The sequence below is a fragment of the Kogia breviceps genome, chromosome 7, assembly GCF_026419965.1.
Source record: "Kogia breviceps isolate mKogBre1 chromosome 7, mKogBre1 haplotype 1, whole genome shotgun sequence".
Lineage (NCBI taxonomy): Eukaryota > Metazoa > Chordata > Mammalia > Artiodactyla > Physeteridae > Kogia > Kogia breviceps.
In genome coordinates, this window is record NC_081316.1 from 65,013,619 (window position 1) to 65,154,854 (window position 141,236).

Below are 141,236 nucleotides of genomic sequence, written 5' to 3' on the forward strand. Positions count from 1 at the left end.
GGACAGACATTTCACTAGGGGTTTCCTCCGTATTTTTAAATTGAATCCCCCCCACCCTTCCCACATATTTGACCCTATTTCACAGAAGAGGAGCCTGAGGCTCCCTCCCAGTGTAAGAACAGCAAGTCATAAGGAGCCTGGTACTTGAACCTACCTAGGCCCCAGATTCTGTTGTTGCCTAGAAACTGAAGAGGGAGGAGCTGCCAGATCAGAGGGAGGAGGGAAAAGAGAGAGGGCGAGTCCCAGCAGCGCGCGCTGACGACAGCAGGTGATTTTTTTTCTGCATCGCGCTTTCTCTCAGCATCTTTCCTGGATTCCCCCCACCCCACCCCACCCTCTGCTGACCGGCAGAAAAGGGTGGGGCCGCTTCCCAGCAGCAGAGACAGCAGCGGCGGCGGCGGCTGCAGCATCATTGGGAGCAGCGGTGGCGTCAACAATGCTCGGTCTCCTCGAGAGGTGATCTCCTCTGAGCCCTGCTAGGTGGCCGGCTGCGACCGGACGCCGGCGGGAAGGAGAAGATAGAGCTTTGTCCGCGGCCCCTGCGGCCACACTGCCCGGCCCTTCCTCTGCGCCATGGCTTAAGCCTGCAGCCACCTCGCCTCGCGTTGCCTTGCTTGGCAGGGGTCTGAGCGCCGCAGCAGCCGCAGGGAGGGGCGCGTCCCAGACGCCCTCGCCCGGGGACTCGGGACGCGGTGTCTCACGCTGCGGTGCCCACAGCAGACCGCGCTCCCGAGACCTGTGCGGCGGCTCCCGGAGGCGTTTACAGCCGGGCATCGAGGGACTTTACGGACTTTCTCAGTGATAGCTCTGCCCACCCAACCTTCCCGGGTGCTCTCTGACGTGGGAGGGCGCGGTAGCTCAGGCCACCAAGGAAAACACGGTGAGAACCAGATTGGCCGGACGAGGGCCAGGGGACTGAGGAAGATTAGGGACTTGCTTTAGAATCGAGCAAGAAGAGGGAGGACTAGCTGTGAGGCGAGCACCATGGCGTGGCCGTGCATCACGCGCGCCTGCTGCATCGCCCGCTTCTGGAACCAGCTGGACAAGGCAGACATCGCCGTGCCGCTGGTTTTCACCAAGTACTCGGAGGCCACCGAGCAGCCGGGGGCCCAGCCGGCGCAGCCTGCACAGCAGGCGCCTGCGCCCCCCTCGGCGCGCGCGGTCGCCATAGAAACGCAGCCGGCCCAAGGCGAAGGAGATGCGGTTGCCCGGGCAACAGGGCCGGCGCCGGGGCCTAGCGGCGAACGCGAGGTTGGGGCCACTTCTGGCCGGAGCGGCCCGGGCCCGGGCTCTGGCTCCGGCTCCACCTCCAGCGCGGGCCCCGCGGACTCGGTGATGCGGCAGGACTACCGCGCCTGGAAGGTGCAGCGGCCGGAGCCGAGCTGCCGGCCGCGCAGCGAGTACCAGCCTTCGGACGCGCCCTTTGAGCGCGAGACCCAGTACCAGAAGGACTTCCGCGCCTGGCCGCTGCCGCGACGCGGCGACCACCCGTGGATTCCCAAGCCAGTGCATATCCCCACGTCCTCCCAGGCGGCGGCGCCTGTGCTCGGGGCGCCTCAGCGCCGGCCGCAGAGCCAGGAGCGCTGGCCGGTGCAGGCCGCCGCCGAGGCCCAGGAGCAGGAAGCGGCCTCTGGAGGAGCAGGTGGCCTTGCGGCTGGAAGGGCGACCAGTGCGGAAGAGCGCGACACACGCAAGAAGCCTGGGCCCGCCTGGATGGTGCGTCGCGCCGAGGGTGGGCTGGGGCCCGAGCAGACGCTGTTGCCCGCGGCCCAGGCCCAGGTCCAGGCCACGGGCCCCGAAGGGGGCAAGGGGCGTGCGGCGGCCGACGCCCTCAACAGACAAATCCGCGAGGAGGTGGCGAGTGTGGTGAGCAGCTCTTACAGGTGAGATGCGGCCCGCAGCTCAGGCCACGGGGCTGGTCATCCTTACCCTCTCCCACAGATTCTCTGCATCGCAGCCCTCCCTGTCAGCCTCCCCCTCCAGCCCAGAACACACCCCCTCCCCCTCCCCAGCCCTGGCCGACTGCTATTTGGCTCTTTCTTTTGTGAGAGCTGTTAGTATTATCCATCCCATCTTGCCAAAGTCTTTCACTTAAGCACTTCAGCCATCTTTTCCCCATCTCTGCCCCATCCCGAGTCCCTGCCTGCCCCAAAGAGACCTTTGCAGTTTCTTCACTGGCTGTGCTTCCATTCTGCCCCACCCAACTCACCGGCTGCATTAGCCTGGGTGCTGCCCCTTGCTGGCTCAGCTGCCGCCCAAGGGCCTCCGTGCCTTCCTGCAGGGCCAATCCTCCCCAAAGAAGAGTGATCTCTCCCCCTTCCCCTCCTCCCTAGCCCGGTTCACTTGGCCCTTCATTCTTACTCCCTCTATCTCAATCCCTGGGAGACGACCAAGCACCACACCCTTTTCTACATTCCCTGCCGGTCCCTTATAGAGCACCCTCCTCTTTCAGCCACTTACGCTGAAGGCAGATTCCTTACACCTCTAGCTGTGACTCACTGGGCAAGTTTCTTAACATTTCTTGGCCTAGGGTTCTTATCTGTAAGACATGATGGATAATAGATTCTTCTCTTAGATTTTTTGTTTATGTATTGATTTAATATTAAATACTCAACATATTTTTGAGCACCTACTATATGCTAAGCACTGTGCTAGACATTTTGACGATTAAATGAAATGATTCAGGAGGAGAATTATGCCTGGCACATGGTAGGTAATTAGTACATCTTGGTTCCATTCCAGCCTTCTACATTATGCCTCATTATTTTGAGTTCCACTTCCCAGGCACTTCCAGCCTTCTCCCCTATTGATGCATCTCCTTTCCTTTCATGTTTGCCAAATGTGGTTCTCATTCTGTTACCACCAAGAACCCCCTCTTCAGTACATTTAAATTCCCTTTAAATGAATGCCTTCAACAAGAGCATATTTATTCATTCTTTCTCTCTCTTTCTCTCTCTCTCTTTTTTCTAGAATTCTCCCTCTGCTGCAGCCTCAGTCCTTCCAGTCTGCTTTCTCACCCTTCATTCATTTAATATGTATTTCTGAATGCTTAGCTTTCAGTCCTGCCCTTATGTTTCAGATGGAAACAATTAGCTAACAGATCACTGTTGACTCTGAATATGTGACATTGGGTTTGGGGTCTCTGCAGAAGCAGAGGTACATGATGAGTAATTGAGCTAGAGGTGTTCAAAATGTGGCTTATGGGGTCCTTCATCAATGCCACAGCCAGTTGCCTCCTTCCTGCAGGAGGGTGTGGACAGGAGGACTGCAAAGTTACTGTCTTTTGCCAGGACCTTATATATAGCCTCATCAGACTGATGTCCTTCTCTATTAAATATGACAAACACTCCCTCTTATGCTTAGAAAGAATAGCATTGATAGACATCCTCTCTTGTTAAGACAAAATCTGCCCCCCACTCAGGTATTACCTCTGGAAAGCATTTCCCAATGAAAAGGGGCAGTTAATCAATTGGCCCCTATTCCTTCTTCCTGAATTCCACCTCCCACCTGGCATTTGTCTCTTGGTGTCTTGTTATCATGACCACACTGGTTCCCCAGGAATACACCACTTCCTTTTAAAGCTCTGGGTCAGGCAAGGACATGGATCCTTTTCCTTGGTTCTAGCTATGAGAAGGTGGAATTTTCACAAAATCTTTATGCTGTTACCAAGGAGAATGAAAAAGAAAAGAAAGGGGCTTCCCTGGTGGCGCAGTGGTTGAGAGTCCGCCTGCCAATGCAGGGGACATGGGTTTGTGCCCCGGTCCGGGAAGATCCCATATGCCGCGGAGCGGCTGGGCCCGTGAGCCATGGCTGCTGAGCCTGCGCGTCTGGAGCCTGTGCTCCGCAGCGGGGGAGGCCGCAGCAGTGAGAGGCCCACGTACCGCAAAAAAGAAAGGAGACAAATAAGAAAGGGGAATTTTTTAAAAAGCCAAGATACAATTTTATGACTCTGTCATGGCTTTGTTGTTTACAAGGCCCTACCTTTGTTCCCTAAGAACCCTAAGTTTGGCCTAACATCACAGATTTCTGGACTAGGCTCTTCATCATCCTACTCCCAGTCTACCACCCTGCGGCAGGTGGAACCTTACCACCTACCAGATAGAATCTACCTCTCCTCACCTCAGTACAGTCAATGCCAATCAGGAGAGATCCAGATTCTCAAATCTCATTTGATGATCCTACTTAGTTTATGTTTCCAGGCTGGTAGGACTTGCTTTGTTCATAAATGATGGTTCAGACAGTCAGGGCATAAACCACCCTTCAGACACAACTCACTCCAAATATTTTGGGTTGTACCTTTGTTCTGTGTAGCCTATTTCCTCCCAAACAACACCTTAACTGTGCAGTAAGCATGTCATGCTTTACAGTTAGAATTACACACATCCCGCAAGTGAGTTGATTGAATAGGGGCAGGCTATGCTCTTGTAGCTGGTAAGAATGATTATTTTTCATAGCTATCAGAATTTCATCAACCTATCAAGGAAAATCTCTGTGTACCTCAAAAAACATTTTTTTCTAATTTGAGTATTCTGTAAAATTTAATTATGCATATGACTTTGGGATCAGCAGTCCCATTTTGCTGTATCATCAGAAGGGTTTTGAAGCATTAGGAGAATAAGTATTGCTAAGAAACATCAATTTCTTTAATGGACAATTTAAGTACTTGACAAATTTGATGTGAAATTTAACATTATTTTTTGTTCCAGAAGAAAAATTAACTAATAATAGGGAAATGCACTTTGGGTGAAAGTAGATATGAAGAAATAAGATAATCAATTAATTAAGTATACTATAAAGAAAAAAATGCCTGGAAAGTATAGGCTTATCTGGAACATTGATTTTTTTCCCCGCTATTCTCTCACATCCTTTTCCTTGCTAGGATTCTAAATATCTCCTGAATTTAAGTATGTTCCATGTCTTCTGTAGATGAGCCTTACATCACCTTAGAAGCCAAGCTGGGCTACATTTCACTGATAATTTGATTGACAAATCCTTTTCTTCTGCCACTCTACATAAATCATGGTGGTTTACACCATGGTGACTGGTTCATCTCATGGGCTTTACAAATGACATCTGTCACGTAACATCAGTGTGAGCAGTTTGCTTAAATAGAGAAAGGATATACAATCCATCAGCTTGATATATTGGTACATAATTTAAAATATATATTCAGCATCCAGAGTCATATACAGGCTATTTGGTTTTCTCCTGCAATGTACAATCAGTAGATAACAGCAAATGTCCTTTGACACTATGGTTTTTGAGAAACCTTCCCTGTTCAACAGTTCATTTAATTCATAACCTGTCCACACTAGCCTGAGACTTTTTGCATTCAAGTGGCATCTGAGGTATCTTTAGAATTATTCTCAATCATGAAGTTGATTTTCAATACATTCATATTACATAAATGATATTATAAAATTGAGAAACATGTCTTCGTTATTTTTAATGTTAAGGATGGATTTTACTGCACAGCTATTTGTGACTTTAGACCTAGCATTCTCAGTTAGGAAATAGATGAGTCATAGGAGGGGATTAAAATTCCTCTCTCAGCCAACCCCGTTGCCCCAGCCATCAGTTAAGAGTGATAGATGGGGTAGCAGGTGCTCTCCATAGAAATGCTAATGAGCAACTTTTCCTGGAAGAAATCAGCTGGGGCACCAGGAGGTAGAATTAATAAACCAGAGGCAAAATAGTACTTGAAAAATGAGAGCAGTAACAAGGAAATCAGAAAGAAAAAGAACCTTTCCTATCTGCCCTGTAGTCTTCCATAAAGGTTAGAGAAAGGCCCATCTGACTTGGCTTATGCTATACAGAACTGCCTTGTGCCTACAGGGCAACTGCCCGTTTCCCTAGGATCTTCCTGACTAAATCCCAGCAATACTTCAAGGCCAATCTTAGATACTAGCCTTCAATAACGCCTTCCAGGTCCTGCCAGGCAGGACTAATTTTTCTCTTATTCCCTTTTCGTATTCTGTACACTTCTCATTGTCTGCTTGATTGTAAGATTCTTTTTTTTTTTTTTTTTTTGCGGTACGCGGGCTTCTCACTGCTGTGGCCTCTCCCGTTGCGGAGCACAGGCTCCGGACGTGCAGGCTCAGCGGCCATGGCTCAGGGGCCCAGCCGCTCCGCAGCATGTGGGATCTTCCCGGACCGGGGCATGAACCCGCGTCCCCTGAATCGGCAGGCGGACTCTCAACCACTGCGCCACCAGGGAAGCCCTGTAAGATACTTTTATCTCTATCTGCCTCCCTACCAGATAGGAACACTTGAAGGGAAGGGCTGTATTTTGTTCATCTCTGTATCTCTCACAGCATAACATTGTGCCTAACTATCATATAGGTTTGTTGAATCCAGTGAAATTTTTAAAGTTAGATGAAAAATTTATTCACCTACATATTGATTCATTTCATTCAGTTTCATTTAGCTGAATTAATTTTGGAAAATGACCACCAAGCCCCTGCAATGTATCAGACAGGATACTGGAGATACCAAAAAGTGATAACCCTATGTAAAGAAATTGTGTTTTCTTTAATCAAAATAAAGGGGGAGTCCTACTCGGTTAGCACTAGAAGTAAATGTTCAAATGGGGAAGGGCAGCAAACCTTACAGACCTGACTCTAGGTGCACCTTCACCCAGGGCAGTGGTCCCCAACCTTGGCTGTACAATGGAATCACTGAGAACTTTAAGAATGCTGTTACATAGCTGCCTTGCCCAGAGATTCTGATTTAATTGGTCTGGGGTATAGCCTGCGCATGTGAATCTTTTCAAACTGCGCAAGATAATTCTCGTGCAATTCAGGTTATGACCTCTTCCCTTAAGACAGAGGTTCTCAAAATTTAGTACACAAAAAAATCATCTGGAGAGCTTTCTAAAATGCAGATTCCAGGGCCTCAGACATGCTGATTCAGTACTTTTAAAATAGAGCCTAAGAATCTATATTTTAAGAAGCACTCTAGGTAATTTTTAATGCAGGTGAACTTCAGTCTTACTTGCGAAAACACGGCTTGGGAAAATTTGCTATCTTTAAGGTATTGAGTTTTCCCACATACAAATGTGGTATTGCTTGCCATTTATTTGTCTTTTTGTCCTTCACTTACATTTTGTAATTTTCTCCACAAAAGTCACATACACGTGTGCGCGCGCGCGCACACACACACACACACACACACACACACAAAATAGTTTTTAAGTTTTATTTTTCTATATTTAAGCCTCTAATAATATAATTGGATTTAACTTTATGTATGGAATGAGGCAGGGAACTGATTTTCTTTTTTCCCATATGGAAAGTCATTTATCCCAATACCATTTTTAACAGTTCAACTTTTCCCCATTAATATCCCCACTGAAATCTCTTCTATCACATAAGGGTCGCGTATGCTTGAATATATTTCTGAGATCTCTGTTCTATTCCATTAATCTGAGTTAATGCCATACTATCATCTTTTTTTCTGAGCTATTTAAAATTAGTTTTCCTATTTTCAAGCATATATCTTATTACAATTTCTAATTTGTTATTGCTCATATGTATTAATTTTTATATGTTTTTATTGTATTCAACTTTACCACACTCTAATTTTGTTTGTAGATTCTCTTGGACTGTCTGTGGAGATAATGTATACTTTTAGCAAATACCAGTTTATTGTCTTCATTCTGATATTCATATATTTTTGTGTGTATGTATATTGCTACACTGGTGAGGATATGCATATAGTTTTTTTTTTTAATGCTTTTTCTTTCTTTCTTTCTTTCTTTTTGGCTGCGTTGGGTCTTCGTTGCTGCACGGGCTTTCTCTAGTTGCTGAGAGCGGGGGCTACTCTTCATTGTGGTGCGTGGGCTTCTCATTGTGGTGGCTTCTCTTGTTACAGAGCACGGGCTCTAGTTCAGTAGTTGTGGCACACAGGCTCAGCAGTTGTGGCTTGCAGGCTCTAGAGCACAGGCTCACTACCTCTTTGTAGTGTTGATTTGCATTTTCTGCACGGCCTTTGTTGCTCCACGGCATGTGGGATCTTCCTGGACTAGGGCTCAAACCCGTGTCTCCAGCATTGGCAGGCAGATTCTTAACCACTGCACCACCAGGGAAGTCCCTCCATATAGTTTTGATAATAGGCTTCTTTGTCTTGAGACATGGGAATGCTTCTTAAGTTTCATCATTAAGTATGAGGATTGCTCTGTGTCATTATAATATAGCATCATATCAGGTTAAGAAACTTGTCTTTATGCTAGTTTACTAGGGGTTTCTAAAAATGTGGATTGGTATTGAATTTTTTTTTGAATTTTTGAATTCCATTTAATTTATTTTTATATACAGCAGGTTCTTATTAGTTGGTATTGAATTTTATTAAATGATTTTTTTGGCATCAACTGAGAAAGTCTTATGGTTTTTATTTTTAATCTGCTAATAGATTTTTCTGATACTGAACCATCTTTCCATTCCTAGGATAAATCTTACTTAAATAAAACTATAGTTTATGATGCTGAATTCTTTTGCTACTTTTTATTTGAAATGTTTGCATATATATTCATAAGTGAAATTAGTCTAAAATTTTTTCCTTTTTTATATCAGTCTGGTACAGTATTGGAATCATGGTTATGTCTATAAAGTTCGATAGTTAGATTTTTCTCTTTTTCAGTTATTTGGAACAATTCTTATAACAAGTACTCCTCCTCAAATATCTGGTAAGAGTCTCCTATAAAGCTCTCTGTACCTGGTGTCTTTTTCATGAATAGACTATTTTTTACTACCAGTTTGATGTCTTTAATAGTTATTCATTTATTCAGCTTTTGTATTTCTTCTTGAGCCAATTTTAGTAATTTATATTTCTCTAGGAAATGTTATAATTTTTAAAAATTTTTTAATTTTTTGACATAAGTGTCACCATAGCACTATCTTGTAGATTTTAAAATCATCTCTACTTATCTGCAGTTACATCCCCTTTCATACTTAATATTAATTGGTGCCTTCTCTCTTTTTTTCATAATTGTCTTATTGAGGTTTGCTTAGTCTTTTCAAAGAATCAAATTTTGGTTTTGTTGATCATCTCCCTTTTCAGTAAGTTTTGCTCTTATTTTTACTATTCCTTTACCTTTTATGCTCTGAGAGGTAGGCATAGGTCATGTTAGGAACAGTTTTATATCCCTGGATGAGAAGTTTGGATTTTTTTTTTTTTAAAGAAATGAGTCACTGAAGGAATCTAGGTAGAGGAACTACATGATAGTTTAATATGATTTGAATTTTATTAATGTCCCACTGACCGGTGACCAGGGGAGTTTAGAGGAAGGGTGGCTTTTCAATAACGAGCCTATTGGAATAATCCAGGGACAATGATAAAGCCTGAACTGTGGGACTGGAGATTTATAACATAGTACATACAGTTACTGAAAAACAGATGTTAATGACCAATTGAGATGCAAGGAAGAGGGTAAATCCAGGATAACTTTTTTCTGGTTTGGGTAACTGGTAGTGGTCCTAGTCATTGGAACAGAGATAGGGAGGGTGGGAGGGAGGTTCAAGAGGGAGTTTCTGTACAGCAGAAACTAACACAACATTGTAAAGCAATTATACTCCAATCAAGATTTTTTTTTAAAAAAAGGAACAGACTTTTATTTAGAATTCTATGATGAATGTAGAGGAGAAAAAAGTCAGGAGTGGAAGTTGAGCTTATTTTTAATATCTAGAATTTGAGTTGTCTATGAGATATCTGACAAGAAATTTCAAGGGGCAGCTGAATAAATGGATCTGAAGTGTAGAGAGAGATCCGGGCTGTGATTTGAAACATCCTGTGGATATTATTAAAGCCGTGGGACGAGGTGAAATCATCACTAGAGAGGAAGCAGAGAAAATTAGCCATCAGAGAATGGAGCCCTGAGGGATACATGTATTTGGGCTACTGACAGCAGAAGGGATAACAATGAAAAAGACAAAAGAGTGATCAGAAGGGAGGGAAGAAAAGCAGGAGAGAGACTAATCATGGAGACCACATTGGGCACCTAACTCAGCAAAGCCTTATACTGCCCTGGAAATTTTTACTGAGGAATTACTGTGTGCCAAGCATTTTTCTAGATCATTGGTTGACCTTGCGCAGTTAGATATAATGTTACTGAAACTAACCCACAAAGAGGAGAGGAGATAAGATACGCACAATTAATCCTTGGTTGCTGTCCTAGAAAAAAAAAATGGCATCTAAGGCATCTATGAACTTTCAAGAAAAGTTAAGCCAGTGATAGTTCTAAATCTATAATCACAAAGAATCACTGTGTCCAGGATATAAAACTAAAATAATCCAACAATGTCCACTAGGATTAAAGAGCCATCTCTGTAATCAATGCGGCTTTGGCTTTTCAAATTAGGTCAGTTGTAGACATCTAGACAGGTGAGCTTCTAATTCTCTGCCAAATGAAGAAAACTGCAAATGGACCGTGACCAGCAAACTAAAAATTCTCTCGATGTTCACTAAAGATGCTAGTTTTCACCATTAGAAACAATAGTAGTAGTTAATCAAATGCCTCCTATGTGCCTGGCAGGCTGCTAGAAACTTTAGATGCATTTTCACCTGTAATCTTTATAGTAGCTCTGCAGAAGTGGTACTGTTACTTCCCTGTTAGAGCTGAGGACCCACAAGGCCTCTTGTCTGTCTTTAGGTTTTAAAACTGTTGAAGGCACAGACTTTGTCTAACACTAGTCTTTCTCTACACAGGGCACTTCCTCCACGTCATATTAACATGTATTGTCTCAAACCATTTTCAATCCACTGAATATTGATTAGTGTCTGCTCTATATCTGGCTAATTCCTAGGAAGACAAAGTAGTCCCTGCTCTTGGAAGACTTATGTTTATTAGGCAGAGACAGGTGAGCTGAAAAGTTATAGGTGCCCTAACAAAAAGTCTATGCAGGGTTTGGTGGGGCACAGAGGAGAGAGAGGTTAAGTCTACTTGATTTGAGGGTTATTAGGGAAAGGGTTCGGTAGAGAAGGGACTGGTAGGCTGAATCTTCAAAGAAGAATGGGCATTAAATGGGGAAGGGATCAGTCTGAGTAAAAGTACAGAAGAGAAATTGTCATCAGTTCTGAGGAGGTAGAACTTAGAGGTCTGATTGGATGAGGATAGAATGGCGAGAGGTGGACCAGGTAGGTAGGCTGGGCCATCTCGTTTATCCTGTGAGCCAATGAAGAAGGAGGATTAGGTTTTGGATTTTAGCGAAGGTGACTTTGGCAGCAGTGGGAAGGATGGATTGGAGGGGATTAGACCAGGAGCATGGAATCCAGAAAGGAAGTTGTGGTCTAGGTGAGAGATGATGAAGACCTCCAGCCAGGAAAGGATGTAAACAAGCACTGATGGTACACAATAACATAAGACTACTTGAAAGTCGGCAGAAAGGGAGAGGGAAGACTCTAGGATGTTCCCTTTGGATGCTTTGGATGTCTGGGGAAACAATCATTCACTGAGCTAGATAGCATAGTTTTGGATAAGTTGAATTTGAGGTGTCTTTAGAAAGACTACATGGAGGTGTTCAATAGAAAATGAAAACAGAAACCCACACTGCTGGTAAAGTGTGTATATTGCTACAGTCACCTTATAAAACTCTTCAGCATTATCTATTCAAGTTAAACATATGTTTACTCTATGACCCAGCAATTGCACTCTTGAGTATATACCTAGCAAAAATGAGTGCAGAAGCCTTGTACAAGAATGTGTAGCAGCTTTATTAATAATAGCTAAAAAGTAAAATCAACCCAAATGTCCATCCACAAAAGGAAAAATACACTGTGGTATATTCATACAGTGGACTATCACCTGGTAGGGTATGGTAGACAGAATCATGGTCCCCTTCCCCCACCCCAGAATGTCCAAATCCTAATTCCTGGAACCTGTGAATATGTTATGTTACAAAGCAAAAGGGACTTTGCAGATGTCATTAAGTTAAGGCTCTTGAGGTGGGATGAGTATCCTGGATTATGCAGATGGGCCCATTGTAATCACAGGGACCCTTATAAGTGAAAGAGGCAGCGGTCACAGTGATGCAGTGTGATAAAGACTTGGCCAACCATTGTTGGCTTTGAAGACGGAAGTGGGACATGCACCAAGGAATGCACCAGCTTCTCAGAAGCTGGAAAAGACAAGGAAATGGATTCTTCCTGGAGCCTTCAGAAGGAACACTTTCCTTCTGCTGACACCATGATTCTAGCCAGTGAGACCCATTTCTGACTGTTAACTACAGAACTATAAGGGAATATACATTCATGTGGTCTTAAGCCATTCAGTTTGTGGTAATTTGTTAGAGCAGCTACAGCAAACGAATACACAGGGTTTCTCAATCTCGGCACTACTGACATTTTGGACCAGGTAATTCTTTGTTGTGAGGAGCTGTCTTGTGCATTGCAGGATGTTTGGCATCATCCCTGGCCTCTTTCCAAGCCTGGCCAGTAGCGTTCCCCACATTATCCCCCTCCAAGTTGTGGCAATCAAAAATCTTTCCAGACATTGCCAAAAGCCCTCTGGGTGTGCCAGAATTGCCACTGGTTGAGATCCACTGTTACATAGCAGAAAAAGAAAGTTACTGAAATACTCACTAATATGGATAGATCTTACAGACATAATGATGAGTGAATGAAACCAGATATAAGTGTACTTACTGAATGATTCCATTTATATGAAATTTCAAAAACAGGCAAAGGTAAAGTGATGGTGATGGGTGTCAGAATAGTGATAATCTCTGGGGGTGGGGTGGGTAATTGACCAAGATGTTGGAAATGTTCCATATCTTGATCTGGATGGTGGTCATGTGGGTCTATACATACGAACAACTAAGATTTATGGGCTTTATTCTGTTTGTTATAACTCAACAACAAAAAAGAAACAAATTGCAAACTAAGTAAACGGAGATATAAGTTTGATGCTCAGGAGAAAAGGCAGGACAGAAAAGAAATATCTGGTTATCGATCTGTCAGTGAGGATCAAACCCGCAGGGGTCAGGGAGGGTGGGAAGAAAGAGAGTGAGAAGAAGAACATGCTGAGGCCAGAGCCCAGCCTCCCCGACATATCAGGCACGAGCAGAAGAGTCAGGCAAGGAAGGAGCATGTGTGTCTGTGCTGTTCCCATCCGAGAGCGAGAGCATAGGCCCACTATAGTTCCACAAAAGCTACCCACACATGTATAACATAATAGTAGTCTTCTCCAGCTTCCCTGGTAGCGCAGTGGTTGAGAATCTGCCTGCTAAGGCAGGGGACAGATTCGAGCCCTGGTCTGGGAGGATCCCACATGCCATGGAGCAACTAAGCCCATGAGGCACAACTACTGAGCCTGTGCATCTGGAGCCTGTGCTCTGCCACAAGAGAGGCCGCGATAGTGAGAGGCCCACGCACCGCGATGAAGAGTGGCCCCCGCTCGCCACAACTAGAGAGAGCCCTCACACAGAAACGAAGACTCAACACAACCCAAAATAAATAAATTAATTAACAAATTCCTACCCCCAACATCTAAGAAAAAAAATAGTAGTCTTCTCCATCCTCCCTATCCCGGCATAGTCCATTGTCAGTGTGTGTTTCTTTTCAAATTGAATGAAGAGGCTTTGCAGGAACAAGCCTGATGGAACCTCTTTTGGTAGGAAAATAGGACCCAAGCCCCAAACCACAAAAGCCACCATAAGTGCCTCCACTGTGCTGTTGCTTGTGGTCACTGTCTACTTTGTGCAGTGACTTCAAAAAGCTGGCCAATGTTGTGGCACATCCTAGAGTGCCTTTTTGCAATCTTCTTGGCCCCTAAGAATCGTTCTCTATTAAACTGTAATAATGGGCGAAAGATAGGTGATGGCAGAAAGCAAAAGAGCAGAATGTTAGAACAGAGACATAATTGAGTTTCAACCTCATTTGCTGAGTGCACAATTCCAATTGCTTTAACATATTTTTTTATTTAGACTTTATCCTGACCTTTTAACGTAAACATCTCTCTCTTTAAAGTTGAAGAATAGAGTCAGGGAGGTCTGAGGACTGAGGTCACACAACCAGTCAGCGACTGGGCTGGCTCAGGAGCCTGGTTCTCCTCATTCTGGCCCCCAGCTGTGTCTCACTCGTGGGCTCAAGCAGACCAACATGCCATTCCTGGGAGGGCAGCTACCTGCCCCCCAACTCCCACTCTCCTAAGCCCACACCATCCTCCTTCACCACCTGGTTCTACAGGGGGAGAGGGATGGATGGTTTCACTATTCCTTGTCCTGAACTCTCCATGGATCCCCTTCCCTTCCAGGGCAAGGCCTTGGCAGCTCAGCATGCAGTCAAGGCTTTCCAGGATCTGACCTATCTGGTGCCTCCAGCATTTTTGCCCACTGCTCCCTTCACAACACCTGATGCTTTTTCCTGCAGATTCTCAGTTCTGGTTGTACCTTAAAATCTCAGGGTCCTCAGCGGGTGATCTAGCCAAATCACAGGCTGAGCTGAGCCTTGACAAGCTCCACACGTAACCATTGCTGGATTTTGCTCACAATTTTCCCTCCTGCCTGCCTTCCATCTTCCTTCTAAATCCTTCCTATCCTTTGGGGCTTTTAGTCCATTGTGAAAGAGGCTTATACTATAAAAGCAGGGAATTAGGTTGGATTTATTTGATCATAATATCATAATAATAATGTAGTGGGCTTAGTATCTTTTTTTTTTTTTTTTTTTTTTTTTGTGGTACGCGGGCCTCTCACTGTTGTGGCCTCTCCCATTGTGGAGCGCAGGCTCCGGACGCACAGGCTCAGCGGCCATGGCTCACGGGCCCAGCCGCTCTGCAGCATGTGGGATCTTCCCGGACCGGGGCACGAACCCGTGTCCCCTGCATCGGCAGGTGGATTCTCAACCACTGCGCCACCAGGGAAGCCCTAGTATCATTTTTATTTCAAGTTCAATGCATCATCTTAAGAGCATGCAACGGCTGGGGCTATGGGCTATGAGGATTCAAGGTGCAGAGAACACGGTCCCCCATACAGGAGCTTGCCGTCTTGTGGGGGAGGTAACATGGATGCAAGTATCATAAGTACCAGGCAGGGCCTTTGAGGTTTAATCAGGGCCAGAGTTCTCAAGGGCCACAAGGGCTGGTTAATTCTGTTGGAAGATTCATGGAAGAGATGGTTGTATGAGTCCTGGGCGGTGTCCTGGTGTCCAGTAAAGGATTTGGTAACCACTAAAACTGGGTTTGAATCATCTCTCTCTAATTAAAAATCTGTGTGACCTTGAGAAAGCCTTCATATTTCTCATCAATAAAAGGAGATAATTACAGTGGTGAATTCAGAGTCATGATGAAGGTGCAGGGAGATAATGCTTTTATGAGTGCATGTCCATCAGTAAGTGCTGCCTACTTTTGTTATCACTGAGAGAACAGAACAGAGTGGGTTACCAATAAAAGTCTTTCATTGATTCATTCATTTAACATCTGCCACATCTTGTATCAGGCACTATGCTAGAACCTGGGGATTTAGAAATGAATTACATAGTACCTGTCCTAAAAGAGTTCCTGGTCTAGTAGAGAAACATATTAAGAAAATTATAGTAATGGTAGCAAGTACAATAATAGAAATATGCACAAGGTATTGAGGGGATATAGAGGAAAGGGGGGTCTGATTCATTCTGAATCAGGGGCCACTTCCTGAGGAGGTGTTGACCTGTGCAGTGTGTCAAAAGCATGGAGTTAGTTCCACTGGGAAGGCAAAGATTAGGAACTATATATTCCTTCCTAGAGGTCTTTACCAATGAGATAAGAATGAAGAAGGCCTTTTAAGAATACAATACTTAATAGTAATTCCAGCCCCTCCTAGATATCTAGCTTTATTTGGAGCTTTGCGTTCAAATCCTGCTTACCATTTATTAACTGTATGTCTTTGGTCAAGTTGCTTAACCTCTCTTCTCTGATTTTGTTTCCTGGTTGACAATGACACCTACGTTGCAAGGTTGTTGAAAGACTTAACATTTCATTAAGTCTGTGACTCTCTTACCTGTCATATTTACCACTGCACCCTGAGCACCAAGCTTAGTGCATGGTCTTTAGGAGATGCCTAATAGATTTTAATTGAACAAATGAATGAATGATGTATGTGCAGTACTTAGCATAATGCTTAGCCCATAGTGAGTGCTCAGTAAACAACAACTATCCTCATCATCCATCTCCCCAGTGGGTTTGAGTACCACTTGGCTAATATAAAGAGGTAATTTTGCCCTTCTGTGTGCACACATTCTGTATTTCTGGGAACAGAACCCTGAACTGCTCAGGTAAAAGATTTTCTGTGAGTGTTTTTAGTCTGACTTAAAGGATCAGGGAAGATCTCAGAGAGGAGGGTATCATCTGAGCTGAACTTTGAAGGATCAGCCGATTTCAGTAGACAAAATGATCAGTGGCAGGGAGGTGACACACTGCAGGCAGAAGGGATAGCTGGAGTATGTGGAGCTAGATGTGCATTTGGGGACCACAGCTATTCAGATATGGCAAATGTTCCCAGTGTGAGGAATGATACGGCAGGAGGCAAGTCTGAAAAGGTCTAGACCAGTGATCGGAAATTTTCTGCAAAGGGATAGATAGTAAATATCTTAGGCTTTACTGGCCCTTATGTAACCAGAAAGAACAAATTTCCAAAAACTTTTTATCGATGAAATTAAAAATATAATAATAAAAATAGAATATAACCTTTCGCAATATGGGTCTACTAATGAGAAGAATGGATTTTTTAGGGGAATAACATTTGCTGAAATCGGGTTCAAAATTAGTGATCTTTTTCATCATATTGATTGAAACATTTATCTACAAAAACCATTCTTAGCTCCTGGCTGAACAAAAGCAGGTTGAGGGACAAATTTGGTCCGGACCATAGTTTGTCAATCTCTGATCTATATCACTGAGGACGGAATATTGTGCTACCAAGGTTCAGACTCTGTATTTAAGTAGCAAATCACCTCCTGAACAGAGTACCTGAGAATACTTGGTTTGATCCTGCCTTATTAAGCACATCATTTATTCTTCCCAAGTGACATAGTCACTCTCTTGTTTCCTTACGACTGAAAAGCAACAGGGCACTGATGTACATGTGAGAGTCTCTTTGTCTTTATATATAATGGGTAACCAACCCATCTCTCATAGCAACCAAGGATACAAGGTACAGGAGTCTCCATTGTGAAATATTATTAGTCTCTAGCTGCTGTGACCATCCATTTGGGGTTTCCCCAGGTGCTGGAACAGGCTTTAAAAGAAATAGACAAGGAAATAGTGGTATTAAAAGTTGTAGAGGGACATAATCCACTTGCCTACGACTCAGCATCCAAGAAAAGTTTGGAAGAGAGCTCGACCATGAGAGTTTTGTTCTGACTCCTCAAAGAAGCCCCTGATCCACCATGCCTCCAGAGTCAGCCAAAGGCTGGCTATGAATTGGAGAGACGTTTGGTGATTCTAGCTGCTAAGAATCTAATCTAACACCATTCTCTGGGGAGCCTTTTTAGCACATCCTGATAGTCCTAATTCAAACAACATTTGTGAGAAGGTGATACTTTATAAGTGCTACCTTAATCTCTACCTAAACGGAGGAATTTTGGTAAAGAGTATTACTTTGTGAATGAATGGATTCAATTCAATTCAATTCATATTCAATTCATTCATTCAGTTTAATTCAATTCCTATTTGTTGAGTACTTCCTCTGTATAAGACACTGAGCTCAGGTCTGGGGATATGACTGTGAGGTCCACAGTTGAGACATCCTGATTTACTCTGTGTCTGTTCCTACTTCAATAGCAGGGAGATACATGAGGAGGAGGAAGATGGTGATGATGATGATGGAAAAGGAGGAAAAGGCAAAAGATCTTGCACTGACAGAAGCATGAGTGCTTTTAACCAGAAGGGTGTTTAGGGCTGGGGGCAATAGAAGGGGGAAGAGTTCTGAAGAAATTGTGAGGAATGTAAGGGAAATTAATAATCACTGATAGATGAATGGATAAAGAAGATGTGGCACAAATATACAATGGAATTGTATATTACTCAGCCATAAAAAGAAATGAAATTTCTTTTCACTCTTTCTTTCACTCTATCATACAGAGTGAAGTAAGTCAGAAAGAGAAAAACAAATACCGTATGCTAACACATATATATGGAATATAAGAAAAAAATAGTTCTGAAGAACCTAGGGGCAGGACAGGAATAAAGACACAGACGTAGAGAATGGACTTGAGGACACAAGGAGGGGGGTGGGGTAAGCTGGGCAAAGTGAGAGAGTGGCATGGACATGTATACACTACCAAATGTAAAATAGATAGCTAGTGGGAAGCAGCCTCGTAGCACAGGGAGATCAGCTTGGTGCCTTGTGACCACCTAGAGGCATGGGATAAGGAGGGAGGAGGGAGACACAAGAGGGAGGGGATATATGTATAGGTATAGCTGATTCACTTTGTTATACAGCAGAAACTAACACAACATTGTAAAGCAATTATACTCCAATAAAGATGTTAAAAAAATAATAATAATCACTGATACTGATCTGGTAGCCATGGTGCAGTGGATCAACCAAATGTCTTGGCATCAGATAAAGCTCAGTTCAAATCCCAGCCTTTCCATTTACTATTTATGTAAACTTGGTGAAGTTATTTCAAGTCTCTGAGCTTCAATTTCCTCCTCCAGAAAATGGGCAGTATTATATGTCACAGGTTGTGTGGATGTGAACATGTTTTGTAAACCATTAAGTCCTGCAGTTTTAAATATTTATACTCAGAAATGAGCATGGAACCTAAATGCACAGCACTTTAGAGGCCAGGAGAGCAGTCACTTCAGGGATCAGGCTCTGCCCTTAAGTTCCTGGATTACCGCTATGAGCAAGACAGATGCGGTTCATCATGGGTGAGCAGTACAATAGATATGGTGTTAAGCATGCATTCTGATAAATAATGTTAAACACAGCTGTGAGGAATTTTAGGCAAGGAAAGCACAAGGTGCTAATGGAGCACTTAATGAGAGCTGACAGGCCTAACTAGACCAGGAGTTGGAGCTGTCATCTGAGGAAGTAGCATTTGAGCCGAGCCCTGAAGGATGAAGATGAGCCTTGACGTCTGCCTTCCCGTGTGACCCTGAACAAGCCTCTCCTCTGGCTTCATTTTCCTCACCTGTCACTAGAAGGCTGGTCCAGTCCCCTCTCAAGTCCTTCCCAGTGCTAAAGGACCAGACTCAAAGACCCCAATGCATGGTACCAGAGAGCCCTTGTCATTGGCTTGCAGTAGACAACACAGGGTAGAGGAGGGAGCACGACTGTGACTGGAAAATCCAATGACATTGAAGAGGGAGCTCGTGGCTAAGGATCTGGTTTCATCCATTTGATACTGCTCTTATTCCCTGCTAAATAGCTGATGCTGTCTTGTCTGAGAAATCGTCAAAGCACTTTCTCTTTTCTTTCTTTTTTAGAACTTTAAAAAATACTCTACAAAGAATAGTATAACACCCATATTGCTACTACCCAGAATTTTTAAAATTATTATATTTACTTCCAGTCTTTTTTGTGTTAAAACATTTTTTCTTTCATAGTAAAGGTCTTTTTGCCCACCTGGCCAAAAGACCCCTTCTGTTCCTCCCTCTACTCCCCAGGAGGTCACCACTTTGGGTGTACATACCTCTTTATCCATAAACTATGTAAGGCATTGCTGTGTGTGTGTGTGTGTGTGTGTGTGTGTTTACTTAAATGACCTCCAATGCTATGTATCATTCTGTGACTTTGTTTTTTTCACTCAACACTATATATCTTGAAAAGATACAAACATGCATATGTAAACATCCACTCACATAGTTCCTCCTTTTTAATGGCTGTATAATCTACCAGCATATGAATATATTACATATTTACATATTATTACTTATCTTTATTTATATTTAGGTTTTCCTAATTTTTAACTATCACAAATAATATTGCAATGAATTTTCTTATGTCTCTCTGTGAATATATTTATGAGTTAAACATGAAACTGTTGGATCTTGGGTTGTACACATTTTACTAGATATTGGAAAATTACTGGGTTCATTTATACTTCAATGAATAATGTATAAAAATACCCCTTTTGGGCTTCCCCAGTGGTGCAGTGGTTGAGAGTCCGCCTCCCCATGCAGGGGACACGGGTTCGTGCCCCGGTCCGGGAAGATCCCACATGCCGCGGAGCGGCTGGGCCCGTGAGCCATGGCCGCTGAGCCTGCACGTCTGGAGCCTGTGCTCCGCAATGGGAGAGGCCACAGCGGTGAGAGGCCCGCGTACCACAAAAAAAAAAAAAAAAAAATACCCCTTTTTCTTCTAATGTCAGAATTTAAAATTTTTGCCAATTTCATAGTGTGGAAATGGAACATTGTTTATTTAATATTTCCCTAATTTTCAGTGAAATTAAGAAGCTTTTCATGTGTTTATTGGCCATGTGCATTCCTCTTCTGTGGACTGAATATTCATACCCTATGGCTGTTGTCCTATTAAGAGGTTATCTTTTTTTAAAATTGATCTACATTGATTCTGATTATTAATCCTTTTTCCTGTGTCTTGTCTTTTACCTTTATTTACAGAGTCTCTTGTCACACAGAAATTTTTCATTTTAATGTATTCAGTGTATTTAGTCCTTGCCTTTATGGTTTATGTTTTTATTCCTAATTGAAGAAATACTTCACTATCCCAAAGGGAGAGACTCATTCTTTTATATTTTCTCCTGATAACTTCAAAGTTTATTTTCATACATTGAGGGTTGTAATACATCTGGAATTAGTTTTTCTGTATAGTGTGAGATAGGGATATGTTTCACATTCTTCTGTATAGAAGGCCAGTGATCCAAATCCACTTGTTTGAAGGGTCATTTTCCTCCCGATTTAAAAAGTTCCCTCTGTCTCATAGCAAGTTCCCTCATTGGTGTGGATCTGCTATGGGCTCTTTATTTTGTTCAATGACCTAATTATCTGTTCCTCACAAACACCACACTTATTATTATAGCCTTGCAATGTGTTTTGATTTTTAACAGGGAAGTCTCCCTCTGGTTGTTTTTTGTTTTTTTCAGAATTGTCTTCATCTTTCTTAGGCATTTACCCTTTCATAATTATTTTGGACTCAGTTTTCAGCCACCACAAACATTACTGTTGAGATTTTGATTGGACTTGGGGTAAAGTTATAGATTAATCTGAAAATTGATCTTGAATAATACTGAGTACTTCTGTGTGTAAACAAGATTCTGCAGATGCAGAACCTAGGCATACGGAGGGCAGACTGGACTGCACCATTTTATCTAAAGGACTTGAGCGTCCTCAGATTTTGGTATTCGTGGAGGTCCTGAAACCAACCTCTGTGGATACCGAGGGATGACTATATGTCATTACATTTACACAGGTTTTCTTTTATATACTTCAAAAAGGTCCTTTTCTCTTTGTTTTTCCTAGATGTTTTCTAGATTTTGTTGCTGTAGTGAATGAGATTTTTTTTTCCCATTGTCTTTTTTTTTTAACATCTTTATTGGAGTATAACTGTTTTACAATAGTGTGTTAGTTTTTCTTTTACAACAAAGTGAATCAGTTATACATATACATATGTTCCCATATCTCTTCCCTCTTGCATCACCCTCTCTCCCACCCTCTAGGTGGTCACAAAGCACAGAGGTGATCTCCCTGTGCTATGTGGCAGCTTCCCACTAGCTATCTAATTTACATTTGGTAGTGTGTATATGTCTCTGCCACTCTCTCACTTTGTCACAGCTTACCCTTCCCCATTGTCTTTTCTAATTGGTTGTTGGTGATGCATAGGAACAATTTGATTGCTGTATACTTACCTTGTGCCTATAAACTTGCTGTATTCTCCCATTAATTCTAATATTTTCTCTTCTGATTGTCTTAGATTTTCTATTTGCCATGATTTCCTTTGCTCCTGCTTTGATCTATTCCTGCCTTTTATTGAATTGATTAAAATTTTCTGTATTTCCTTCTGTGTAGAAGTTATACATTCTATTTCTGTTTTTTATTGTTGTTGGGTCGTTTTCTGGTGGCTATCCTTATTTTGTCAATCTGTATATCTCAGTTTCCAGTTAGTCAAACTTTACCTCTGATCACCCCTCCCAACCTGCATGTTCTTGTTGTCTTATATTTTAGCTCATCTTTGCTTTATAAGACATTTCATATAGAAATAATCAATAATACATTTTTAAACATTTATTTATTTATTTTTGGCTGCATTGGGTCTGTTGCTACACACGGGCTTTCTCTAGTTGCAGCGAGTGGATACTACTCTTCGTTGTGGTGCACGGGCTTCTCATTGCAGTAGCTTCTCTTGTTGCGGAGCACAGGCTCTAAGTGCATGGGCTTCAGTAGTTGTGGCTTGCGGGCTCTAGAGCGCATGTTCGGTAGTTGTGGTGCACGGGCTTAATTGCTTCACGGCATGTGGGATCTTCCCGGACCAGGGCTCGAACCCATATCCCCAGCATTGGCAGGCAGATTCTAACTACTGTGTCACCAGGGAAGCCCTAATCATAAATTTTTATATTCAGTTCTTATTTAGACTTGCCTTAATATTCAGCAATATTTTGCTCACCATTGTTTTTTGACTATCACTCTTGCCTTCTGGAGTATGTCCTTTGTCTGAAATATCTTTATCTCACTTCATGCTTTAGTGATAGTTAGCTGAGTGAAGAATCTAGGTAGACAAGAGTTTTCTCTCTCTCTTTGAAAACTTCATTCCACTGTCTGCTGGGCTCTGTCATTACCTGTGAGGAGTCTGCCATAACTCTAACAGTCATTCGTTTCCGTGTGATCTTTCTTCCTTGTTTTTATTTAAATGTTATTCTCTTTGTCTTTGCTGTTCTACCCTTTACTATAATGCATCTAGGCCTGGATTTATTTTTATGCTTGAGACTCACTGTTTTCCTGAGTTTGAAGATGCATTACTTCTTCAGTTCCATGAATTTTTCAGGCTGTATCTCTGAATAATGCCTCTCTCCTTTTTCTCTGTTCTCTCACCTAGAACTTACATATACTGTTTCTTCTCATATATCCTCCTTGTCTTTGAAAGTCCTTCTTACTTTCATATGTCTTATCTCTTTGTGCTTAATTCTGGATAATTTTCTCAATTTGTCACTAATTTTCACATATATGATTTTACCTCATCCACTGAGTTTTTCATTTCTATGGTATTTCATTCTAGAAGTTCTATTTGATTTTTTCAAATATGCTATTCTTTTTTTCATAGTGCCCTATTATCTCATTATGATTTCTTTTTCTTTGTGTCTTTAAACATTTATTAAGTAGTCTCTTTCAGGTCATGATGTTATTTCAAGTTCTTAGGACACTAATCATCATGGCAAACCATTTCCTCATATGGTTTTAAAGTTTTTGTTGTGGGTTGTAAAAGTGGCCTCCTAGAGCAATTATGCATAATTAAGGACTCCTCACACCCATGCTGAGCAGATTGATTGGTTGTGACAGACTTCCCCACCCTTGCCATCATCCCCACCTAGACCTTTAGCAGAAAGGGGCTTCCTTGTTACTTCTCTAGGCCAGCAACTCCCTTACCCAGCAGGAGTGCCTCTGTGGCCCTGCTTCATGCTGGAGTTTCAGTTTCCACTCCCCAGACTCCAGAGGCCTGGTCTCCTCCCACTGCCTTACCATTAGAGCTGATACTGGGGTCCAAGGGTTCCCCTCGGCCATAGTGGTGTCACTTCTCAAGCTTACTGCTCTGATGTGGGGATGCCTTTGTTTTTGGCATCTGAGGTTTCCCATTTATTTCTTTTGAGCTCATCTCTGAAAGTAAAAAAGATTTTTATTATATTTTGTTATAATTTAGCCAGCATTTCTATGTGTTTTAAGGGGGGGGAGGAGAAGTTAGCTTACTCAACCAAATTTCCATTCTTGGATGATCATATTATCTGCGATTAATGACAGTATTTTCTCTGTCTTCACAATCTTTCTCCCTCTTATATATTCAGTTTTATCTTATATCATTGTCTAGGAACACCAGTACACCATCGCAAAGCTTCTCCATAGACTAGTATAGAGGCGGAGGAAGTATAATATAGTGGTTAATTTTGGTATCTAGCAAGTCTGGATTGAATTCAAGCTCTGTGACTTAATACCTCTGGTTTTTGTGCGGGTTGCTAACTTATTTAAACCTAGTTTTCTCATTTATAAAATGGGATAATAATGGTATTTACCTTGAAGAATTATTTTTAGAATTAAACTAGTTACTGTATGTAAACCACTTGGATTAGTACCTGACACATAATACAAGTATCATAAATATTAACTATCAGCAGTAGTAGTTGTAGAAATAATAGTAAAAGTTTAGTATACATTATAGCTAGTCTTCCCAAATCTGTTGTAGAGGTTTTTTATCTGAGACTCAGAGAGGTTGAATACCTTTCCCAGTGTCTCATAGCTAATAATGGGAAGCATAATTTACACCCCAGAACAGGCCTTCTGAAGCTGTATCTTCCCCTCCCTAGATTATCCTACCCCCATTGGAGTAGTGGTTTGTACAGTTGCAAAATCAGGCCCTGGGCCGAGTACTTGCCAGGCCATCTGTGGAAAACTGGCTGACAAGGGTCCTGGTACCTTGCTCAGCACTTCCAGAGCAAACGGAGAAAAGCTCAGGGCCAGGCAGGATTCTTGAGAGGAACCTCAAAGAAAGAAATAAGCTTATAGCCATGTGCCTCTAAGAATAAGAATTCCTGTTTTCCAGTGTGTTGAAAACGTAAACTATAATATATAGAATCAGAAGCTACTTAGGAGAGGAGCTGCTTTGCAAATCATCCGTCCGTCCATCCATCCACTCATTTCTGGATGCTTAAAGCCAGATGACCTGGGTTCTGATCCTGGCTCTGCTCCTTAACCTTGGACATGCTTTTTGACTTCACTAGACCTCACATTCTTCATCTATAAAATGAGAATAATCATAACAGCACCTACTTCATGGGGTGGGGATTAAATGAGTTAATGCATGTAAAGCACTTAGAGAAGCACCTGGCACATAACATATGCAGGAAATGTCAGGTTTTATTATTATTACTTGGTTCTGCATACAGTCAAAGGCCTACTCTGAGCTCCATCTCTAGGACCGCCAGGAGGGACATGTGAGACGTGTGGAAATTGCTGCAGGTGCACAGAATTGGCTGGTTCTATCAAGTGTGAGTTTCAAGAAAGATTTGATAGATGAAGTCAGATTTGCCTTCAGCACCTACCAGTGTCCTCCTTTGTGCCAAGAACCTTATTAATCAGTGGGTTTGTGAAGATAGAAAGTTCGAGGTCCCTGCTGTCAAGGAGTCTTCATTCTGGGTGAAGAAACAAATATGTAAATCAGGGATTTTATAGACCGTGCGCTCATAAGTATTTAAAAAAAGGCAAGATTGGGCTGCTGTAAGAAAACAGAGCAGGGGCATCTGCAGTGTTGTGTTGGAAAATGGTTAACAACCAGGTCCCCAAGGAAAAAAATACATTCTCTATTATTAACATAAAGGATGTGAACACACTTGACAAATAATAATAAAACACACACTATTTTTACTAAAAACTCCAAACACCTATAACTTCAGTATGATTTTATATTTCTTAGCAAAAATCCACCATCAGTTTTTACAATTCCACCACCAACCATTAGGTCACAGACCAGACTGACTATGTACTTCATCACTATCTGACTTTACAAAGAAGGCACTGATGTCACAGACACACGAGTGTAGGTCTGGCAAATGTTGTTTGCTACTCTTGTTTGTATTAAGGAGGAGGTGAAAGGGAAGCAATGAAGATGCAAAGACATGTCAGAACTTCACTCATTAGTCAGTGCTGTGAGCGTCTTTGCTCAGATAATAATTTTGGATACTGGAAAAATATTTCCTCAGTTTTTTGTGCTGTTCACAATGGAACAGCCACAGATATAGCACACTTTTAAGTTTAATCTGCTTTATTAACATTTACCCTATGACTTCCTTAAGTCTGGACAATTAACAAAACAAGAAAGCTAGTGCTGATTTGTAGCATTTGCTGATTTCCATGGTGTCAACATCCCACCACATCCCACCACGGCTAATTTCAGGCTGCCCACCTGACATCACCCACTACAGGGTGGGCAGGAGCACACCGGTATGTAGCCTTTCCATCCAATGCATACAGTAGATCTAAGTCATCCCCATAGCATAGATAACAGTAAAATCATTAGAAAGTTGTACGTTTTGAGCATTTGTTACCATTATTTTTAATATAATTTATTTAATCATATGTTTATATAATTACATTTCTATAATGGCTGTGCTTAACAACTAGCTCAGAAAATCTAGCAGTTGGCTCCCTCCAGATAGTGTGAGCTGGCTGGAGCACATCACTGACATCGGAAATAGATGTGGAAATCAGAGAAAGCTTCTGAAGGACTGATGTTTGAGCAGGGTTCTGAGGGTTGCATAGAAGTCTGCTGGGTAGAGGGAGGCATCTCAGGCAGAGGGAACAGAATGAGGGAAGCTCATTCCCAGGCTTCTGAGGAACAGGTTGGGAAGTAGGAGAAGACCAGAGAAGAAAAGCAGAGGTAATTCATGAAGGGTCTTGTGGACCCCTTATCCCCAGAATTCTAGGGAACCATTGAAGAATAGTAAACGAGAGAGTGAGTGACTGGATTTGCATTCTCAGGAGACCTGTCTGGGAGCTGTGTGGTGAGAGGTTTGGGAGAGGACCAAGGCTGGATGCAGGGTTTGCCATGATGCTGTGGTGCAGTCAGCAAGGTGCCAGGTAATGGAGGTCACGTAGTAAGGGAAGTGCACCCCAAACAGCATGTGCAAAGGCTTGAGGTGTGAGAAACCAAGCACAGGAAATGGGATAGTATGGGAGGCCTGGGCACAGACTTCCTGCTAGGGAATAGCAGGGATGTGACTGGAAACTTGGGCAGTGTTGGCACAGTGCCAAGGACTCTAGTGTCAGTGGATGTGTTGGATATAGTCCTGCTCTTGGTCTGCCCTGGCAGGAAGTGGGGTCAGTATTCTGCACTCTCTCTGAACCATGCTACTGAATAATTGCTAAGGCCAGTGGTTTACCTAATTGGGCTGTTGGCAGGTAAGTGCTGCATGCACCAGCTTCTGGAAGACTGACCGTTTAGTTTCTTGTTATTCAAAGTGTGTTCCAATGACTTGCAGCATCAGCCTCACCTGGAAGCTAATCAGAAATGCAGAAATTCAGGGACCACCTTGGACATCCTGAGTCAGACAGCATTTTAACAGACCCCATGGGTACTCTAAAGTCTGAGCATCCCTGAGCTAGGGCAGGCTTTCTCTCAAGTGGTACAGACCACCTGCATTGGAATCACTTGGGCCCCCTCCCAGACTCCTGGGTCCTACGCCTGACCTTCTGAATCTGAATTTCTAAGTTTGGGCCCAGGAACCTGAAATTTCAGTATGCTTCTGAGATTATTCTTAGGCATGTCAACAGTCACATTAATCCCCAAAAGACTTGGTCCAAACAGTCATGTTTGAATTGGGTCAGAAAACTGAACTGCTTAAATTGTTTTGGTAAATTATTTCTTTTGCTTCATATGCAAAGCACTTCACAGGTCAACGACTGGCAGATGGTTGGTGCTCAGTAAATGTTAGCATTGTTGTTGTAGTATTTGTGATACTTAAAACATCATGAGTTCCTTGTCAAGGCCAGAACCAAGCAGGATCTAGGGAAAGACGTGTGTGTGTGTGTGCGTGTGTGTGTGTGTGTGTGTGTCCGTGTGCAGTGCCTTGGGAGGGGGGGAACAGAAGGATGCAGGGTGCTGGATAACTCCCCTGTCCCCCAGTCTGTGCCCCACCCAGAGCCGGCGACCATCTGCTCTGAGCAGCCGCCTGTCTGGGAGTTGAGGGTATCCATGGGAACCAGTATGGAGGTTGCCAGGAGGGCTCCAGGGCTACCAGCCAGAGGGGAGAGTGGAAATCAAGTGGAACTGAAAGTGACAGACTCATGTGTGTTCAATGGAGTGGGAAGCCGTCAGCTGTGAGAGCAAGGGTGAGGCGTGAGCATAACCAGCCCAGCATCTGGCCCCGGAAGGAAACCTCCAGACAGTGCTGTGACTTGCACAGCTGCGCCAAGGAGGATCTCTTGAGGCAATTTGAATGTTAGCATTTCTCTCCCTCTCTCTTCCTCCCTCCCTCCTTCCTTCTTTCCCTCCCTCCTTTAATAGGAAATTTAGTTTTGTTTTTAAAAAAAGTACAACTTAGTAGAAAAGTAAAACATGAAATTTTTAATTGCCTCAAATCCCACCACTCATAATCGGGTGCTTTAATTTTGGTGTTAGTTTGCCTTTTTCTCTATGCATATTTTTGTAAGGTTGAAATCATGCATTTTCAGTTCTGTATTCTGCTTTCTTAAAGGTTCTTTTGAGTCAGGCATTAGCTTCAAGAAAACAAAACAAAACAAAACAAAACCTGGGATGTGTAGTAAAATGCCCCCCTGCATTCTCATTGCAGATCTGCCAGGTTGAAAATGAATGGCTGAGGCCAAAAGGACAAACTGATGCAAAATGGATATTCCTAAGTGATTTCTATTGTGCCATCTGAGCCAGTGGTGCCCATTTTAGTACTTTCACCAGTTTTTGAATTGGGCATTTCTTGTGTATTTAAGCAACTTTGATAAAGCTTGTGCATAAAGAAAAGCAACTTCCAAAGGGAGAAGAGAATGGAGATTGTTTTGCTGAGATATTTTTGAAAAGAGCATTGAGATTTAAATGCTGTATGGAACATAGAATGTGGCGTAGTGGGTAAGAATTGTTTATCTGGATCATTTCTCCTGAATTTCCTGATACAACCAAGCCCAATCATTCCTGTTACCCCAGGAGCACTTACACCACATGGCGGGTGCTGCGTCCTCAAGTGACCAGTCATATTTGAGGGAAAGTGGCATCACCAACTGAAATATGCAAACTGCTGGTGAGACCAAGATGCCATTTGAAACAGAGTGTTTCTCAGATTAATTCGTTGTTGACACCAGCTCTCTTCTCACGGGTTCACTCAGTTCTGTATGACCTTGAGCAAGACACTCTACAGGGGTGATAGAAGCCACCATGAGAGCTGTAATAAGGGCTATCGGTGATGAGTGAGGAGAGTGTGATCAAATAAGGGCTAATAAGGGCTACCTTAGTATCCTCAAATTTTCCTGAAGCATTAAACTCCTTATTTACATCATTTAAATGACTGCACACTATTCCATCACGTGGGCATCGTACCTTTTATTTAACCATTCTTCTATTACTGCACATTTCACCTGCTTTCACTTTTTTACCACTGTTAATTCAAAACATCATGATGGACGTCATTTTCCCTGCTGCACCTCTTCTATCCCTCCCTCCCTCCCTTCCTTCCTACTTTCCTTCCTTCCTTTCTTCTTTCTTTCAGAAGAACTACATTTCAAGGCCTTAATTTTTATCCACTGGCAGCTTGGTGACTGGAAGTAGTTTTAAAAGTAATTTGTTTGAACTCCCATTTTACACATGTGGCAGCTGAGGCTGACATCTGGGTTTGTGATTCGCCCAGTGACACACACACATGGGTTCAGAGTAGGGAATCAAATCTAAGTCTTTTTGGACTCCTGGTCCAGTGCTCTCTTTTCTCTCACCAAGCAACCTGCAGCTCCATCTTTTTATTTTGCTTGCTCACATATTTCTCATCCCATTGCACAGAAGTACTCCCAACTTAGCCCACTGGAGACTATAAAATAGCTGAGTTTATTTTATTGGATATGTTTCTGTCCTTTTAAATATTTCTGTCCTTTTATATGTTTATTAATGAATCAAAACTGTCTGTTTTCATGGCAAACTAGAAAGCAGGAAATGTGTCTTTTTCAACTCAGTGTCAGTAAATACTGTCCTTGCATGATAGAAGGGAGCCTGTGATAATGTTACCAAACTAGGTTTATTTTCCCCTATGCTCAGCAAGCCAAAACACTGAGACATCAAGGTTTGCTGCAAAGAGAGGGTTTATTCACAAGGCAGTGAAACGAAGAGACGGGAGAAAACTCTCAAATCTGACTCCCCAAAGGCAAGGGGCTCAGAGTATTTATGGGGTAAAGAATAATGAAGCAGGGCGGTCTGAGGCTTGGGGAGCAGGGGAAAGGTGATTGGGAAAAGGTGCGACAACTGTCTTCTGAGCTGGCGAAACTAAGCTTCAGCCCTGTGCACATTCAAAAGGTTACCGAGTGGAGAGTGGACATTCACACATGCTCAGTTGAATGGTCAGTGGTCCTATCCAGCCTTAATCAACTCAGCTCGAAAAAGACACAGGTGACTCCAAGTTCCTGGAAAACAACTCAGGCAAACATCTTATTGTTTAGGCTAAGTGCTGCTTGGAGGAATTCCCTGCTGGTGCAGTGGTTAAGAATCCACCTGCCAATGCAGGGGACGCGGGTTCGAGCCCTGGTCCGGGAAGATCCCACATGCTGCGGAGCAACTAAGCCCGTGCGCCACAACTACTGAGCCTGCACTCTAGAGCCCATGAGCCACAACGACTGAGCCCACGTGCCACAACTACGGAAGCCCGTGTGCCTGGAGCCTGTGCTCTGCAACAGAGAAGCCACCACGATGAGAAGCCCACGCACCACAACGAACCGTAGCCCCTGCTCGACACAACTAGAGAAAGCCCATGCGCAGCAACAAGACCTAATGCAGCCATAAATAAATAAAATGACCTTGATTAGTGAAGGCAGATGAAATGGATTTGACCCACAATTTCAATAACCCAACCATCATGTGACCATATGGTGTTCACTTGTACACTCCTGCTTGAGAGAAACAATGTAAGACTGGGAGTAGCTTCCAATTTTACTTAAAATTCTAACCCCCAAAATGAACAAAGTCACTGAAGCTTCATTTAAGCTTCTTGATTAAATTTTAGAATCAATTCAACAAATATATTTTGAACACCCATAGTGAACAAGACACTGAGTTAGTCTAATAGCTGTTCGGAGAGAGACAGAATTTGTCCTCAAGTTGCTTCTAGTTTACTATGGGGCACTGCTAGAAAATGTAGGCTTTATTGTTGTCCAGGTGTGATAAGCCAACACATCAGGAGAGGACTGCCATTGAAAAGACAGACAGCTCGTTCTCAGAGGAGGGGCAGACCACACATGCACTGCAGGGCCACGTGGGGAGGCACGGGGGTTGGTCAGGAGGCAGGAGTGAGGGAAAGCTTGGGCAGGAGGCTTTGTTGTGGGTTTCACAAGTAGAAATGGGTGAGGCAGAGTAAGCAGACTGAGCAGGGTCAGGATTGGATAGTTTCAGTAATTCCAGTGGCTCTGGGGCGTAGAGGTGGTCCATGGTTATCTGGTGCCTTGGCCCTGCGGTAGTTAGGGCAGGAGGGTAGTGGCCCAGTAATGAGAGCCCAGTAAAGGAGGTGGTAGGGGTGAGCACTGGATTTGGGGGGTTTGCATGTGAAAGGCCCGTCTGCTCTCTAGGAACAGACAGCCCTGGGGTGGAGGTGGGAACAGTCTCCCCAGGGTCAGCAAGTCCCCAGATACCAAAACACCAGAATAAAAAGACATGCTTAATGCAGAGACAGGGCAGGTGCCTATTCTAGCATTGTATCGTACAAGGAAGAAAGCCGGAAGCACACTTGGTGTGTTAAGAGGAAAAGATTATTTCAAGAATACCTGTTCTGACAAAGGCTAATGGAAGAAATGGCTCTTCAGCAGGGCAGGGTGAGGGGAGAGAATCCCAGCTCTGCATTCATTGGCCAGTTGCCCACCCTGGGCAAATCACTTAAACCCTCTGACCAAAGTTTATATCTTGTGTATATCTGTGTATATTCTGTTTATATCAAAGTTGTGCAGAACACGTGAATACCTCAGTTGTTTCTCTCCCTGTGACCTGCATCTGAGCTGCATGGTGGGCTTCCCTGGTGGCGCAGTGGTTAAGAATCCGCCTGCCAATGCAGGGGACACGGATTCGAGCCCTGGTCCAAGAAGATTCCACATGCCACAGAGCAACTAAGCCCATGTGCCACAACTACTGAGCCTGCGGTCTAGAGCCCTCGAGCCACAAGTACTGAAACCCGTGCGCCTAGAGCCTGTGCTCTGCAACCAGAGAAGCCACCGCAATGAGAAGCCCGCGCATGGCAATGAAGAGTAGCCCCCGCTCACAGCAACTAGAGAAAAAGCCTGCGCGCAGCAGTGAAGACCCAACACAGCCAAAAAAAAAAAAAAAAAAAAAATTAAAAAAAAGAAAGAACTGCATGGAGGATCTGTTTAAAATGCAGCTTCCTGGGACTCAGAATCAGACTATGAGGATGGGGCCCAGGAGTCTGCATGTTAAAAAGCCCCTCATTCCCACCCTAGCTGATCCTCAGGAACACTGAAGTTGGAGACCAGCCTAGGGAAAACAAGCTAGGTGCATTCTAGAATCTAAAGAGTAAAATACTATACATGTGTAAAGAAATCTTAGGTACTTATTCCAACCATTACCTTTGCTGTGCTGCAGTATCTTCTACATGTCAGCTCTTAAACAAGAATTATGTTTGGGTTGCCTGCCTCATGTAGCATCTGCTGAGCTAGGTGTTAAACACAGGACAACAGAGATACAGCCCCGGCCCTGCCTCCTCTGCCCTGGCTGTCTGAGGCTGGCTGCCGGGGAAGGCTGATGCTACAGATGCTCTGATGGCCTCAGGAGGGAACACAGCCAGGGAACCAAGTCCCCTCAGAAGGCCAGCAGGCTCCACGCCCAGCTTGGCCTCCAGTGCAGCCGTGTGATCTTTCGGATTCCATGTTTATCCCCGGTATTTCTATTTTTAGCTCAGATTTTTAAAAAAAATATGAATTGACAAACTAACTGAAAGTGATTGGGGCACTTTCAAGGGAAAATACGTGGGTAAGAATTATGAATAATGCTGAGTCCTCTGGCCTTGCCTAACTGGGGTCTCGGCAGATGGTGCTGTGGCAACCAGTGGTAACTGGGCAGGTTGAGAGGAAGGCTTAGTAAGCCGCGCTAGTTTGGCCTTGGGGTCACTGTGTTAATCCTCCCAGAAGACCTCCGAGGTGCATTTCCCCCTGTGTCTCTAGTACAGCGAGGCTCGGGCGGATTCAGGTGCTTGTGCAGGATTCATGGAAGGAAGGGGTGGAGAGGATTCCAGGCAGCTGTTTGATTACAGAGGCCCCTTGCTTTCCCAGCCAGGCTGCCTCACGAAGATACCGGAACCCCGGGGGCTGGGGTTAAAAGGCATGCTTCTAACTAATTACTTTACAAAACCCTGGTGATGTATCTCTCACTTTATGAACTGAAAAACTTTCAGTTACTGCCTTTCACAGAAACCATGCGTATCAGATCTCTGACAGAACAACCCAAACCCTGGCTGCTGCTTTTCTGCGTTTTCCTTCCACTCCCCTAGTAATCATGCAGTAATTATCATGTTGGTAATTACCTCATTAGTAATTTGGTGTGAGAAAGCTCTGGGAAAGAATAATAAAAGGGGTGTCTCTTTATAGCAAAAAGATTACAAATGACAATTGCAGTTTTCATAGCCCTTAAACCCTCACTAAAAGAAAAGGGAGAATTTTTCCTGCACAATGTTTTGAAAAGTGTCAGCATATCTTTTTTTTTTTTTAAACATCTTTATTTGAGTATAACTGTTTTACAATAGCGTGTTAGTTTCTCCTTTACAACAAAGTGAATCAGTTATACATATACATATGTTCCCATATCTCTTCCCTCTTGCATCACCCTCCCTCCCAACCTCCCTATCCCACCCCTCTAGGTGGTCACAAAGCACAGAGGTGAACTCCCTGTGCTATGCAGCAGCTTCCCACTAGCTATCTAATTTACATTTGGTAGTGCGTATATGTCCCTGCCACTCTCTCACATCGTCACAGCTTACCCTTCCCCCTCTGGATATGAGGAGCATATCTCTTAATCAATACATGTTTCTCTAAGTCATCCTTGTGCTCCGAAGAGCCCATTCCTAAGTGAGTGAAGGCCCTCTGAAAGTTCTAGAAAAGAAGAGCAGCAGCAACAATGATGAGCAGCCTCACATGCCCCACTGCCCCTCGTAAAACTGAGAAAGACACACCCGGCAAGAAAACTAGTATCCTGGTCATTGGTCTCCGGCGCCAGCCCCTCAAAGTCCATTCTGCTGAAACCAGGTCGGAAGCCCCTGGAGGCCAATCCTCTGTCCTGCCTGGACCTACCCGGCATGGCTTGTGGCCTGAGGAGTGGAGGAACGTGAGTGGGCTCTCAGCACAGCAGGGCTGGCTCCCCACCGTCTGGTCATTGACTGCCATGTGCCCCCGTGCTCTCTACCCTCAGGTCTCTGACCACAGGGGTCTTTGTGAATTTGCTTTCACCATTTTGACCTTGAAAAGCCCTATGTTCTGCATCTTTGGTGAATTCTTTTGTGTGTGAGTGTGTGTGTGTGTGTGTGTGTGTGTGTGTGTGTGTGTGTGTTATGCGGGCCTCTCACTGTTGTGGCCTCTCCCGTTGCGGAGCACAGGCTCTGGACGCGCAGGCTCAGCGGCCATAGCTCACGGGCCCAGCCGCTCCGCGGCATGTGGGATCTTCCCAGACCGGGGCACGAACCCGTGTCCCCTGCATCGGCAGGTGGACTCTCAACCACTGTGCCACCAGGGAAGCCCCCATATCTCTTGTAGCTTTTAATGACAACATATATTAGCAACTTTAAAATAATCAGTCTATTCTCGTGGGGGAAAAAAAAAAAAAACGGACTAGGACTTGAGAGACTTGAGTGCTGGTTCCCTCTCTGCCACTAGTTTTGTTTTTTGTTTTTTTTTTTTAAATTTATTTTATTTATTTATTTTTGGCTGCATTGGGTCTTCGTTGCTGTGTGTGGGTTTCTCTAGTTGTGACAAGCAGGGGCCGCTCTTAGTTGCGGTGCGCAGGCTTCCCATTACAGTGGCTTCTCCTGCTGTGCAGCACGGGCTCTAGGCACGCAGAGCTCAGTAGTTGTGGCTCGTGGGCTCCAGAGCGCAGGCTCAGTAGTTATGGCACACGGGCCTAGTTGCTACGCGGCATGTGGGATCTTCCCAGACCAGAGCTCAAACCCGTGTCCCCTGCATTGGCAGGCAGATTCTTAACCACTGCACCACCAGGGAAGCCCCTCTGCCACTAGTTTTTATGTGACTCCATGGAGTTACTTCCCCTCTCTCCACTTCATTTTCCCAATTTGTAAAATTAATATACTGAATTAAATCATCTCCAGAATCTACCAGCTCTAAAATTCCACCACATTTCCCCAGTCTTAACTCTCCTGATTGGTTCTAGTTTCTTCTTTCTACTCTTTCCTAGTCCAGAAGATCTCTATTCTTTATCTGAAAATTTGTTATGTATACCCCTGAGGTCCTTATGTCTTTTTTGAATAGTAGACAGTTAGAAAAGAGTAGAGTATAGAATAGTAAAAGGCAGAAATGATGGTAACTGAAGCATATTTATTCTGTGAGAAAGGAAGGAAGAAGAGAGATAAATATACTGACTTACTTCCAAGAATTGGGGGAGAAGATAAAGTTCATGGGGCCTGCTTTACTTGTTACTGTCTGTTTTTGAGAGTCATTCCTTTACACACTTTCGCACAACAATTACAGAGAATTACACATTGACTCTTCCCTCTGGCAAATTATAATCCCAGATAGCTGGATATGGAAAGACCAGAAGAATATGTGAAGGAGATCTTGCCCACCTAACTTGGTGTCCTTGGGCAAATGCCCAGAATTGGAGTGGATGAGAACACAGAGGAGCCTGCCCAGTTTCAGTCCACCACTCACTTTCTAGGTGACCTTGGGTAAGGCACCCCTTACACCTCATTTTCTTGGAAATAGAATAGAGTTAATAGGGTTGAAGTGAGAATTCAATAAAAAGGCTCAGTGAAGTAAAGTAACATGCCTCCAAGGTCACAGAACTAATCATTTGGACCCCAGAGCTCTCATAGGAAGTGGATGTAAAAGGAATCAAGAGACTCATAGTTTTAGACTATCTGTTGATTAACAGATTTAAAGTAAGAAATGTCTACATGGTGCCCGCAGACGTAATTTCACCATCGCTGGAGATTTACTCACTCACACACTTGGTGTCCATTGCCGCAAAATATGCCAGAAGTGCCTTGGCAGGTGGTATTTGCTGGATGGAATTGTATGATCCCATCTAAGTAACATAATTGGATACTCAGTGCCTATCTCCTGGGACAGCAGAAATGATCACTTTACATTGATATGCTTTTAGATCTGACCTTGGTATTCCTTCCTGTCTCCCCCTAAATATATCAAAGCACCAAGGATATAAGTGTTTTCTCCTTCAGTTGAGTTTCGCTGCTCTCATGCTGAGGTTTGTGTTCAGAAGCAAGTCTATGATCTTCTGGTCACCAGCCTTTGAGTCTGCCTCTTTTTCCCCCTTTTCATGTTTGAGTTTTGTTAGCTCAGAGAGCCACCTGACAGTCATCCATCGTCAGAGTGATGAAAGTGCACCTGTGCCGTGTCCTGCTGGCTCTGTGTTAAATGATCTCATCTGGAGGAGGGGCAGGGAAGGGGGTTAGCAAAGGGCGAAGGTCAGGTAAGAAAATACTTTTGCTGTATTTCATTAAATCATCACACTATCAGAGCAAGGTAGATGACATTACCACCGTTTTACAGATGAGGAAACTGAGGCTTAGAAAGGGCAGGTGACTTTCTTGGTTACACAGCTGGTCAATGGCATGTTTGGGATTCAAACCCAAGCTCTTTCTGATAGGCCAGGCTTTGTTGGAAGTGAAAGGAGATTGTGAAAGAGTGACCCCAAATACTTGGATATGGCCTACAAGCCTGCCAACAATTAACTTTTTACCCAGGTGCAACCCTCTTGGAGGTAATTCAGCTGGTACTTAAACTAGTCACACTGGCCCCTTAGCATGTGCCTTGAGCCTAGGGCTATGCCCGGCACTTTCCAGACATGGTTTCTTTATTCATCACCTTCCATCCAACGGTCATGGTAACTTTAAAGTGATGTTTCCTAAAATGAGTTCCTCTGACCAGCTGTATTAGAATCACCCAAGGAGCCTGTTAAAATACAGATTCCAAGACTTTATCCCAGGGGTGCGAACAGTGGAATTTTCACTATTAAATTCTCTTGTAATGTTTGCCACTCAAAGTTGGAGGACAGTTGTTTTTAAAAGGTAATAAATTCTTGAGTTTAATGCAACACTGAAAATCACTACTTTTTTTGAAGGCTTTCTGAGCTAAGCATTTTGTATTTGAAGTGCAGTTATAGGTTCTTCTAGTGAACAGTGAGTGAGTTTAGGAAAGAGAAAGGAGGAAGCTGAAACTCAGTACAGGCTGAGGCAAGTGAATATTTCTGGGCAGTCAGAGAAATTTGAGGGAGCTTATTTTTAGGACTGATTGTAGGTCACAACTATAAAATTCAAGTCGTGGTATAAATAGTTTGGAAAATGGCCTCCATTCTGCACTTGTGTAATATTCTATGATGTATCAAGTAGCCTCTTACATATTTAAGTAAAATACTTATAATAAATTTTATAAGATGCAAAATTATAGAAACAGATTCATTTCTTCAATATCCCTTTTTTTTAACTGAAGGACTTGGTTGTATGAGTGTTTTTGTTTGTTTGTTTTGTTTTTAAGGAGATGTTGGGGGTAGGAGTTTATTTATTTATTTTTGCGTGTTAGGTCTTCGTTTCTGTGTGAGGGCTTTCTCTAGTTGTGACAAGCAGGGGCCACTCTTCATCGCGGTGCACGGGCCTCTCACTATCGCGGCCTCTCTTGTTGCGGAGCACAGGCTCCAGACGCACAGGCTCAGTAGTTGTGGCTCACGGGCCTAGTTGCTCCACGGCATGTGGGATCCTCCCAGACCAGAGCTCGAACCCATGTCCCCTGCATTAGCAGGCGGACTCTCAACCACTGCGCCACCAGGGAAGCCCCAAATATCCCTTTTTTAAGTTAAAAAGTTTTTATAGAGGTATAGTTGATGTACAATATTATATGTTTCAGGTGTACAACATAGTGATTCTCAATTTTTAAAGACTGTACTGCATTCATAGTTATTATGAAATATTGGCTGTATTCCTTGTGCTGTACAATATACCCTTGTAGCTTGTTTTTTATTTATTTATTTATTTATTTATTTTGTGGTACGCAGGCCTCTCACTGTTGTGGCCTCTCCCGTTGCAGAGCGCAGGCTCCGGACACGGAGGCTCAGCAGCCATGGCTCACGGGCCCAGCCGCTCTGCGGCATGTGGGATCTTCCCGGACCGGGGCACGAACCCGTGTCCCCTGCATCGGCAGGCGGACACTCAACCACTGTGCCACCAGGGAAGCCGCTTGTTTATTTTATACATAGTAGCTTGTACCTCTTAATCCCCTGCCCCTCTTTTGCCCCTCCCTCTTCTGTCTCCCCACTAGTTTTTCCTGTTTTTCAATATCCTTTAATGAATATCAATTCTGTGCCAGGTGCAATGGGTTACCAAAAATAAATAAATAAATAAGCTGATGAATTCTACCAAATGTTCAAAAAGAATTAATACCAATCCTTCACAAACTCGTCCAAAAAATAGTAGAGGAAAGAGCGCTTCACAATTCATTCTATAAAGCCAGTGTTACCTGTTACCAAAACCAGACAAAGGCATGAGATTCACCTGCAAAGGTGGGAGGTGTGAGCCCGAGTCACCTGCTCGTTCTCTGACTCTGGCAGGCAGATTTCAGGGAGAAGGTGAGACAGAAAGATCAGCTGTGATGAAAACAATGACAAGACGGTGGTAGTGATTATAATTACAACAGGGCGGGCACACTCACACACACACACACAGACCGAAATTCAGCTATGTGTTTTTGTGAGACATCTTCTCTAAGGTAGATCCTGATCTTTGCCTTTCTCTAGATAGCTCCTTTCTGTGGATAATTTTAATGTATTAACAGAAGATATTAAAATTAAATATTTATCTTATGAGCAAGAATTGGGGGACTCTTGCTCCTGTGTCAGCGAGATTTACTCTCCCTGACTTCTCTTCTCCCCCCTCAGCCATCGTTCCCCTCCTATTCTCTCCTGTCCTATAATAAGAGCTCGCTCCATAGAACCCCAGCACACCCCTGTCAGTATAGCTCCAGCCTTGTTTCACAACTTGAATGCAGATCCAGATCCAAATCCAGCCTCTCTCATTGTTTTACTTGGTTATGACTCCTGCCATTTATGGTAATCCTTTGACAGCCAGTCAGATGATGGCGTCTTCAGAATAAACTGTTTCCTTTCCAATCCCTTTGGTCTCAAAATTTTAAAATACATTGGAGTCACTTAGTATTTAGACCAAAGCCTTTTATCCTTTGTAGTGAAGTCTTTATTGAGTGAGAGCAGAACTAATGCAGAATAAATGTTCTTGTGATTCAGAATGTCAAAGAAGCTCCCATCCCGACTTTCTTCGGCTCAGGTTGACCTGCCGGCGTCCAGAGCAAAGACATGGGAGAAAGATCCTGGGGTGGAGTCCCTGTGAATCTGGGCCCCAGCACTGCCACCTGCCAGCTCTGTGACTTTAGATGGGGCACTTTTCTTCTCTGAGCCTCCATGTTCTAAATAAAATAGGAATAGTGTTGTAATATATATATGTAAATATATGTAAAATATATGTAATATATGTAAAATAGGAATAGTAACTTCTATCTTGAAGGATTGGTTTGAGATTAAATTAGATCAAGGGTGTGAATCAACTTTGAAAGCTTCTGGCACACAGTAGGCTTTCACTAATTGTAACTCATAGGGTAGGACAGAATAGTAAGGCGACTTTATTTTTTAATTTTTTTTAATTTTTCTTTTTTTTTGCGGTACACGGGCCTCTCACTGTTGTGGCCTCTCCCGTTGCAGAGCACAGGCTCCGGACACGCAGGCTTAGCGGCCATGGCTCACGGGCCCAGCCGCTCCGAGGCATGTGGGATCTTCCCGGACCGGAGCACGAACCCGTGTCCCCTGCATCGGCAGGCGGACTCTCAACCGCTGCGCCACCAGGGAAGCCCAGGCGACTTTATTTTTGCCTCCACTATCCCTTCAAATTTATTCTGGGACAAGTTCTTCCCGTACCCTGGCATGAAATTTTGGGCAAGTCCCATCACTTGTACATCAGATTTCAGTGAATGAAAGACCTTCAGTCATTAAAAAGTCCAGTCCAGGGCTTCCTTGGTGGCGCAGTGGTTGAGAGTCCGCCTGCCGATGCAGGGGATGCTGGTTCGTGCCCCGGTCTGGGAAGATCCCACATGCCGCGGAGCGGCTGGGCCCATGAGCCATGGCCGCTGAGCCTGCACGTCCGGAGCCTGTGCCCCGCAACGGGAGAGGCCACAACAGTGAAAGGCCCGCGTACCACCAAAAAAAAAAAAAAAAAAAAAAAGTCCAGTCCCATGTTGTAGTAAAAGGGTCAGTCTAGTTCAAGTTAAGGCTTTTCCCCTCCTGTCTGTGGTGGGGCTTATGTCCCACCTGCCCTGCTCCCCTCCTCCAGCATTCCACCTGCCCAGGTTGGCGTTCAGGGGGCAAGAGCCCAGGGAGGGGAGCAGGAGGGTTCTAGCCTGGACTGGCGCAGTCATGGTGGCCGGTGCTGTCTGGACCAGCACGTGTGTGGGGTGCACTATCTTGTGGGCGCCGTGCGGGGTTCTCTGGAGGCCCCCACTCATCACGCGGATCTCAGCCTGCAGGTCCCTTGATAAAGGACCTCCAGGAACTCCACTTATTGCTAGCCAAGGTCGTGACACTTAACACCCTCAGCTCCTGTTCCCTCATCTGTGAAACGAGAATGATAACAAGAGCACTAGCCTCATAGGTCCTCTGTGACTTATGAGAGAACGCACAAAATGAACTTCCTACAGTCCCTGGCACTGAGAAGAAGGTTCTCTGTGATGTGAGCTGCCTGCACTGCCATCACCATTATCATGATCAATCTCAAAGCAAATCAATCTCTAAGTGGGAAAATTCCTCATTTTCATGTCCTTTTGTTGCCAGCCTCCTCTTACTGTTCCGCCAGTGTACACACACACACACACACACACACACACACACAGAGGAACACACAAATGGGACATACAGGCACAGCCACGTGTGCAGAGTAGTGGCTGTTTGGGGGTGTCTCAGTTCCTGACCCCCTTTGATGCTGACTCTCCTGCAGAAGCACCCTAGGTGCCCTGTCCCCCACCACCCCTGACCTGTGTCTCTCTTACACTGTCCCTCACTAATTAAGTGGTGGACCTGTGTGAGGCCATCCGCTGCTGGATTGTCAGCCATCTCTCTCCCATGATCCCTGGGACTCCCCTAATGGCCCCGGAGTTTCCTGCAGCAGAAAGACAGGGCTCATCCCATTGCTGGGAAATCACACGCAGGAGCCTCTGTGTTAAATGATTATAAGCATGAAGATGATTTTTGAATCTCATGCAGTGATGCTCTGCATACTTTTCCTTCTGCTTTTAGTTGTTTCTTTTTAGGTTTTGCATAGCCTGGTTTTGCTCCAAAAAAAAGAAAAGTACTAATAGGGTGATGGCCTGTTTCCGACTTGTGATGCATTTCTCCTGTCACCTGTCACAATAAGACTTCATCCGGCACCCCCTAAGAGTGATTAGAGCCCTGCTCTGGCCTCCCAGCCCCTGCGTTTCTTGGTTACAGCACCTCTCATACCACAGGTCTCAAGGCTGCTTATCTCCCTCCTCTGCCCTCACTTGACAGGGAGCGCCTTATTCTCTCTACCCAGGGGCTGACACGGTGCCTGGCCCCCAGGCTCTCTGAGGCCTTAGACACTCACTTCACCTCTCTGAGCGTCCTGTCCTCACCCTTAAAATGGAAGGTAATCACGTCCATCTGAAAAGGAGTTCTGAGGATTAAATGAGTGCAAAGCATCTGGCACACCGCAGGCCCTCAGCAGAGGAAAACCATCTTATAACTGCTGTAGGCACTAAGTGGGGAATTCAATAATTTGTTAGCAGAGTTGACACTAAGTTTGTAATGCTGTCATCATGAACTAAAACGTACCTGAATCTGCAGCTTCAGTCCCTCCATATCCGCAACCCCTCATTGTCCCCAGGTGGCCTGAGTCACCCCACCAAAGTACCTGCCAGGCCACATCATCACATCACTCCCCCGCTCCCAAGTCTCTAGTGACTCCTACTGCCTCCAGAGTCAAGTCCAAGTCCAGTATGCGTTCCCACCTCACCTCTCCACCTTCTTTGCCTCCACTGCCCCTCATGTAATCCTCTGCTATAAAATAAGGTGAGCGTCTCCAGGTGCCTGTCTGGCTCTGCTGCTCTGCGATTCTCATGCAGTTGTGTTCACCCAACAAGCCTTTTCTGAGTATCTGCTCTGTGCCTGGCCCTGGGCTTAGCTCTGGGGACACAGCTCCTTCCCTCAAGAACCTCCAGTTAGAGGAGGAGGCAGGCTCGTTGAGAGACAAAGGCAGCAGAGAGGATGTGCTGTGGGGCTGGGGTGGGAATCCTCTGCCTGCCTGGGGATTTAGGTGAGAGCGTGTTTTTGTGAAGCACGTGGCTCACTGTAGGCCCAACACATCCCTTCTCTTCTCTCCCCCTCAGTCGCCAGGCTGATGACCTGCTCAGTGTGTCAGATAGAGAAGGCAGGGCACTGATCTGAAGGAGGCTGCCTATGAAATATTAATTGCTTCCCCCAAAGACTAGGTGTTCTGAAGGGCTTTGCTTGCCCAGCTGAAAGCTCGTGACCTTACCAGCTAGAACCTACCATTCCAGGCTGCTGGGGGAGGATGCTGCTAAGACAGCTCTGTGCATAGACAATGTTCATGAGTTTATGGATGGGATCTCCTTCCTATCAAAGAGCCCTGGAAAGCTCAGAGGGGGAAAGGATTGCAGGAATTTCAATGCTTCTTCCAGAAATGTCAGTGCCTCCCCTTCTCTGAAAACCCCTACTCCCCTTCTGAACCCCCTCAGATTCCTCTGTGGGACCTTCAGCTCCAGAGCATTTGCCCTCCTCAGGCCCTGCCATTCACCTTTGCTTTCTTGTGTTGGTGGGGCTTCTGCCCCATGGGGCAGAAAGTTCCTGAAATACAAGTTCATACTTCACCTTACTCAGGGTTGCTTCACGCGTGCCTATTGAACAGAGAGCTAGCAGAGGCTCTTAGAGGCATGAAACGGGACTTGAAATATTGTTTGGGTGCCTGCTGTGTGCGAGGTGCTGGGTTCAACCATGTTTGCTGACCGGGATGTGGCCAGGGGTCAGGCAGGATCTAGTCCCAGCCGAACACGTGCCCGTCTCAGGAATGCAGACCTTTTCCTGACCTCTTTTGGGGCCTGTGTTTGAGTTGCATCTTGACACAGCGGTTTCCCCAGTCAAAAGGGGGAAGAAAAAAATTCCAGGTAAGGACAGGCCTGCGCAACACACAGAGTAATGGGAGTGTTTCGGGTTTCACGGGGCAGCTTATGGAGTTGAAATGTGGAGTTGAACAGACCTGAGCTCAAATCTGGCCCTGACTGACAGACACACCCCAAGTAAATTGTTGCCCCAATCTGAGACTCAGGGAACCTCCAGCCTTAAGGGCTGCACTGATGATTGAAGAGCGAACGTGTAAATTCCTCCTGCTCCTGGAACAGAGAGGAAGAAGCATGTAATGCAGCCCTAGCCCTTCTCTGGCCCCTTAGCAACCAGCCTCTGAAGGCGCCTGCCGCACCAAGTCACTGTCACGCTGGTCCCTGACCCAGGCAAGCGACAAACAAGACTTGAGTTCTACGCTGCAGCTTCATGAAGCAATTCTCGAACCCAGTTTTGAGGAAGCCCCTCCAGATTGTGTGGCCTGAAAACAGGCTCACGTTTTCTCAGACTCATGCCTCTGAGGATGTCTCTTGCTTCCTCAGACCTAGCAGGTTGCTGAAAGACCTCCTGCAAGTAAATTTACCGTGTAAAAATAAAGAATGATATTGAAGCCATAAAGTTTAGTCTCCCTGGGTAAATGAAGTCCTTAATTCACTCACCCAACTGCCCACCCCTTTCCTGCCAGGCAGCTCTTTCCCTGCTGGATCCCAGAGTTCCCCTGACCTCAGACAAGATGGAGCGTAGGCAGTCAAAGGCAGAATTTAAGGGGTACCGCTTCCAATGAATCATTAGCAACAAGAAACACACTGACATCAAATGCACGAAAAATGGCATCATGGAGATCACTTACGTAATATTGTTAGGCTAAATATTATTTAATAATTTCTGAGATTTAGCTGTGCTCCAGCACTGTCAGACTTGGAATGCATTCGTACTTCCAAACAGAGGAGTGATTTGCAGCCTTCACACATGATGATAATGCAGAGTTTGTGATACTTGAAAAAAATACTTTCTTATCCAGTTGTTTCTTTATGGCAAGTTCCTAGAAATGGAATTGCTAGATCAAAGGATAGCAATTTTAAAGGCCTCATTCACTAATTCACAAATTCAACAAATACTTATGATGTTCCAGACCCTCTGCTGGGCCCTGCAGTTACTGTAGTGTCCTGCTGCACTGGGCCAGGCTACACTTTCCCCACATCCTTGACAATAGAGGGTACTGTGATTCTTTCTCTGTTTTGGCAGTCTACATGAAAATAGTAATATATTCCCAATGACTTAAGATTTAAAGGTAAAAAATAAATACAGAAAGAAGAAACTATAGGTAAATATGATTATGGCATAGAGAAGGGTTTTTAAAGGTTTTTAACCTCAAGAGTAAAAGGATAAAGGAAAAGATTGATAAAATAGGCCATGTGCAAATTTAAAGCTTATATATGGATGTAGCCACAAGTGAGGAAGTCATGCTGACTCTTATCCCTCCTCAGGCCTTATGTACACAGCTTTCCAGTGATGCTCAGGAGACTGCTGTGGAACACTGGGGTTTCTCATCATGGACTTGTCTAAACACACTGAGGCCCCAAGCAGCAAGGCTCTAGTCCAAACAGGGGGCCATGGTAGGTCACTGTTATGTAACCTGGGATTTGCATAGACATAGATAGAGCCATAGAGAGGTAGGCAAAAGACAAGCTGGGAAACACAGTGGCAAAGAAATATTATGTCTTATTTTTATCTCTAATACTTATAGAGATTCATACCAATTAATAGGAAGAAGAATAGTAGACAACTAATTGTAACTGCTACGTGTTGCTTTTACAATTAAAAAAGTAAAGACGAGGGTGTTTATTTACGTGTTCAGCAACACTGACTGGGAAAATGATCAAACATTCCAGCCTCCAAACGAGGCACCTGGGACACAGAGAGGGCTTGGAAGCCCTGGCTGTCCTCCCAGGTCTCCCAGATGGGCTTGGAAACAACCAGGAATGCAGTGTGAGCAACCAGACAAAGAAGCTGGTACAGGGAAGTCCCAGGGCACTAAAGGAGGCAGGGATCAGCTCCCTGCAAGGGGAGGGATGTCAGGAAAGAGGACAAGACAGCTGGATGTTTTAACAGCTTTACTGAGGTATAGTTTACATAACATAAAATTAACCCCTTTGGGGGGCTTCCCTGGTGGTGCAGTGGTTGAGAGTCCACCTGCCGATGCAGGGGACGCGGGTTTGTGCCTGGGTCTGGGAGGATCCCACATGCCGCGGAGCGGCTGGGCCCGTGAGCCATGGCTGCTGAGCCTGTGCTCCGCAACAGGAGAGGCCAAAACAGTGAGAGGCCCGCGTACCACAAAAAAAAAAAAAAAATTAACCCCTTTTAAGTACAGTTTGATGAGATTTAGTAAATTTATGCATCAGGGCAACCATCCCTGAAAGATGGTATTAGAATATTGTCATCTGTCCTGCTCATTTACAATCAATCCTCCCTCCCGCTCCCAGGCCTAGGCAACCACTGATCTTTCTGTTTCTATAATTTGCCTTTTCTATCAATTTCATATAAGCAAAATCGTATATGTCATATCTTCTGTCTGGCTATTTCATTTAGCATGATACTTTTGAGATTCACCCATGTTAGTTCATTCCTTATTATTGCTGAGTGTTATTCCATTGTGTGGATTTATCATTTTCTTTATTCATTTATTGGTTGATGAATATTTGTGTTGTTTCTAGCTTTTTGGCTACCATGAATAATACTGTTATTAACATTTGTGTATCAATTGTTTGTAGATGTATATTTTCATTTCTCCTTGATACTTAGGAATAGAATTGCTGAGACATGTTGTAAGTATACGGTTAATTTAAAAACAATTTTTTTTCCAAAGTAGCTATACCATTTTACATTCCCATCAGCAATGTATGAGAGATCCAGTTGCTCCACGTTCTTGCCAACATTTAGTGTAGTCAGTGATCTTTATTTTAGCCATTTTAGTGAGTGTGGTGGTATTTCATTGTGGTTTTAATTTGTATTTCCCCTTAAAATGTGGTGTTGACCATCTTTTCATGTACTTATTTGCCATTTGTATATCTTCTTTAGTAAAGTGTCTATCAGTAGTTTTCCCATTTTAAAATTGGGTTGATTGTCTTTTATTATTGAGTTTTAAGGATCTTTATATATTCTGGATACAAATTTTTAATCGGATATATGTTTTGCAAATATTTTCTTTTAGACTATGATTTGTCTTTTCCTTGCCTTAATGGTATCTTTTGAAGACTAAAAATGTTATTTTTAATGAATTGAATTTATCATTTTAAAAATTGTATTGTTTTTGCCTTTTGTGTCATATCTGAGAAATCTTGGCCTACTCCAAGGTCACAAAGATTTTCTTCCATGTCTTCTTTATGAAGTTGTATCATTTTCAGGTTTACATTTAGTTTAGATCTATAGTTCATTTCTAATTAATTTTTGTGTGTGGTGTAAGGTAATGGTTGAGATTAATTTTCTTTCCATATGGATATCCAGTTTTCCCAGCACCATTTGTTGAAAAGACTATCCTTTCCTCCATTGAATTACCTTAGCACCTTTGTCAAAAATAAACTGACCATATATGTGAGCAATGGTATGATGGTAAATATTTAACAACTAACTCTCTGGGAAAAAGAAGGGGCTTAATTTGTAGTGTTGGCCAATTTCCTGGTATGAATACTCTTACATGGCTCATTTCAAGCTACCAATAGTTTAATAATCAGTTCACCAAATTCCTGAAAATTTGACAGTCAGCTCTGTAAGCCAGGATAGGCCAGCTTCAACACACTACTGTATACAAAGATCAATTTCTGAACTCTCTATTTTGTTCATAGATCTATGTGTCTACTTTTATGCCAGTAACATACTTGATTACTATAGCTTCATAATAAGTTTTGAAATAAGGAAATATACTCAGACTTTGTTTCTCTTTCTCAAAAAATTTTTATCAATTCTAGATCTCTTGTATTTCTGTATAAATTTTAAAATCAGCTTGTCATTTTCTACAAAAAGTCCTGCTGAGATCTTGATAATATTTGCTTTGAAATTTATAGATCAATTTCTAGATTTGCCATCTTAGCAATATTAAATCCTCCAATTTATGAACATTGTATATGACTTCATTTGTTTAGGTCTTCAATTTCTCTCAGCAATATTATGTAGTTTTCAGTGTTCAGGCATTGCATTTCTTTTGTTAAACTTATTCCACAGCACTTTATTCTTTCTGATGCTGTTGTGAATGGATTTTTAAATTTTTTATTTTCTTTTTGTCTGAGACTAGTCTATAGAAATATAATTAATTTTTGTATATTCATTGTGTATCCAGTAACCTTGCTAAATTCACTCATTTGTTCTAGAACTTTTTGTAGACTCCTGACGATTTTCTAAATGCAAGATCATGTTATATGCAAATAATGACAGTTTTACTCTTCTTTTCTAATCTGTATGCCTTTAATTTCTTTATCTTGCTTTATTATACTGGCTATGGCCTCCACTACAATGCTGAATAAAAGTGATAACAGTGGACATCCTTGCCTTATTCCTGATCTTAAGGGGAAAGCATTAAGTCTTTCACCATAGAGTATGATGGTAGTTGTAGGGTTTTTGTAGATGTCCTCTATTAGGTTGAGGAAGTTCCCTTCTATTCCTAGTTTACTGAGATTTTTTTAATCATGAAAAGGTGTTAGATTTTGTCCAACATTTTTTCTGTATCTATTAAGATGATCATATGGTTTCTGTTCTTTATTCTATGAAAATGGCATATTACATTAATTTTTTTTGTATCTTAAACCAAGCTTGCATTGCTAGGATAAACATCACTTGTTAAATCTTCTTATATGTTGCTGGATTTGATTTGCTAATCTTTTGTTAAGGGTTTTAATATCTATATTCATGAGTAATATTGGCCTCTAGTTTTCTTAAAATGTGTTTGACTGGCTTGGTATCAGGGTAATACATGATTTTACCCATCCTAAAATGAGTTAGGAAGTGTTCACTCATCCTCTATTTTGAAAAGAGATTGTTAGGCTGGGTGTTTTTTTTTTCCTTAATGTTTGATAGATTTCAACAATGTGAACTTTAATTCTAATGCTTGATAGAAGATCACCAGGGGCTGGATTTTCTTTGTGGAAAGATTTTAAATGATTAATTCAGTTTCTTTACTAGATATACATTTATTCAGATTTTCTATTTCTTTTTTGAGTCAGCTTTTGTGATTTGCATCTTTCTAAGAATTTGTCAATTTCATCTATATTGCCAAGTTTAATGACATGAAGTTGTTCCTAGTATTTCCTTGTAATGGAGCTACACTTTAAAGAGTAAATTAGCATAGGTCTCAAGAAGTCATAAAATGATATTATCTTCAGCACCAGCTTTATTTGTTAAAAAAAAAATTTATCAAGTTCCTCCTATACACAGAGCAAAGAATGAGGAAACCTGGATTTATTGAGCACTTCACTGGATGTATCATACAATGTCCTTGGCACTTTTTATAGATCATCTCATAGGAGTGTCCTCCCAGAATTCTAGGTTTACCCAGAAGGAGGCAGCACTCTTTCCCCGCTTTCTGGGCAACTCTCAGGGTTCCCATTTCCTGTCTTAGGAACCATCTTTCTGCAAGTAATGGACACAGGTCCTTGGGGACCCAACCGTCCAGAAGAGAGCAGCCTCAACCAGATAACTATGGTCTTGTAGCTCAACAACCCCTGCATTCCTGCGAATGATAAACGCAGACAATAATGCGAAAGTGGGGGTTGGCAAGCAAGGAAGGGGAACTGTAGTTTTCTTATAACCTCTCATCTAGCTCTTACTCTTTTCTACGTGAGGTGTATTTGTATGTGCACTTACTTTAACTACCACGTTCCCCCACTCTTATCCTCCACCTCTGCCAACTGTAGGTTTCTTATTTTGGACCCTTTTTCTTCCCTACAGTTCCTAACATAGTGCCTGCTAGATACTGCAACCTAAATTAATTTGTGTAGAATCAAACTGACTCCTACTTTGAGCAGTTTTCATTTTTAACTATCTGTACTCATAATTCATATATATCGTACTCATACATATCGTGCACATGGCTTTCTCTGTGTGAGGCACTGTTTCCCAGGTGCACGGGGGCCTGTGAGCCCCATGCAGCCCGTGACAGACTGAGACAGCAGTTACCTGCAGAATGAGTCATTTACCTAATGAGGGGAACCCACGTCCTGACACTTGTCATTGCCAACTGATGACCATGCTAGATCTTTCCTTGGAAGGGAAAGGAGGATTCTTTTCCTCTCATTCTCCGTTCACATTAGATAAGCTTCAAACTTTATATGCTGACAATTTTTTTGCCCACTGTGTGCTTTCCTCATTTCAAAAAAACCTCACACATGGTGTGCATGTGTTTATTGGGTTTTAATGGATAAGAAGAGCAATCCTAAATGGTTAGAACATTGGCATTCTCTATAAGATTCCCTTTCACACAAAAGAAGCTGAAAGATGCATGCAGTATATACACGTGCATAGATCATAATGCTCCTTTCTTGACCCAGTCATCTCTGGTGGGAAGAAGCAATCATCCACTCCCCCTAGAAGGAGAGAGAAGCCTCTCTAAGCCCCCTGCAACCCACCAGGCTCCGGGATGTTCTTTTATTTTTAATCTACAAATCCTACTTCCTTTAACCAACTCCTGACAATAGCTTGGCAACCGACAGCATTCGCTGACTGCTTCCACCTGAGTTCAAGCAGCCTGCTTCCCTTCTTCTAGAACACTTTAATATAACAAGCGTGGACACGATTTTTGAACAAAAACAATGTTTCCATGGCAACATAAATTACTGATGAAAATCTACAGGAAGATTTTAAACCATTAAGATTTAAAAGTGTGGTTTTCTTCCTTCATAAAGCAGTTGAGGAATGTTGTTGAAAATTTTGTTGTCAAGAGAATGGGGAAAGAAGTATCTTTCCCAAGGACTTAGACACATAATAAATAAATCTGGGGCTTATGGGCAGGGAAGTAGAACTTATATATGATTATAGTTGGCAATAATCTATTATTCTTAGACTCCACTTCTGTCAAGAGGTGATCTGTACTAATTAACACATGTAAGTATTCTTCACAGAAGTAAGATTGTCCTTCTATACTTCTCTTTCATTGTTTCTTGTAAATGTCAGGCTTTTCCAAATGAGAAATGAAGGACCAGCCTCTGTTCTCTTCTTTTACAACACCGCCTCTCCAAGGCCAAATCCTCTCTGCATTCTCCTGATGCCTCCCCGCTTCCTCTTCTGGGACCTGGCTTCATCACCCAGCTCTCGCCTGTCTTCAGTCTCTCCCTCTGTAACTGCTCTTTCAATATCTCCCTTGAGTCACTGCAAGAAAATGTTCTTAAGTGGGACAAGGCCTTAAGGAGTGAACGTCTGCTTATAGTGGGCTCTCAGTATTGGAGATTCAATTAATCAGGCATTCATTGAACGCTACTTTGTTCAAGTCTAACGTGCAACGCATTCAGAAATGAACCTGCCACTGGAAGCTTCTGTCCAAATTTTGTCCACATTGGGCACCAAACTGTTGACTGCAGTGGTCAGAAAAAAAAAAATAGCTGGACAGATATTTGATGTCTGTGTAATTGTTTAGACCTTCCCACTAACTGCAAGATCAGTGAGGCTGGAGCAGCATCTGGCTTTCACACTGCATTTCCAGCTTCGTGACTGCAATGAAGATGTTCAGTCATTTTTCTTGAGCACGTGACTCTGTAATGAAAACTAAATACATTATGATACAGTTATCCACCAGAGACTTGGTAACTCTGATGTTCAGGTCTTCTGCAACTAATGCATCCTCATTTAACCCCACATCAATCCTGTGAAACAGGCCTTGAGCAAATCCTTTCCAAATGAGCTCACTGAAGTTCAGAGCAAGTGAGGGACTGACTGGAGGGTTAGAGCCAAGATGGCACCCAGGTTTATTTTATTCCAGAGCCTGTGTTCTTGCCAGGGAACCACCAACTCTCTTCTGGCCCAGGTTCTATGCTTGTTCCCACCTCCCTGCCTTCAGCCTGTGCTTCCCTGAGCCCTGGCATGTGCTGTGTGCTCTGAGGCATCATTTTCTCCTGTGAGGACCTGAGTTTCTTTGTTTCTGCTTGTGACCAGGCCTCCAGGCACATATTTCTTAACCAGCTTTGCTGCATAGGAGGCTTTGCTACCTCTAGTGAAGGCTGCAAAATGTTCCCCCTCAGGTTCTTATGACCCGAGCATGACCGTCTCTATTCGCTTGATACCACAGCTCTGCTGGGAACTTGAACTTCCTGGGCTCTGCTCACACCAGTGTTCTCTGCCTTGCTGACCTGAACCCTGGGTTTTAAAAACTCCTTTCGATGGGAAGAATAATTTCTGATTGGGGTCTGTATTAGAATTTATTGCTATGTAACAGGTTACTCCAAAATTTAGCAGCTTAGGCCAACAAACGTTAATGATCTCAGACAGCTTCTCAGGGTCAGAAATCCAGGAACAGCTTAGCTGGGGAGTTCTAGCTCAGGGTCTCTCGTGAGGTCCCCTGAACGCTTGCCTGGGGCTGAGGGTCCACTTCCAGGATGGCTCACTCATATGGCTTTTAGCAGGACGCTCGGTTCCTTGCCACATGGACCTCTCCCTAGGGGCTGTTTGAATGTCCTCGTGACGTGGCAGCACGCTGTCCCCAGGCTGAGTGATTGAAGAGAGGGAGAGCAAGGAGGAGGCTACAATGGCTTTGTGGTGCAGTCTCGGGAGATACACACCATCACTTCCACCGTATTCTTTTTGTTGGAAGCAAGTCACTAAGTCCAATCACGTTCAAGGGGCGGGGAATTAAACTCCACCTAAGGGAAGAATGTCAAGGAATTTGTGGACATACTGTGAGAAGTGGTATATATGCCATGAGATGCTCGTGTAACAACTTTATGCCCCCTCCCAGGCTGGGGCAGCCCAGGGACTTCCTGTTTAACTGTTCACAGGGGTGAGGTGGAGACTGCATTCTGAATCCCTGTCCAGGGCACAGTGAGGTTTACACAGATGCAGAAAGACAGTCCTGACCTTCAACAAGGGCACAGTCTGGGAGGAAAGAAAGATATCTACACAGGTGGCCTAGGACAAGCTGGAGGACAGTGAGTGCTACCAAGAGATGAAGGTCAGAGGAGGAAGGCCTGATTCAGCAGTGGGCCGGGGGACTCCCTGGAGGGGAGAGCACTGGATCCTGGCACAGAAGGTCACGTAATGCTTCAGCAACTGGAGGCATGGAGGGAATAGCGTACCAGGAAGGGGAACAGCACAGCAGGAAAGTGCAGTCTGTGTCTAGGGAAGGGCAGCGTGGAGTCCTCCTGGGCAGAGTCGGTGACGGTACCCGTGGCACAGTGTCGTTGTGAGGACAGCATAAGACAGCGCAGTCAGAGATCCTGGCACGCAGAAAACACTCAGTGATGATGTGGACGACTGATGAAGATAGAGAAATGAGGCTGGAATGGTCACCTGGGGACAAGTCACAGGGCTCTGCCTATCATCCTAAGGAATCGTGACACGGGGCAACTAGAAGGGACCTTAGCTGGGACTTGGTCCTTTAGGACACTGGGAACTGCTAAGGTGTTCCCATAGGGGAGAGTGTGCTCACAGCCGAGCAGATTTATCCTGCAGCATGTCTTGGGTGGGTCCAAGTGAGAAGATGGGGACCAGGATCCTGATGCTGTGGTCCAGGGAGAGAAGGTGTTGAGGTCCCGGGTGAGGTGGGCACAGGGGCTGGACAGGAGGACGTGAAGGTAGAGCATTTGTTGACTCCTTTAAAAACTCTGCCTGGTCAGCACAATCCAAAAGCTCTACTTCAGCAGCTGCTCTAAGCGTGACTATGCTGTGAGTTGAAGGTCCCGAGGGAGCAGCCCTGGAACATCTTGTCCACCAAGTCCCCACACACCGAGATGGCTTACACCAGGCCTGGCTCCGCCATCCCTGGCTGGGGCCTGGGGGCCAGCCCAGGCTCCCCTCCATAGGTTTCCCCAGCATACAGGGGCCATCAGCGGAGTCCTGTAAGGAGTCCTTATGCCCAGACCTGAACAGAGCAGTGGAGCCACTTCTCTGTGCAGTTGACTCACCCACAGAGGGTCATCATAGTCCCAAACCCATTCTCTGCCCCTGCAGGGATTATTAGGATGTCAGTGATGCCCTAAGCCTCAAGTGATGGGGTCCATCTAGGGGACAGTGAGGCCTTGGCAATGTGGTTGGGTAATCCTATCCCCATGACTTCCTTACATCCCGATACAGGAGGAGCCTTGGCATGAGAAACATCTCTGGGAGGCCAGTGCAGCAGCCTGCAGATGTGGATCCTCCCAGTTTGCCCAGAGCCTCACTGTGGTGTGTACCAGACAGGCTGAAGGGCAGTGCTTTTTTGTTTTTGCTGCCAGGATCCAAAGTCGCTATGAGCTTGAGGTGGGTTACACACCCACCCCCAAGTGTGGAGAAGCGGACAGAACAAGGCCTTTGAGTCAGGCAGACTGCGGTCCAGTAACTGCCTCACTACATGCTGCCTTGTGCTGGCTTGCACTGGCTTGGTGTCCCTTCACTTCCCTCACACACAGCATGGGGTGAATAACAGTGACCACACAGGGTGTTCAAAGGCTAAAGTAGGGTTAGATTCTTAAAGGGCTCAGCCTTTTAACAAGTAGGTGTTGGGCAAGTGTTTGTTAAGTTTTCCTCTCCTTCCCTGTCCTGATTCTCCGTGCCTGCTGCCCCCAGCCAGCCCCTTTCCCACCTGAGGCAGCTTCACTCAGCAGGGGTGCTAGGTGCCTCCTGTCAATCTAGGGAGGATGGATTCTGTGGAAGCTTGGGTGACTTGGCATGTTTACTTTCATAAGGGAAACTCTTCCCGATGAACTTAAGACTTGCAGCTCCTGGGTTTTAGGGGCGTGGTTTAAGCAGTAATAGAAGCCCCACGTGTGAGCAGCCTTCACAAGTCTCTGTAGTAGAACAGAACCCTTGATTTTCTTTGATTCTCCAAATGTTTCTTGGATGTTTTGCTCTATGCTATTCAGGGCAGCAGGGAAACACAGAGAAACAGAGCTCAGTTCCTGGTGAAAATGGCCTCTGGCTAAGGCAGGAGACAAGTTTGTGAGACCATCATTTCAGCATGATGGGCACTGGATAGAAGCATAAGATGTTCTCTTGCCTCCAAGGAGCAAGCGCTGCACCATCTAGGCAGGCAGGAAGGGCTCAGGAGGAGGGCCAGTTGCTGACCAGAAAGGAAATCAAATAACAGCTGTTTCCAGTAAATGCCTACTGAATGCCAAACCCTTCAATCCTGAGAGGAATGTAGGAAAGATATGGAGTGTGGCTCTGAATGATGGCCCAGGAGGAGGAAAGGGCCCTGGCGGGCAGGTGAGGACTGAGGTCCTCGCCCAGCCAGGCCCCTAACCTGTAGTCTGATACAGGGTAAGTTAAAGGATATCCCTCTGCGGCCACGCAAATGAGATTGGACTTGAAGGAGAGTTCTGTCATGAATCTTCTGTTATATATCTTATCCCTCGAGAAAGACAAACGGACTCATGAAAGAATTAAAGAATGTGAAACTGCTAGGTAACCACAAAGTTGGACAGTACAGTAGGGGTCCAGGAGCCAAGAGCTGGGAGACTTTGGGCTAAGTAATCCAGGAGGGCTTCCTGGAAGGAGAGAGCCCTGAGCTGGGCCTTGAAGAACAACTAAAATTGGGACAGTCTGAGAGGAGGAGGACACCGTCAGTAGAGGAATAGGAATAGTGCTGCCTCGCTCAGAAGTGTTCAGTGGCTCCCCAGTCCTCCCACTAGCATCCAGGCATGGCATTCCAGGCTTTGTACAGCCTGCTCCTAGCTCCTGCCTGCCCGGACACCTTGCTATCCCTCCAAGAGCCCCACCCTCCCGCTCCCTGAGTGGTTCAGCTGCTCTGTGAACCTACCCCAAATACCTCACTGCTGCCTGATTCCCCCCACTCACTTCTCTATCTGCATCCTTCAGTGCCCCCTTCCCCACTTCACCCCTCAGAATAAAGCATCCTTTCCCCTCTGTCCTTCTGAGCTCTGTCCCATTTGCTTCATTCTGCCTTTTCTTAGGGTCACACATGGACAGACCCTGACTCACTAAACTGTAGAGACCTCAACCTTGGCTTCCTCCTCTCTGTGGGCCACGTGCCATGGCCATGGCTGGAGTTTGGCAAATGCCAAACAAATGAATGAATGAATGATCAAGCTGAAATCTGGTTGCACAGAAAGGGGAGTTGATGGTTACAGGGGACCATGAACTCATGGCAAAAGGAACTGGACATGACTGACCTGAGAGTGTGGCCCCTACTGCTCTGGGAGGAGCATCTCAGGGCTGGGGGAGCTCAGGTATTCTCTGTCCAGTCTGTGTCATATAAACCCTCCACAGCATTGCAGACAGCAGGCCAGAGCCTGCACAAGCACCTCCAGTGAGGGCCGCCAGCACGCAGCAGCTCTGGCACGTGGGAAGGATGTGGGCTGTGGAGCCCCGACTGACCTGGGCTGAGAATCAGCTCTGCTATTTGCCAGCTGTGTGGCCTTATGCAAGCCACTTAACCTCTTTAAGCCTTGGTGACCCTGTTTCATAAAAGGGAAATAATACTGCTTCCTTTCAAAGTTGTTGTAAGGATTATAGAGAATATACAAAACAATAACAGCCTTCCAGCTTATAAGAGGTGACTAATGAATGGTACATAATTTTTTTATGACAGATGATTAATTGTTCCATGTGGCTGGGGAAGGTTTTGTGGAGAGTTCAAAGAAAGCTCTAGGTAATAGAATTTGGGTTTAAACCTAACAGCCTGTTATAAGTACAGTGAACTTATTATGGGACTCATTAACACATCCCACATGAAGGTGATGTACCAAAGTTGTTCAAGACCAGGGTGACCAAGCTGTCCCCACAAGGACACGTCCCATGGATAATGCTCACAGAGAGACACTTGCCAGCCCACAGGGCCCGCTGCAGAGAGAGAGAGAAAGCTGCAGAAGCTGGCCTGGGAGAAATGACCCAGAATCAGTGCTCAGGGCCAGTGTATACCTATCTCAGCCCTCATTCTGCAAGCAGGCAGGCAGGCAGGGGTGGGAGCAGAGAATCCAGGTTTCTGCCATCGTATTTTGGGAGCCAGGTTATTACTGCTTTGGCTACTGGGAGATGCAGGCCAAGTATCAGGGCCCGAGGGTGTGAGGAAGGAAGGGAGTCCTGGTGCCTCAGGCAGGTAATGGGGCCCGAGCCCCAGAGGCAGCCCAGGCCAGCACTGGGCCTGTGTGTAGAGCCAAAATGGCTCAGAAGTCGGGTCATGGTAACTGACTGAGGCACAGAGGTGAAAGGGGGGAGGAGGAGGAGGGGAGGAGAGGATCAAAAAGCAGCCTTGAAGCCGAGTAGGTGGCTGCCATTAGCATAATCAGGAGGGTCTCAACCCTCCTCCCAAATCCCCTCTCTTCCCAGGTTCCACGGCTCAGGGGGTAGTGTCCCCACCCACAAACCCAAATATCTCTCCAAGCCTGGCCTCCCTCAGCTCAGCCATGTTCGAGTCCCGCCCATTTCCCTCGACTCAGTGCCGTGTTCCGTCCCCGCTGCCACAATCCTCGTTCAGGCCTCCGCTTTCCTCCCGGCTCACTGCACATCCCTTCTGGCCTCCCACTCCACGCATCCCCCTCAGTCCCCATTCACACTGCTACCAAAATTCTCTTCCCCAAGAAGAATCTGGCCACATGCATCCATGGCTCGAACTCATCTAGCAACTCCTTGTTACAGTCCAGACCATCCCCTTGGCGTGGCTGGCAGGACCTTCGTGACCTGCCCAGCCTCTCCTGTCCTTCCCCACCAAGCTTCAACCCAGCCACCCGAGCTGCCCGCAGCTCCTCCTGGGGGGCCAGGCCTCTCGTGAGCCTCTTTGTATGCTCCCCATTCTGCCTGGAAACGCACCCTGCCACGTTCGGCCAGCTCCCTGTCAACCTCCGTGACTCCTTCCAGAACGCACCCCCCAACTCCCGGGCTGGTGCAGGAGCTCCTCCCCTGTGCTCCCCACTCCCTCCTCCTTCATGGAGCCTATCTTATTGTCCTGGTGTAAACTCCAGTCCCTCCCTCTCCCACACCTTGAGTTCATCCTGCCAGGCAGACCTTAAGCACTCAGTAAATGTTTGATTAAACGAATGAATAAATGAATGAATGAATGAGTGCAATGGAGCAGTGAGGGAACCCAAGAAGAGAAGACAACTTGGCAGGGGAGACAAGATGATTTGGTTCTAGGGATGCTGAGTTTGAGTTGGTGGGGCATTTAGAAGGAGGTCCAACTGCACTGGAAAGACAAGTCTAAAGCTTCAGGAGGATCTCTTAAGAAACTGTGGTCAGTCTGCTCACACATGAGCCAGTGCCCCTCAGGAGCTCAAATGACCAGGATATGGCTCAGTGTTACCAAACCAGCCTTGTCAACTCAGAGACCCTCAGAGCCTGAAGGACATTATAAGGACATTGTCTGGTCAATTCTTTTTTTGACAGATGAGGAAACTAAGGCTCAGAGAGGGGAGAGGCCTGCTAAGCATCTACCTAGAGGCAGAGCTAGGGCTAGAATTCGTGTGTCTCCTCGGCAACCTGAGCTCTCTCTACCGTCCCCTGTGGCCTGTTGTTTGTGGTACTCATGTCTGAGCCCTGAAGGAGGGAGTTACCGTGAGGATGAGAGAGGGTGCTGGAGAGCCTAACTCCACAGATATTCGTACACTGGCTCTTCCTTTCCCACAACACAGCTTCTCATGGCCCCAAATGAGGGGAGACCTGATAAAGACCTCAGAGCCACAGAGCTTATGTATTGAATGTCTTGCACTCAACAAACAAGATGGACCCTGTGGCCTACATCAGCAGCAACATTTATTTTACCCTGTTTTGAACACTGTCACCACCTACTCTCCAGTCCTGTAACAGATCAGATATGGCTGATTAGAAACCAGGAGAGAGATTGCTATGAACAAGCAAACTGACCCACTGACTCAAAAAACACCAAATAGGGATCATTTAGGGTAAGGACCAATAGCCATTCACACCAAACCCACCAAGACTCTCTTACACATCACATATCCCAACACAAGTCCCCATGGTGACATCCAGTTGTGTTCAGTACATTTTGCTTATTTATGATCTGCAGGCATTTAGACATTTCATAAGGATTTTCATCTAAAGTGATTGAGATTGTTAAGGTTCAGGTAGCACAAGAAGCAAGCCTTCTGCTATTGAAGAGAAGTATTAATTTTAAAGATTCAGGGTTACAAGGCATCTTCATCATGACAAAGGAAGGAACAGAACTGGCTTTTTTTTTTTTTTTTGATGGTTAGTTGGGTTTTTTTTGTAGAGTTCTTTTTTGTTAACATCTTTATTGGAGTATATTTGCTTTACAGTGATGTGTTAGTTTCTGCTGTATAACAAAGTGAATCAGCTATATGTACACATATATCTCCATATCCCCTCCCTCTTGCGTCTCCCTCCCACCCTCCCTTTCCCACCCCTCTAGGTGGTCACAAAGCACCGAGCTGATCTCCCTGTGCTGTGCGGCTGCTTCCCACTAGCTATCTAATTTACATTTGGTAGTGTATATATGTCCCTGCCACTCTCTCACTTCATCCCAGCTTACCCTTCCCCCTCCCCGTGTCCTCAAGTCCATTCTTCACGTCTGTGTCTTTATCCCTGTCCTGCCCCTAGGTTCTTCAGAACCTTTTTTTTTTTTTTTTAGATTCCATATATATGTGTTAGCATGCGGTATTTGTTTTTCTCTTCCTGACTTACTTCACCCTGTATGACAGTCTCTAGGTCCATCCACCTCACTACAAATAACTCCATCAGAACTGGCACTTGTTCGTTTGGCCACAACGTACCAGGCACAAATGTCCAACTCATTGTCTCATTTAACAGTCACAGCTCTCTAACCTCACACACAGCAGCATTCAGTCATATGTGTTGAACTCATAAATGACTGAATGGATTGAGTTTTTTCAGACTCATTTTAGGTATTGTGAAAATGAGGCCTAAAGATGAGAACTGCCTGTCCGTGGTCACACAGTGGGAGCTGGGGGCCCGTGCTCTTTCTCTGAAGTACTGCTGCTGTTGTCACAACCTGCCTTGGCCGGGCAGGAAGGAACACTGACACTTACGCAGGAGAGGAGAGTGAGTTCACTCTTCAGCCACACATCAGTCAGCACGACAAGCACTAACTGAGAACCTGCTGTGCTTGCCACCCTGTGTGAGAGCACTGCTTCTGGATATAGGATGTATCATATCACTTAGGCTTTCTTTGATTTGCAGGAATGAATTCAGAGCATGGACTGACATCAAGCCTGTGAAACCCATAAAAGCCAAGCCCCAATACAAGCCCCCGGATGATAAGATGGCTCATGAGACCAGCTACAGCGCCCAGTTCAAAGGGGAGGCCAATAAGCCAACCCCAGCTGACAATAAGGTCATTGATCGCAGAAGAATACGCAGCCTCTACAGTGAGCCCTTCAAGGAACCGCCAAAGGTGAGACTGAACTTCTGGGGACCCATCAGCACTGTCTGACATGGAGAGCTTAACTGCAGCAGAGATTGGGGGGCGAGGAAGGGGGTACTGCCAACTCTGGCCCCACCCCCAAGGGCTTCTTTAAAGCCCCTCCTTTCCTTCACAGCACACAGAGACAGAGGGGCTTCTTACCGGGGACCTTTGTTAAATTCAAAGTGAATTTTTAAAGGAACATTACCTAAAATGAAAACAGCTTAAAGACTGGTAGGTTTCCAGAGAACTAGCTTCTGATTTTGAGAAACCCCGCCCCCCCCAAAAATGGCAGAAAATCTCACATGAGCCCTAAATCCCCTTGTCTCAAAATAACTGTGCTTTTGCCCCTGAAGTGCTGACCCAGCCTTGGAGGCTTCCTTGCCTGACTTCTTTCCCACCCAGCCCCTGCCTCATCCTCAGCTCCAATCACTGGACACTTCTTTACCTCCCAAATCCCTAAAAATCACCTGCCTTTTGTTATCCTTTCCCTGCAACCAGCAACAATTCTCAGTCTGTCACAATACACCTGTCACATCAGCTGCAAGATGTGTTCCAAGTAATTAGTTACTATAATAAACAGTTTGTGAATGGTTTTCATTTCTAAGTAAGTTACAGTGGATTCAGGGATTTTCCAGTGACAACAGAGCTTTGCCTTATTTGCATCGCAATATGCATTCATGAGAGGGAGAATCATGTTGGAGACTCCGCTGCTGAGGCAGGAATCATACATGCCATAGCTTATTCTATGATGTCAAGCCATACAGAATTGTGTAAATATCAGCTCTCCTCTCTATAATAGCAGTAAAAGTCTGAAAACCTAAGAGCCTTTGCTCTGCTTTGCCCTAAAGTCTTGCAGTCAAGTGGAGTTTCCTCTTTGGCCCAGGACTGGTTTACAGGTAAGGCAACTACCCAACCCAGTTTGCCTGGACTACTCCAGATGAAGCCTTGAAAATTCCATATTCCATGAAAGCCCTCAGTCCTGGGCAAACTAGGACGATCGGTTACCTTATTTACAGGTCAGGGGTGACTGAAAACCCCTAGACTTCACTGAGTGGATGACCCAGCCTGTGAGGCCCAACATCATCTCTGTCCACCTTTCACAGATGAAGTGGGACCCAGGACATGGGGTGGACTTTGGACAAAAGAAGATTCAAGTAGAGGAGGGAGGAAAGATTGGGGAAAGTAAATCCAGAGGTGGGTGGGAGGAGAGTGGCATTTTGAGGGATCATACCCAGTGGCCCAGAGTTCTTGAGAAAGAGAAGGAAAGACCATCTTCCAGAAATGAGGGGGCAGAACTAGCAGGAGGTAGCTTGGGGAGACTGAAGTGAGCTTGAACAGCAGCTCTGGGGAAGTCCATCTGGGGAGCCAGCCAGAGGGGAGGAGGGGATGGCTGGGCAGTGCTGAAGGCCTCACTGGGCGAGACCGCCCACCCAAGCCTCGCAGGGAGGACGTTTGTCCACAGGAGCTCAGAAACAGGAAAGGCCGGCTCCTGCTCTTGTAGTAAACCGCCCAGAATCTCAGTGTCCTCCATCAACAAAGGTGTATTCCTTACCAGTATGGGTCCGCCGTGGGTGAGCTGCTGCGGCTCTCTCCCTCGGCACCTCTTCCGTCTGGAACTCAGGGTGAAGAGCAGCCTCTCTGTGGCAGAGGAACGGGGCACATTGGGAAGCACAGGCTGACACTTGATCTTCTGTCTGGAGGTGACCCATCACCTCTGCTCACGTTTCATTGCCTAAAGCCACTCAGGTGCCTGCCTGAGTTGAGCAGGGTGGTGAGGTACAGCCCTCCCGCGGGGAGGGGCATCAGGGAGTGCATCGCAAAGCGCAGTCCACCTGGCGTGGCCCGGGGCGAGGGCTGGCAGCGGGACCCAGCGTGGCCAGCGAGAGGGCGGCCAGGATGGCTGACCGGGGGCTTCAGAGGGGAGATGTCGGATGACCTAGCGTCACTGAAGAGGCTTTCCATGCCATGCCCCTCCGAGTCCTGTGTTGTTACTGTGATCCTTTCACTAATCACGCCTTCTCTCTAAACTCGCCCTCCTACTCCCTCCCCTTCTGTGTTTCTGTTCGCCGTCTGTCTGTCTGTCTCTCCGTGCAGGTGGAGAAACCTAGTCTCCAGAGTTCCAAACCAAAAAAGACCTCAGCGAGCCATAAGCCCCCGAGGAAGGCCAAAGACAAGCAGGTGGTGTTGGGCCGGGCCTCCAAGAAAAAGAGCGCGGAGGGCGCCAGCGCTGCCCCGCCTGCTGACAAGGAGCAGAGCGCAGAGATGAACAATAAGCTGGCTGAGGCTAAAGAGTAATGCACTGCACTTCCCTTGCTTCTTCTCTTCTTTTTCTTTTTTCTTTTTCACTAACCAACAAAAAAGGCCACAAAATTGATTAGAGGCTTCCCATCTGCGTGGGTCCTGAATGTCCTAGGAGCTCTTTGGTTTCTTTGAACAGATGGATCCTGTTTCAGAGACTGGGCAGCCTGCCTCCCATGCAGGTCTAGGCCAGTCTGCACCATGGGCCCCTGGACCATCCAGAGCCTGTGTGCAGGGCGGTGCCTCCTGGCGGGGGAGAATTTACCTGCTGAGGGAGGCCCCGGGGACCACAGGGGAACCGTCCTGGCGGTGCTTAGACATGAATGTAGGGCGTCCTCCTCCTGTTCCTCCCCAGGGTCTGTGCCATTGATCAATTTTGAACTTTAGGTAAAAGTGTTCTTTTCCAAAACTCATGCGCTATAGAAGCTTGACCTGGGCTTCGGCAATTGGCAAAATTTGTGGAATTATTTAACAAGCAAACAAAAAAATTCTGGCCTTCATGTCAATAAAATGAGTTGTGTCTGTTAAGTTTAAGTAATTTTTTCATAGACCCTTCTGTTAGAAACACGTGACTGCATTTAGTTTCCTATCAGTGGGCTTTAAATTGTATACCAAGTAAATGAGGTGCCACTGATGACCAAAACTAGGCCAGGGCAAAAAGGTTAGGTGTTGTAGGTACACTCCAGACATCATAGGAAGATGACAAAAATGAGGAGATTGTTTTCCTGTTAACTCTCCGGCTATCCAGTGCTGCGGATTTTGCAAAGTGACTGGTTACAGAGGACTGAGGAAGAAAGTTCAAGGTGTAAGGATAGTGTATTTAGAATGTGGCTTTCTTGCTTCTGAGAAACACACAGCAGGAAGCAGATGCAGTGGCTACTGTGACAGTGTTTACTGTTCCTGCCTGGACTCTTCTTGCTGTGTTCCTCAGAGAGGACAGGAGATGCTGAACTTCAGGTTATGGGAAATTTCTATGACTTAGCCTAAGATGAGGAAAGTTCCCTGCTGTGTGATTAGCAAGCATTTTTGACCTCATTTCTGAATAAAAGCAGCTCTCCCTGCATTGTGTGTCTCGTGTCTGTGTGGCCAAAGCTGCCAGTGGCAGCAGTGCTACCTTAGCTGTGCTAGAGTTGTGTTGTAGGCATTAGCCAGGGAGTTGTGGAAAGACCCCACATACCTACCAGAAAAATTACATTTGCAAACCCCTTGGCGGCGTGTAGGTTGCTCAGTACTCTTTTATTTCTCATGTCCCCAGGGTGCTTCCTGTCGCCGGAATTCTGAAATCGCTGGGCTGTTGTGTGACACCAGCCTCTGCTCAGGCGCACTTTTCTTTTGTAATAAAAGTGGTAATGAGTGAAGTCCTCACAGTTCCCTACCTCGAAAGTCCCGTTAGGTCCTTCACGTTGGAGGAAATAGAACCTCCACAAGCTCTCTCGTCTTCTGACCGTTCAGGCAGCAAAATCCCCATTTATACCATTTTATTTGTCACCTTTGGGCGGATTGAGAAGTCTCTTGCAAATTAATTGAGGCTGTGCTATGCAGGCCCTATTTCCTAAGAGGACAGAACCTGCAGAAATGAAGCGCTTGGCCAGGCCTTTCTGCCACCTTCCTTTCTGTCCCAGGGAAGGAACTGTGAGGAAGAAGTACCGAGGAAGGTAGAAAACGTTAGTGAGTTTCAGTGTTTATGAATCACGGATTTTGATGCCTAGCTGGAAAGGGCTAGAGTAGATCTCGGTACTGATTCAGGTATGTGCTAGCTGATCTTAACAATAACCTCATGCTGAGAGCTCGGTCAGCATGATCTTAACTTTGTCCGGAGAATCTGCCAACGTATGTTCGTTCTCTTGAGATCTGGCATTCGTCAGACATGTTGATGTTAGCCACGATTTGGATTTCTCCGTAGAATAGTCATCTGTTTTTTCGCAGATCAAGTAAATCAAACTTTACGACGCACAGGGGACCATTCACTCAACATTCGCTTATTGGATGCCTGTGTGCCCGACACGGGGCCAGCCGTGGTGGGTAGCATGTATAAATGTCTCCACCACAGCACAACCAGGATATGTAGGACTTCACCCCCGTGTCTGATTCAGGTTTGTGTTGCCCAAATTGTAGAGTTTCCCACCCACCTTGTGGCCCCAGGCACTGAGTTTCTTCCCTGCCCCACCTGACGCTTCAGATGACCTATAGGATGTCTTTTCAGGCCTTTAGTCTCCCCATCTTTTTAGTGCCTCCAACTGAGAAAACGCTGTTGGTAGTTCGCTTTGACTCTTGAATGTGTCACTTCACTGGCAAGAAACCTCCTTTGATTTCTACTGTTTACAAATAAAACTCAGCCGGTCTCGTTCTGCATCCCAAACACGCTGACTGAAACTGATTTCAGTTTCACAAGCAGTGTTTTAGTGTTGCCTTTCTGAAGGTGGCCAAGCTTCAAATGCCTGTTCGCCCCATTTTTGTACACTTCCCTGTGGTTTCCTGAACTCCCCTGACAAAAGAGCTAGGACTGAAGCTTTCTCACCTTCTGCTTCACTCACCTGCAAAGATGATCCCTAAAGCTGTGCGTTGGGTCCTTGAAGCTTTTTGTTATCCGCCGGTGCTCCCGTTATGCCTTTGCCTCTCTCAAGGCAGACCGGAAGCGTCTAATTACGATTTTGTGGCCTGGGTTTTGTTGCGTACCACAGGTTGTCTATGTATGTGTAGCGCACACCTCTCTTGGTGCTATTTCATTCCTGCTGTTAGTAAGAAAATGACAAAAATATTCATGTATAGCCAATTGATTGTGACGTGCTTGTGGTCTGTGCTTGCTCAGAAAGACAAACAAACAGTTTTTCCAGTTATAAATAAATGCTAAAGACGAACACCACTTTCTTGATCTTATTTCCTTGGTAAGGCCCAGCTGAGTAGGTGAAGGAACCAACTTTTGCCATTTGAGCCGCTCTCCACGAGATGAGCTGCACCCTGCAGTTTCTCTGGGGTTCTCCATAACGCAGCTTGACTCTTTTAGATACTTGCCTCTCAGATACTAAGTGCAAGCAGTCAGAGCTAAGTGTTGGGAAAGGCGACGATGGACCGGGAGACCCAGTGGCCAACAAGGTAGTGTAACGATCTGATCCCATGTCGCTGGGGGTGAGTGGGCCAGCACCACCTCGCCACACCAGGAGGCTGGCCCCCGACCTCCACCCTCTTCCCGTCAACCCGCAGGACTGTCTGTTCTGGCTTTTCTCCTCCCAAGAGACGGCAGAGACGCCTTCACTTATTTAATCTGGTCACTGTGGAGGCTCCATGCTCAGGGACTGGCTCACTATGTGGGTGATGGCATGACAGTCGGGTGTGCGCCTAACACGGGGGTGTGGAAGCCGCCGTAAGAGAGTCCAAACAAGGTAACGACAGGCCAGGAAGCTGGGAGCTCAGATGGAGGACAGGATTCTTCCCACCGGGAGTGGGGAATCTGTAGTCTTCATGGGGGGGGCACCTTGGAGAGTGGGTGGCATGTGGGTATGCGGGGCATGCAGGGGCAGGCCTACAGGCAGGAGAGCAGAAGGGTGGGCACCTCAGAGCCAGGGCCGAGGGTGCCCACTTGGATATCCTTCTGCTGGAATGGGAGACAAAAGATTCTGTCCTTTGGGATCCCGCTTCCTTTTGCCAGTGCATGTTGACTGAATACCTCTCATGTGCCAGGCAATGTGCCTGGAGCAGAGAACCAGGGTGGCTGAGACCCCACCTCCAATCACAGTGAAACATGAAGAAGGAGTCTGTTCTAGCAGATTTTTTGGGTCAGGGAGGACCTCAGTGGATGGGCAGGTGGTGACCAAGTGAACAGAGCCGGGGGGTGGGGGGCGGGGGGTGGCCAGTCATGCCAGGCAGAGGGGCTGCAGGAGCCCAATACCAGGTGAGCTCAGTCCTTGGGAGGGTCAGGGTGCCGTGGATGTCCTGCTGCCGTCGGGGGTAGGGGGGGAGATCACTAACCAGGGTCTCTATTCACACCCCCAGCTGCACCCCACCTGCGCATGCTCCTGCCATCGTGCTTCTCACCCTCACCCTGAAACCGGGCACCAGCCACAGGTCCTCTCTTGCTCTAGGCTAGGAGCTCCAGGCTGGGACTCATTCTCCTGATGGTTCTCAAAATCTGGGCTTTGAGTAGGAGCCGTGGTAGGAATAATCAAGGATCATGCATGTGGAAAAAAACACTATATATTTGTTTTCCAGATGAACAGAAAGCATTCCACCCACCTGCCTGCTTTTGTATGAGGCAGAAAATGCAAAATACTGTTCAATAATAAGACATACATAAAAGTATATTATTTAGCTCTCTTTTGATCAGTTAAGAATTGTTTGATCAAAACTAGGGATTGAGAGAGATGAAAAGACAGGAGAAGTAGAAACAGAGGCAAAGAGAGAAGACACACAGAAAACACACATGTATGAAAACACTGAGAATAACCCAGGAGAAGGTGAGACGCACTCAGAATCAAAGGGCAAGAATGGGCAGCGGAGAAGCAGGAGGGTGGGAACCACCCAGTGGTCAGGCTCACCCGGAGCCTCAGCCTCGCTTCCTCTGTGCTCCCTGATGCTGCCCAAGCCCAGGAGGCAGATCTCCACCCCTTTTACTATCATCACCTCCCTGAAACAGCAAACGAAGTTAAAACCAGCCTCTAGTTTTAAAATAGGTCCCCACTGCTACCTTCGTTATAAGCGTAGTTTAATCCTTCCTTAGAGTTTGTGTTCTTAGAGAAGTTCTTCCCTCATTTTTTTTTTCCACTAGGGTTTAAAAATGCACAGCCTGCTTCCCATAGATTCAGGGAGTGTCAAGTGGACGCCCTCTGTGTGCGGACTCCCTCTAGGTGTCATCATGGTTTCAAGGCCCTCTCCCTGCTAAAATGCTTAGAGCAGTTTACATTTTCAGGACCTCAGGTATAAAAAGTTTCTTTCGGGATGTAGACTGTGGACCATCTACAGTTAAGGGGAGACCCTACAGCAGCCCCACCTGAGGCCAACAGGGCAGGGACAGCGGCAGGGATAGCCAAGCCGAGACAGGAGAGGCAGCTGTTGCAAACCGGTGGAACCAACCCTGCTCGGCTTCCCCTCGTGCAGAACCCGGCACGTGATCCAAAGCTCTCCATACCACTGCCACTGATGCATCGATCCTCATGACACCTAGACCATCCTAGAATAGCTCTAATAACAGAGTTGCCATCCTTACATATTTTCTTCCTTAGCATGTGAATACGAGTTAACAGTGGCAGTGCCCTTAGGCCTTTACCAGGTTCATGGATGGAAGTCGGTGGCAGCTATGCCAGTCTGTGTCTTTCACTAAACACAGACTGTCCTCCTCTGAAAACAGGGACACTAATACCCACCTCATATGAGAGAAGTGAGGATGAAATGACTTGATGGCTAGAGGGAGCCCATAGTGGACACTAAAGAGAGCTCACCTCAGGCCCCTCTGCCTTCCCTGTACAGTAGTTGAAAGGTCTGTGTTCTCTGTCTTTCTGATAATTACTCTGACAATATATGAAGCTGATCGAGGCAAACACTGATCAAGAAGAACACTTCTAAAGAATCCCAGCTACTGAATTACCTTGAGTCCACAAACCTAAGCAATAATATTCTAAGAATTTATAACTACCGATTGCTTACAAAGCCTTTCTTTCTGTGCAGTCCCACCGAGCCCTCCTGATGTAGTGGAGCAGGTGTTTGCACCAGGTGACAGACAGGAGAGGGAAGCTCAGAGAGGAGGCTGTCTGCCAGCTCCACCTGGCTGCTCCACAGCCTGGGCTGCTTCTCCCCTTCACCCAAGGGAGGAGGCCGGCCTGAAGGGAGTCAGGTTTCAGACGAGTTGGACTCCTGAGCTATATCCTCACCTCAAGGTGCCCTGTCTGATTGGGCAAACTGCAGGCTAACGTAGGTTGCCCTCTAAATCTTGGGAACCAGATACAAATGAGGGGAAGTAAGAGTTGGGTCCGGTTTTCACACACAACTGGCTCAAACATCCTGAATGAATTGACCAATTGTCTCAGCCAAATATATAGGTTTGCTCCTTTGGGTGCTAAATTAACTGACTGGGTTATTGAATACAGAATGATCCAACTGTTTTCATTCATAAGAAATATACTTGGTACTAGAGATACCAAGATAAAACAGGTGCCCAAACCTGACACTGGAGGTGTTGGATCAGAGACCGCCATCTTGTGCATGTTATTGCAAACAGGGGAACCGAGCTTAACTCTCTGTCCCTTGTCCTCATATAAGTGGCCCTCAGTCGCTTGTTAATTTGGTATTGTATGTATCTATTTCAACCCGGACATCTTACCTGATGTCCAAGGGAGCTTCAGATGCTGAGATACGCAGTTAGTGCCACTGGTACTGGTTTAAGCTGCCAGAGGGATCTTTAGAACATGCAGCTCTGACCATGTCACGCCCTGCTTTAAACCATCCGTGGGATCCTCTCTCGGCCTGCAGAAGCTTATGTCTGCTCAGCGCACCATGCTGCTTCTCACCTCCATGCTTTACCCACGCTCTGCCCCACCTGCTCAGATTGCCCTTCTCCTGCTTCTCCACCTGGCTAACTCATCCTTCAAGACTCCGCTCAGGGGACCGCTCCAGGAAGCCTTTCCCGCACCTCCCAGGCTGGGTAAGATGCTCCCTGTGTGTTCTTCATCGTGGACCTTAGCACACGTACTGTGTCATCTGCTCGTGTGTGTGTGTGTGTGTGTGTGTGTGTGTGTGTGTGTGTGTGTGTGTGTCCCCACACTAGACTATATACTCCCCCAGGGCAAAGACCCTATCACTCTGCTCATCTTTGTAGCCCTAGCTTCCAGCCTGTTGTCTTCCACAGATAACGTCTTCTAAAGTGTTTGCTGAATGAACAGTGAGCGAATGAATGAATGATGATATTCACCGTCTGCCTCCATAGGCACCACCGAGCCTCCTCAAGGCTTTATTCTGCCTAGTAACTGGCTCTGCTCACAAGACAGGGGTGGTTTCAAGAGAGGTCACGGCAACAGCTGAGCACAGAGGAGGAGTCAACCGCTGCTTTTATAATGGCCAGCCTCTGGGCCAGCCTCCTCTGTATGTCATGTGGCCACTTTTTCCAAACATTCCTGACTTCATAAAATCATAGACTCATGGTTAGAGGGTAATCTTGAGAGGCTGGCTGAGCCCAGCCCCTGCCCAGTGCAGAGCTGCTAACTCCATGATGGCAGAGGCATCCTCCAGGGGCATGTCTTAGCAACAAGGGCTGGGAGTTAGAGCCAGCAGGCCTGGTTCCAAATCCAAGCTCTACTAGTTACTAGCTGTGTAACCTTGGCTGAGTTTCTTACTTTCTTCGAGCCTCAAAGAAATAACAAGAATACAAGTATCAACCACTACCCAGATCTATTTAACTCCCAAATTCAGAAGGTAGGAGTTTGGTCAGCAAGGAATATAGTGTGACCCGAATCTGTTTGGTTCCAGAGTGTGGGTAGCAGGTAGTAAGAGGTCTGATCACAGAAAACCCTGTTTGTGATTCAGAGGACTATTATGAGGGCCCCGTGAGGGTGCATACAAAGGCCTCTGAGAACTGTAAGTGGAACACCCTTGCCACAGTTCACTTTATGGGTAGTTTGCTGACCACCACTTCCCAGTTACTTACCACCCTTAGTCCCAGCGGAGTGGTGGTGGTTGGAGCTATACATGGCAAAGCCACTCTCTCTGCCATGCAAGAGCTTGAGATGATGCCCCTCTAGTACTGCCTCTTTTTGCCCCCTCGCCTTCCCAGCCCTTCCCCAGCCCCTCCTCCCTGAGCACCTTATCAATCAACCTCCTGGTGCAGATTCCATTTCTGCAATTACACGGTCATTTTCATGGATCCCCTCTGGACATACCAAACCAGTTTTTGATTTATGGCTCAAGATCCCATCGTTTGCTTTAGATGGGGTGGGGGGAAGGACAAATATTGATTTGCAAGTTCCCAGGTAGACAAGAACTGAGCCATTACTGTCTGGTGGCCTTAGTCCAGCACTTCACTTTTTTTTTTTTTAACATCTTTATTGGAGTATAATTGCTTTACAATGGTGTGTTAGTTTTTGCTTCATAACAAAGTGAATCACCTATACATATATATATATATATATATATATATATATATCCCCATATCTCCTCCCTCTTGCATCTCCCTCCCTCCCACCCACCCTATCCCACCCCTCTAGATAGTCACAAAGCACCGAGCTGATCTCCCGTTCTATGCGGCTGCTACCCACTAGCTATCAGTTTTACATTGGGTAGTGTATATATGTACATGCCACTCTCTCACTTTGTCCCAACTTACCATTACCCCTCCCCATGTCCTCAAGTCCATTCTCTAGTAGGTTTGCATCTTTATTCCCATCCTGCACCTAGGTTCTTCATGACCTTTTTTTTTTTTTCGTAGATTCCATATATATGTGTTAGCATACGGTATTTGTTTTTCTCTTTCTGACTTACTTCACTCTGTATGACAGACTCTAGGTCCATCTATCTCACTACAAATAACTCAATTTCGTTTCTTTTTATGGCTGAGTAATATTCCATTGTATATATGTGCCACATCTTCTTTATCCATTCATCTGTTGGTGGACACTTAGGTTGCTGCCATGTCCTGGCTATTGTAAATAGAGCTGCAATGAACATTGTGGTACATGACTCTTTTTGAATTATGGTTTTCTCAGGGTATATGCCCAGTAGTGGGATTGCTGGGTCATTTGATAGTTCTATTTTTAGCTTTTTAAGGAACCTCCATACTGTTCTCCATAGTGGTTGTATCAATTTACATTCCCACCAACAGTACAAGAGGGTTCCCTTTTCTCCACACCCTCTCTAGCATTTATTGTTTGTAGATTTTTTGACGATGGCCATTCTGACTGGTGGGAGGTGATACCTCATTGTAGTTTCGATTTGCATTTCTCTAATGATTAGTGATGTTGAGCATCCTTTCATGTGTTTGTTGGTAATCTGTATATCTTCTTTGGAGAAATGTCTATTTAGGTCATCTGCCCATGTTTGGATTGGGTTGGTTTTTTTTTTTTTTTATATTGAGCTGCATGAGCTGCTTGTACATTTTGGAGATTAATCCTTTGTCAGTTGCTTCATTTGCAAATATTTTCTCCCATTCTGAGGGTAGTCTTTTCGTCTTGTTTATGGTTTCCTTTGCTGTGCAAAAGATTTTAAGTTTCATTAGGTCCCATTTGTTTATTTTTGTTTTCATTTCCATTTCTTTAAGAGGTGGGTCAAAAAGGATCTTGCTGTGATTTATGTCATAGAGTGTTATGCCTATGTTTTCCTCTTAGAGTTTTATAGTGTCTGGCCTTACACTTAGGTCTTTGATCCATTATGAGTTTATTTTTGTGTATGGTGTTCGGGAGTGTTCTAATTTCATTCTTTTACATGTAGCTGTCCAGTTTTCCCAAGCACCACTTATTGAAGAGGCTGTCATTTCTCCGTTATATATTCTCGCCTCCTTTATCAAAAATAAGGTGACCATATATGCGTGGGTTCATCTCTGGGCTTTCTATCCTGTTCCATTGATCATATTTCTGCTTTTGTGCCAGTACCATAATGTCTTGATTACTGTAGCTTTGTAGTATAGTCTGAAGTCCAGGAGTCTATTTCCTCCAGCTCTGTTTTTCTTTCTCAAGATTTCTTTGGCTATTTGGGGTCTTTTGTGTTTCCATACAAATTGTGAAATTTTTTTGTTCTAGTTCTGTGAAAAATGCCAGTGGTAGTTTGATAAGGATTGCATTGGATCTGTAGATTGCTTTGGGTAGTAGAGTCATTTTCACAATGTTGATTCTTCCAATCCAATAATGTGGTATATCTCTCCATCTGTTTGCATCATCTTTAATTTCTTTCAGCAGTGTCTTATAGTTTTCTGCATACAGGTCTTTTGTCTCCTTAAGTAGGTTTATTCCTAGGTATTTTATTCTTTTTGTTGCAATGGTAAATGGGAGTGTTTCCTTAATTTCTCTTTCAGATTTTTCATCATTAGTGTATAAGAATGCAAGAGATTTCTGTGCATTAATTTTGTATCCTGCTACTTTACCAAATTCATTGATTAGCTCTAGTAGTTTTCTGGTAGCATCTTTAGGATTCTCTATGTATAGTATCATGTCATCTGCAGAGAGTGACAGCTTTACTTCTTTTCCGATTTGGATTCCTTTTATTTCTGTTTCTTCTCTGATTGCTGTGGCTAAAGCTTCCAAAACTATGTTGAATAATAGTGGTGAGAGTGGACAACCTTGTCTTTTTCCTGATCGTAGAGGAAGTGATTTCAGTTTTTCACCATTGAGAATGATGTTGGCTTTGGGTTTGTCATATATGGCCTTTATTATTTTCAGGTAAGTTCCCTCTGTGCCTACTTTCTGGAGGGGTTTTTGTCATAAATGGGTGTTGAATTTTGTTGAAAGCTTTTTCTGTATCTATTGAGATGATCATATGGTTTTTCTCCTTCAATTTGTTCATATGGTGTATCACCTTGATTGATTTGTGTATATTGAAGAATCCTTGCATTCCTGGGATAAACCCCACTTGATCGTGGTGTATGATCCTCTTAATGCAGCACTTCACATTTTTGAAGGGGTCATTAGCAGGATTATCAGATTCATGGCAGCTCATCGAGACAGTCAGCTATGCCCCTGACTTTGCCTTCTTGGTGTTAAAACAACCAAGGAAGCTTTTAAAATATTTATTATACAAATGGAAATTTATTTAGTTCTTAGGAGGTTATATCGAGAAAAGGAATTTACCAGCAAAAAGGAAAAAAGGAAAAAGCAGGGACTTCCCTGGTGGTCCAGTTGTTAAGACTCCATGCTTCCACTGCAGGGGGCATGGGTTCAATCCCTGGTCAGGGAACTAAGATTCCACATGCCATGCATGGCGCAGCCAAAAAATAAAGTAAAAAATTTTTAAAGAAAGAAAGAAAAAGCTACAACAACACAGGGCAGAAAACAAAAGTATCTAGTTACATACTGCAACCATCTCCCTGTACTTCAAGAGAACACATCTTCCCACAGGGGACCTGGAGTGGTTGAGAAAAATCCGAACTCGGAATCTGCCCCAGCTGTCTGGTGCCACTTTTGTAAAATACAGAGGTGGCACAACCTAGGGGAAGGGAAGGAGCACTTATTTGACCTTTACACACTTGTTTGCATTTAATCCTCACAATAGGGCTAGAGAGTCTATTGTAGGCATCATCCCCATTCACAGATAAAGAAGTCAAGACTAGGTGATTAAATAACAAAGTCACACAACTTGTAAGTGGTGAGCCAGGATTTGGAGCCTGGTTTGGGTGACTGAAACCCATTCATTGTCCAGTACTTGGGACCATCTCTAGGATTCCTACTGTAAAGAATTCCTGAAAGGGCAGTCTCTTCATCCTCTCTCTTCCTTGCTCCAAAACCTTCAGTGACCCTAAGTATTCTCATCATCTTTGGAAAGTGAGTCAGATGAAGTTCACAGATGCTGAGTTTGATCAGCACAGTTACTACCTCCTACCCACCCCCACCCAGAATTAAGCCTTGTGGTAGCAGCCATGGTCCTAGCTGCTCTTCCTGTGCTGATGAGCCACATCTGGGTGGACTCCCTTTGTAGCCGCAGGCTGGTAGACTGACTGGCAGCCATACAGGTAGGGTTTACAGGTCTGGGTGCAGATGGGCACTCTTAGACCAGGATGCCCCTGTTTTCTGAGACAATCTTCTTTGCCAGGGTCTGCTGAACACCAGGAGGTAAACCAGGGATGTCCTTGTGTAGTAGATGCAGGAAGGGCTGAGGCAAAGGGGGACTGGTTGTTGGAGTCCCAGAGGGGCAACTCTCAGGAGAAACAGTTGGGAGCTTGAAGCTGGGGACCTGCAGAGGTCAATGGCTCCAGTCTCCTGGACCAGGCAGAACCAGTCAGAGTCATGTCAAGCCAGACCCAGTTCAGACCTCTGTAGACAAATTTGGAATCTCTATGGTTGAAGTCACACCCCTGAGGGATACTGTTGTAGAAAGGAAAGAACTTGACCGAAAGTCTGTCATCCTCAGTTAAGGTCTTGACATTGCCACCGACTCACTATGTGACCCTTCGGAGCCCCGCTTCCACCTGTGGAAAATGGGGGCACAAGTGACCCCTGTCTGTCTGGTTGATGGGTTGCTGTGAGAATACGATGTGCCACATTGAATGTAAAGTCCTCTTAGAAAACCATAAAGAGAGGTTACAGTTTGGGAGGACAAAAAAAGTGCTAAGGCAGTTAAGAATAGGAAAGCATTTGTGTGTCTTGTAAATGCAGTTGTTAGAATTTGATCTTGTGTGTTCTTTTTTTAAGCTTCCCATTTGGGGTGGAGGCCTCCTGTGTGTGCCAGCCCTATGCCAGGGTGCTCTGGCTCTCCACTCTCGTCAGTAGCCTGGCACTGAGTATGCATTTATTAAATGTTTGTGGAAAGATGGAGGGAGTAAAGAGGAGGGGAGGGCAAAGGGTAGGGAAGGAGAGAGGGAGGGAGGGAAAGAGAGAGGAAAGAGAGTGAAGCAGACATGGTCTCTGCCCTAAAGAGCCCCAGTCTGGAGAGGCAGCTACAGAATGGTTGGTGGCTCATCTGATGGAGGCTGCTGTGACGGGACGACGGGATGGGGACAGAGGGGGGCTGCAGGGACACAGGAGAAGGAGTACTCAACCGCTGGAGGTGGAGAGTCATGGTGATCTCTCTGAGGGAGTAACCCCGGACCTGAACCTTTAGTTGCTGAGGGCGTTTCTAGGCAGACGAGCAGTGGTGCTGGGCAACAACACTGACGTGCCTTAGAGAGAGCAGCCAAGGGCCGTATCAGTAGAGGTGCCAGGGCAGAGGCAGCAGGTGCTGCTTCTTAGAGACTGTAACTGTGACATCCCTTTCAGTGCTGGGGGCACACTTTCCAAGGGAGGGAAGCCAACGGAGATGTGCAGTGAGGAGAGCATTCAGTGAGGGAGACGGTGAGGGCTCTGAGCCGTTGGGGGACATGCATTGCCCAGAGAAGCCAGGAATATCTTCAGATATCAGTCCTGGGTCAGGCAGCATGGCATTCTCTGGAAGGGTGGCCCCACAGCACAGAACCTGGATCAGGGCAGGGACACAGGGAGTGGGGCTGACAGAAATACAGGCTTCTGCTAAGGGTCTGGGCTACAGAGGATGGGCTGCCTCACCCGGTTGTGTGGCCCTGACCCCCCAGCCGGGGCAGCGCGGGCAGAGGCTGGGGCCAGCCAGCAGGAGACAGCAGCACAAGTTCAGGAGACCCGATGACCCCCAGGTCTGTCCTTTCAGCCTGGGTGCCTTTGAAGTGGCTCTGCGGAGTTGTGCTTTCAGGGACAAGAGAGAAAGGACTTCTCGAGCAAAGTGACGTCTTCGCACTGAAAGGATTTTCAGGCCTCTCCGGTTGGAGAAACTCAGGCAGGTGAGGGCTTGGGGCCAGGGCTGGTGGTCCTGGTGCACTGGTAGTTTTACAGTGTTCGTGGTGTGTAACCCACACGGGGGGCTCCGCAAGTCAGGGCCCTGGGCTCATTCCTGCCTGTTCCCCCAGCAGAGGGCCTAACCCAGAGCGCAGGCTCAGCAGACTTTGTCCAATGAATGGATAAAAGAGAAAAAACATCAAATAGAATAAAGAGAAAAGGCTATATGCCAGCCACCCATTACTCCCACAAATAGCTGCCAGGTACCATGAGCCAGACACTAGGTACTGACGATGCAGAGATGAACAAAACACAGCCCACGAGCTAGAGGGAGAGGCAGGTAATTACCAAACACCATGATAATTGCTAAAATAGAGGCCACAGAGTCCCGTTGGGGGGAGGGGCGGGGCGAGAGTTCTTGTTTTGAGAAGGCCTTGTCTCCTGCAATTCCTCATAAGAATAACAAGCCTTTCAAAGACGGTTTCCTTGACACCCCACCTCGGGTAACTGCATCTCTTATAATGTGTTGGGAGCTCGGTCTGTGTCTAGGAAACGTGGGTGCCTGTCCAGGGCCCTTGGAGGCAGACAGGAGGAGACAAAGCCGTGAAATCGCCCGGCCCACTGTCCCCCCTCCTCCTGCGGGGCCCCTCTCAGCCCCTCCTGCCCATCTTTGTTTCAAGTGAGTTTGCTCCATCCCTTCTACCCACCCATTGAGATTTTGAGAGGCCTCTATTTAGTCCTGGACATGCTATTTCTAGCTGTGTGGCTTTGGGAGAGCTGCTTGCCCACTCTGGGCCTAGTTTCCCATCTGTAGAGTGAGACATTGGACCAGATCACCAAGTCCCTTTCTGGAACTAACATTTAGTATTAACTAAATATCACCTGTATTCCAGGGGTCATGCCATGAGTGTTTCCATAAATGAATCCTCCCTGGAAGGTGGGCACTGTAATCCCCATTTTATAGATTAAGGAAACTGAAACGTTGCAGCCTGGATGCCCATGATGACACCATGGCTAGGATGGAGTTGAGTCAGCCTTCGAACCCAGCTCTTCTGGCCTCGAGCCCAGTCAGTGCACTTTCTCCTCCAACAGCCAGCTCTATACCGTCCAAGAAATGACCTAGGTTAAAATACCCAGCACCGAGCCTGGCACATGGTTATTGCTCAGGAAATATGAGTTTCTTTCTTTCTCAGGGCTTTTCTAAGCTGTGGAAGCAGGGGGTTCAAGGACAGGGTCTATAGGTCCCTGATTTCTGAACAGGGCCCTATACCAGGAGCACTGCCTCAGCTCTGGGCTGCTGCGATGGTGCATGAGGAGAGTCTGAGAAGAAAAAAAAAAAGGTGGATTATGGGATTAGAATTGTGTGCAATGGCAAGAATCAGCCTTTCTCCAGATAGTCTCGGGCAGTGCTTGGTAATCCTGCTTACAGACTCTAATAAAGCTTGGATCCAAGGTCAGCATGTGTGTACCCAGGAGGCATTACCTGTCACCATGGAAACAGGAGGAAGGGCAGAAAATTAAGTTCCTAAGACTTTGGTTGTCTCATGTAACCTTGGAATGCTACATTTTGCAAATAGGACAGAGCCTGGCACAGAAAAGTCTCTCATTTATTCATTCATTGGACAAGTATTTAGTCAGGGCTTTCCCTGGGTCAGGTACTGTTTTAGGTACAATGATTTACAAACTTGACATGGTCCTGCCCTTTGAAGCTTCGGTCTAGTAGGAGAAACATTAATGGAAAAGAATGCAAGTAATTAGCTATGATAAGGGATATGAAAGAAAGTGTCAGGGACTAGGAGAGCCTGTAGCAGGGGCCTGGCCACATCTGCTTCCCTGGGAAGGTGAGCTGAGAGATGGAGGATGAGTATTATTAACAGGAGAAGAGAGAGCAAGAGAAGGTCCCAGGAGGAGACAACAGCATGTGCAAAAGCTGTAAATGGAAAGGAGCAGGGCATGGGAGTCTGGGGCATAGAGAGCTGGAAGACGGTGGGAGCAGACTCGTCAGCGAGGTGAGGCCATGGAACAGGGTAAAACCTCTTTATTCTCAGCGCAAAGAGAAACCTTGAAGAGTCCTCAGCAGGGGAAGGATTTGCTTTTTTGAAAGGTCATCCAGATTTCTGTATGAAGAATGGATAGGAGGAGGGGCCAGGGATACCAGTTAGGGGACTGTGACAGTGGTCCACAGAGATGATGGCACAGCTGGTGGGGGAAGGGAGGGAGGGAAAGAAATGTGAATATTCAGGAAATAAATGTTAGGAGCCGGAACAGATGGTTCCTGATGGATTGGGTGAAGGTTTTGAGGGAGTCGAAAGTATCTAGGATGACTCTGAGTTTCTGGCTGGGGCCATGGGATAGATGATGAACGAGGTTTCAGCAACAATAAATTGTAAATCTTTCTGTTTGACCTTCTTTGTTCCAGGTACTGTGCTGAGCATTGGGGCTGCAGGCCAGGTGGATGGCCCCTGCCTCCAGGGAGTTTACAGTCGAATGGGGGGAAAACTGACATGCGATTAGGGTATCTATGAATGTGGGGAGAGACTGTAAAATGGTGCTGCAAGGGAGATACAGACAAAACTAATTTGGAGAGGTGCATCCAGGAAGACCTTGTAAGAAGGTGGGATCCAAGCCAACCCATCAGGGACAGACAGGAAAAGTGGGTTAAAGAGGGCAATCCAGACAGCAGAAACAAAAAGAAACAAAACAGCAGCATTGTGTGGCCAGAGACTAGTGCAGGAGGGTGAGGCTGCAGGGCTGCCGACCACCTTCCCTGCCTTCTTCCAGGGCTGCCAGGAGGCTCCAGTAAGCTAAAGTAATGAGTGCGTGATCATCTGATAAACTCTTACACATTTATTATGGTTATGGACTTATCATGTAAGGCACAAAAGCACTCTATAAATGTCACAAATTATCATTTCAGATCCCTGCCCAACAGGATCATCTGATCCTCTGTCATAATTGTCCCTGACATTTGTATTGCTATCCTCATTTTACAGATGAGGAAACTGAGGTCTATTATGGTTGAGTAATTGCCCAAGGTCTGGCAGGCAATAAGCAGCACAGAAACCAAGAGAAAACCAGAGGTCGTTCTAGTTTCTGAGAGGGTGCACAGGCTGGGAGGTGAAAGGAGCCCGTCTCGTATGCTGTCTTGAGAAGATCTGCAGCTGGCTCAAGGCACCAGACTCAGACTCAGTTGTGCAGATTGGGCTGGGCCCCTGGGCAGCTGGCCTATGGGCTGAGTGGAGCTGAACCCAGCCCATCTCCACTCACCTACCATGCACTGGCTTCCACCCTGGGGGAGTGGCTCTGTCTCATTCACACAGATGGCACTGTGAGTGGTGGGACATTTTACAGATGGGGAGCCTGGCAGGCCACCATGGAACGAAGTGATGGCCAGTCAGTGTCAATGAGAGTTTTATGTTGCCCTTGAGTGTGGTTTTGTTCATAGAAAAACCAACCAAGGCTGCTTTCGTTTTAAAAACAAAAGCTTAATTTATAAAAGTAACAAACTTAAAAATCTAGTAAAATTTAACAAACGCTTTTAAGGAGGATTTTATAATTTAATTCAATTCCCCTAAATATTTTTAATTAAATTGTAAGTAATTAAAAATAAACTAAGCTTAAAAATATGTTTACTATTGAGTTGTAATAAAAGTTCCATCATTGTTTACAAAATTTATAAAATTGTCTTATATCTTTCTTTTTTTTCAACATCTTTACTGGAGTATAATTGCTTTACAATGGTGTGTTAGTTTCTGCTTTGTAACAAATTGAATCAGCTATACATATACATATATCCCCATATCTCCTCCCTCTTGCGTCTCCCTCCCACCATACCTATCCCACCCCTCTAAGTGGTCACAAAGAACCGAGCTGATCTCCCGTGCTATGCAGCGGCTTCCCACTAGCTATCTATTGCACATTTGGTAGTGTATATATGCCCACGCCACTCTCTCACTTCATGCCAGCTTACCCTTCCCCCTCCCCATGTCCTCAAGTCCATTCTCTACATCTGTGTCTTTATTTCTGTCCTGCCCCTAGTTTCTTCAGGACCATTTTTTTTTTAGATTCCATATATATGTGTTAGCATATGATATTTGTTTTTCTCTTTCTGACTCACTTTACTATGTATGACAGACTCTAGGTCCATCTACCTCACTACAAATAACTCAATTTCGTTTCTTTTTACGGCTGAGTAATATTCCATTGTATATATGTGCCACATCTTCTTTATCCATTCATCTGTTGGTGGACACTTAGGTTGCTTCCATGTCCTGGCTATTGTAATTAGAGCTGCAATGAACATTGTGGTACATGACTCTTTTTGAATTATGGTTTTCTCAGGGTATATGCCCAGTAGTGGGATTGCTGGGTCGTATGGTAGTTCTATTTGTAGTTTTTTAAGGAACTTCCATACTGTTCTCCATAGTGGTTGTATCAATTTACATTCCCACCAACAGTGCAAGAGGGTTCCCTTTTCTCCACACACTCTCTAGCATTTATTGTTTGTAAATTTTTTGACGATGGCCATTCTGACTGGTGGGAGGTGATACCTCATTGTAGTTTCGATTTGCATTTCTCTAATGATTAGTGATGTTGAACATCCTTTCATGTGTTTGTTGGTAATCTGTATATCTTCTTTGGAGAAATGTCTATTTAGGTCTTCTGCCCATGTTTGGACTGGGTTGCTTGTTTTTTTGATATTGAGCAGCATGAGCTGCTTGTACATTTTGGAGATTAATCCTTTGTCAGTTGCTTCATTTGCAAATATTTTCTCCCATTCTGAGGGTAGTCTTTTCGTCTTGTTTATGGTTTCCTTTGTTGTGCAAAAGCTTTCAAGTTTCATTAGGTCCCATTTGTTTATTTTTGTTTTCATTTCCATTTCTCTAAGAGGTGGGTCAAAAAGGATCTTGCTGTGATTTATGTCATAGAGTGTTATGCCTATGTTTTCCTCTTAGAGTTTTTTTTGTTTGTTTGGTTGGTTTTTTTTTGTTTTTTTTTTTTTTTTTTTTTTGCGGTATGCGGGCCTCTCACTGTTGTGGCCTCTCCCGTTGCGGAGCACAGGCTCCGGACACGCAGGCCTAGCGGCCATGGCTCACGGGCTTAGTTGCTCCGCGGCATGTGGGATCCTCCCGGACCAGGGCACGAACCCGTGTCTCCTGCATTGGCAGGCGGATTCTCAACCACTGCGCCACCAGGGAAGCCCACCTCTTAGAGTTTTATAGTGTCTGGCATTATTCAAGTCTTTATCCATTATGAGTTTATTTTTGTGTATGGTGTTAGGGAGTGTTCTAATTTCATTCTTTTACATGTAGCTGTCCAGTTTTCCCAAGCACCACTTATTGAAGAGGCTGTCTTTTCTCTGTTGTATATTCTCGCCTCCTTTATCAAAAATAAGGTGACCATATGTGCATGGGTTCATCTCTGGGCTTTCTATCCTGTTCCATTGATCTATATTTCTGTTTCTGTGCCAGTACCATACTGTCTTGATTACTGTAGCTTTGTAGTAGTCTGAAGTCAGGGAGCTTGATTCCTCCAGCTCCATTTTTCTTTCTCAAGATTGCTTTGGCTATTTGGGGTCTTTTGTGTTTCCATACAAATTGTGAAATTTTTTTTCTCGTTCTGTGGAAAATGCCATTGGCAGTTTCATAGGGATTGCATTGAATCTGTAGATTGCCGTGGGTAGTATAGTAATTTTCACAATGTTGATTCTTCCAATCCAATAATATGGTATATCTCTCCATCTGTTTGCATTATCTTTAATTTCTTTCAGCAGTGTCTTATAGTTTTCTGCATACAGGTCTTTTGTCTCCTTAAGTAGGTTTATTCCTAGGTATTTTATTCTTTTTGTTGCAATGGTAAATGGGAGTGTTTCCTTAATTTCTCTTTCGGATTTTTCAGCATTAGTGTATAGGAATGCAAGAGATTTCTGTGCATTAATTTTGTATCCTGCTACTTTACCAAATTCATTGATTAGCTCTAGTAGTTTTTCTGGTAGCATCTTTAGGATTCTCTATGTATAGTATCATGTCATCTGCAGAGAGTGACAGCTTTACTTCTTCTTTTCTGATTTAGATTCCTTTTATTTCTGTTTCTTCTCTGATTGCTGTGGCTAAAGCTTCCAAAACTATGTTGAATAATAGTGGTGAGAGTGGACAACCTTGTCTTGTTCCTGATCTTAGTAGAAATGGTTTCAGTTTTTCACCATTGAGGATGATGCTGGCTGTGGGTTTCTCGTATATGGCCTTTATTATGTTCAGGTAAGTTCTCTCTATGCCTATTTTCTGTAGAGTTTTTTTTTTATCATAAATTGGTGATGAATTTTCTCAAAAGCTTTTTCTGCATCTGTTGAGATGATCATATGGTTTTTCTCCTTCAATTTGTTCATATGGTGTATCACCTTGATTGATTTGTGTATATTGAAGAATCCTTGCATTCCTGGGATAAACCCCACTTGATCATGGTGTATGATCCTTTTAATGTGCTGTTGGATTCTGTTTGCTAGTATTTTGTTGAGGGTTTTTGCATCTATGTTCATCAGTGATATTGGCCTGTAGTTTTCTTTCTTTGTGACGTCTTTGTCTGGTTTTGGTATCATGGTGATGGTGACCTCGTAGAATGAGTTTGGGAGTATTCCTCCCTCTGCTATATTTTGGAAGAGTTTGAGAAGGATAGGTGTTAGCTCTTCTCTGCATGTTTGATAGAATTCGCCTGTGAAGCCATCTGGTCCTGGGCTTTTGTTTGTTGGAAGATTTTTAATCACAGTCTCAATTTCAATGCTTGTGATTGGTCTGTTTATATTTTCTATTTCTTCCTGGTTCAGTCTCAGAAGGTTGTGCTTTTCTAATAATTTGTCCATTTCTTCCAGGTTGTCCATTTTATTGGCATATACTTACTTGTAGTAATCTCTCATGATCCTTTGTATTTCTGCAGTGTCAGTTGTTACTTCCCCTTTTTCATTTCTAATTCTATGATTTGAGTCTTCTCCCTTTTTTCTTGATGAGTCTGGCTAATAGTCTATGAATTTTGTTTATCTTCTCAAAGAACCAGCTTTTAGTTTTATTGATCTTTGCTATTGTTTCCTTCATTTCTTTTTCATTCATTTCTGATCTGATCTTTATGATTTCTTTCCTTCTGCTAACTTTGGGGATTTTTTGTTCTTCTTTTTCTAATTGCTTTATGTGTAAGGTTAGTTTGTTTATTTGAGGTGTTTCTTATTTCTTGAGGTAGGATTGTATTGCTATAAACTTCCCTCTTAGAACTGCTTTTGCTGCATCCCATAGGTTTGGGTCGTCGTGTTTTCATTGCCATTTGTTTCTAGGTATTTTTTTTATTTCCTCTTTGATTTCTTCAGTGATCTCTTGGTTATTTAGTAGCGTGTTGTGTAGCCTCCATGTGTTTGTATTTTTTACAGTTTTTTTCCTGTAATTGATATCTAGTCTCATAGCGTTGTGGTCAGAAAAGATACTTGATACAATTTCAATTTTCTTAAATTTACCAAGGCTTGATATGTGACCCAAGATATGGTCTATCCTGGAGAATGTTCCATAAGCATTTAAGAAAGTGTATTCTGCTGTTTTTGGATGGAATGTCCTATAAATATTAATTAAGCCCATCTTGTTTAATGTATCATTTAAAGCTTGTGTTTACTTATTTATTTTCATTTTAGATGATCTGTCCATTGGTGAAAGTGGGGTGTTAAAGTCCCCTACTATGATTGTGTTACTGTCTATTTCCCCTTTTACAGCTGTTAGCATTTTCCTTATGTACTGATGTGCTCCTATTCGGGTGCATAAATATTTACAACTGTTATATCTTCTTCTTCTTGGATTGATCTCTTGATCATTATGTAGTGTCCTTCTTTGTCTCTTGTAATAGTCTTTATTTTAAAGTCTATTTTGGCTGATATGAGACTTGCTACTCCAGCTTTCTTTTGATTTCCATTTACATAGAATATCTTTTCCCCCTACTTTCAGTCTGTATGTGTCCCTAGGTCTGATATGGGTCTCTTGTAGACAGCATATATATGGGTCTTGTTTTTGTATCCATTCAGCCAGTCTATATCTTTTGGTGGCAGCATTTAATCCATTTTCATTTAAGGTAATTATCGATATGTATGTTCCTATTACCATCTTCTTAATTGTTTTGGGTTTGTTATTGTAGGTCTTATCCTTCTCTTGTGTTTCCTGCCTAGAGAAGTTCCTTTAGCATTTGTTGTAAAGCTGGTTTGGTGGTGCTGAATTCTCTTAGCTTTTGCTTGTCTGTAAAGGTTTCAATTTCTCTGTTTAATCTGAATGAGATCCTTGCTGGGTAGAGTAATCTTGGTTGTAGGTTTTTCCCTTTCATCACTTTAAATATGTCCTGCCAGTCCCTTCTGGCTTGCAGAGTTTCTGCTAAAAGATCAGCTGTTAACCTTATGGGGATTCCCTTGTATGTTATTTGTTGTTTTTCCCTTGCTACTTTTAATTTTTTTTCTTTGTATTTAATTGTTTATAGTTGGATTAATATGTGTCTTGGCATGTTTCTCCTTGGATTTATCCTGTATGGGACTCTCTGTGCTTCTTGGACTTGATTGACTATTTCCTTTTCCATATTAGGGAAGTTTTCAACTATAATCTCTTCAAATATTTTCTCAGTCCTTTTCTTTTCTCTTCTTCTTCTGGGACCCCTATAATTCGAATGTCAGTGAGTTTAATATTGTCCCAGAAATCTCTAAGACTGTCCTCAATTCTTTTCATTCTTTTTTTCTTTATTCTGCTCTGCAGTGGTTGTTTCCACTATTTTATCTTCCTGGTCACTTATCCGTTCTTCTGCCTCAGTTATTGTGCTATTGATTCCTTCTAGAGAATTTTAAATTTCATTGATTGTGTTGTTCATCATTGTTTGTTTGCACTTTAGTTCTTCTAGGTCCTTGTTAAATGTTTCTTTTATTTTCTCCATTCTATTTCCAAGATTTTGGATAATCTTTATTCTTATTACTCTGAATTCTTTTTCAGGTAGACTGCCTATTTCCTCTTCATTTGATTGGTCTGATTGGTTTTTACCTTGCTCCTTCATCTGCTGTGTGTTTCTGTCTTCTCATTTTGCTTAACTTACTGTGTTTGTGGTCTCCTTTTCGCAGGCTGAAGTTTCATAGTTCCCGTTGTTTTTGGTGTCCTCCCCCAGTGGCTAAGGTTGGTTCAGTGGGTTGTGTAGGCTTCCTGGTGGAGTGTCTGGTGCCTGTGTTCTGGTGGATGAGGCTGGATCTTTCTGGTGAGCAGGACCATGTCCGGTGCTGTGTTTTGGGTTGTCTGTGACCTTATTCTAATTTTAGGCAGCCTCTCTGCTAATGGACAGGGTTGTGTTCCTGTCTTCCTAGTTATTTGGCATGGGGTGTCCAGCACTGTAGCTTGCTGTTCATTGAGTGGAGCTGGGTCTCAGCATTGAGATGGAAATCTCTGGGAGAGCTTTTGCCGTTTGATGTTACATGGAGCTGGGAGGTCTCTGGTGGACCAATGTCCTGAACTTGGCTCCCCCGCCTCAGAGGCACAGGCCTGACACCCGGCTGGAGCACCAAGACCCTGTCAGCCACACAGCCTTGCCTAAAATTTCCAGTGTATCAACTGGGTGAGTTGAATGGCTAGGGGTTAGAGCAGCTGGGAGCTTGCTGGGTACCTCTTGCTCTCTCCACATGGCCTTTCCAAGTGACGTTTCCAAAAGTTCAGATTTGGCTTCTTTACAGTATGAGAGCTTCAGGACAGTTAACTTATATCTTTCAACTTACAATCAAGTCTAAATTAATTATTAAATTACACCCTTTATATTGGAATCACAAAGATAATCTGTTAGATATAATATGCCAAATTATTTTAAACATTACAAATACTTTCATACTAAATCTACACAGATTTTTCCTAAATTTAACACCCAAAATAGGTAATATATAGATTTGATTTATCATTTCTAATCTTTTTTCTAAAACTTTCCTTGATTAAGACACTTACTTACTAAGGAAACAAGTTTACTAACCAGAGCAACATAGGGGTGTATATCTGAGCAAATTTAAGGTTAGTTCACAGCTGGCAGAGAATGCTCATTAAGCAGAAAAATGAGGCAGGGCGTGGGAACCAGTGCCACAAACACCCGGGAAAATATACTTTGCACCCCATGCTGTGGGTCGGGCCCTCTTTTAAATCTCCATGCCAGCAGGGGACACTGAGTCCATGTCCTGCCAATGGGATATGTTTTGCAACCCAAGCTCCTGAGATCAAGTTAAGCCCTGGCCACCTCTTTTGTCTCCTGTCTCAGCTTCATCACCCCTTTCCAGATGACTCTACCCAAGTTGTTCACTCCCAGATAGGATTCATCTAATCAGTGTCCTGCTGGATTCTATTCTGAATTAGGTTTTTATTTTTCTTTTCTGGCCAACCACAAGGTATTAGAAGTATTTTAATGCCATCCGTAGATTCTGCATGTTTTTCGTGGCCTTGCCTGGCTCCCTCCACAGACACTAAGGTCCTACTAATGGCAGCCAGCTGGGTTCATGTGGCTGGGGCAGCTGTGCTCTGTGTTGTACTGAACCAGCGAGCCACCCCAGACCCTCTCTGTCCACTGTGATGCTCAGAGACATCAAGAGGGACTGGATGGACAGGCTGCCTGTGGCACTGTGTACTCTGCTGAGAGATGTCAGTTCCTAGGGGTTCAAGGTGCTAAATATAGTAAAAAGCTCCTGGATCAAGGTGACATATCAGAATAAAAATAGTCCAGATGTGTGTAACTTTATTCTAAGTAAATAGAAAAATAATTATAATATTACATAGTAATATGGTACAAGGTGCTCTATGTACATAATTTCCAATCATCATAAATTTCTGAGTAAATATCATTTTACCCAATGAAATAGATGACACACCTGGGGCCCAGAGAGAAGAAACCATAATGAGCTAAGAAAGTGTTACCAAGTAGAAGTCTTACTGGACCAGCTTTAAACTATAGGAACTGTTAAAATATTGAAGTGATTTTAAGCATAAAGACTTGATTGCAATGTGTAAAAGAGTAATAATAGCAACCAATATTGAGCACCTACTATGTGGCAGGTGCTGTAAGGGAAGGAGCACAGGCCCCAGGAGTGGAAAGACCCAGACTTTACAGTCCATGCAGGTCCCCTCACTTCCCATATCACTTGCCCACTCGACCTCAGTTTCTTCATCTGTATATCATACAAATAAGGGTAATAAATCCTCCCTTCAAGCTTCCCAGGATTGCTGGGTTGCTGAATTGAGCTTTGGAAAGAAGTGATTTGGAAAGTAGAATGTGCTGTAAGTGTGCACAGGCTTGTGACACTCGCTGAGCCCAGCCTGCAGCACAGGAGGGCGCACTCTCATCTTGACTGGGGTGGTCAGAGTGTGGCAACGTTTGCCCTTGGTGTCAGTGATGTCACCTGCTCTCTGTGATGTGGGTGGGCTGAGAGGTGGGGTGGGTGTCCACGGTGAGGCAGGTGGAGCAGCCTCTAAGGGCTCTGATGAGAGGCCTGGACTCTTGGTTGCCAGGAAATCAGCCCCAGAGCCTTGGAGTAAGTGAGGGCAAGGGCCCAGGGAGAGTAGAGGGAGCCAGAGTGGGGACAGAGCGAGGGGAGCAGGGCCTCTTCACTGCCTGAATGGGGAGTCCCAGCCAGTCACCTACCAAATGTGATACAGGCAACAATGGGGAGCATTGTTTATAGAGAATTTAGAAGCAATAATAAAACCAATTAAAAGCTGGTCTGCTTTTTATTGTCACCCCGGCTGGCTGGCTGGCTGTTGTAAACAATGTCAGTGATAAAATACGTTTTTATGTTTTCCCTTTTAAGGGAGGTGGGGAAGAGGAACATTCCCTCTTTCTTTCATGCATGCCTTGGACCCTTTGCCCCTCCCCACTCAGCACTTAACTAGGGGGCTGGGGAGGGAAGGAGTCTGCGAAGGCCCTGAGAACAGAAGCACCCTAGCCTGTAGGGTCCTCTGAGAGGATAGCTAAGATGGGCCCCCAGGATGGGCCCAGATATTCTGGAGGAAGGAAGCATGGCCTGTGGAGGGTGAGGTGGACAGGCTGCTAGGACGCTCACTGGAGGACTCTGAGTCCCGCTACGGTACTGCCGCTGTCACCTGGGGGCTGCCCTCCATGCCACGCGCAGGTTATAATCAATTGGCAAGCACATTGAATGACCAATTCCCAAGCCTGCTCCTCACCCCACCCCACATTCTGTACTAAGGACGTGGAGATCAGGTTCTCCTCCTGACTCTCCAGCAAGAGCTGCCCTGACCAGGCTCCACTAGGCCAAGACTTATCAGGCAATCTGTGCTCTGCCCTGTCTCTGGCCTAAACGCTGGCCCTCACACTGACCACCTCTCTCTCCTCTGCAGGAACCAGGTTGAACCCGCCAGTGATTCACGTAAGAGTCAAGGTCCTGTAACCACAGAGCCAGACAAAGATCAAGGTCCCGTGGGCCCTGGGCCTCTGAAGGATCAAGGTCCTGTGATCCAAAAGCCTTCAAAGGGTCAAGACCCCACAGTCCCAGAGCCTCTGAAGGATCTAGCTCCTGTGGTCCCGCGGCCTCTGAAGGATCTAGGTCCCATAGTCCCTGCATCAGTTAAGGATCAAGGTCACGTGGTCCCTGAGCCTTTAAAGAATGAAGGTTCTGTGATCTCAGCACCAGTCAAGGACCAAGATTCCTTGGCCTCAGTGCCTCTAGAGAATCAAAGTCCTATGGTTCCAGCAAGAGTTAAAGATCAAGGTCCCGTGGTACCAGAGCTTCTGAAGGATCAAGGCCCCATGGCCCCAGCACCTGTCAAGGATCAAGGCCCTGGGGTCCAAGCACCTGTCAAGAATCAAGGCCCCATGGCCCCTGAACCTGTGGATAAAGGCCCCATGGTCCCAGCACTTGTCAAGGATCAAGGTCCTATGGTCCCAGAGCAACCGCAGGATCAAAGTGCCATGGTCATAGCATCTGTGAAGAATGAAGGTTCTGTGCTCTCTGAGTCTGTAAAGAATCAAGGTTTAGTGCTCCCAGAGCCAGTCAAAGATCAAGGTGGAGGGGCCCCAGAGCTTCTAAAGGATCACGATTCTGTAATTGCAGCACCTGTAAAGAATCAAGGTCCAGAACTAGTCAAGGATCAAGGCCCTGTGGTCCCAGAGCCTCCTAAGAATCAAGGTCCTGTGGTCCCTGAGCCTGTGAAGAATCAAGTTCCTATACCCCCAGTGCCTCTGAAAGATCAAGGTCTTCTGGTGCCACCACCAGCAAAGGACCAAGGTCCTGTGGTCCCTGAGCCTCTGAAGATTCAAGGTCTCAGGAGCCCTCAGCTGCCCACTGTATCACCTCCACCCCCAGTCATGATCCCAACTGTCCCCTATGCGGAATATGTTGAGAGTTCTCCTTGACTCTCACCCCTTGACATGCCAAAGAAGGAGCTGGCAATGAAAGCGCTCCCTCTCAGGGGCAGCGAAGACACTTACTTAATCTGCATGAAACTTGTATTGTATAGTCTTGCTGGAATCTAATAAAACTTGTCCCTCTGGCTCAGCAGTGTCTCTCTCCCTGTCTGGCTTCATTTGAGAGAGAGAGAGAGAGAGAGAGAGAGAGAGAGAGAGAGTGTGTGTGTGTGCGCGCGCGTGCGCGTGCGCGCCATGCACATTTGAGGGTGGGCATGCAGGGCTCTGCATTCACCCATCCGGGCCGTCTGAGAAATTCTCAGCTCCTGTGAGTTGTCGGCATGAGATGGGAGTGGGTGGGAGTTGCTTGGAGACTGAGGACAGGACCCCATCGTGAGGGTGTGGGCGGGACACACATGTGTTTCCCTTTTACTCTCACACTGTGACCACACTTCACTGCCGACAACAGAGGTGGTGGTGGCGGGGCGGGGCTGGAGGAAGTCCCTCACATCAAGCAATTATCTAACACCAACTGGGGGGCCCTACATTGAAATCAATTCTGACGCTATCTACCTAGAGACAGCGTCAGCTCCCACAGGTGAAGGGCTCAGTCCCACAGGACTGTCCCCCCGCCCCCCCCCCCCTCAACTTCAGATGCCAATTGCAAGTCCCAGGCTATCGCTTGTACTGCTGACTGACTTGCTATAAATCAGCATTCCCACAACCCCCCTGCCTGGGTTCAATAATTTGCTAGAATGGCTCACAGAACTCTGGGAAACACGTACTTATGTTTACTGATTTATCCTCAAAGGATAAAGAATACATCCAGATGGAAGAGATGAATAGGGGAAGGGGCACAGAGCTTCCCTGCTCTTGCCAAGCACACCACCCTGCCAGTGCCTCCAGCAACCCAGAAGCTCTCTGAACCTCATACTTTGGGGATTTTTATGAAGGTTTCATCATGCTGGCATAATCAATCATTAACTCAATCTCCAGCCCCTCTCCCCCTCCCAGAGGATGGAAGGTGGGGCTGAAATTTCCAAGCTTCTAATCGTGATTTGGTCTTTCTGGTGAACAGCCCTCATCCTGAAGTGATCCAGAAGCCACCAAGAGTCCCCTCATTAAAACAAAAGACACTGCTAGAACCCAGGAAATTTTGAGGGTTTTGAGAGCTGTATTATTTCACATGTCAGTTTCCATGAAAGCCTAGGTACCAAACTGCAGCAAGCTGAGCCCTGGACTGTTCAGAGTTGAAACCTGCAGAGGAAACAGGAGCAGGGACCCAGCTGGCCCAGGATAATCGTGGATGACAGTTGTTTGCCAAGGGCTCAGTCCTAAAGATCATCCAGAGGTCATGCTTCTTGAGTAAACCAGGCTTCTGATCAGAAGAGACCCAGGACACTCATGAGGGCAGAACCTAACATTTGCTGGTCCTCATTCAGTATCCAGGACAGCTCAGCCAGGGCTTTTAAAACAATGCCTGAAGTCCCCCACTCATTCATGCCTGCAGTTGACTTGTCCTTAGCACTCACTTTGTGCCTTGCTCAGTGCTGGGCATGAGGTCACTGTGGTACAGAAGTCCCAGTCTTATGACAATAAAAGGTGGCATGGGATGAGGCCCTAGGACAACTAAAGGCCTGGCTTTGAGAGGACAGTGAAGAAAGAAAATCTAGTAGGGGCATCCAGGAAGGCTTCTCAGAGAAAGTGGCTATGAAGTAGAGACAGCCCAGGCAGCGGGGGTAGGAAGGGGTATCATGGATGTGGCTGGCAAGACCAGGGTAAGCTCCCTCTGGAAGTCCTTGAATGAAAGAAACCTGATTTTCATGAGGGCCTGACCAAAGGGTGTAGCAGGCCTCTGGGGCAGACAACGGAGACCAGGGAGGGGTGACCAGTTTTCTGAACCCCAGGACTTCAAGGAGGGAGTCAGTCCTGTAGGCTGTGAGGGTGTTACTGGGAAGAAGGCTGGGGGCTAAGGCTCAGCCTTGCTCAGAGATGGGTCCTGCTAGGATCCCACTGGTGTGGGTCACAGTAGCCTCCCCTTTAAAACCCAGAGCCCTCAGGGGCCTGGGGGTGTGGGGAGAGCTCCACCTGTTGACCCCACCAAAGCTGGCTCCCAAGGAACACTCCTATCCCTTTAAGACCTTTGAGACCCATTATGAACACTAACCCCGTTTAAAGGTCTCTTTTTTAAGCGTCTCTTTTTAAAGAAGTTCAGCTTGGTTCTAACAGAGAAATCACAGGAAGTACTGATGACTTCCAAATGGTGAAGTTTTCTGAGCAACAGGCCCCAGTCCTGCTTCCTCACCCCACTCCCAACAGCACCAGTGTTTTCTGCCCCACAAGCCACCACTATAAACACACACACACTTTGAGGATTCTTCCTGGCCCACCCAACAGAGTTTGCTGCCAAATGAATTCTAATAGGGCCTTGCAGACAAGAAAAGACCATGCTGAGGCTAAAGAAGTATTGTGCATGGACACCGCGCCCCTCCTTTCAGTTCTCTCTCTGACCCACACACCTGGTCCCATGGCACACACATTCCCACGGGCCAGGTAGATGGTGCTCTCTCTGAGATGGGCGACATCCAGGGGCAAGTGTCCAGAAAGCCACTGGCTACCAGGGCTCCCCCTCTGAAGAAAGAGCTGACTGGAAACAAGCTGCGGGGGTCAGCCCCACGTGGTGAGGCTGAGCTCCCTCAGGGACAGTGTCAGAATGGAAAGAGAAGTGGGCCCAGCCCGAGGCTCTGGTGACTTTTTAAAGGTAGGAAGAGAAGGGCACAAAGGAAGCTGAGGAAGGGCTCGCCCAAAGCTGTAAGGAGAGACCAGGGCCTACGGTGCCAGGAGTGATTCAATAAGGAGAGCGTCCCAAGCTGAGGGAGAGAGCGCAGATGACCGAGAGGCTGAGAGGCGGAGAGGCGGCGGCGGTGTTAGCAGGTCGACCTCCAGCCCAGCGCCAGCCACCTTAATTTCCTCCTGATGATAAAGTGTCTCTCATGATAAGAGGTGACCCTGAGGCAGAAAACCTCCAGCTCAGGATTGAGCTGCAGGCCACCGCCTCACCTGCATCACGCCCAGCTCTCTACTGCATTGGAAGAAGGCCCCAGTGACGGAGGTGGTCGGCTCAGGCCCCCGCCCTGGGCTGGGGCGGCGAAAGGCGGGAAAAGAACTAGAAGCTTTTGGCCCTTCTCAGATGCAGACTTCATCCTTGGCCTGGTTCTTCCCAGCTGCAGCCATTTCCCAGCCCCTCCCCAGCACGCGTCGTCTCCACCCCTCTCAATCCCTCCCCTCGGCGGCCTGGCGAATCCAGATAAAGGACCCCGGCGGGCCGCGGCCAGTAACACCACCCGCGCGGACGCGGCTGCCTGAGGGAAGGAGGAGAGGGCGGCGCCCCTTCCCCGCGGAGCGGCCTCGGTAGCGCGCCGGCATCCGAAACTCGGATCCCGAAGATGCCCAGGCTCCGCCCAAGAGCCCTTAACCAGGCTCCCGGCTCTGAATCTGACAGCTGGGGATCCGACATGCCCCCCGGGCGGGCGGCGCTGAGCCCCAGGCCCCAGCGGCCGTCCGCGCACGCGCACACCGTCTTGCCCGTGCGGCCAGGTCAGTTTCCCCGTCTGGGGTCCGGGCCCAGTTGCCGGAGCTTCTCAGCGCGGGGGCCCGGGAACGGGCTGGCTAGAGAAGCCTGGGGACCCGCGGGCGCGCGCCACCCGAAGGCGGGTCTGGGGGGCCCTCTTGGAGCTGGGCTGAGGCCTCGCTGGAGCCCCTGGTGGCGGACCCAGAGAAAGACTGCGATTTTACTCCTCTCGCGCTGTGATCCCCGCCCTGGACGCCTGCCGGGGTCACCCCCGCACTGCCTGGGCACTTTTTGGCATTTTTATGTAGTGAGGAGGCGGTGCGTGCGGATTCAGGGTAGACCATGGGGCCAAGCCGTACTGCAGCGGCACCTTCCGTAGTCTTTGTCTTTGTCGCGGCGAGGATGGATCACCTAGAGGAAGGGGATGGGGAATGCACGCCATTCTCAGTCCGAAACCTGGAAATATTTTTGTGCACCAATTTCCAGCCCTCCACTTCCAATCCGTCACTAAGACCTGTGCCCTCTACCAGCTAAATAAATGGTGAATCTGCTTTCTTTTCTCTATCTCTATGGCCACCCCCTCTTACGTCACATATATCACAGTTTGTAATTCTGTATGTGAATTACATGATGGCACTCAGGGTGTAAGAAATGAGGCATTTCTTTATTCTGATAAATCAAATTAAATCACTTCCTCTCACTGCCAGGATGGGCAGGAACTCTAATATTAGTCATTTTCCTAGAGCCTCACCCTGTCCCTAGGTCCAGGAGGCTTAGACCATCCTGAGAAGACACATAGGTTGTCACTATGGCTGCCCCAGCCCAGCCAGAGGGGCATTGGCAGCCCCACCCCCCCTGCACCATGTTTGGCTGTGGAGCTCCCAAAGCCTCCCCAGGTTGTGTGGTGTTAATGCCATTCCCCAGATACTCCTATATCCATCCACATCTGAGCCCATCCCTCAGAGGCCCCATAATCCAGACCCCCCAGCTCCCTGCCCTTTCTACACACCCCCATTCCCAAGTCAGGCCAGTCTACCCCCTCATCCATCAAAGCACCTACACTTTTACCCCCCTCTCCATCTCAGCCCATGCAGTTTAACATCCTCTTTAGACCTGATTCTTGGGGGGCAAGGGCTGCACCATCTTATATCCTCACCAGCAACATATGAACTTTCTAGTTTCTCCACATTCTTGTCAACACTTGTTCTTGTCCATCATTTTTATCATAGCAGTGATTTCTTTGCCTATTACAGAGTCTTCCATTCTTGCCTACACACCCAATAGATATGTAATAACTATGTGTTGAGTGGATGAATAGGAAAACAGGAAATGGAAGGTTTGGGCAGGAGGATGAACTCAGTTTGGTACATGTTGAGTGGGAGATGCTTTGTATCTAGGAGTCTTCTGGATATAGTGGCCTCATCCTGGGACAGGGTCTAGGATGAAGGTAGAGATGGGGACCTCATTAAAATGTGGGCCTCACTAGCCCTGGGAAGTTATGTGAGGCCATAAGAAGGGGTGCATTTACCCAAGGAGAGTGTGGAAAGTGAGAGAAGGATCCAAGACAGAGCTTTGGGAAACACCAACATTTAAGGAACAGGAGAGGAAGGAGGCCCTGAGTGGAGCCTGCCACAGCACAGCAGAGAGGTCAGAAGAGAACTGGAGAAGATTGTCACCTTGGGGAAAGCATCAAGGGGAACGGGTCAACAGGATCAGAGACATGAGTGCTTCCCTATGAGATAGATTATTAAAAATGTCCATTGAACAAAGTGGGTAAAATGTCAATACATATTGAAGTTTTGTGATGGGTATGTGGAAGTTCATTACACTATTCTCTCAACTTTCATGCACATTTGAAATTGTCCATATTTCCAAAATAATTTTTTAAAGTATCCACTGCACTAACAATGAGGAGATCACTGGTGAACTTGGCATTTGCAGAGTCTCCGGAGTGGAGGGAACAGAAACCCAATACCAGTAAATGGAGGACTTTAAAAGGGGAGATTCGATTCGTGTAGTATCATACCTGACGCATGATTCATTAATATTCCAGGAAGCAATCACTGGGCACATATACCCCAAGTATTCCTGAGAAAAGAGAAGATTGTGTGTGACAGGCATTAATTTTTCATAGTTGCTGGTGCCTCCCACACAAGGACCATTCTCAGCAGGCCCAGCAGCCAGCCAAGAGCACTTCCTCAAAAGGAGGAAAATTACTTGCCAAGGGGTGCATGGCTTTGCTCCTAACTCTTAGGTACTCCATTGTGGTTCTTTTCTCGGGGTTTGCCACAGCGCTCAGACATCATCCCCATCTGCTGCAGATACCTGAATCACCTTTGAATCTGCTGGGTCATCAGGGCTATGAGCAAGAGCTGCCTCCCCTTCAGCCTGGACACCTGGAAGCCTTCTCTTGCTCTGGGCTCCACTCAAAGCTGGCAGCCTTACTAGTTACTCCATAAATCAGAGCGGAACACCAAAATGTGACATACATTGCCACCAAAATACACAGAAACCCAACGAGTGTGCTTCTTTCTTACTACTACTAGGGGCAGAAAACAGCAAATTCCTTTCACTTTTCAGGATGTGACAATTTTATGTGTCAACTTGACTGGGCCATTGGGTGCCAAGGTATTTGGTCAAACATTATTCTGGGTGTGTTTGTAAGGAATGAGATTAATATTGGATCTGTAAACTGAGTAAAGCAGATTGCCCTCCCCAGTGTGGGTGGGCCTCATCTAATTTGTTGAAATAGAACAAAAGGCTGAGTAAGGGAAAATTTGCTCTCTGCCTGGCTGTCTTCAAGCTAGGAAATTGGTCTTCCCCTGCCTTCAGGCTGGAACTAAACACCATCAGTTCTCCTGCTTTTCAGGCCTTCAAACTTGGACTGGAACTATACCACTGGCTCTCCTAGGTCTCCAACTTACAAACAGAAGATCACAAGACTTCTCAGCCTCCGTAATCCTGTGAGTCAATTCCTTATAATACATCTCTTTGTATCTATCTCTATATACACATATCTATAGCTGTATCTTCTATTGATTCTGTTTCTGTGGAGAACCCTGACTAATATATCTTTCCTGGCATGATCCAGACCACTGAACACCCAGAAACTTCACTCAAGGGGCAGGGCCCTGTGTTCTTATGGGATTCATGTCCCATTCTGAGCACATTTGTATCTTATCAATGCATCTAGAGTACCTGCTGCTTTCCACTCTCTGAATCCTTAGGAACATGATGTAATCAGTGTAGTAGACAAGTATGATGTTGTGTGTTATGGGAGGATGGTCAAAATCCCCACAGGTTACATTGTAACAGAGAATCAGAGACTTGGGGAGTTTCAAGACAAGATGAGAAAGCTGTATTGCTGTCCCTGCCAAAAGAAAGCTGCTTCTGGTATTTTCCACAGAGGATGTTTAAAAAAAAATTCTTTTTCAGATAAATAGTTTCATATTAAGTAACAAAATATATGTATATTTGCTCCCATAAAAAGACCATACCAGGCTTCCCTGGTGGTGCAGTGGTTGAGAGTCCGCCTGTCGATGCAGGGGACATGGGTTCGTGCCCTGGTCCAGGAAGATCCCACATGCCGCAGAGCGGCTAGGCCTGTGAGCCGTGGCCACTGAGCCTGCGCGTCTGGAGCCTGTGCTCCGCAACGGGAGACGCCACAGCAGTGAGAGGCCCACGTACCGGAAAAAAAAAAAAAAAAGACCATACCTAGAATAGTAGCTGCTGGAATCATCTGAGTAAGCTATGATAATTCACTGTCATTCTCCAAGACCTGTGCCTTCTGCACAGACCAAAGAAGTAAATTAAGTGGGATGTAATAGAAACCATCCTACATCTCTCAAGTTTTGATGAGGGCACAAATATCTGTGATTCTCCCATATCTGTACCAGCTTATTGATTGGTAAGAAGAAAAAGTTCCAGAAGCTTCCACTTAGCCCTTTCTACCATAATGGCCCTTATTCCACAGGTCTAGAGGCTCATGTGTGCTGTAAATTTCAATTATACACCCTGAAACTAAAAATACAATTGCAGGATGAGTCCAGGCACCATGCCTAGACTTGAGTCAAAACTCCAGTTGTCACCTGACCCACCTGAGCCTCTACACAGTGGCTTTCTATGTCCTCAGGAATTAGAGTTAGATAAGCTCAAGGTCTGCTAATCCCCGAAAAGCCTGTGTATTTTCCTTTCACAGAGCACAGTTCTCTGGAAAATGGCCTAGGGCCCTTTGTGGAAGGTAGACTGCTAAAAGGAAGATTTACAGTATGTATCTGGGGTGCTATTGAAGGGGCCTCTCTGAAGGGTACTGACCTCTCTTCCATTCAAGGGGCTTTGGGTGAGGGACCAAAGTACTCTTTCATAGTGGGTCAAATCAGGCTTCTGCTACCAGGCCTAGAGGGTTTTGTTTGTTGTTTTTCTTTGCTGTTTCTGTTATACATTAAGGAGGACTTAGAGGCTGCCTATCTGTTTGGTCCCTTTGGTCCTATTTGGCCCTTAAGCAATTAGTCTTTGCTAAGACATCTGTGGGTTAGACCATTCTGAGTACCACTTGGCATCTGATGTCCCAGATGGCCAAGTGCTGCTGTCTGTGCTCTGCTCCCCTGGGATCCCATCATTTCCACTAAAATCATGGAGCCCATTTCTGTGGCAGTGTCTTTCACTAGTATCCCTAGCCTGCAGAGAACAAGTACTACATCATATTTCAGAGATGCTCCCCTCACTAACATGTTTCTCCATGCCTTGGTGAAGGGAATGTCCTCCAGGCTCTATAAGAGGAAGTCGGGAGTGTGGAACTTGCCTTGGGAGTATGTGAGTGGGTCACATGGGGTAAATCCACATCAACATTGCTCCCTGCCTTAGCACTGGATTCCTTCCTCTATGTTAAAGCAAGGAATTCTGGCATTTCAATATCAATTAAGCATAGGCCGCAGTTGAATCCAGGTTTCAGTCAACCAGCTAAGCAAACAATGAAAACCACTCCTAGCTGCTCAAACTGTCACACGGACTCTAGAATCTTAGGTAAATGTACCCATATTAATAAATCCAGCCCAGTGAAAATTGTGTTCCTCCCTCCATGGACTAGCACCCACAGAAAACATTCCCACATATATTATCCAGACTTTTTGGTGATATGAATTAGCAAAATCTTGCAATTCTTTTGATGTGGCTGCTTCTTCCTCCCCCATCTGACTCTGGAACTAGTCTTCTGAGACAGGAAAGTGTCTAATTCCAGTTACGGGACTGGAGACAATGAGATTGGTGCGTGAAGAGGCTTGGCCCCCCCCGTGGGGTAGATTGAAATCATGGCCATGATCTTTTGCTGCTCTTTCCTCCAGACATGAAGTCTCTTTTTCACCCCTCGAATCCGGGCTGGCCTCGTGACTTGCTTTGACCAACAGGATGTGATGGAAGCGACATGATATAAGCTGCAGAGCCCAGGCCTCAGAGGCTTAGCTCCTGCCTTTATCCTCTCAGAATCCTGAGGCCACCACTGTGCCAGGAAGAAGACGGGGATGCAGGCCCACATGAGAGAGAGGCTCAGCACCCAGCCATCCCAGCTGAGCCCAGCATCCGGTGGATGCAGTCACCCAAGCGAACCCAGACAAGACCAGTAGAAGGACTGCCCAGCCAACCCGCAGAACTGTGAAAAGAATGAATTGTCATTTTAAGCCACTAAGTGTGGAGTGGCTTGTTTCTCTGCAATAAACAACTAAAACACTTTGCAGGGTAACTTCCAAGACAAGGTCACTTCAAGGTCTTCAGGCAAGGCATCTTGTGCTGCACGGGGGTTTACTGGAGCAAGGGGTGCTCTAAATCATCCAAATCCTGCCGTATGGCCTCTAATTCCCTCCCTGAGATCAGTGCCCTAAATTTCACCTGAGATCTAGCAGCACTGTGAATTCAGCTGACAAACTGACAATGTAATTTGTTGACTACAGCATCAAACTCCTGTCTTGATAAGTTATATAACACAGCTTAGCTCTCCCCTCCTGTTGGGCCTCCTCTCGGCTCCCCTGTTGAGTTTGTCATCTCTGGTTTACACCAAGACAGAGGAATGACATGAAAAAACAAGGAAGTCTGAGAGCTGACCACTTCTCAGTAGGTGTATTTGAAGTGTCAGAACACTTTCTAATTCTTGCTGGAACAGCCAGGTGGATCAGCTTGTGCCTAGACTTGTGGACTCCGTGCTCCCCCCACAAATGAAACACTGGTGGTAGGCGTGTAGGGGAGCTGAGCAGACATGTCCATGTCACAGAGAGAGAGGAAGAAAGGAGACAGCAAGAGGTATTGAAGGACCAAGTCCCCCCAAGAGCACCTGGAGGGAAAATGCGGTGCGTGCTGCCCAGAGATGCTTCCCCAGAGCTCTGGGAGCACAGAGGCAGCTGCGCTTCTGACAGGGGCCCAGGAAGGGACTCTGGAGAGTCGGTAACCTTTGAGATAGGCTTTGAAGGATGAGGAGGGCTCCACTGGCAGAGGTGGGGGGAGGCATGATACCAGCAGAAGAGGCCACATGAGCAAAAGGAGAGGGAGGAAAGTCCAGGGGAGGGGATAAGTCAAGCGGGGGCTGTGGGAAAAGGAGGGAAATTGGAGGGGTGGGAGTGGCAAAACCAACTGCTCTGCTCCTGCAGAAGCATTCACTGACCTCGGGGCCTCCCTGTCAGCCGCCTTCTCCCAGCCTCTCTCAGAGCAGTTCAGCCCAGCACCTGGCAGCCAGGCCTCCCTCTATCTCACCCCCACCCTCCCCCAGGCCCCTCGCTGTGTCCCAAGCTCCCGTGGCCCTTCCAGCAGCCGCACCTCTGTTCATGCTGGGCCTCTCTTCCAGAATGCCTCTTCCCCTCTTTCCTAGCAACCTCTAGCACCTCTTCTTCCAGGAAGTCTTCCCTGACCACTTCAGCTCTGCCTGACCCCCAGGTTGTATGGCATGATGGAAAGAATCAGGCTTTAAAGTTGTGGAGATCTGGGTTCAAATCCCAGCTCTGCAGTATGATCTTATTAATAGTTAATATTTCTCGGCCACATATTATTTGCCAGGTGCCATGGATTACCTCATTTCATTCTCACCACAGCTCTATGAGGTACTTACTATTATCATTCCCATCTTACTAGTGAGGAAACTGAAGCTCAGGGAGGTTAAGTATCTGGCCCAAGGCCACACAGCTAGGAGTGGCAGAACTGAGATTCCAGTCTGGTCTGCCAGGCTCCAATGCCTCTGCTGCTAAGCACCAAAGCACCCACTGGACCACTTCCTTTGAATGAGCATTTATTAGGCACCTCCTATATGCCAGGCGTTGTGCTGGGTTTGGGGATGTGGCCAGGGCATGGGCAGACAAGGGCTGCTCTCAAGGAGGTTTTAGCTGCGGGGACTGGAGTAAAGATTATATAGAATCCCATTGGTTACTGACCGCCTCCTATAAACCATGGAGCACGGAGCTCACGCGTATCGACCACCTCTCTCCTCCACGGCCAGCTGACCTGCGCTCCCATACGTGCCAGGCTCTGTCACTGACCTGCTAGGTGGCCTTGGGCTGGTCACGTTATTCTCTAAACCCCAGTTTTCTGTTCTATAACTTGGGATGGTAATAGCTACCCCTGAGGGAAGCTCTAAGAATTAAGAGCTTCCCTCAGGGGTACCCGGCAGTGCAGGGCACATAGTCGGTGCTCAGTAAAAGTTAATCCCCATCTCCCCACACGTGCATTCACATCCAGGACCCATACAGTGCAGCTGGGTCATCATCCCTCTGAGACTTTTAACAAGCACGGTGGTCGAAATAACAAGGAGGTCCCTTCAATGGCCTCCAGGTGGCAAGAGAACTCCACACAGAGCTGTGATGGGCCATCAAGGGTGCTGACATGGCTGGTCCAGCCCCAGCCCAACCTTGACCTATCCACCTCCACCACCTGCCCTGCCACCCTTCACACCAGCAGCCCCACTTCTCACCGTGAGGTGGGAGCACAGACCTCCCACCACCCTCCTGCCTGTGCCAGGATGGAGGCAGGTGGCCTCAGGGCCCCCTTTGTGTCATCTGGGCAGCCCCACACTGAGCCCTGCCTTCCTTCACTGCCCATGCCCACCTGGTGGGGAAGCTGTTGCAGGCTGAGCTTTGGGTCCAGGAGTCCCAACTTTTAGTCCAGTCTCCCCATCTCTGAACTATACCTGTGTGAGTAGGAAGACTTCCCACCTAACTGGACTATTGTGGGGATTAAGTGGGACAACATATATAGACTGTGAGGTTATGCACCTTTCCTATTAAAATCTGGCCAGTTCCTCTCCTGCCCTTTCTGTGTGTCATGGAGGAGGAACAACTCTCCATCTGGCTAGGAGCATTTCCCAGCTCAGCCCCACTGGCTGTGGAGCCTCAGGCAGGTCACTTAACCTCTCTCAGCCTCAGTTATCTCACCTGTAAAATGGGAATAATCCCTACCTAGCCAAGCTGTTAGGAGGCTGGGATAAAATTTATATATATCAAGTGACCGACATGGTGTTCGGCACATAGTAGAAGCAAAATACAAAGGAAGGACCAGCTGGTATTATTAAAATCATTATTCTGATCAAGAAATGTCTACTTACCCTTCAAGGCAGCCTACATGTCACTTCCTCCTGGGAGTCTTCCTTGATCTCCCCATGGCAGTCATGGCACCCACCCATGGCACCCTTCTGGATTCCCAAAGCACTGGTGCCCTTCTAACACAGCTCTTTCACTTAATAAAATGTTTTGAGTGCCCTATGTGTGTATGACACTGAATTTGAGTGCAGGACATACACTGATGAACAAGATATGGGGACTTCCCTGGATTAAGAATCTGCTTGCCAATTCAGGGGACATGGGTTCGATCCCTGGTCCGGGAAGATCCCACATGCTGCGGGGCAACTAAGGCCATGTGCCACAATGACTGAGCCTGCGCTCTAGAGCCCGTGACCTACAACTACTGAGCCCACATGCCACAAATACTGAAGCCTGCGCACCTAGAGTCCACGCTCTGCAACAAGAGAAGCCACCGCAATAAGAAGCCCACACACCGCAACGAAGAGTAGCCCCGGCTCATGGCAACTAGAGAAAGCCCGCACGCAGCCAAAAATAATTTTTTTTTTTAAAGTCATCGTCCCTATTCTCGTGGAGCTTCCGTTCTAGTAGTGGGGACAGACCAAATGTGTCAATAGGTAGATAATTTAGGAGCACTGAGTCAGTAAAACAAGAAAACATAGTAAAGAAACTGATGTGGAGCTGCTGCTTATACTGGGTGGTTAGGGAAGGACTTGTGGAGTAGATGACATTTAGGCTGAGTTCTGGACGACAAAAAAGCAGTCTTGCAAAGATCTAGAAGAACCACTTGCCAGAAAGAACAGCTAGTGCAAAGGCCCTGAGGCAGGAGAGTAAGTGTGGCATGTCTAGGAACAGAATGATCCAGGGGATTGGAACAGTGTGTACCGAGCATACTTGTCACTGTCCCTACATTTCCACTTCTAGATGAAGCCTCTTGAGGGCAGAGATCTAATTTACTGGGTTCACAGCACAGAACAGACCTGGAGTTCTGAACAGTTGTGTTGCATTATGGTAATAATGGGAGTGAATCAGCTGGCCCTTCTGCAGCCCCATTCACATCTTGGAGGATTTCAACTAGGTTGCCCAGCCAGGCAGGGACTCCCTCCTGGGACCAACAACCCCCAGGTCAGAGCAGTTGGCAAACGGAAGCTGGAGAGGTGCCCAGAGAGAGGTAATGACCTGCCCAAAGTCACACAGCCAGCAAACAGCAGAGATGGGTCATGAATCCAGTTTCCTCTGTTCCTCTGCCTCCCTGGCCACTGGTCTGTCCCGTGCATCCCACTTGCCCTCTCCCTCCCTGAGCTGTGATGTCAGGAGCCCCAGGGACCATGAAAGGTAACCAATGTGAGGACTGTATCAGGTCCCTCGTCTCCTGCTGCAAACCCCAAAACAGAGCAAGGTTCCCACAAGCTCCTTCTTCACAAAGCCCTGCCCCGCTGGGCAGCCTGAGCTTGTGTCCTCTGGCCCTGGATGTGGATGAGGTCAGCTTTAAGTGAAAGTCTAGGGGGCTAAAGACTGGGACCCTGGGGCCCTGCACAGCAGGACAGCAAAGCTCTGGGCTCCAGGTCCAGCGCTGTCATTCCGGCCCCATGGCCACCATCTCTCCAGGGCAGCCAGAGCCAAAACAATTTCCGATTCAGCACAAAGTGGGCCTACCACATGGTATTATCTGCAGTTATCTGCCAGGATTTCAGGGCCTGACAAGGGCTATTAGTAGCAAACGTGGCTTAACAGAAGGAGCCCTTATCCCCGGGGAAGAATGAGATGGGAATCTCTGATCCAATCCCCTTCCATGCTCTGACAAAATTTCACTGGAAAATTTTATTGAAAAAAACAATTGTACAAATAAGTTCTTTGTTTGACAGCAACAAAGGCTCATTTCCCCCCTTTCCTCCCCATCTTTGAAAATCTATAAAAGGAAAAAAAAATGTTCATCCCCATGATGCCTGACTGGAGTCTACCCAAGAGCTCCCCCTGCACCCCCATAAGCTATACCCAACCCCCTCACTGGGGTCAGACCCATGGTGGGGGGTGGGTACATGCCCCAGGGGCTGCAGCACCTAGTTTTATAGTTGAGGGAAGTTAGAAGATTGGGAGGGAGCTGGGGAGGGGCTGACGTGGTGGTAGTATCAGGAAGAGGGCCCCCATTCCATGAGGGCTTGGCTGAACCCCCAGCTCGATCCCATCTCACAGATGAGAAAGCACACGGCTTAAATATGAACACTGACCAAGGCAGCCTGGATCCCAGCGCTGAGAGCAGGGCTCCACGACCACTGCCCAGCTCCCACAGGATGTGCGGTCTCTGGGCTCAGCATCCTGACATCTGGGGGCCCATGTCCAGGCAGAGTGAATTCTGGCTGGGAGGTCTGCTCAGACACAGCCAGCCCCCCTGTTTTCCCACCCCCACCCCGTGGACTATCCAAGGTCAGTACCTCAGCTCCCCACCCCCATAGCACCCATGTGTCTCAGGAGCCTCCTGCTGCCCCCTACCATCCCACACCCACCCTGGGGCCCTACAACTCGTCTCGCATCTTGTCGCCCTTGGGCCGGACCAGGCGCCCGATGAACAGCAGGGAACCGCTCTGGGTGTCTCGAACCAGGAAGATGAAGGGGTGGTCGGCGTAGAAGAGCTTGGGGCTGCGCAGCTCCTCACGCCCATAGATGTCCTGGTCGAAGGGGTTGCCGTCTGTGTCCCACTCGAAGGCGGTGGCGTGAAACACACTGGCCAGGTACAGGTCCTTCTTGCCAGACATGCGAGACAGGTCTGCCTTGTTCTTGTCGATGGCCTCAGTCAGACCCAGCCCAGCCAGGTGTTTCTGCAGGACCAGGTGAATGCCGGTGAGGCCACGGTGGGTAAGGCTCCTAGACCCTCACCCTCCACCCACGCTGCCTGCTGTCTCCTCCCGTCTCTTCCTCAGAGCAGAGATTACCACTCCCTGCCACCTTCTGTGTGCCAGACGTGGCATGGGCACTGCCAAGCACTGCTTTCCTAATTCTCATGAAATCCCTGCAAGAGCTTCCAATCACCACTTCACAGATGAGGAAACTAAGGCTCAGGGGGAAAAGGCAGAATTTATGCCTGGCCCGCTGAGCCATCTTGACCTGTGCTTCTCAAACTGTGGGTGGTGGACTGCCTGCATCAGCATGCCCCAGGGCCTTACATGAAGTGCACATTCCGTGGCTCCAGCCCAGAGCCACTGAATCACAATCTCTGGGGGTGGGCTGGGAACCTTTTTGAACCAACTCTCCAGGTAATTCTTGACACACTCAAGTTTGAGAAGGACTATCCTAAGGACAGCTATGACCACATCACTCCGGGGCTTAAAACCTTTCCAGAGTGATATGATGTCTGGAATTTGCTTCAAACTAATCTGATGGGGGAGGAAGGGGTGTGTATAAATGAATCCTTACTGGTCATGAGTTGACAATGGTTGATGTTGGGTGATGGATACAGGAGGGTTCCTGATACTAATCTCTCTATTTTTAATATATTTTTATACATTTCCATAATAAAAAGTTAAAACACACACACACCCTCTTCCAAGGCTCTGCATAACCCCTGGAAGCCAAGGACAAGCTCTTTCCTGTGAACTGTGCTTGCACTGCAGCCTTAACCCTCAGCATGTCCCACTCTGCTCTCCACTCAACAGCCTCTCTGAAACTGCATCCTCAATGGCATCTCAGTGGCTACCCTGTCTCTGGAGGGCCCTTTAGACTCCATGTCTTCCGGGAAGACTTCCCTGTCCCACAAGACTGGAGCCGCGCCTCTCTGGGCCTCAGCACCCCTGGCCTCCCTCTCTGTCTATCAGTGTGTGGTCCTGTCTGTCTCTCCCACCTGGCTCAGAGCTCCTTCAAGGCAGGGCCCATATTCAGGGCTCTCCCTGGCTCTCAGTACAGAAGAGGTGGCAGTAAAGGACTGTCAGCTCAGTGAACAGCAGCCTTCAGGGACCAGGCTTCTGTGGGACAGTGCACTTCCCCAGCATGGCCAAACGGGCACTAGACCTAGAGATCTGAGAGTCAGGGTGTCCTGAGACAAGCATTCTAGGCCCAGCTACTCCAGTCCCCATGACTTTGCACAAATCACCCTCTTGGAATTTCCCAACTCAATCTATTGCAGGGTAGCATGTCCACCCAGGGTGCCAGGAAAACACAGGAGAAAGAAGGGGAGTCAGATGACAGCAACTGCAGGAGAAGGGGCTGGGGTAGAGTCGGGACAAGCGCAAGAGGGAGACGGGTGGCTCCTCTCTGAAAACCCTCAGTGCTGTCTACAGTACAGACCACACAAGCTCCACTAGTCTCCAGTTTGGAGCCTAAGCCCCATCTCATCTCAAGCTTTCTCTCTCCACGTTCTCTCAGCAACAAGTCTGAAACAATTCTGTAGGTGAGAGACCTGCCAAGGAATCATTTCTGGAATCCAAGGAAGGAATGAGATGAAAGTTTTCCCTTTTGAGTAGAGGAAAATATCTTTCTCTCCTGATTGACAAAAAGGCCACCTGAGTTTTCACCTTGAGAACTAATTGCAGCTCCACTGCTTACTAGCTAGGGTGACCTTGGCGAGTCACTGCTTCTCTCTGAGCTGCTGCCCACCACCCAGAGTGGTCACGAGGGAGAAATGATGTTGAGCGGGTTTGGTTAAGTTTCCAGCCAAGTGACTCAGAGCTGAAAGCCATTATTAGTCTTATTACTGCATGGGGGACAATCCTCCAGCTTGAATAGCCTATACACGCATACCCCAGAGATATTGCGGGTTCGGTTCCAGACCACCACATTAAAGTGAATATTGCAATAAAGTGAGTCACACGAAATTTTTGGTTTCCCGGTGCATATAAAAGTTATGTTTACACTATACTGTAGTCTATTAACTCTGCAGTAGTATTATGTCTTTAAAAAATCAATGTACATACCTTAATTAAAAATACTTTATTGCTAAAAAATGCTAACCATCATCTGAGCCTTCAGGGAGTCAATCTTTTTGCTGGTGGAGGGTTTGAAATATCGTGAGAATTACTGAAACGTGACACAGAGATACGAAGCGAGCAAATGCTGTTGGAAAAGTGGAGCCAATAGACTTGTTTGACGCAGGATTGCCATAAGTCTTCAGTTTGTAAAAAAACACAGTAAAGTGAAGCACAATAAAACGAGGCATGCCTGCACCTTGGGGCACTTCAGACTCTGAGAGGCAGCACAGTCTAAGATTAAGGGCATGGCTTGGTGCTAGATGTCTGAGTTATTGACTATGTGAATTTGGATAAGTTATTTAACTTTTCTGAGCCTTACTTTCCTCATCTGTAAGATAAGGTTGATAGTCCTACCTAATAAAGTTGTTTTGAGAATTAAGAGTTCAATACATACAAAGTGCTTAGGAAGAGTGCCTAGCATACAGCACGTGCTCAATTGTATTGGGTTGGACAAAAAGTTCGTTCGGGTTTTCCGTACGATGTTACAGAAAAACCTGAATGAACTTTTTGGCCAACCCAATATTTAGCTATTGATGTTATCACCATCTTCCCAAGGGCAGGGAACATGCCTCCTCCCCCAGCACAGCCCAGTACTGCCTGGACAGCCAGAGGGGTTCAGGACAGACCTGCTGAGCTGGTGAATGGGTGCCCCATATGTCATGCCCCCCTCCAAGCCCTGCAGGCCCTTGAGTTGGGCCATCCCTCACCTGCAGGTCGTGGGTCACCTCCACCACACCCTTGGGCAGGGAGATGGCAACAGCCTTCTTCTGCATCTTCCCCATCCAGATCTTCAGCTGCTCTTTGGTCAGCAGCTTCTCAAGGCGCTCAAGGGGCTCCACGTGGTGGGGCATGATGATGATGAGGCTGGAGAGCTTGTGCGCCAGGGGCATCTCCACAAGTTGCAGCTTCTCCTTCTCGTCATCATAGTAGTTGTAGAGACCTGGGAGAAGAGCAGAAACGGCGCTGGGCACACTGTGGGGCGGGGGCAGGCCAGGCCCCAAGCCCCCTCAAGCCCCCACTTTGCCCCCCCAACCCTACCCTGCAAGGCACTTACCTGTCCGGTGCATCATGGTGACACCCACGGTATAGGAACGGGTCACCATGAAGCCTCGGTTGTCCACCATCTTGTGGTGGAATCTCTCATCCCAGTGTGCTGTAGTGGGAAGTAGAACACAAGGTCAGAAACAGATGCCCCCATCTTGTCAAGATACTCTCCTCAACTGCATTCCCTGGATTTTTCCCTGCTTAAGGCCTTTGTTCAAGTCTTCAGGCTCAACTGCAGCCCACCTCCCCCAGAGCACCCAGCCCACAGAGTACATGTTCCCTGCTTTGGGAGTGTCGGTCTTGGCCCCAGGACATGCTGCCTGAAGATATGGCTCTCTATATTTAGGGCCTACCTGTTTCCACATGACAGGGGGTGCCTTCAGAAGGAGGACCCTCAGCTCAGCTACCACCATGTCCACCTCTGCCCTGAGAACTGTCAGGTATTTGTGCAACATGCGCTGAGCTAGACTTCCCACCCCACCTGCTAACTGAGGTCTGTGCCCCAGGCAGGGGATGCCCCAAGACCACCCTTAATTCTTGTCTGCAAGCCCTGTCTCTGTGCCCCCCAAAATGACCCAAAAAACCATGAACACGTGACAGTGGCATGAGCCCTGCCCTATGTCACATACAGACCTGTATTCAAATTCAGTCTCAGTCACCAACTGGCTGCAAGACCTTTCACCCCTATCTTGGTCCCTTCATTTGTAAAAGAGGGGTCACCTCATCCTCACAGCATGCTGTGAGAGGAACAGTGCTATCCATACAGGTACTCAAAAATACCCGTTAAGCCCAAATCGAATCTTCAATTTAAGATGCACCTGGACCTGAGTCTGGGCTCTCTCCTCCTAGCTGAGCCTCAGTTTCCTTACCTGTGAAATGGAGGTAACACCACCTGCCCCCAAAGTTGCTTTGAGGGTTAGTAATGATCACAGATGTGGAGCCTTTCTCCAGCTCATTACTGAGATAGAATTGATTACTAAATTTGATTCCAAGACAAGTAACAACACTCTGATGTGATGAAACACGGTAGGAGAACATCTTATGGAGTCCTTCGGTGGGGCTTGCATCTCTGTCCCAGACCTTTAGACACAACACTACACCTCTCTGAATCTAGTGTCTCGTATGTAGCAAGAGTTCAATAACAGTGCCTCCCTCTGGGTCCACGGGTTGTTTTTTTTTTTTTTTTGGTACGCGGGCCTCTCACTGCTGCGGCCTCTCCCGCCACGGAGCACAGCCTCCGGACGCGCAGGCTCAGCGGCCATGGTTCACGGGCCCAGCCGCTCTGCGGCATGTGGGATCCTCTCGGACTGGGGCACGAACCCGCGTCCCCTGCATCAGCAGGCGGACTCTCAACCACTGCGCCACCAGGGAAGACCCACCACGGGTTGTTAATGAGGACTGCAGGAGCCGTGATGCTCAGCACGGGAACACTGACCTGATTTGCCAGGGGCGGGGCTCCGGGGAGACGAGGCCCCGCCCCACCGCACCCTGCCCCGCCCCTCCGGACTCACGCTTGAAGAACATAGCATTGACCAGCAGCGCGCCATCCGTGCGCTCCACATCCTTGGTGACCTCGGGCAGCTTGCCGTCGGTGGTCTGCGCCGCCCACTCGTTGATGGACTGCAGGGCGCTGCGCTTGTCGCGGAAGTTGATCTTGGAGTGCTCGCAATTGTAGTGCTGCTTGCTGCTGCGCACGAAGTCCTCTGCGAAGCTCACCGAGCTGGGCCCATACAGGCGGCTGCCCAGCTTCCAGGTCACATTGCGCGCTGTGCTGTTGCTGAGCGAGCGCAGCAGCTCGCCCAGGCCCGCGTGCACCTCCTCGTCGCGCAGCTGCTCGGCGCTCAGCACCGCCTTGGCCTGCGACGCCGTGGCCGCCTTGCCACCCAGCGACACTAGCCCCAGGGACGAGGCCACCACCACAGGCGACAGCAGGATGTTCTCCACCGCCTGGTCCTTGGCCATGGCCTGGTACAGGCTGAAGGCCAGGCCGGCGCTGCGCTCAGCCAACGTGGCCGCCTTGGGGCTCAGCTTCTCGGCCGGGCCGGGAGCTGCTGCGGCCGCGGGTTTCTTCACCTCGGCGGCCAGGGCCCTGGCCAGTAGGCAGAAGGTGCTGATGAGCAGGAGGGCACGCATGGCTGGGAGGAGGGTTGTGAGCACCACGGAGGACCTGTGAGGGTAGCAGAGAGAGGGCGGCCCTGAAGCCCTGGTCGTTCCTCCCCAACAACCATCCCTAGCCTTCTGGCTGTGACCAAGTCCCCTGGAGATGGGAGCAAGAGGGCCCAGAGCTCTAGGGAGCCTGGACCTAACTCCGGGTTGCCCAGATTGGGGGTCTCCATCTGCCCACTCTCTCAGTGCCTTGTTTGACTCCCTAGCCAAAGCAGGCAAGTCCCCACCTCAGCCCTATTGATTTCTTGCACTGAACTTAACATTTAGATTTATGTTTGTTATATACTGTTTCCATCCCTAATTAGTCTGTGACCTCAAGGAGGGTAGGAAACCTAGCCAGTCTGGTTTCCCTCTATATCCCTCGTGCCTGGCACACAACAGGCCTCAGCTGTTCCTAAATGAACAGAAACCAGGGCCACTTGCCCAAACCTGGGGTCTTCAGTTATTAGCTCTGATCTCATACAACCCTGGGGCCCTTTTCCAGTGGGGGAAAAAAAAAAAAGTGGTAGATGGGCTCAGGGTCTGCATGAAACTCGAGCCTGGACAAAGGATGTCATGTGGGGCCTGCTTCTCCCTGAATGCCTTTCCTTCTGCCCTGGAATGTTAATGAGTCACCAGTTGGTTCACTCATTAAATGAGGGTCCAGATGCTCTACTCTGCTGCCCCAAGGGTGACCTTGAGTTCGCATGTGTGCATGTGTGTGTGCCCACCCCTCCCTGAGCCTCAGGCTCCATTTTCCAAGTTGTACAGGTCTAGGTCTCCATGCCCAGGCTTCTGTCTCGGCAGGGACTTGTCTGCCCATCTGCCTACAGCCCCTGGAGCGGATGTGAAATCCCCAGAACAAAAGCTGGGGGGGCCGGGGTGGGGGGGAGGTTTCCTGAGAGGAAGGATACTAAGGGAGAGGGTAAGTCACAGCTCAAAGGAACAATGACACCGACACCCCTTCACCAGAGGCTGGTGGCCAGATGTGTATTCATTTTCCCAGGAAGCTGGGCCACCTCAGATTCCATTCTACCCTCCCATCTGACAGTCATCACCACACATGTCCATCTACTCTGTGGCTTCAAGATTGCCCTCAGGTCCCCTCCTCAAACCACAGCAGTAGCAGTGGCCCCTAGGACAAGCCCCTCTCCCCTCTCTGGGGCCTCCCATCAGGACAGTCTCTCCACATGGACTTATTTCCACACTCCTCCACTTTGAGGTCATTTCCACTTCTCCACGCAGCACAACGGAAGAGGAGATGACATGGCAAAGGGAAGGTTTGGAAGGAACCGCGGGGATCCCACGGCTCTGGCAGATCCCATCTCGTGGTCCTCAAAAAGATGGAAAACTCAGAGTCCTGGTGGACCACCCTCAGGCCTTGAGCCTGCCTGGGGAGCATCGGCTTTCTGCGAAGACTCTACTGCTGCAGCCATCCTGTGAACCAAGCCAAGTCCCCCCTCCCTGGGCTGCCACCTCCTTGGAGGCGCAGTGCAGAGGAGAAGCAAAGGGTACATGGGGAGAGGCGGTGGAAGGAGGGAAGGCCACTGAGCCCACAGCTGCCTGGGGGAAGGTATCAAAGAGATCTGTAGCCTAGAGTATGGGTTGCAGAGGTAAGACAGAGTTTCGCCCAGAAGAACGGATTGGGAAGGGAATATCTCAGGGCCCAGGCCGCCTTCCTCCCAGCCCTAGCTACTTCCCCACCAGGCCTGGAGCCTCAAAGGCAGAGCGGCCATATAATTATTATACAAACAAGGACACTTAAGAGAGTAAAATGGGACACTACTAATTATTAGGCCAGCACAACAGGCACATGGTCATCCTATTCAAAGGCCGCCTTTAGTCCAGACAGCTGATACCAGAGCTGGGACCTCTGCAGAGGCCACCAGCATCCCCTTGAGAGACAGTCTGGGAGTCTAGTTCACAGCCTTGCCACGTGGCAGGCACTATTTGGACAGCCCCACCCCCAGCCAACCAGAACCTTAAAGGGCTGGGAGGGGCTTTTTAAGAAAGCTCCAAATGACTAGTCTGGGATTCCTCAGGCAGCCACACAGCTGCGCTCCCCTTCCTGCTCCCCTTCCTGCTCCTGCTTCGGGTGACGTGGCAGGCTGGAAACTGAATTCTCTCCACCCGCCTGCAGAGCCTCCCTGGCCCTAGCTTCGAGGCCGCAACGCCACTCTCTGCAGGGAGATGTGCAGCTATGGAGAAGGGCTGCCCTGTTAACCCAGCAGCAGGAACGGAGGAAGGCAAGTCACTGCAAGCAAGCCAGCCTCCCACAGCCCAGCCCTTGTTGCCACAGAGAAATCCTAGCCCTTAGGCCAAGGTTAGAAGATTTACACTCCCACAAAGAAAAATACACGATCTCAGAACCAAGGGCTGTGCCCACAGCTAGCCAGGCCAAGTTGAGACTGGGTTCCAGATTTTTGTAAGTAGAGGGAAGGGAAGCAGATGCTGGGGGGGACCACCAGAAGGGCTCTCAAACCCTTGAGGAGGGCTAAAGTACCTTGAAACTGCCTCAGGGGGAGGTCAATGCCTGCCATTTTCATTCTGAAAGAAAAGAAGAGTGAGGAGGATGGGATAGGGCAGAGCTGGTGTGGTGGTGAGGAGGGGGCCTGGTAGGCCCAGCCCCCATACGGAACTCTGTCTACACTGTCCCTGGCAGAAGGAAGATGTAACCAGTCCCAGATTTACAAGGACCTTGGAGGTCATTCACTTCACCAAACAGTGGGAGAAACTGAGGCCAGAGAGGGGGCAGGGAGCCACCTCCAGTCCACCAAAGATCAGTGGGGGTCAGGCTTCCTAGCACAGGGCTCCTTCCTCCCAGAAGCACCCACAGAGCCCCTCCGGAGGGCTGGATGTGGTGTCCTGTTACACAGCCCGTGAAAAAACATTTCTGCTGGGAATCCTGGTGACCAGAGACAAAAGGAGGGGACCCGGAGGCCTCAGGAAGGGGGGATGGGCAGATGAACTGCCTGAGGACAGGAGGGTGTGGTCCCAGCCAGAGACTTCCAGGGAACCAAAGCCCCCTGATTTTCCTCCGGCCTCCATCCGGGCCCTGCAGACCAGCGGGACCAGCCGGAAGCCCGGGAAGAGGAGGGGCCAGGCCTTCTGGCCATGCTGGACGCGATTTCATTCTTCCTCCACCACTCCAGCCGCCTCAGGAATGTCCCTAAGTTGGGGGCAGGGAACCCTGGCCTCTTAAGTAGCCTTAACCCTGCACTTACTCCAGGAACCACGTGGCGGTGCACAGAATTAGAGTGGGTGACTCAAAGCCGCCTAGGGAGCTCCCCATTCTCCCTTCTGTGGGGGGATGCAGACCTGGTCACCTCCTCACCCCTTTTTGGAGGGCAATGGGGGAGACTGGTGCTGGCTGCCATAATCTACACGTGCAGGCTGCTGATCAGAAATGGAGCCGTGGTGGGGGACTCCTCCCAAACCATGGGGACCCCAAGAGCCAAGTAAAAGTCATGACTATTTCACCTCCTTTTCCTACCACCCTACCTCAGGAGGCTCAGATGCCCCCCAGCAAGCCCTTGGGCCACTGGCCCTTGGGCCTCAACCCCACAACTGGAGACACCCCGACATGCAAAGCCAGCCTGGCCTCCCCGTCCCTGCTGGAAGGCGTTCCAGACTCCGTCTCCTCCCTCCTTGATCCTGCAGAGGGACGAGCCTCAGCATCCCGGCTCCCAGCCCCACCGTTTCCTCTCTGCCACCAGCACCCCTGCCCCACACTTCTGCGGAACCCTGCACTTTTTCCGGGCCCTTTGAGTGCCCCGACTCCCCATCCCGGCTCTGATCTCTGCTCTGGCCCTCGGGCTCGCTCTGCCATCACCCCCCAGCCCCGGGTTCTCCATGCCGAACCCTCCAGCTGTCCCCAAAGTGCCAGGGACTCCAGTTTGCGGGCTCTGGGGTGGCCCCTAAACCCTCCCGCGGCCCGCTCTCCCCTCTCGTTTTCTTGAGCACCCCCAAAGCTCCCGCCGCTCCCGCCCGACCCGGGCCGCCCCCGCCCCTCACCTGGCCGGGCTGGGCTGGCGCCGGGACCGCAGTCACAGTGGCGCACTCGAGCCGCGAACGGATTCCACTTTCCGCCGCGTCCCCGCTCTCCAGATCTATATATGGCGTTCCCCCACCCCACCTCCCGCCCGTCCCGAGAAACTTCTGGAAAGTTAGAAAAGCTTCCGGAGGGCGCCCCGGCTCCGCCAAAAAAAGCCAAAGACCTCCCCCAAACCGCCCCGGCTCCCGCCCCTCCCTCTGCGGGCAGTCACCCGGTCCCTGGGTCCTACTGCCCCCCTCATCGGACGGGGTCGCGGCACCCGGGGATCCCCTGCCTTGAGGCTGGGCGCCCGGAGCCTGCACGACTGCAGAGCGAGCGGGCATCCTTCGATTCAGCTGAGACTCTGCACCCTAGTGGGAGCCCGGAACGCTTAGCTGGAGGGGACATGGGTCTCCGGGGTCCAACTCCCCGGAAAGGAGCCCCCTAACACCCCAAGGCTCTTTGCACAAGCCAGCTACCCCTGATTGCACGTTCCTTCCAGCACACCTTTCCCTGCAGCAGCTCTGCCTCCAAGTGGATCCATTTCCCCATTTTTGAGCTGAAACTTAATTGGGTTCCCCTACACGCCCCCTCCTCAGTCAGGGCCCCTCACCTTCCTCTCAGGGGAGGTTGTCAGAGGCTGGGAGGCAGCATCCTTCTCCAGGTGCAGTTTATCCTGAACACCTTGGAGCTCAACCTCAGTGGCCACCCCGACAGGAAGAGTTGTCGTCGGGCCGGTCCCAGTACCTGACCCTCACCCAGGAAAGTATTGGAGACACCTGGGAAACACCTCGTGGTCTGCCTGGGCCTGGAGGGGTGCACAGGAAGAAAACCCTGGTTGTCCACTAAGTAATATGCTGTGTGACCCTAAAGAAGTTAACTTTCCTTTCTGGGCCTCAGTTCCTTTGTGAAATGTCATTCCTTGCTTCCTTTCCTTGTCTGTCTCTGTCTGTCTCTGTCTCTCTGTCCTTGGTCATCCCTGCCCCCTCCCTGTCTGGGTCCTCTCCCACAGGTCTCACTATCAACTCCTCTTGCCCCACCCTTCCCCAGTTGATAGCCTCTTGAGCTCTGAGCTAAGCTGGGGTATTCATTTCCGTTCCAGGTGCAGAATACACAGCCAAGAACAGGACAAAGTCCCTGCCCTTAGGATGAACATTCTGAGAGGGGTATACACATCTTAGTAGGGAACTTGAGAAGATAGAAGATTATTTAGGACTTCCCCCTCCCTCCCCCAAATCTTTAATAGGGAAATCATAGATAACGCATGGGCCCCAGTATGGAGAGGAAGGGACAGACACTTCACTCACTCATTCATTCATTCAATCAACAAACTGTGCTGAATATCTTCTTGCTTCGAGGTGCATCTCTGGATCTTGGGGAGCAAATGAAGCCCAGCACCCAAAAGATGAATCATCCAGGTCCCTGGCAGCAGAGGGGAAGGGAGGGCACTTTCTGGCCACCCCAGCCTGGTGGTAGTGACTAACTTCTCAGCCTGGCTTAGGCTGCTGATGTTCAAATTCTGATGACAAGGATTGTGGGAAATCTTAGATCCCAAGAGCTTCAGACTCTTCGAATCAGGGTCAAAGAATCAGAGATGGTTTGAACCTTAAGGTAGTCATCACAGAATATGATATCCCCATGAAATCTTTGAATTCATCCAAGAAATCTTAGAATGTTAACTCTCAGAGTCAAAGAATCTTAGAATAAAAGTATTGAGGACTCTGGGCTGCAAGGCATCTCAGAGGTCATGGATTCCTGTCGGTAACCCCTGGCGGAAGTCCTCTCTGCAGTACCCCAAAAAGGCAAGCACCCAGGTTCCTCCAAGAACAGGGAGCTCACCTCCCTTGGAGGCAGCCCAGTATCCTTTTCTTAGGACAGGTCTGATCGTTGACAAAAATCTCTTAGCCTCAGGGCGGTGTCCATCTCTTGGGTGCAGCTGTCCTGGTTTTCATGTACTTCCCTCTGCCTCATCTGTGTATTGCTTTTAAGAATAAGTCCTTGCTATTCAAGGAAACAGAAAATCGCCTGGGTCCCAGGCCCAACTCCACCCTCTACCCCACCCCCAGCTTGGCCCTCAGGTGGTAATAGGCCAGTCAGCTAAGGGTCCATCAAAGCTGGTGTAATGAAGGAGAGGTTTGCCTTGATTTCTAGCAGGTCCAGAAGTCAAAATCCCGCAGAGATTTCCTTTCCTCCACACCCTTTAATCTCTTAGCTCTCCGAAGCCTCACCAGAAGTTTAGGGGAAAGCTGAGTGCTACGACTCTCAGTGACGGCCCTGAGGGGGAAGGATAAACTGAGGTTCATGCTGTTAGATAAACCCAGAATCCTAGAAGGTCAGAGTAGAAAGGACCAATGCCCACCATATACTGATAGGGAAGATGAGGCCTAGGGAGGGGGCTGGGTCTGGAGACCCTCTACCAGCCTCACTAGACTGATACTGTAGCTCAGACTGGGTCAGAAGCCTCCTCTATGGCATTGTGCTACGTTATCTCTGTGTCATCACCCTGTATGGTCACTGAATGTCATTGGAGATTTTGGATGGGCAGAGATTTCTTCTCACTCTGAGTCCCCAGTACCCAGCACACGGCATGCCCAGAAAAGGCACATGGTGAGCGCGGCCAGTGAGTGAGTGATGGGAAGTGTCTGCCTGAGTCTACTGGACTCCAAGCACAGCCTCCCTGCAACCTCCCTGAAGAAAGAAAGGCAACGGCTCCTTTAAATTTCCAAGATCAGCAAAAAAATTTTCGAGAGCCTTTGCCACATTATTCTTAGCTCTGAGCCCAGCCCAGGCCCTGCTGACTGCAGCCCTTCCCCCGCACTTCCAGGCTGCACTTTCTGGAAAAAACACTCTTTCTGGAGGGAGGAAAGAGTCTGAAATGCAAAGAAACTCTCCAATGTTTCAGGTCTGGGTTCGTCCAGTGGTCCAGTGCCTCTGCTCCCAGCAGGAGCGGTTCCTGCCCACCCCAACCCCCGACAGGGGCTCAGCTGGAAGTCCCAGGTCCCAAGAGGTGTGGGCAGCAGGAAATAGAAAACCGTGGAATCCAACTGCATCCCACCGTACAGAGAGGAAAACTGAGGTCCAGAGAGGGGCAGGAACTTGCCCAAGGTCACACAGCAAGTCAGAGGTGGAGCTGGGCCAGAGCCCACGCCCTGAGCCCCAGCCCTGTCTCTCCCACACCATCTTCTAACTGGGCCTTCCAGGTAGGCAGGCCCAGTTCTGCCAGATATTGCAGAAACGGCTCTCTAGCCTCAGTGGCTCAATTCAGGCAGTCCTCACCCTACAGAATCCTAGGACAAAAACTAACACGTTAAGCGCCCAGCACATTCATATTATCATATTTAATACTCTCAGGTTGAGTAAAAATGTCTCCATTTTAAACACAAGGAAACTGAGGTTCAGGGAGGCTAAGTTCAAGACCTTACAGCAAATTGCAATCAGAACTGGGATTTGAACTGTTTGTCTGTGGAAGATGGGGAGTTGGGACAGGGAGAGGACAAGGAAGTGACATTCACGGGACCCTTTGCTGTGGCCAGGTACCCTTACCAATATCTCACTTTTAATTATTGGATGTTAATTGGAAGGAAGTGTCCTCCCTTTCTTCTTTTAACAGAGGATAAAACTGGCCAAGAAAGGCTTGGATAGCCAGCCCACGGTGGGCCCTCTCCCTGGGAAACCAGGGCTACCACTGGCAGTTCTTCTCTGAGATGCTGTCCAGGAGCCAAGAATGTGCACATAGCCCCAAGCATGAGTCAGGGAAATGCAACTTCTGCAATCTCTGATTCTCTCTCGTGGAGTTGGGGCCTTCTGACCCAAAGGGCTGTCCTGTGAGCTGCCACGTTGGAGGGTGGGAGGCTGGTGAGGGGTGGGCTGGGCGGACGCATGACTCCTCTCTCCTCCTCCGAGAGCAAGCCCCACCCTCCTACCATCCTTCTGGTGCTGAGGCAACTCCAGGGCCTTCACCCGCACGCCTGACACCCTGACAGGACACCCCAGAGACACCCGTCCACTGACACATGACACTGCAGACACACGTGTCCACCCACCCGCTGTGGCCCCTTCATGCAATCCACATATACACATGTCTGCATAACTCTCTAGCAATACAAATGTACCACATGTGGCACACATGCTTAATAGGTACCTGTACACAGGCTCAGGCTCAAGGGGAGGCGGGGAGGACAGCCCGCAGTCGGGATTCCACTCTCTTCACCCCTTATTAGCTGTGAAGGCTTGGGGAAGTCACTTCCCCTCTCTGGCCTTCAGTTTCCAGTTGTAAAATGAGAGGGTGTGACTCTTCCTTGCCACCCCGCTCCCTGCCGGTTGACATTCTCCCTTGCCTTCACCCGCAAAACCTGCAGACATTTCTTGAGCATCTACCACGTGTGGGGAATGAGCCAGGTACAGAACACAGGGACAGGGCTCCTGACCCCAGCCCAGGGCTCAGTCCATTGCCCCAGCTCCAAACCCTTCTGTGGCTCCCAACAGCCCCTCGAGAAAGTCCAAGCCCCTTGGTGGCCCTTTGCAGCAAGCCAGTTTGCAAGTGCGTGTCCTCTGTGCTCCTGGGCAGAGACTCTCTGCCTCCTTAGGGCCACAGCAAGGGAGGATGCTCTTAAGAAAGCTCAGCTTTGGGACTGGGAGCTCCTTTCCTTCTGCCAGAGTCTCCCTCTCCCAGGCCTCCTTTGGCAACTCATGGAAATAGCTCCAGCTGCCTGGAGAGCCCTTGGGGTGGTCAGACGGCTTTTAAGTACCACCTTGCCTTTTCCCTTCCCCTGTTGCCTCTCTACCCACCCCCTTACCCAGCACCCAGCTCTTCTCTTCTCCCCCAGGTGACGCTGACAGCTGTAATAATAGTGATGCCCAGGTCAGCCGTAGGGCTGCCCTCCCTATCTTAGGGTCTCTGACACTCAGAAAAGGGCCCCTGAGCTCTGACCATCCCACTCCCAGCCCTAATCCGCTTCAGCCCAGTGCAGCCAGACCAGTGTTATGGGATACAAGAAGCCCTGGCATGTGGGTCGGGAGACCTGGGATCCTGGCCCAGCTCTGCTGTGTTTTAGCTGGTCTAGCTCCCCACCTCTGTCAAATAGAAATGATGATCTAGAGGATGATGAGAAGCACAGATGAAACAATGGATTGGAGAGCACTTTGAGAGCTCTGCATGACATTGAGATCTCTGCTGCACACGGCTCACCTCTTCATCACCTGGTCAAATCCTTCCTAACCTTAAGAAGCCACTTCTGACCATTCCTGCTCTGTCCTCTGATCACCATCCTGTCAGTTCCACTCACACCTGGCCTTGCACATACACATGAGGGTAGCAAAGGGCTGGAGTGGGGCCCTTCAGAAGAGGCACAGGCCAAGGGTGGCATCCTGGCAAAGTGAAGAGAATCCAGCCCGGGAGTCAGGAAGGCTGGGTGCTACCATTCAGCGAGTGACCTTGGAAAGTCACTGCACCTCTCTGGGCCTCCGTTTCCTCATCTGTAACGTGGAGAAATGAGGAGGATCTGGAAGGATCTGAGGGATTTCATTTTAAATGGGAGAGTTTAGTTTCGTCCCCACTGTTGGCAAGAGAAGAAATGGACACACCCTTTCTAGAAGGCAGTTTGCACTGGGACTTTAAAGAGTGTACTGAATATTTCCCTGTAACATTGTTCGTGATTGCAAAACTTGGGAATAACCTAACTGTCCATCAGTAGGGGAAGTGGGAATACCAGGAAGTTGGGAAAAACAAAAAGCGAGGAAGTTCTTTATGTCTTGATATTGATTCGATCTCAGAGCTGAAGTGAAGGAGGGTGTTGCTTAGATCTGCACAGACTGTCCCAGCAGGTGGGTAGAAACTGGTAACATTCCTTGCTGGCAGGGGAAGGACTGGATGTGAGAGGGAGAGTGAGAGGAGTGAGACTTATCTTTCATCCCGTATGAATTTGGAGGCTATCTGAATGCATAACCTATTCACACATTTAAAAATTTTTAAGTTATTTGTCCTTTTTAAAAAAGTTTTTTAATGGTTCTGAAGAAACTAGGGGCAGGACAGGAATAAAGACGCAAATGTAGAGAATGGACTTGAGGACACGGGGAGGGGAAGGGTAAGCTGGCATGAAGTGAGAGAGTGACATGGACTTATATACACTACCAAATGTAAAATAGATAGCTAGTGGGAAGCAGCTGCATATGCATAGCACAGGGAGATCAGCTCAGTGCTTTGTGACCACCTAGAGGGGTGGGATAAGGAGGGTGGGAGGGAGACGCAAGAGGGAGGAGATATGGGAATATACATATGCATATAGCTGATTCACTTTGTTATACAGCCGAAACTAACACAACATTCTAAAGCAATTGTACTCCAATAAGGATGTTAAAAAAATTTAAAAATAAAAATATGAGCATAGATACACGTACAAGGATGTTCATTATAGCCTCATTTGTAAGAGCCAAAAATTAGAGACAATGTCAGTAAGGCAAGGACTATTGGCAGCCACCATAAAGGTGGAAGCCATTTTAATCCTCGGAGAGCTTAATGGATTGGTGGATAAAAAATGCAGCAGCTTATAAAACAGCATGTTTATGAAAATTCCATGTGCAGAGGCACAGATATGTGGAAGGATGTTTACATTTCACCAAAAAGTCAATTCTTGTTACTAGGTGATTTCCACCTAATTTTTAAAAAATATATATTTATTTATTTATGGTTGTGTTGGGTCTTCATTGCTGCACGCAGGGTTTCTCTAGTTGCGGCGAGTGGGGGCTACTCTTCGTTGCGGCGCGGCCTTCTCATTGCAGTGGCTTCTCTTGTTGCGGAGCATGGGCTCTAGGCGCGCAGGCTTCAGTAGTTGTGGCACGCAGGCTTAGGTGCTCTGCGGCATGTGGGATCTTCACACACCAGGGATCGAACCCATGTCCCCTGCATTGGCAGGCAGATTCTCAACCACTGCACCGCCAGGGAAGTCCCTCCACCTAATTTTTAAACCATTTCTACTATTTCGAGCTTTTTTCTTCTCAATGAATGTGTATTCAAAAATATAGAGAGAGCTGCATAATATTTGTAGAAAAAGGCCAGAAAGAAATATTCTTAAATGGTTTAATGCTATCTTTGGAGATGGACATACACATTATCTCTTTTCAACTCTCTGCTTCTCTGAATTTTTTCAATAGCATGTATTACTTTTATAATCAGTTTTTGACAATCAATAAAGTAAATAGAAAAGCAACATCCAGTGGGAGATCAAGCCAGGCCTGAAGGCCATGTCTGAGTAGGTGCTGGGGAAGCACGGGCCGTGATGGGGCCTGAGGCACGGGGCTCCTCACTGCAGCTCTAGGGAGCCTGGGAGGCTGGAGCTGGAGCCCGTCTGTCCAGGCCCGGCATTTTCCACCCCCATGGCCTCAGGCTAAAATGGGCTTGATTGTGGCAGGATTTCATGGGCAGCAGCCAGTGGGGACAGAAGAATCCTGCCAAAGGTCACCATGTGAGGGGACAGGAGTATGTGTGGGCAGAGCTGCAGAAGATGGCCAGGCCAGTCTTGGTCTAGCAGGAACTTAGGAGCCCCTCCTGAAGGCAGTTTAACAGGGAAATGACAAGGTCTCGTTGGAGTATTTGAGGTTTTTTTTTTTTTTTTTTTTTTTTTTTTTTTTGCGGTGCGCGGGCCTCTCACTGTTGTGGCCTCTCCCGTTGCGGAGCACAGGCTCCGGACGCGCAGGCTCAGTGGCCATGGCTCACGGGCCCAGCCGCTCCGCAGCATGTGGGATCTTCCCGGACCGGGGTACGAACCCGCATCCCCTGCATTGGCAGGCGGACTCTCAACCACTGCACCACCAGGGAAGCCCTCGTTGGAGTTTTTAAAGGAATTCTGTGTCTGCTGAGTGGAGAGTCACAGAGGGAGGCCAGAGAGGAGAATGTCACAATAACCCAGAGCAGGATGCTGGTGCCTGGACCCGAGCAGGGGCCATGGGGCTAAGAGGGTCCAGCAGTGGACTGGGGCTTGGAGGGCCAGGGAGAAGGAGGAAGGAGGACTCTCGGGGGTCTGGTCTGGGTAAACAGGTGGCAAACAGTCCCCTCTCTGAGATGGAGACTCTAGGGGGAAGGTAGTGAGCTCCGTTGTCTGTAGATAGGAGGCATCCAAGAGGCTGTGGCATCCGTGAGTCTGGCACTCAGGAGAGGCCAGGCTGGGATTTGGGATTGTGGCACAGGAGAGTAATGGATGCCATGGGATGGTCGGTGTGGGTGAGAGCAGGCACAGAGGCTGAGAAGAACAGAGGCTGGGGAGAAACAGGCCCATGCCAGGCAGAGGGCAGAATATCCTTTGCCACCTCCAGAAGGGAGAATCAAGGAGGAGCTGGCCGGGCCGCTAGTGGGGTGGGTGGGCAGAGAGAGAAAGGCCACGCTGGATGCGATGGAGCCACGATGCCCTCTGTCCCCTCCTCCCTTGCTGAGAATGCCGAGGGAGGACCGGGCTGCCGCGTGGTGATTCCGTGGCTGGTGGGGTGGGTCAGAGCCAGGATCTGTACACTCGGCCGGGCCCCATTGGCTGGCGGGCAGGAGCCGGCTCAGGGACAGGCCGAGCTGATGCAACGTGGGCCTATCGTTGCAGGCCCTGCTGAGGGGATGCAGCTGTGCTGGCCGCTGCCCAGAGGTTCTAGTGGGGAGGGGGGACCTGCTCTTAGGGCAGGCTGGAGCTGTCTGCTCTGGTGTGCTCTGACTCAGGAGGGAAACACGCCTTTCATGGAAGCACCCGGAGCCCTCGGCCGCTGTGTGCATGTGCTTGAGGTGGGGGAGGGGCCCCAGGGGATGCTGCTGCACAGCTCTCTCCTTCTCAGGCTCGGCATTCTCAAGGCCAGATGGGGAGATGGGAGCGGAGGAGCCTGGTACCTGCAGAGCCCAGGGTGAGAGTCAGGTCCTGGGTACCAGCCTGTGCTCAGCCTCTGACTCTGTATGTGACTTCGGGCAAGTCCCTGATCTCTCTGAGCCTCAGTTTCCCCATCTCTTTCGCTAGGACAGAGAGTTGTGAAAAAGAACTCAAGGCTTGGGAGCTGGAGGGGGAAGAGGGTTACCAGGGACACAGCTGACCAGTCTGGGCACCCAAAGTAGACACAGGAGAAAGGGAGCGAGCATCTGTTGATGCCTGCTTTGTACAGGGAGTGCTTTCATTCTCTGTTAACTCCCATATCCCTGCTGTGAGGCAGGCATTTTAATTCTCAATTTGCAGATCAAGAAACTGAGCCTCAAAAAGCCCAGGAGGGCTTCCCTGGTGGCGCAGTGGTTGGGAGTCCGCCTGCCGATGCGGGGGGCGCGGGTTCGTGCCCCGGTCCGGGAGGATCCCGCGTGCCGCGGAGCGGCTGGGCCCGTGAGCCGTGGCCGCTGGGCCTGCATGTCCGGAGCCTGTGCTCCGCAGCGGGAGAGGCCACAGCAGTGAGAGGCCCGCATACAGGGGGGAAAAAAAAAAAAAAAAAAGCCCAGGAATGATGGAGCCGGGATTTGAAGCCAGGTTGCCCTGCCTGGGGTCCAGGGTTCTGTCCGCTGCAGCCAACTGGGGAGTCTCACACTAGCATCACTGACGCCCAGGACTCAGAGTTGTCCAAATCTTGGGCACTGCCTCCAAGTCTCTTCGTTAACCCTGCCCAGGCCCCAGTGTCAGGGCCACAAAGAAGGGGGATCTGGACAAGTGGTGACCAGGTCTGACAGAGTCCCAGGATCTAAAGGGGGTGATCTCAAGGGATCAGTGTAGGCTGAAGCTCAGGGACCTGCAGGCACTCCCTCAAGCTCCCTGACACAGGGACCCAGCCCTGGAAGACTGGCAGGAGTGGGGCTGAGTGTCAGAAAGGGTCTCAGCTGCAGATCTAGACAAGCCTGGTCCCAGGACCAAGACAGGAGGCCCAGTCATGGGAGCAAGGCTGTGAGTCCCTGAGGCTAGGAGCCACCCAGCAGCTCAGTGCGGCTTGTACAGTGAGCGACGGGTCAGTGACAGGCCACAGGCGGGGGCAGCACAGCACAGAGATGAGGCTGCCTTGATACAGAAGTCCTGACAGGGGGCCCTCTCTGCCTTCATCCACACCCACAGCACTGGCCCGTCCCCGCGTCCTGCTGGAGGTCTGTCCTGCCCCCTGGAGTGGGACTGGGTCTCCCACAGTGTCCTGGGGGAGGGGTGTGGGGGACAAGCAGGCCCAGTGCCCAAAGAGCTGGCTCTGCCACCACTAGGCATTTCCAGGGGGTTTTACCAAGGTCCTTCTCGAGACAGAAGGACTTGACAAAGGCATCATGTTGACATAGAATTCCAGACGCTGGCAAGCCACTCACTTTCACTCGAAACCAACTTTTCCTGAGCAACTGTTTTGAGCCAGGCCCTGTCCTGGGAACACAGAAACAAACCAGATCTGCTCCCTGTCCTTATGCAACAGAGCTCACACAGGGTGCTCAAGGCTGTGACAGAGGGAAGAAGGCAGAGGGCTGCCAGAGCCCATGCAGGGATGGGAGCAGGGAAGACTTCCTGGAAGAGGCTGCCTGGCCTGGAGAAGGAGCTCACCTCAAGCAGAGAAGGCTTGGGGAGTGTGAGAAAAGGGAGGTGGCCTCCTCGGGTGCACAATCAATGGGAACACCAGAACCGACAGTAATGAAGATAAGTAATATTTTCATGCAATATTTTAAAAAATGAAAATCCATGCTAAAAGCATAGATGATGAACAAAATATCAACGTTTTAAATAAAGACAGGGTCAGGGCCAACTTCCTGAGCATGCAACCTGTGTAGTCTGACAGGGTGCCACACTTGGTTGCATGTTCTGCTGTTGCCATCTTGAAATTTGGAATAGTATTTGAAGGAGGGGCCTCACACGTCACATAGCCAGTCCTGGACAAGAACAATAAAATAGTGCTGTGTCAAGCCATGTTGGAGCCTGAGCCAAATGAGAAAAAAAAAGTGTTTATTTAAAATTTTGATATTTTGTTCATTGTGGATTTTTTTGGCATTAACTTTGATTTTTAAAAAATATTGCATGGAAAGTTTATTTCTTTTGATTCCTGAGGTTTGGGGTGGCCCTTGTAATTTGCACCCAGGGTGAATGTGTCACTCTCCTCACCCTAAGTCCCAGCCCTGAGAGAAGGCGAGGTGTGGAAGGGCATCTCAGGCAGACGGACAGAAGGGCTGTCCAGCAGCTGGAAGCCTGCGGGGCCTGGGGAAGGCTCGGGGGACGGGGAAGCCTCAGGCACTTCCCAGCTTCCATGAGCCCTTGCCAGAGATGCACCTGGATATCTTCCCACTCTCAAGTCACTGAGTGCCTCAGTGCCCCATCTGCAAAGTGAGAACAATGGTTCCTTTCAACAGCCTGTCTTCCAGGTTGAGAGACAAAAGAAAAATAAAAGGTGCTGAGTTTGAAACTGGAGAGGCCTGTACGCTAGGAAGTCTGTGCACCAGTTCTGTGTTAGGTGCCACTGTAGCTCCCACAGGCTTGCAGAGATCGGCTCCTCCACCCTTCATGCCTCTCTCTTTCCGACCTCCAAGCTCCGAAGACCCCTTCTGCCTTCTCATAGCCTGGGAGGCTCCCCCAGCCAGCCACAGCTTTTCCCTTCCCTCGCCTTCAGTGCGCACGGGAGGGAGAGATCATACTAAGCCCTTTATTTATTTTATGTATTCCTTCTTTCATGCAACCAACATTCATCAAGGACTCACTACATACCAGGCGCTATTCTGGGTGCAAAGAACACAGGAGGGAACAAACAGGGCCTTCGCTCTCAAGGAGCCTCACATGCGTCTGAAGGAGACAGGCTATACACTAAGAAACAGATCTGATAAATCCAGGTAATGGTAAGGGCTATGAAGAAACAAAAGCCGGTGGTTGGAGGTGGGGGGATGAGTATTTTAAAGGGGGTACAACCTGAGAACTGAATGATAAGAGGCTGTATTGTTTTCCTATTGCTGCTACAACAACTTACCATAAACTTAGTGGCTTAAAACAATAAAAGTTTATCCTCTTATAGTTCTGGATGTCGGAAGACTAGAATGGGTCAGCAGGGCTGCGTTCCTTTTGGAAGCTCTGGGGCAAGTCTGTTTCCTTGCCCTTTCCAGGTTCTAGGGGGCTGCCTGCACTCCTTGACTCATGACCCCTTCCTCCATCCTCAGTGCCAGCAGTGTAGCATCTTCATAGCTGCCCCTCTCTCTGACCTCTGCTTCTGTCATCACATATCTTTCTCTGACCCCCCCTCCCCTCCTCCCTCATATAAGGAACCTTGTGGTTACATAGGGCCACCAGGTAATATCTCTATCTCAAGATCCATAATTTAATCACATCTGTAGGAGACTTCCCTGGTGGTCCAGTGGCTAAGACTCCTCACTCCCAATGCAGGGGGCCCAGGTTCGATCCCTGGTCAGGGAACTAGATCCCACATGCCATGACTAAGAGTTCACATGCTGCAACTGAAAAAAAAAAAAAAAAAAAAAAGATCCCACACACCACAGCTAAAGATCCTGCACATGGCAATGAAGATCCCATGTGCTGCGACTAAGACCCAGCACAGCCAAATAAATAAATAAATAAATATTTAATCACACATGCAAAGTCCCCTTTACCACATAAGATAACATATGCAGGGATTAGGACCTGGATGTATTTGGGAGCCACTCTTCTGCCTACTAACGAAGCCAACCCCCTGAAAACTTTAGAGTGGAGGAGAGCAACCCAAACAGAGGGAACTATATATGCAAGGGCCCCAAGGCTAGAAAAAAACTAGGCATGTTCTCAGAATAGCAAAAGGCCACCCTTCTAGAGAATAGTGCTCCAGTTAATTTGATTTTAATTCACTTCATCCATGGGGCCAATCTCCCCCCTGTAGATGAATGTGACGTGTTCCAGGAACCCTGACTGAGCAGCCAGGACAGCCCTTAGAGAGCATTCTCTTGGCACGTCAGGTCATCTCCTCTCTCCCCCTGCTTCTAGCTGGCCAACCCTTCACATGCTTAGAATGAGAGCCCTGCATGTTTGAGGAAGGTGCCAGCCCAGGTGCCCACCTGGAGCTGGGGTCCAGACTGACTGTGGTCGAGGAGTGGGCCCAGCCCCTGGTACCTGCATATAATCCTGCTCTTTCTTCCCTGCTGAGGGCCAGGATTGTGTGGCTGAGGGAGGATGGGAGCAGGAAAGGCTGGACCTCGAACAGTGGCAGCACACTTCAATGGCCATATTGTTAGCTCTGGGCTGCAGTGGGGAGGGCGCCAAGGTCTGGCTGAATGAGGCATCTGTGCTTGCTAGGTCAGGATGCCCAGGTCAGGGGCTCTCCTGGGAGATGCCTCCCACCCCCCACCTCTGCCCAGACCCTGCCATTTGGCTTCCTTAGCATCCCTTGTATTGATGCCTCAGGGACCACAGATATCACTGGCTGGTTAACTGTGCCATGGGCTGTTGGTTGGCGGCCTTTCCTGTTAGACTGTAAGCTCTCTGAGAAGGCCACCAAATCCCAGCATCCAGCCCAGGGCTTAGATCAGAGAAGTTGTTCCATAAATGTGCATAATGAGTGGATGAATGAATGAATGAATGAATGAGACTGTTGCCATTCTTGCTTTGTCTGGTCACCCCTTCCCTGGACCACTGTACCAGCCTCCTCTCTAGCTTCCCTGCCTCTGGTCTTTCCTCCTCCACACGGTTGCCTGGGGATCATTCTAACACACCATCAGTTAAAACCCTCCTGGGGCTCCCTGAGACCTTTAGGATCCAGTCAAGCCCCCACCAGCCTCGCCAGGTATTCACCCACCAGTTCTCTCCCCTGCCTCTGTGCCAGTCCTTGGTAACACCTGACATTTCCCAGCCTGCATGCCCTTGAACTTGTGCAGAATTCCCTTCCACCTCTTCTCCTCACCTGGGTGACTCCTACTCATGGTGCAGGCCACAAGCTCCTCCAGGAAGCCTTCCTGAGTACCCCCAGCCTTCTCTGGGCTCCCACAGAATCCCCACCCACTCTACTCTGTGCTTCCCAGCACCTCAGCACCAATTATAATTGCCAGTTAACACCTGTGTCTCCCTAACCAGACCCTGAGCTCCTCAAGAGCAGGCACTGAGTCTGACCCATGTTTTCATCACAGCCAGGGCCCTGGACTTGGTCATGCACAGACAGAGCAATTGCTCAGCCTAGGTGTAAGCCCAGCCCCAAGACAGTGCGTTCCCCATGAGGTCTGACTAGTGGGCGCCTCTGCCCTCTGGTGGTCATTTTGGGTCACTGCACTCACTTTTCTGGGTCCTATTCATGGGCTTCACTATGGTAATGGACCCTTGAACCTTGGTTCTCAGAATGTGGCCCCAGGACCAAAAGCATCAGCATCACTTTGGAACTTGTTACAAATGAAATTCTTGGACTCCATCCAGACCTATGAGTCAGAAACTCTGGGGATGGAGCCCAGCAATCTGTTTTAACAAGCCCCCCAGGTGATTCTGATGCAGGCTGAAGTTTGAGCGTCCTTCTCCTAGAAGCCCCAGGTAACGGAGGAGACACCAGGATACACCTAGTAGAGTTGCCAGGTAACGTACAGGACTCCCAGTTAAAGCTGAATTTCGGATGAACAACGAATAATTTTTTAGTATAAATATATCTGGCACAATATTTGCAATTTTTATCTTGAAATTCTTAAAAGTTTTGGACATGGATCACGGTAGTTTTCACTTTGCACAGGTGGTTAGTCCTAGGAAGGACTCGGAGCTTAAAGGTGGGAGGGGTCAGGGCACAGCAGCTGAGCTGTGCCTCTAAGTTTTCCAGCTCCCCCATCTTTCACATCCCCCATTGCTTCCTTCCCAGAAGGAGTCAAACCTTCATCCCTTCTCCCCAGATTCCACTACCTGTCTCCTCACTGTCTTGCTGCTTCGTTCTCACCCCTTCTGTCCCACCTTCCGCAGAGTGAAATGAAGTCCCCAAAATGTCTGCCCTTGTCACCCTCCCCTCAAAACTTTCCTCTGGGTGTCTCCTTACCACTGCTTTTATGATAACAGCCATCTGCCACCTGGAGCCCTGAGTTAGGCTCTTGATTTCATCAGTTCCTGTGTTCTACGCAGTAATCCTGCCTCTGGCATATGCCCCAGGGTGGGGTGCTATGAGCAGGACCTCTCCGCAGCCTTGGATGGAGGGACGAGTATCAGCTCCAGCTGATGCCCAAAGAAGAGCTGCTGTCTGGGATGCAGCAGAGGAGCAGGAGGAGGAGAGGCTCCAGAATGATTTATTAAGCACCTACTATGTGCCTGGCACTGTTCTGAGTGGTGGGAACACATGATGCAAGAAGCAGGTATAAACCCTGCCTACAGTGGAATGACTTAGTGGGTCCTGCCCACGTTGAGCTCAGATTTATGCCCTAGACTAGTGCCCTAATCAAACAGGGGAGGATGCTGACTTTTTTTAATTTTAATTTTTCAAAGGCAAGCAGGAAGCTGTTTTATTCTTTCTCGCAGATTTGATTCAAAATTACATTAGAGGGAGTGGGCCGAGGACACAGGTTGAACAAGATTGACCTGACCTGACTATTGTGGAAGCTGAAGGATGGGTACATAGGAGATTCATTATACTAATCTCTCTAATTTCATACATGTTTGAAATCATCCACACATTTCTTTTTTAAAAACAAAGTTCAAAGTAATATCAAACTTCCAAAATCTCTCCAGTCTAGAATGAGACCCTTCTTTCAGGCTGGGCTTACCTCAGAAACCAGAAACCTGGAGAGCATGCCGACAAGTTCCTTCTCTCCCTCTATGACCATCTCTGGCTACTACTTGCGGCCGCTTCAGGGTGGAGTGTAGAGTGGGAGAGAGGGCAGAAAAAGCCCTCCTTGGCTGACACAGTTGTAATCTGGCTGGGGACCCTCTGGACATGGTTGATGTCCAGAGTTGATCTTTAACTCATGAGACCTCCTCACCTCCCCCAAAGGGGTCCTCAGGCAGCTGGACATGGCCTTAGGCAGGCAGGCCCTCAGCTGGCTAACAGGCAAGGCAGGCATCCTTTGTGTGGTCTAGACGGCAGCGAGCCCTTCCCAGGGTAGCCCTGGCCTCCCCCACCCCATTCCGCCTCCCCACACAAACCGTGCTGTTAGACACTGCAGTGAGAGGAATTCCAGTCCCTGTGTCCCCCAGATGCTAGGTGCACATATCACACTCTCCCAACAGTTCTCTGGAAGTCCTCTTCACTTACAGGAGGGAGGGGAAGCAGAGCAGTTTTAAAAACTGTTTTAACACGGATGGGTGATGGGCGGAGGCCGGCAGGACAGGTCTGGGAACACACCTCCGGCCGGTCCTACAGGAGGGTCTGACCCTCCATTTAGGACGGGGTGGGGGAGGGGTGCTGGGGCCCCCTTGTCTGAAGCTTCTAGAGCCTCTGCAGAGACGCCAGCCAGCAGCACGAGCCTGGTTCCCACCCCACCCTTATTACAGGACAAGAGAACCCTAGACACAGTGAGTCACAAGAGGCTCCTTCATCGCCTGGATCTGCCTGGCAAAAATCTGCTCCTCTGCAAGGCTCCACTCATGCTCTGCCCCCTCCAGGACGGACTTCCTCAGTGTCCCATGGGCCCTGTTGAGACTCTCCTCCTCCCTGGTGCTCCCACCGTGCCTTGTTCCCTCCTCCATTAGAACAGTTATTTTATTTTTGATAACTGTCTTGTGTCCTGTGTTCTTATCAGATTGTGATTTCCCTGGTGAGTCCCTGGATGTCTTCTGGCTTATCACTGGGGCCCTGGCATCCAGCACAAAGGCTCCCTGGCACAGAGGAGTGGTAACGCAACAACAGTGGTGATGACGAGCTTTATGGGTGTTACCCGTGTGCCAAGCCCTGTGTCAAGCTTCGTGGGGCATTATCTCATTAACCCCTGCCCCAGCTTAATGTGGTAGGTACTATTATCCCTGTTTTACAGATGAGAAAACCGAGGCTCAACAGGTGAAATCACTGGCCAAGTTCACTTGGGGAGAAGGTAGGAGAGCCAGAATTTGACAGGAGTCCTTCTGAGTGCAGAGCCCCTTGTGCTATTCTGAGCCAGGGCCCAGCCACGCTTGATGGGTGCCTGGGGGGAGACAGGAGTGGGTGGGCACCCTCGGGTCAGCCTGATTGCCTCAGACCACAGCAGGCTGGGACTCTGTGCTTTCTTGGTGGGAGGTGGGCGGGAGCAGCGGTGGTTTACAGGATATGCAGAGAGTCAGGGGATTAAAAAAAAGGTTAAGACAGGTATGGGGGCTGCTGACTTCTAAGACCAGTGCAAGGTCAAGTCAAGATGGAATTTGGACTGTTACTTCCTGCCAGTACAGACAAGCCCCATCTCCTTAATCCCTTAACCAAGGGGTCCCCAACCCCCTGGGCCATGGACCAGTAGGTACCCGGTCCATGAGAAGGAGGTGAGTGGCAGGCAAGGGAGCAAAGCTTCATCTGTATTTACAGCCGCTCCCCATAACTCGCATTACCGCCTGAGCCCCGCCTCCTGTCAGATCAGCAGGTGCATTCGATTCTCAGAGGAGCAGGAACCCGACTGTGCACTGAGCACGCGAGGGATATAGGTTGCCCGTTCATTATGAGAATCTAATGCCTGATCATCCTGAAACCTTCCCCTCTTCCTTGGAAAAAATTGTCTTCCATGAAACCGGTACCTGGTACCAAAAAGGTTGGGGACTGCTGCCTTAACCCCTGCCCCAGGCCCTCACCAGACCTCAGGGCCTCCCACCTAAGGCCCCAGCTCAGGAAGCTCCCAGGGCTCAGGGATGGGGAGGGAATAAATGCCTGGAAGTGGGTAGGTTGTAATGGCTCAGGGTCTGGGTATCCACAGGGCCAGCAATGGGTCCTGGCTGGACCAGAGCTCTAGGGTGACCACCTGTCCGGGTTTGCCCATGACCGAGGGATGTAGGACTCCTAGTGCTAAAAGAGGGAAAGTCCAGGGCAAACCGGGGCAGTTGTCACCCTGCAACATCTCTGACCCCAAGAAAGCTCCTCCTGCTCATTAGATGATTCTGTGCCCTGGATAAAGAACGCTGGGAAACCCAGAAGGCATTAGTGCTCACAGGGAGGTCAGCGTGGGTGTGGCCCCAGGGGCTGGTGGAGAGAGCAGGGCCAGGAGTCGGAGTGCCCAGTGGGCTTGAGCCCACTTCAGCCTTGCACTGCCCACTTGCCGAAAACCCCTGAGCCCCCTTTCCTCTTCTCTAAAATGAGGTGGGTAACATCCACTTGAAAGGACCATTGTCAGGATGAACATGAGATAATGCAGCGAACAGGAGGTATCATTGCAGGATTAAGCTCAACTGCAAATAACAGAATCATTCTGGCTTCAACAAGGGAGTTTGTTTCTCTCTCACATAAAAGTCTGGAAATAGATGGTTCGAGGGTGGTATGGAGGCTCTGCTTTGTTAGGTCCTCGGGTGTTCAGGCTCCTTCCTGCTCATGGCTCCTCCAACCCTAGGGTGTGACCTATGTCTTCAAAGACCAAGATGGCGGCTAGAGCCCCAACCGTCACATCTATGGGAGCTGTAGGCACAGAGAAGGTATTTAAAGCCTTGCAATTGGATGAGCCTGACAAGCAAATGGTTCTGCTGGAGAAGAGAAGCCCAAAGACTGAGCTCCAGAGCTCCCACAGTAGGAGAAGAGAAGGAACAAGCAACAGCTCCTGAGTTTCTGGACTTCTCCCAGCCTCCAGACTTCTAAACCCAACTGTATGCCTAATATCTCCACTTGGATGTCCAAGAGACACCTGAGAATTAGCATGTCCAAACTCGAATTCTGCTCTGTTTCCCAAATCTGCTCCTGCTGTCACCATCCTCAATGGCAGATCATGACAGCACCATCCTTCTAGGTATTCAGGCCAAAAATTGGGGCCATACTTGACTCCTTTCTTTCTCTCACAACCTACGTTCAGTTCATCAGAAAATCCTGTGGTTCTACCTCCTAAGGACACCCCAGCATCTGATTACTTCACCATGCCTGCTGTTGCCCTGATCTGAGCCACCATCACCTCTCATCTGATGCCTCATTCTGCTTTCCCTGCTTCTACCCTCTCCCCCTTGGTTTGACTCATAAGGCAAATGACTTCGAAGTCTGCAGTGCCTTTCCATTTCATTTGGAGTAAAAGTCAAATTCCTCACCATGGGCTCTAGGCCCTTTGTGATCTGATCTCAGTGACCTTGTACACCATCCTTTACGTCCTTCCACCCTGTCACTCCCTCCACTCCAGCCATGTTGACCTCCTGTCATGAACAGACCAGGCACACCCCACCTCAGGGCCTTTGTACCTGTTGTCTGCTTCAGGTTTTTACTTAAATGGCACCTTCCCTGACTACTCTGTTTAAAATGGTAACCCCCTCACCGATACTCCCTACTTTCCTCTGTCTATGCTGTTCTGTCTTTTGTCCAAAGTGCGTGTCCTATCTAATATATACCATTTTCTCTCTCTCTCTTTTTTCTTATTGTCTACCTCCCTCTACCGGAAAGTAAATTTCACGAAAGCAGAGATTTTTGCTGCTGTGTTAGAATGTTACAACCATGCTGAGCACAAAGAAAACACTCAATATAAATGTATTTAAAGAGTGAAGAAAGGGATGGAGCAATGAATAAGTGAAGGAATTGCTCTCCCCGCTCAGGAGGGTTGGGCTGCCCAGAGAGGGCAGTAAAACAGGGGCGATGACGACCACCATTGTGTCGCGATGTACCCGGCCCTGTGCCAGCTGCCAGGTGTGGCCTGGTGGAAGCAGACACCTAAGCTGACATTCACAGAAGCGGCTGGTAAACGAGAGGACGGAGGGAAGCCCAGGGGCCTGTGGGAGCCCAGAGGCACTTCCATGAGTTGGTGACACCTGAGCCCTGTCTGAAGCCACACCTTGCCAATCAAAAAAATTTGATTTTTAATATTATATACTGAAATTTATCAATATTTGAAAGACCTGCATGACTCGGTGAACCACTTTTTCTCTCAAATGGCCAACGCATCCTTTTACAAAATCATCCATGGTAAAAGATACAAAGTGCAAAAGAGACCAATGGATTTTAATGTAACTGAGTAAGAAAATCTCATTGATATGGTTTCAGTTTTTTTTTTTTTTTGGTTGCGCTGGGTCTTATTTGCGGCAGGTGGACTCCTTAGTTGCAGCGCATGGGCTCCTTAGTTGTGGCATGCAAACTCTTAGCTGCGGCATGCCTGTGGGATCTAGTTTCCTGACCAGGGATCGAACCCGGGCCCCCTGCATTGGGAGCGCAGAGTCTTATCCACTGCACCACCGGGGAAGCCCCATGGTTTCAGATTTTAATAGTAACTAAACTTCAAGAAATATTTCAAGTTTAAGTTAGTATCAAATAATAGCCACAATTATTTGAAAAGGCCAATAAAATACTCCTCCCTTTTCTAACTCATATCAGTATAAGCCTGTATTTTCTTTGTAAACTTTAACCAAAACAATATATTGCATCTGACTGAATTCAGAAGCAGGTATGAGAATCCAGCTGTCTTTTATTAAGCCAGCCATTAACATTTTTTGTAAACATATAAAAAAAGCCTCTAATTTTTAAAAAAAGAATGCTTTATTTTTTTCTTAATTAATTAATTAATTTTGGCTGCTTGGGTCTTCGTTGCTGTGCGTGGGCTTTCTCTACTTTCAGTGAGCGGGAGCTACTCTTCGTTGTGGTGTGTGGGCTTCTCATTGCGGTGGCTTCTTTTGTTGTGGAGCACGGGCTCTAGGCTCAGAGGCTTCAGTAGTTATGGCACACAGGCTCAGTAGTTGTGGTGCACAGGCTCTAGGTGCGTGGGCTCAGTGGTTGTAGCGAATGGGCTTAGTTGCTCCGCGGCACGTGGAATCTTCCCGGACCAGGGCTCAAACCCATGTCCCCTGCATTGGCAGGCGGATTCTTAACCACTGCGCCACCAGGGAAGCCCACCTCTAATTTTTTGTTTTGGAAAATGTAGGTGTTTTTCATTAAGATATGTTAACATTTACTAAGATTGTTATAACTATTTTAAATTAATTACTTAAATATTTTAAAATGTCTCAGTTTAAATTCATAATACTGTAAATACCGATACAAGCCATATAAATAGAAGTTCTTTGGGGTCCTCAATAATTTTTAGGGTGTGAAAAACAGTCCTGAGACCAAAAAGTTTGAGAACCAGTGCTCTAGTGTTAGCGATTAGGATTATTATTCTGCACCAATCAGGATCATACAGCAGGGGGCAGCAGAGGCAGCCAGATGAAGGCATCGCCTTTGCCTTTCTTTAGTGAAAAGTACTGGGCGCCTGCCTGTTGGGTATCCCTCATACCCTGTACTGGAGACACAGTACCCTCTCATGAGCATCAGGAGGTGCTGGTAAAGGTAAGCTTGGCGTTACTGGGATCACGAAAATTCCCATCTGCTGGTGGCAAGGCCTGGTGGGAGGGAGGAAGCCCACAGACTTTGGGGTCGGAGAAGCCCTGAAGCTCCCCACCCTTTCAAGACTGGAGCCTGAGCAGGGATCCAGGAGAATGGGAAGGGGGGGTCTGGTATCATTGACACAGGCATTCCCCGAAGCCGCCCCCAACCCCTCCACCAAGGGAAAGGAGCTGCCACAGATTCCCATCTCAGTTGGAATTTTTCCCTCCCCTTTCACTTTCCACAGCAAGGCTCCCAGCTTCAGGCCTCTGCCTCGGCTGCTCCACCTGGCCCTCCCCTGGCCTCCCCGGGCCTCCTGCTTCGCTGAGACCCCAGGCCTGATCTTCCTCACCTGCCCCACCCCCACTAGGGTCCCCCCAAGCCCCAGAAGTGGAGGTGCTGCCTCTCTAGCCTTACCCATTATCTTGTCCTTGCTCATGGTTTTAAGTCCTCCCTAAAAGCCTCTACCTCTGCCTCCTCCTCCAGCTGCCACCCAAACATGCACCCTTTGCAGCTACCCTGGGGAGGACACCCACACCAGCTCCAAGTGCACCCCTCCTCCCCTGGGCCACCCTCAGTCCCAGCCACTGACCCCAGGATGCTTCCATCCTGGCCCTGCTCACCTCTCCTTGCTGCTCACTCTTCGCTCAGTGTCCGATTCCCCCCTCTCTCTGCCTTCTCTGACCAGTCCTTCTCTGGCTCTTTCTGGGCCCCATCCCCTGCACACCCCTCTCCCTGTGGATTTCCCACTCCCTCCCTGGGGCCGCTGACCCTCTCATCCCAAAGCCTGTCTCAGGCTGTGGCCTCGGGCCTGGTCCCTCTCCTGAGCTCCAGACCCAACTTACTCTCTCTCCCCCTTATCCCACAGAGACACCATCAGCGGCCTGCCTCTCCCCCCACTCCAAAATGTTCCTGACCTCCCACCCCTGCCCCACGGCCAGGGCCTAGTTCAGACCCTCATTTCTCCTTGTCACCTGGACTCTTAAAACAGGTGCCAGCCGGCCTCCGTGCCTCAGTCTCTTCTCCAGACGGTGATCAGGCTGAGCTCTGAAGAGCAAACCTGACCTTGTTACTGCCGCTTAGACCCTCCCAGGGGTCCCCTCTGCCCTCAGCAAAGAAGCCAAATTCAATGACAAAGACATGTGACACGTCCCCCTGCCACCTCTCCAGCCACGGATGCTCCTGGTCTTTCTGCCTCGGTGTCGTGGAACTGAGTTTGGTGTCGGCACACGCACCATGCTACCTCAGGCCTGGTGACGGAGCACTGCCTCTCCTTCCGTCCCCACCACCTTCAAGGGGCCACGCTTCTCATCTCCATTTTACTCACAGAGAAGCCGAGGCATAGAGGGGAGGTGCCTGGGCCAGGATGCTCTTTTGGCTCCCGAGCCCTCTGCATCAGGCCCCAAGTGTCCGATATCCAACTTCACCTTCAGTCCTGGCAGTTGACTTTCTCCCCCCACCCCCCATCCATTCCCCACTGAACACACACTTGGATCCAATCCCACCATCCTTTCAGCCCAGCCAGGGCCTGGATGCTAGGCCCTGCCCATGTGCCTTGGTCCTTCTCGGGGCCCCTCCTTGACCTCCTTTGGCAATTAATCTGGCCATAAAGTTTCCCTGGGTGTTCCGGGGTAGGGGTGGCCCCAGCCCCTACAGTCCCACTATACGTCAATTGATGCCACAGGGCTACTGGGGGCACCGGAAGGCCAGGGAAGGGGAGAGGTGGGCGGGGCTGGGGGCCAGCAGGAGGCCCTCGGGTGTTCATGGGCTGGGAGGAGCAAGGCTGGATCTAAGCCAAGGCGCCTCCTCTCCTTCACCCCTCCCCCTTTGTTAACGCTCTGGTACCCTCTGGATATAAAGGCCAAACTCAAAGCCCCACCTAACATGGCCTGGGCAGTCCCCTCCAGCTCCATCCTGTTTATCAGACACTCACAGTGGGGCTTATCATGTACCAACACTGCCCTAAGCTCTTATAGAAATTAACTCACTTTATCCTTACAAATAGACTACAAAGTAGGTACTAGTATTATTCTCACTTTACAGATGGGGAGACCGAGGCACAGAGCAATGACAGAGTTAGTGATGGCAGAACCAGGATTCAAGCCCAGGCCATGTGGGTCCAGTGTCTGTGCTCTAACTGCTCCCAGTGCAACCTCCATTTCTTCCTTCCTGTGTCATTCCCATTCCCCTAAACACACCGAACTTCTTTTTTTTTTTTTTAACTTTTATTTTATTTTATTTTTTAACATCCTTATTGGAGTACAACTGTCCCACAATGGTGTGCCAGCTTCTGCTCCACAACAAAGTGAATCAGCTACACACATACACATGTCCCCACATCTCCTCCCTCCTGCGTCTCCCCGCCTCCCACCCTCCCCATCCCACCCCTCCAGGTGGTCACAAAGCACCGAGCCAATCCCCCTGCGCCGTGTGGCTGCCTCCCATCTACTTTACATTTGGTAGTGTATACACGTCCACACCACTCTCCCACCTCGTCACAGCACACCGAACTTCTCACCCATCACCTGCCAGTTCCCACTTTCATGCCTTTGTGCTCAGCGTTCCCTCTGCTTCAAGTGCCACCTTCCCAGTGAAGCAGGCCTTACCCCGCCCCACCCTCCCCCTGCTGAATCAGGCAGCCTCCTCTGTGTTCGAGGCGCATTCTGTGTACACTGCCACGGCAGAGAGCCCCGGGACTGGGGCTCCTTGATGTCAAGGGCAGCTCCTCCCTGATTGTCCCATCCCTGGATGCCCAATATCTGGTCTGGGACTTCATCCAGCCTAAGAATTCTTAGTAAATGTGGGGTGAGCGGGGCAGGGTGGTGGATGGGGACAGAGAGAAACAAGACTGCATTCCTTGCTCTCTAGAAGCTCACACTCCAGTGGGAAAACCAACCCAGAAAGAGCCCAACATCTAAGCAAATCAGAGCCCTAAGAGAGGCACAAAGAGCCGCATCACCAGCTCCGTGCTCCCCACTGGGGGAGTCAGGCAGGCTTCTCAGAGAGGTCAATTTGTGTACTGGGCCTTGAGGATGGAGAGAAGTCCAGTGGCCGAGTGGGGCGCATGCAGGCAGGAGAACTGGGGAAAGGAATCGGGGCTGGCAGAGGCAGAGGCAGGAAAGCAGGATGTACTGTGAGGGCCAAAAAGTTCATTTGAGCCTATCAACCCCACACCAGACAGTAAGCTGCAGGAGGGCCGCGTCTGCCTGCACCAAGCACAGTGCCTACACGTGGTAGGTGCACTGTAAGGATCTGTTGGAAGCAGATCTCACAGGGTGTGAAGCCTTACACAATTCAGTGGTCCTATTTAAGAAAAAAAATGTGAAATTTTTAATGTAAATGTAGGCATGAAAGTGAATGTTCATTTGTACTGAGATTGGGAAGGAGCTTGCAATAGAGCTGAAGCAGAAGAAAGTAAGGTCAGAAGAATGTCAGGAGGGTGAAGGTTCTTGGAGCCCAGCACCAGACTGACAAGGCTAGCATTTCCTGTCAGCCCTGAGGCCCAGGTTCAGAGCCGGCCTCTGAGCCCTCAATCACCCTCAGACAAGCTACTGTGACCATGCCTCTGTCACACTTTGTGAGCCTCTCCGGTCACAAAAAGGCCTGATTCTCCAGCGGCAGGAGACTTTCTCCCCCGGAAGGGTAGTCAGACGGCAAATATGGGCGTCTGACAACTGTGTGCTGGTCACCTCCTGGTGACCTTGGGCACCTCTCTCCAGGGCCTCAAGGGTCATGGAGGGTCTGTTCTGAAAGCCTCCTTTTCATGCAGGCTTTCTGCTCATCTGACCCGCTTTGGGGGCTCTGTGAGAGCCTCATTCATCTCCCAGTGCTGAGGTCTCACAAGGGCGCCAGGCTCTCTGCTGGTGATGGGTGGGGGGTGCACAGCCACGGAGGTGCTCCTGGCCCAGTGGGTCCAACTAAACACGAAATACCTGATTACAGAGACTTCAAGCCGAGAGATGCCAGACCAAAGACAGACTTCCTGGGGGAGTCTGGGAAGGCTTCTCAGAGAAGGAGACACTTGATTTGAGAGATGGAGCATTCATTCAACAATTATTTATTGAGCACCTACTATGTGCCAGACTGTGCTAGGCTCTGAAGATACAGAAAAGAGGAGGAGAGATGGGCATTTGGCCCAAAGTTTCTTCCATTCAGGCCAGCAGGGAAATAGGAATTAACTCAGGGGAACATGGTCCCCCAGACAAGCTAGAGCAACCACATGGAGGGGAGAGACTGTATCATGCTTATGGGTGGAGTTGAGAGAAGTCTGATGTGAGGGGAGAGGGAAGCGACTGGGAGATGAAGAGCGTGGGGTTGGCAGAGAGCAGCAGTGGAGGGGCTGGAATACCAGGCTAGGGACCTAGGACTTGATCATGCTGGCAACTGGGAGCCACAGAAGGTTCTGAGCAGAGGAAGAAGTCACAAGGTTTCTTAGCAAAATAGCTTTCAAGCCCTCCAGCTTGCAAAGCCACCAGTGCAAGCTTCCTGGGGCCAACCTCCCCACCCCCACCCCTGCGCTTGGCCAGGAGAGGGCATCCCTCCCCTCCTCCCACCCAGCTTGGACTTCAGCCTCCAGCTCACCCTCTTCCTTGTTCTCCCAACCAGACTCTAAGGCTGGTGCACTCTAAAGAGGGGATGGTGGGACTTCCCTGGTGGCGCAGTGGTTAAGAATCCTCCTGCCAATGCAGGGGACACGGGTTCGAGCCCTGGTCCGGGAAGATCCCACATGCCGTGGAGCAACTAAGCCCATGTGCCATGACAACTGAGCCTGCGCTCTAGAGCCTGCGAGCCAAAACTACTGAGCCCACGTGCCACAACTACTGAAGCCCATGCACCTAGAGCCCTGCTCCACAGCAAGAGAAGCCACCGCAATGAGAATCCGTGCACAGCAACAAAGATCCAATGCAGCCAAAAATAAATAAATTTATTTTAAAAGTTAAAATAAAAAATAAAGAGGGGATGGGCAAAGCTCTGGGTCCAGAGCTCATGAAGGACTCCAACCCTTCACACCATTTGCCCCACACTATTTGCCTCTTGTGGGCTTTAAATGTTTTCATGCTACCTGGTTTCCCTACAAAGTGCTATCTTTCCCATATCAATGCCTAGCTTAAAAACTTCCCAGGGCGCCTGTCTGATAACCAGTGAGTCAAGACTCAGGGGCTTCCAGACTGGGGCATCAGCAAAACCCTACTGGGTTCAGGGTCATTAGCAAGATGCCAACAGAGTTCTTGGCCTTTAGAAAAAAGTCCGAACTCTCTCCTGTTTGGCTCTGCCTGCCTCTTCCCATCTGTTCTGCTGTCCCTTCTCTGGGAGCTCCAGCTACCCTGAACTTGCTGGGGATTCTTCAGCAGAGCAGTGCTCTCCCCCACCTCCAGGGTCTTGCCCAGGCTGGCCTTTGCCCAGAGCATTGTCCATTCCCTGAGGTTCCCTCCTAAGCTAACTAACCCCTACTTCTGGCCCGAGTCTGCCCTGAAGGAAGACTCTCCTAATCCCCCCAGAATAGGCCAGGGGTCCCCAGAGGTGTTCTTTCAGACTCCATGCTTTTGTACATGCTATTTCCTCTGCCAGGAATACCCTTCCCTCCATCCTCTGAAGCCTGGTGCCTGCCCAGTTCTTGCCAAGTAGCAACATCTTTATTTCCCTTTTACAGATGAGGAACCAGAGGCTCAGAGGGGTTGAGTAACCTGTTCAAAGCCACATAGCTTTGCCCTAGAATGTTAGTGGTTGTTTTGTTGGCCACGCTGTGCGGCATGTGGGATCTTACTTCCCCGACCAGGGATGGAAACTGCACCCACTGCAGTGGAAGCACGGAGTCTTTTACAATTAATTAATTAATTAATTATTTTGTTTTTGGCTGTGTTGGGTCTTCGTTGTTGCGTGTGGGCTTTCTCTAGTTGCGGCAAAGCGGGCGCTACTCCTCGTTGCATTGCCCTGGTTTCTCATGGCGGTGGCTTCTCTTGTTGTGGAGCATGGGCTCTAGGTGCGTGGGCTTCAGTAGTTGTGGCACACGGGCTCAGTAGTTGTGGCTCACGGGCTCTAGAGTGCAGGCTCAGTTGTGGTGCACGGGCCTAGTTGCTCTGCGGCATGTGAGGTCTTCAAGGACTAGGGCTCGAACCTGTGTCCCCTGCATTGGCAGGCGGATTCTTAACCACTGCACCACCAGGGAAGCCCCCGGGAGCATGGAATCTTAAACACTGGACCGCCAGGGAAGTCCCCTGACCTATAGATAGTGATAGTGATAAGTAGATGGAATTCTGTGCCAGCTATATGGTCTTGGGAACATCATTTGGCCTCTCTCTGCTTTGGTGGCCTCATCAGTGAAACGGAGTACCTACTGCATAGGTTGGTGGTGAGGTTTACAGATAACTTGTTCTCTGCAGCCTCCATTCTTTCGCTCCCCAGACCAATTAGTTGCTTTCACATGGCCCCTGCAGGACATTCAACACTCATTCATTCATACATCAAAACCCTTCAAGACCAGCTCTGTGCCCCGCCCTGTGCTGGGTGCTTGGGACTCAGAGATAAATCAGACACAGCTCCAGCCCCAAGGCTCTGGTGGGGGGGAGGGGAGGGGAGGGCAGGAGTTCGGGGCAGAAGTCAGTACTCTTGAGGGTGTGTGTGTGTGTGTGTGTGTGTGTGTGTGTGTGTGTGTGTGTGTGGTCCTCACACACCTCTGCTCTTAACTTCTTATTTTTAAAACTGACAACGACGCACCTCCCCGCGGGTGGGCGCTGGAAAAGGCGAAATGTTAAAGGAAGATCCGCTCTTTATCTTCAGAAACTTGTTTTTCACTGCTTC

At 47.8% G+C, this 141,236-nt stretch overlaps 2 protein-coding genes and 1 long non-coding RNA gene across 5 annotated transcripts; 2 read left to right on the forward strand and 1 right to left on the reverse strand.

The window, feature by feature from the left end:
* The first annotated feature begins 205 nt into the window (after positions 1-205).
* MAP6 (microtubule associated protein 6) lies at positions 206-88,983 on the forward strand. 2 transcript variants are annotated; one of them, XM_067038478.1, is made up of 5 exons: positions 238-1,883; positions 59,520-59,733; positions 61,840-62,036; positions 87,824-88,245; positions 88,279-88,983. In XM_067038478.1, exons 1-5 carry the CDS (start codon positions 985-987, stop codon positions 88,836-88,838), a joined length of 2,292 nt encoding a protein of 763 aa, XP_066894579.1. In that variant the 5' UTR covers positions 238-984; the 3' UTR covers positions 88,839-88,983. The 2 variants fall into 2 exon arrangements, with proteins under 2 accessions (XP_058926783.1, XP_066894579.1); XM_059070800.2 differs by having other exon boundaries at positions 206-1,883; positions 87,824-88,983.
* A 3,168-nt stretch (positions 88,984-92,151) lies between these two features.
* Positions 92,152-98,134, forward strand: LOC136794507 (uncharacterized). Its single transcript, XR_010841405.1, has 3 exons — positions 92,152-92,426; positions 95,270-95,363; positions 97,740-98,134. It is a non-coding gene; the product is annotated as an uncharacterized lncRNA (long non-coding RNA).
* A 4,618-nt stretch (positions 98,135-102,752) lies between these two features.
* Positions 102,753-113,386, reverse strand: SERPINH1 (serpin family H member 1). Of its 2 annotated transcripts, XM_059070841.2 has the most exons (6): positions 113,108-113,302; positions 111,597-111,640; positions 108,460-109,115; positions 106,959-107,057; positions 106,612-106,844; positions 102,753-103,762 (listed from the first exon to the last, which is right to left on the reverse strand). In XM_059070841.2, exons 3-6 carry the CDS (start codon positions 109,079-109,081, stop codon positions 103,460-103,462), a joined length of 1,257 nt encoding a protein of 418 aa, XP_058926824.1. In that variant the 5' UTR covers positions 109,082-109,115; positions 111,597-111,640; positions 113,108-113,302; the 3' UTR covers positions 102,753-103,459. The 2 variants fall into 2 exon arrangements, with proteins under 2 accessions (XP_058926824.1, XP_058926825.1); XM_059070842.2 differs by lacking the exon at positions 111,597-111,640 and having other exon boundaries at positions 113,108-113,386.
* Positions 113,387-141,236: the final 27,850 nt, after the last annotated feature.

Coding starts and splice junctions, on each gene's coding strand:
- SERPINH1 (XM_059070842.2), bottom strand. CDS start 109,081: ATGCGTGCCCTCCTGCTCATCAGCACCTTCTGCCTACTGGCCAGGGCC. Junction 107,058..108,459: donor CAATGCTATGTTCTTCAAGC/GTGAGTCCGGAG, acceptor TTCCCACTACAG/CACACTGGGATGAGAGATTC. Junction 106,845..106,958: donor CACCATGATGCACCGGACAG/GTAAGTGCCTTG, acceptor CTCTTCTCCCAG/GTCTCTACAACTACTATGAT.
- MAP6 (XM_059070800.2), top strand. CDS start 985: ATGGCGTGGCCGTGCATCACGCGCGCCTGCTGCATCGCCCGCTTCTGG. Junction 1,884..59,519: donor GTGGTGAGCAGCTCTTACAG/GTGAGATGCGGC, acceptor TTTGATTTGCAG/GAATGAATTCAGAGCATGGA. Junction 62,037..87,823: donor AAGCTGGCTGAGGCTAAAGA/GTAATGCACTGC, acceptor TCTCCTCTGCAG/GAACCAGGTTGAACCCGCCA.